The sequence below is a fragment of the Thalia democratica genome, chromosome 7 (assembly GCF_965202585.1).
Source record: "Thalia democratica chromosome 7, ktThaDemo2.hap1.1, whole genome shotgun sequence".
Taxonomy (NCBI): Eukaryota; Metazoa; Chordata; class Thaliacea; order Salpida; family Salpidae; genus Thalia; species Thalia democratica.
In genome coordinates, this window is record NC_139171.1 from 47252991 (window position 1) to 47397169 (window position 144179).

A 144179-nucleotide genomic window follows, 5' to 3' on the forward strand; every position below is an offset into this window, starting at 1 on the left:
CATTTGAAAAACATAATCTAGTATCTTAAAAACTTGATCGAAAAACTTGAAGAAATAATGAAAAGAATGTTTTACTTGTTAGAAATATTGTTTTACTAGAGTAATTGTAATTAAAGATGGTAAAAAAGTATTCAACTTAAACAAAAGTTGATTACAGTGTCAATTGGTTCATTGCTATCAGAAAAAAAGTCAAATAAATGCTTACAAAAACCAAATGACTAATATCTTTGGTTAATAAAAAAAAACTATAATATTACTTATGGTAGACATTAATGTAGAAAAGAAGATAAATTAGTTTATACAAATTAAGCTTGTAAGTATAACTTATACCTTAAATTAATATACCTTTTTTTTATATTAATGTTAATTGTAAACTATACTATTATTAATACAGCAAATTAAAACAAAACTGTTTTATTTATTACCACACAACAAACAATTAAATCAATAATTACAACAAACGAAAACTTTTTATCATATTTTAATTTTATTTCGTTGTACAGGTTACGAATTTGTTAGGAAAGAGCACTAAATGTTTTACAGTTTATTAAATTTGGTCGAATCAGCCGGTTTCACGTTGCAGCATTTTTGAAAGTTTTCACCATAACTAATTTCCACTCCTCTCCAGGTTAAATTTGCCAATGGCAGCTCTTTAAATTCACACCAACGATAACTTTTCGATTCGAAGCTATCTAGTTGCTGCTCCCATGGTTTACCGTTACTGCATATAAAGTTAAACAATGAAAAACTTCAATTACCTAAATGTCTGTTTAAACTACTCGACCCGTTCTAGCAGAAAAAAGGAATTTAAAAAATTCATTAACTTTGAGGAAAAAAACTGTAATAAAAAAAATTCCAAAGAAATTATGAAATTCAAATTATAACAATAAAAACTTTAACGTAAAAAAAAAATTCAAACTAACTATTGGACGTTGCAGTTGTGCGGGTCACGAAACTCCTTTTTCTCGAAAACCCGAAACTTCATTTCGTCCCTGCGGATCAGATTGTGCGTGTTCGCGTTCATGCGCGCCGTCCTCTCAGCATGGTCGCGAAATACAATTTCTTTGAAGTGCAACCCACCCATGATCCGTCCGACGCCGTTCTCCCACTCGCATTTGGCGTAACTCGCGGCTTCTTCCGCCATCTCATGGAACTCCTGCGGCTCGTCCCAGATTCCCGACTGGATGCCGCAGCGAGCGAAGTCTTCGTCCTCTTCGGTGGTCAAGACCAGGCTTCCTCTTTCCCTTTCTGCGATCATGTTGCCGCCAAACACGTAGCTGAAATCCAAATCTTTCACTTTTTTGTCGTATCTCCTCACGTTTAGAGTGGCGATCGTAGTCTTGTTTGTGGTGCTGCAAATACGATCGGTGGTTTGAAAAAAAAAGAAAACATGTTCTGAAAACTTTTTTTTTGTAAAATGATAACCCATGGTCATACTGTAGTAAAACTAAAAGTATACTGTTCTACAACAAACAACTAGTTAATATATATATTTATGATTTTTAAACGACTTTTGCTTTTTTTAAATTCAGGTTAAAGCAATAATAGTCTCTTAATTTTATGCAAAACTATTGCAATAGTACCCTGGGTTACCTTTGTGGTTTCCTGCGAACCCACACGAGCTTCAACTGCTTCCCGATTACCCCGTGCAAGCTGGCCCTTGCGGTCTTGACGCCGTCTTCCTCGCGGAAGAGTATTTTTCCGTGGCGCGTGGTCTCGCACTTGCCCGAGAAATCGGCTCTGACGGGCAGGGGCAGCGGTGTTTGGTGACTTCTCACTTCCATGGCGTCGTAGGCATTCGATGAATGCAGTTTTTCTATCTTACAGCAAGCATACATGTTTTTCCTGTCCTCCGTCATGAACATCAGTCCCCGAAATAAGGTCATGACCAACTCCCTGCTGAGCGCGCTCAAGTCAAACTGCGCTTTCACCTTGCCGTCTTCGCCAACGTTGAACTTGGCGAGCAGCGTCGTGTTCCTGCAATTGCACGATTTTGTTACGGAAACTTACTTGAACATGATTTTATCGCATTAATCTACGTTATACTGAGGCACATCAAATCTAACCTCTTCATGTAATGATGTTTCAGTGTATATTGAGTGCACATTTTCTTGCCGGACTTCAGCCCCCTATCGATGAAGACGATTTGCATTTGCTTTCCGGGCAAGTCGTGCATGTCTATGCGAGCTTCCTTCAAGTCACCCATCTGCCGCAGACGCACCGTACCTCGATTTTCTGTCCGGCACTCCATGTTGTAATCTCTTGATCCGAAAGTGCTCACGAACAGGTGGAACGTTAGAACGCAAAAGAGCGCTATCGTGCGGTTCATTTCTCACAACAGTATTTAGTGTCTGGAATTAAATGGCTTTTGTAATAGTCAGACTAACACAAAGTTTCGCCAAAAGTTAATAATCTATCATGGGCTAAAACAAAGTAACTGTTTTATTTAGCCTTAAATAAACTAACACATCGTTATTCGTGAACAAACTTTATCGAAACAATTTAAATAATATAAACTTCCTATATAAACTTAAATAAATTTGCTTATTAAAGCTCTCTAAGCCATCTAGTTTGAAATAGTAGTAAAATTTATAAAAATTCTGAGTGCTAACATACAAATTTTTATGCTTACTTCCTCATTTAACACAAAAACCATTTTGTAGTTATATGTAGACTTTATTGGTGATTTTTATGTCGCAATATTACCAGTTAAGGAAGTTGAACTAATTTAACTATATCAAATTAAGATTTTTTTAGTTTCACTGTTTCAATAAACCACTTTTAAACAAAATGTTGTAATTATAAAACTTGAAAACTTCCTTAAAGTCATACATAAGTTATGCATTCTTATTTGATTAAGAAATTCTACCCTAAAGCTTTAGTCGATAAAAAGATAAAAAAAAAACTCGTAATACTTTCTAAGTTATCTTTCTGCCATTTTCTGATTAAATACACTTTTTTTTAAATATTTCATAGAATTATAAGTTATTTTTATTATTTTTATTTTTTTAGTTATAGCTTAACTTATAATATAATTAAGTATTTAAACAACACTAAAACGCTGTTGTTAGAATAAATGTATTTATTAAAGCTAAGTTTCAAAACTTTTAACACAGTACTTTTTAGAAACAACCAGAAATGCTCGTTTTTTTTTTGTTTTATGCTTTGTTACATTTCAACCTTATATTTTTAAATTAAAAGACATATATTTCGAGGTTAAAATTCTCGATCAAAACAAACAAAGTTTAGTTTTCTTTTTCTTACAAAATAAGTATTTGCTCTTATAAATTAAAAAAAGTATAACTAAGTTAAATAAATTAAATTTAAATCAATAACTACAAAGCTGTTTAGTATGTTGAAAAAATTTGACACAACTTTTAATAAAATTGATATAAAATGTTATGTTTTATGCTTACCAAATTAAGATAAGTACAAATTTTTTTTTTTATTTAAACTATTAAATATCTCTTTATAGAACTGTACTTTAGAGTTTTCCGGGGTGTTTATATACCATCTACAACAATAAAGTTAATATAATTAGTGTTACTGAACTAATGAAATTATACTTTGTTGTTAATTGTTTAAGTTATAACCATTTTGTTCATTATGTTTTAAAGTTCTATAATCTAAAGTCACTTTTTTTGTGCTAACCATTAGAAAAAACACCATTATTCATTGAACTAAAGTTTTATAAACCATTGATAAATTGATAAACATATAAGCTAAAAAATTAAGTTTTTATGTGAAAACTACCATCGTAACAAATAACACTGAGTTAAACACATTTTATACAAAGAAGCTTTTAGAAGCCTCATTGTCGCTAGTGAAGTCTTTCGAATTTGGTTTCACTAAACATTTAAGCCATTGTTTTAATATGAAACTTTATTGCAGTTTTTCAACTCAAAAATTGTTGGAAAATTGAAAAAGCACTGTAAGGAAAAAAAAAACTTTTTATATAAGTTAAATTACATAACATTTGATTAGAGTTATCTCTATTCACTTTGCCTGAACTATACTATTTCTACATCAAGCATTTTACTTAATCATTCCTTTAAAACTTCTATTACATATAAAACCAAAAAGTTTAAAGAAAAATTTATAAACTTGATTTAGACTCTGTAAACAGCCTTAAACTAAGTAGAAAACAATGACAACATAAAAAAAAACTTTATAAAATCTCTTACCATTAAAACACTAAGATTCACAAAATATTGCAGGAAAATTCGCATTTTAGTTTCTTACCGGTCGTCAACTGCAATCGAACAAATATTTGATAATATTATTTTGTATAAAAAAGCGTTTATAACTTATTTTTACTATTTTCGTACAACTTAAAACTCTACCTTCAACAACCTGTTTTTTGTTTGTAAAGTGTTTAAACTATGGAATATGAAAAAGTTAATTTGATTTTGTTAAATGTTTGTTATTCGTTATAGCGAAAATACATAGAAAACTAAGCTTTTATTTTTTGATTGTTTTCAATTTGGACTAAAATTTATGTAGATTATAGAAAAATTTTTGAAAAATTTTAATTATAAACATATAGAAAACACATAAAACAAGTTATGAGACACAATACGTAGCTTCAAATGGTTCAAACCGTAATACATTTAAAAAAGTATCTATATAATTAATTAATGTTTTCAAACCTTTGATAAGTACTTACAATCTTGGTTTCAAAACAAGATAGTAGCTCTTGTTTGTATTAGACCTTTTCAAATACACTCAATTTATTTTTACGCAGTTTTTTAAGCTATAAAACATAAGATATGAACTTTAGTTGTATCGAATTTGAAAAGTATTTTAAATTATCAAAGTTGCAAAAGCTATTGCATTTCTATTTATAAGTTTTGTTATAAGAAATTTTTTAGTACTAGTTTTAAATTTCAAGTTGCAACATCGCATACATTTAACTTTATTTCTGTTTGTATTGATTCAATAAGCAGGCTAAGTTTAGGTTAAGTTTAAATGAGTTTTAGCTGATTGAACACAAGTTTAGTGAAAAATATTAATTTTTTGTCAATTTACTAGCTTTTTTTATAGAAATTTATTTATCTTTTTGTTTTTATCTCTACCTTATGTGTCTTTTAGTTTGAGTGACCCAAGTTTTGATACCTGGATCCATCGTAAAATATTAAACTTACAACAATACACAATAAATATTTTTTGGAGTTTTTATAATTTTTAATCATAAAGTACATTTAAGGTAACATTATAGTCATTTCTTAATATCTTTATGCTATTTAACAAAATTATTTACCTAAAGCTTAATTTTATATAAAATATGAAACAAATCTTGTACTTTCAAAAGCTTAGAAAAAACTCAGATTACCTGAAAAAAAGTTTCAAAACACCTTTTGCAGCCATGTATATAGTATAATGGTTTATTGAACAAAAAGGAAAAATTGCTTAAATATTTTTGGTTCAAGGACCTGGATACGCAAAAAGACCTCTCAGTCATCTAGTTGCATACTTAAAATAAGCAAAAATATAAGCATACAACTGGTTCCTAAAATACAAACCATTAAATGGAGCTTAAATTGCTACAAGTGATGTAACTCTTTAAACAAGCAATATGTTCATTAATGTTTTTAAAATGATTTATAAATTCTTAAATAAATTTTATACTAAAAAACTGAATTATGTTTATTTATCTATTTTTTGTTACTTAAAAAAATAAACAACTTAGATAAAACTTTTTCCTTTTCTTTTTTCATTTGTTACTATGAATGTTCATGTTAAAAACGGAATAATGCCGTTATCTATTTTTTTTGTACATTATCTATAATTAACAAAACAAATAAATACATTAAATAAGTTTATGTATTATTCCATATAACTTTTGATAGTTGTAACTTTTTCTTATGTTCAATCTAAATATCACTTGTAATCACTGCACTGTTTCATTTTAAAAAGTAGAAAAAAGATTTTAATTTAAAACAGCGATCTTTCTTAATTTTTGAAATATGTGATTCTTTTTTATTTTATTAGTAATTGTTCTTATAAAGTAGTAACACACCACAAAATATTATTACGTTTTAAAATAAATTTGCATTTAGATCAGCAAGTTTAATGCTAGGCTAGAGAGCATTTAATGATATTTATTTTTCAATCATCAAGTTTCCAATACAATTAGATTTGTTAAACATAGCATATGGATAACAAATTGATGTGAAATTGTTAAGCTTCGTTTATTTCTTACCTAGAAAACAATAACAAACGTGAATTAGTTATATTTCTAAATACTATTCTTTTATTTTTTATATAAAACAGGTAGGTGTCATATTTGCACGAGGATACAAAAGTGCACGAGGGGACTAAATTGTACGAAGAAAAAATCTCACGAAAACTTTTTTGCACGAGCAGACATTTTTGCACAAGTTGATTTTTTTTTAACATTTTTTTCAATCTAATTTTTTTCTGTTTTTTTACTACCACTGTTACCCCTAACCCTTACCCTTGGTTAGTAACTTATTTGTTTTTTAAACTAATTAGTTTTTTTGTTTTTTTACTATCACTGTTACCCTTAACCCTTACCCTCGGTGGGTAGCTATTTTTATTTCTTTTTAGTAATTTTTTTTTTTTTTTTTTCAAAAATAATTTTTATTAGTAATGTTTACATTTTTGTTTTTATTTTCTTTGATACCCCTAAGGCCCTAACCCTTACCTTGGTCAGTTATTTTTTTTTCTTTTCGTTTTTTTATTAACTTACCTTTTTGTTTTTTTCAAGTATATACTTTTTCTGTTTTTTTTTACTCTTGTGCAAAAATGACCCTCCGTGCAAAATTGTCTTCGTGCAATTAAGTCCTCTCGTGCAATTTGTCTTCGTGCAACTTTGACCCTTTCTCATTTTTAATAGAGCGCTAAAAAGAAAACTTGTTTTTTAATATATATTTTTTATGTTTTATTTAATCAAAATAAACAAAATTACTCAGTAGTTTAGCTTCTAAAAGTATTGAAAAAAAAAGTTTTTGAATTTTACTGAAACAATAAAAGTGAGAATTAAAACCATTAAATTAAATTAAATTAAATTTAAATTTTTATCTAATAAATGTGCTCTCATTCTATCTGTTATGCTGTTACAATACAGCTCTATCATTTGTTACCTCATAATAGCTATCAGCTAAATTGTAACTTACACAATTACAATTATATACAAAATCTGTTTATTTTATACCAAGATCATAGTTTTAGGAATCATTTCTTAAGTGTGTGTCTTACGAACGTTATTTAACAATGACGATCAACCTCTCAAAAATGATGAATTTTGGAGCCGTTTTCTGAGCAGGAAAATGACTTCAGCTAGCTCAATGTCGTAATGACTGTTCCACTGTTGTCACGGCAATAGTGGATGGAAATCTCTTTTTCTGAGTGGTAAACATCCAGCCTGAGAGGCTATTTATTAAATTATAATTTTTAGAAAACCTTAACTGTTATTATGTTCTACTTTCAAAACAAATATAGTTAAGTATAAATTAAAGATTTTTTTAATCAATTCAAAAATTTAAGACTGCTATAATTTAGTTTATCTTTTAATTGTTTAAAACTAGATGTTTGTAAATATTTCGTATTTTATAAACCTATAAGTCAACAATATTTTTCTAAAAAACCTTAAGTTTTCTATTTTGAGTAAAGAATTTTGTTTTTCTATGTAAAATTAAAAAAGACAAATATTAAAAAAAGATTGCTTTGAGTTAATATCACTTTTATGAAAAAAAAATTAAAATTTACTCTGTTTATTAATATTAAGATTTTTAAAATGTTTGCCATATAGTTTCCCATAGTAATGTATTTGGATTAGAGAGAGTTTTAAATTGAAGCATGCGGCTATTGCGCAGTCAATTTTATTATTGCTGCTAAAAGCAAAAACTATTTTTCATTAATTTGAGCGATTATATCTGATGCAAACATCAGGTGAGATCCTTCTTTGTGGGGGACGAATCAGATTGTGCATCGTGCCTTTCTGCGTAACAAGAATTTCGGCAAGACACGCTTCACACATCAAGTTATGTGTTCAAACCGTCTTCATTTTTGTTCACCTTGTAGAAGGATCTAACTAAGTAGTTATTCATGTATTTATTTGATATTTTGAACGCTAACGTTTGTTCAGAGAATTATGACGTCATAAAGAAAGAAAAGTTTTTTTGTGCACAAAGCACATGGGTAGGTGTCAAATTTGCACAAAAGGACACTTTTGCACGAAGAAATCTTTGCACGGCATCAGTTTTGTACAAGTGGTCACTTATGGTTGAAGATATTTTTGCACGGGTCGAATTTATTTTAGTTTTTAGTTTTATTTTATATTTTTTTAGTATTATTGTTACATCTAAGCCTTACCCTCGGTCGGTAACTTTTTCTATTTTTTATAGATTTATTTTTCTTGTTTTTTTTTTAATTAATAATTTCTTTCTTTTTATTTTTTTATTTTCAATTTTAAAAAATTTTCCTTTTTTTTATTTCTATTAATTCATTTTTTGTTATTCCTTGTTTATCTTTTATTTATTTTATATACATATTTTACTCTCGTGCAAAAATGACCCCCCATACAAAAGTGTCTTCGTGTATATTTGACCCTTTGTACAAAAAATATTTTCGGGCTTATTTGACCCGTACCCATATTCTCAAGCTAGTACTCTTGCTCTTTGGGTAGCTGTCTAAATTGCACGAGGGGACGAAATTGCTCGAGTTCACAAAATTGCACGAAGATACTTATGCATGAAGATACTTTTGCACGAAGGGTCACTTTTGCGCGAAGACACTTTTGCAGAAGCAGACGATTTTGCACGGAGACAATTTTGCACGGGTTAATTTTTTTTTTTTTTTATTAATTAAAAAAAGAAATGTTTTTTTTTTTTATCACTGTTACCTCTAACCCTTACCCTCGGTCGGTAAGTTAAAATAAAAAAAAAAAATTTAATATCTTTTTATTTTTATTTTTTTTAATATCTTTTTTTAATATCACTGTTACCCCTAACCCTTACTCTCGGTGGGTAGCTTTTTTTTAAATTAGTTTTTATTATATATTTTCTTTTTTTTTATTATTTGTTTTTTTTTCACTATCACTGGTATCTCTAAGCCTTACCCTCGGTCAGTAACTTTTTTTTTTTTTATAAAATAACTTTTTTTTTTTCTGTTTATTTTCTATTTTATCTTTTTCTTTATATATTTATTCACGTGCAAAAATGACCCTTGGTGCAAAATCGTCTTCGTGAAAATTTGGCTTTGTGTAAATTTGTTCTCGTGCAATTTAGTCCCCTCGTGCAATTTAGTAAACTCGTGCATTTTTGTCTTCGTGCAATTTAGACCCGTTCCCTGCTCTTTATATACTAATTGCTAAATAGTTGGAGATTTAAATAAACAAAGCTTATTAGCAGACAGTATTTCAGGTTATAATAAACTATGTTATTTGTTGTTTAATTAGATTGATATTATCAGTTTACGCTGAAGTTGTATTGTTTTGACCTCCAAAGCAACACTATTGTTGACCGTTTTGATCTTTTTACATTTAAAAAACTTTTAATTTTTACATACTTCCTACTCAATTTTTTTAAACTAGTTGTAATAATAAGAGCATTTTAAAATGCAGAAAAGGACTTGCAAGGTTTACAGACACTTAATGCGATATCCAATTTTAGCCTTTTAATTATGTCTAATGTTAGAAAACCTATAACCGTTTATTGATAAATCTAAAGACATAAATTCAAAATATTCAGATAAGTAGTTCATACTACTGATTGCAAGCCTTAAATTTTTCAGCAATATATAATTAATATTTTACTTTAGCTTTTGAAAGTGTTACTTAACTTACTTATAAATTAAATTTAAACTTTTATAAAATTCAACTTGTATCATAAAAAATTATGTTTCAGAATCACAGTAATTATAGTTATTCAGCAGAAGGTGTTTTACACTTGTTTTGTTATTGTATTTTAAACAGCTGTTTTAATGTTATAATGGAATTACTTTGTTAACCAACAGCAGCTTATAAAGAAAAGTGTTGGTGCTCTAGAACAAAAAGTTATGAAAAAGACATTTTTAAACTGTCCCACAGTGGAGCAATAGTTGATCAGCGACCAATGAAATGTGAAATTGAAGAAAGTAGCTGTAAAAACAATAAATTACTTATTTAGTTAACAAACGTTAAAAAAACGCTCAAAATATTTGGTCCTAGGATCTGGTGCACGAAAAACCTTTCGTTTATCGAGTCGTACGCCACGCATACCCTTTAATGTCTTTTCCAGGACAATTGTATTACTTTGAGACATATAGTCAGTTATTTTTGTAGTCAGCAGCACATAAAATGCTCGAACCCTTTCGTTACTGTACCTCAATTTTCCCTGTACAAGTTAGTGATTATTATGAACTAAAAAATCAATTAGTAGTATGTTGAACTATTGAGCAAATCAAAATTTAAGTAAAAATACGGATGTCTTAACTTGAAATCCAGTTGTAAAATATACTAATTAGAAAAAAAATATAGGCTAGGACAATTATAAAGTTACAATTTAGTAAATGATACTTGTTTATCTTATCTAACTTTTCTACTGCTGCACAGTTTAATTTAAATTCATGTATCTTAGTAGCTCTTTTTATAATTTTACTGTTAAAACTAGCGCAACCATTGGTATTTAATGCTTAATGTTTTTTTTAATATTTTTATAAAAATGTATAGTAAAAAATTCAAATATTTTTGTAAAATAAACAACTGTACAAAACTATTAAAATTGTAGGGAATTTAGTTGAAAAAAACTTAATTATGATCATTTATTTATGCAAAACTTACGATTAACTACTTTTTAATGATTTCAAAGTGAGATCCTGCCTTTTCTTATCTAATATCTAGATTCGGTCTGATCCTAATTTTGCGGTTCCGGTAGATCATTAGTTTTTACTATTATGGCTGAACTACAAAAATAAATACTGCAACAAACTGTTATTATTAAATATAAAGGGTGTTGGAATAAACAAACCATCCTTTTTAAACATTATAGGTAAGTTTTTAGATACCTATTTCAGTTTTTAAATTTAATTTTTCAGTTTACTTTAGTTTTAAAATGCTATAATTAATTCTAAGAATATTTAAATTTATAATTAACGAATTATTTTTAATAGATTAAGTGTTTGTTGAAAAGAAAAATAAACGTCATGTAAACTATGCATTCAAAAATGAAAATTTTTAAAAAGATAAATAGTTTGAAACGGATATCTATTTTATAAATTAAAAAATGTTTTCTGTTAAACTTTCAAGACAGCTATGATATATTTAACTAAACATCACGTAATAACTTATTAGTAGTGATCTACCGAGTCCAAAAATTTCTGATTCGGCCGAAATCGAATCCGAGTCTTATTTTCAAATAAGGATTCGGCCGAGTCCGAATCTTAATTTTAAATTAGGATTCGACCTAATCCGAATTTTTTTATATAGTCCAAATATTTTAATATTTTTTTATAAACTTTAATTGCTTTTGAATCCTTAATGTCCCAGAGTTTCATAGACTTATAATCATCAAGGCTAGTTTGCCTGGTAGCTTCAAGCTTTCTTTTCTTCTGAGGTTCGGGTGCAGTACAACTTCTATCTTTGTTAAAAGATTCACTTTGAGACTTTTTGTAACTCTCGTTGTGTTGAGTTTTCAAATGCTCGTGCATGGAATAGGTAGTATAGGACTTAGACTTACTACTTCCTCTTTTTATCTTAGCTCTGCAGATATTGCATACTGCGATAAAGTTATCTTCATAACTTATAGTAAAATACTGCCAGACTACTGAAGACATTATTAATACTGTAAAACAATAATAGCTATATATTTATAATATGATAGTATTATAAAATTTAAATGCACTAAATCTTAATTCTAAATAATAATATAATTTCTATGTTGTGTAAATTATACTTTGATAAAGCTCTTAATATAGGTCGTAATAGTTTTGTTCTTAAATTATGTTTTCATTTAAGTAAAATATTTTATGGATACAAAATAACTGTATTTTAAACTACTATGCAAAACATGATACTACAAAATACAAACCAATATATCTTCAAATAATTATTTAGCTTATGCTATTAAAAAGCTCAAGCTTTATTCATACTTACCTAGTGAGTCAAACTTATTTCATAAAATTAACAATTTAATTACATTGTATACTAGCATTTGTATGTATTTACATTTCTAAAAAAATAAAATAAGAAATAAATAAATATAAGCATAATAATATAGTGCTAAATATTTGTTAAAATCTGCTTCAATATAATTAACTTTTTTCCTATTTTAAAGATTAAATTTATTTATTTTTCTTGGCATAAATGGTTGACATTAAGTGAAATCTTTAAATATAAATAAAACATATCTAAAATCTACTAACATAATCTCTAATACAGAAAAATTAACAAAATAAGCTTTATAAAGTTGTGAGAAAATATAAAAACATATTTATCATCAACAAACTACCAACAACATTTACATTATTCAGGGTTGTCACTCTCTAAGTCAAAAAATATGTCCTGAGTGACCTTAAACTGTTATAGGTCACCTCGAGATTTTTCAAATCGTTAGAAAAAAATTAACATCTTTTGACATCAATAAAAAAATAAGTTTTTAACAAAATTGGTTATAAAACAAAGTATTGAAACTAACTCAACTAAATCTCATTCAATATATATGAATACTAGCCTAAAATTTTGAAAGTTTTAAAACTATCTTGGTGTATTTATTAAAAATTAAAACTAACCCTAAATTTCCCAGAACCTCCAGGTTTTCAAATATTCCTCCAGGTTTTCGAATGTACACATTTTTGGGTCTATTTTTAGTTTAAAGTTTATTTTGAGGTTAAAAACAGTGTTAAATTGTATGCAAACATTCAAAAGATATTGTAAAGCTCCTCTAAAACTTTTTTTTATAAAAAAATTGTGATGATACTAAAAAAAACATCTATATAATAGATTTCATTGTGTCAAATCAAAACTTTACTACTTAACATCTAAAAACTGTTAAAATTCCAGGTTTTTTAGTGAGTTTTGTTCAAAATTTTAGATTTTTTATTTATTTCACAAATTAAAATCCAGGTTTTTTAGTCTAAAATGTCAAATTCCAGGGTTTCAGGTTTTTTGGCAACTCTGTAAAGAGAATGATATAACTTTAATTATTTTAAGATTTTGTTTTCATAACAATCTTTTACTCCAAAAAAATAGAATATATAATAAAAAAAATATTAAAATTTGTGAGCTATGGATGTTGTTGGACTAACACCCAAAGTCTCAGTTGGGTCTGGTTGACTGTCTGTGGGAAGATTGTCAACCTGACCTTTTTTGCCCATACTTTTCCTACAGACGGGGTGACTTCCTAGCACGTTTATACTTAGGACCCGCTGCGGTTAGTTTGGTATTTGTATTAACTAAATTAGACAATAAAAATATAAAATGCTTTTATACTAACTGATTATAATGTATCAGTTTTATCTATCTATACTAAAGACTATTCTAGACTACTTTATAGAAAATAAACAATATAGTATGGGTGAAGTATCTATTATACAAAAGAACCACGCAACAATTTTATAAAACTTTATACTCAAAAAATATAATCTGCTTTCAAAACTTTTATAAATCACTAGGCAAACTTTTTTTAAATAAAAAGTTGCATCATTGATTTTTAAGCCTTATTTCTCATAACTGCAGCAAAATCTAAATATTCAGAGTTTAACAATGAATAATGAAAGTAGTTGCAGCAGTTCATTGCAAATTAATAAAGGATCTTATTGTTAACGAAAAATTTTACTTTTAGAACATTGTTTTTAAAAAAAAATATTAAAATGCTTGAAGTTATAACCGACATATAATAAATAAAAATTATCAGTTAAATTAATAATAAAATATCAACAAAAATATATAGATAAAAGTATTCAAGCATCTGCTTTAATGTTACATATTTAAGTTGCAATTTTTTTTTTATTTAAATAATGCTGCAGTTCATAACAACGAGCAAACATAAAAAACTAAACATAAGATGAATAAGAGCAGTTCTCTAAAAAGCTGAGATTAAACGCCTTAACTGTTTACTTAAATTTTATTTGAGAGTCTAACAAAAATAATATATCATAGTTTTTATACTGTGGGCAAAACTCTGAATCAAAATTGATAATGCTTTTATAAGTGAGAAAGCCTTTTTTTATCCACTTAAGCGTGAAATCATTAACTAGTTTTACATTTCATTTAACTTTTGTCAAACAATTAAGAAAAAAACAAAAAGTTTAAAGTGGTCTACCGAATCCGAGTCTTATTTTGAAATTTAGGATTTGGCCGAGTCCAAAAACCCGGATTTGTCTGAATCCGAACCTTGGATTCGGTAAATCACTATTTATTAGTTCAATTGTCAAGTCTAAAAGAAAATATAAGTCAAATAATATTGTTTTTTCCAAAATTTTTACTTCTGTTTATAGAAAGTATTCTAAGAAACCATGAAATTTCTTTTTATATTTTATCAGTATTATAATAAGTATTTGCAAGACTTCTTTGAGAAAATCGACACATAATTACCCAAGTATGAAATTTTAAGTTAAAGAAACGTTTATTAACTACCAAAAAATATTAATTTTTAGAGTTTTAGCAACCTGTCAAGCAGAGCTGCTAATTTATTCGACTAAAAAAATTACTAGAGCTTTAAATTTCAAATAAAAATTAAAAAATGTTTAGAATTCACTGAAACTATAAGTTTCTGACAACTTTGATATCAGGTAAAGAATTTTTGCAATTAGCTATGCTATAAAAGAATTCATACTAAATCATAAATATTCACTTACTTTTTAACAACCTAATTTTTTAATTAAGTTCCAAATTTTTGATTGTACTTGTTTTTGATATAAACAATGCTAAGAACAGTTGTTTAATTTTTAGAAACGATAAATTTAAATATTGTTTTAAGTATTTAAATATTAAGAATAGCTAGATACAAACGTTTACTTTTTTAAGGATAGTAAAAGTGGTAAAACTGTTCAAAACTTAAGGTTTAAAAAAATTAAAAATAATAATGTTAAAATAAAATTTAATACTAAACTGACTTCAAATTAAATATATTTAACTTGTTTAAGAAAAAATTGCTTTGTTAATTAAATGCAAAGAAAAGAAATGTTTTAAAAATACATCATAACTTAGAGTTTAGAAATTAGAACACTATTTATTTGCTACTTTAGTTATAGTAAGAAAATTAGTGTCATTAAAAAACTTCATAAAAAATCAATAAAAATATAGACTTGTTTTATTTTTGTCAAGGATTTGTCTTTCGAAAACTAATTTTGAAAAAAATCAAACAAGTAAAAAATCACAAAAACTTGCTGAAAATAAACAAATAAAAGTTATTTACAATATTGATTTTTATAAATCACAAAAAAAAAACTAAAAATCAAGTGCAAAGACACGAAACTGAGATTTTACAAGGAAATCTTTAAAGGTCAATTATTTGAAATAGAATGTTAAATTATTCATGATTATGATAGATTTTCGAAATACAAAAGTACTTTTATAAAATGTCGCTTCCAATAAACTGAATTCAACATCGGCATACATGAAATCCATATACATTCACATAAATCAGTATTTAAAAAAATGAGTTAATAAGAGGGTTTCAAACTACAAAAGAACTTAAGTTTATTTTTATTTTCTTACTGAACTTTAAAAATTACTAACAAATAAAATATTAAAAACAAAATACAATTTACAGGACTACTTAGTTGGTTTGGGAAAGGGGTACCAGGCGTGGAAGCACCTTGTGAACGTGTGCGGCTCGTTCCCCTTCCTGACGAAATGCAACTTTCTCGTCTTGCCGTGACTCTTCATGTGTTTGATGTACAGCTGCGTGGTAAAATGAAAATGCTGGTTACGAACTTTTATTTAATAAAGCGATTCTTAAATTTGTTAATTTATTTAAGAAAAAAGGATGTTAAACATTTAGTTTAAACTAATCACATTGTTAAGTAATTTATTTCATTCTATAAATTTTAGTGTCTTTCAACATGACATATGTTATTTTATAATTTTAGTAACAAAAAGTTACTAACTTGTATAGTTTTTAGCCCAAACTGAACTTCAGTACCACTGGTTTGATTTCCGACCCACATGTAAACCTAATGTTAAAATTTTAATGTTAAAAAAAAATTTGAGCAAAAAAAATTAATAAATAAATAAAAGGTATGCAACAAAATCAGAAGTATTAAATAGCTTTAATATAACTTTTTTTAAATAATACAACTTTATTGCTATTAAATTTTAATATTTTCTAACTGATTAAGAAAAAAAATATTTACCTTACTGTATAAATTACCAACTCAGTATATTTTTAGCATTAAATTCACAAATATGTTTTAAGATGTATAGTAGTCTTCCTGTTGATAATACACTTTAGGAAAGTGAGAGACAAAGTGATTACTTTTCAAGTTTTCCATCACTAAACAAAAAATGTCAACATTTACTCAGCCACCACCATTGGCAACGCGTTGTACTTTTGTTAGTGGGGGTGTGGAATTATTTACCTAGTTTTAGTTATGTTTTGTATTACAGACTTTATCATTCTCGTAATTAGTTTGTGAATAAACTCAACCAAGAAAGATATATTTATTTATGATAAAGTCTTATTCAAATAGAATCAACAATGCCTGTGATTAAATGTCCTCTTGAGAGTTGCACATATGAAACACCAGACGTCAATGCTTCTGTAGTTGCTTTTTTGCTTATCATTCACAACAACGTTCACATTTATGCAAATTCTTCAAAACCAAAGCCTCCAAAGATGGACCGTCCTCGAATAGGGACAGACTGCAATGAAGAGGGTTGGAATATATTTCTACAAAAGTGGACTATTTTCAAAGATAGCATAGAGATGACAGAAGTAGAAAAAGGCCGTCAACTGTACCAGTGCTGTGAGGAAGATTTAGGCGATGCTCTTCTGAAGTGTCATGAAGATGTAGTAAATTTAAGTGAGCAAGAGCTTTTAAGGATGATCAAGCAGCTTGCAGTTATTCCTGTTTCAGTTGTTGTACGACGATCAGACTTTCTTAGTGCAAGACAGGATTTGACTGAAAACACTAGATCATTTGCTGCACGTTTAAAGGGAAAAGCCAGTACATGCTCGTACACATGTAAATGCCCAAAGGATGGCTGTAATCAAATGATAGATTTTACAGACATAATTCTAAAAGATGTCATGGTAACAGGTTTAGCTGATGAGGATATCCGTAAAGAGGTACTAGGATGGGAAAATCTAGATGAGAAAAATGTCAATGAGACAATCGGTTTTATTGAAGGTAAAGAGATGGCACGTGATGCAATGTCAAAACCCGCTGTTACAGCCTCAGTTTTCTCATACAAATCCTCAAAGAAAACCACACAAAAACCAAGTGGTAAAATAACTTGTGGTATATGTAATAAATCAACTGATAAATTTGTTTGGAGCAGTAAAAATATGAGGTATAATGAGTGTTCTGCCTGTAAACAATGCTGGATTAAGTCCTGTAAAAAAGATTATCAAAGTAACCAAATTTATGCTGATGAGTCAAATGCACTTCTAGTTAGTGGATTATATACACCAAATGTATACAAATCCTTAAAGAAAACCACATAAAAACCAAGTGGTAAAATAACTTGGAGAATATGTAATAAATCAACTGATAAATTTGTTTGGAGCAGTAAAAATATGAGGTATATTGAGTGTTCTGCCTGTAAACAATGCTGGATAAAGTCCCGTAAAAAAGTTTATCAAAGTTATCAAAATAAAGTTGATGAGTCAAATGCACAACTGGTTGGTGGATTGTCTACACAAAATTCTGATAGCTTTTGCATCCGAGGTCGTAGGAAAAATATGTTTGAGCGTAAAAACGTAAAGAAGAAAAAGGTGGTACACGGACAGAAAAATGTATTTCTACACACTGGATGGCGACAAAAACCGCACAATTCCCAAAACAATCCTCACCTACCTCCAAATGATAAGAAGTCATTACCTTACGTCAGAAAGAGTGTTGTGACTTACAATAACCCGCAGATCTCAAAAATGTGGCGTGACGTTTGGAATAAAAAGGAATTTCTCAATATTCATTTTGTTAAGTCTCTGGAAAATATTAGTGAGAACACAAAATCGTTGCCACCACTGAATTGCGGTGATCATGTCGTGATACTAAACCAAACAGCTAAGTTTCCTAGCAAGTGGGAGAAAAGTGGAGTGGTTGTGGAAGTGAAGGACTGCCATCAATGTGTAGTCAAGGTTGATGGATCAGGTCGCTTAACTGTTCGAAATCGTAAGTTTCTAAGAAAATTTACCCCTCCTATTTGCAAATCTCTAAGTAGTATCACTTATCTTAGAAAAGCAAACATACCACTGTAAAAGATTGTCTTTTCTGGTAAAGTTGAGAAAAAGATGTCAAGAAAAGTTTTGATTTTCTGTATTTCCAGGAGGAAGATTCTTTTGAATAAGCATTGTGTAATTTCCCTCTGTACTAATAGTTTTCTTCAAAATTGATGTTGAACCGGAATGGCTCAGATTTGTTTTGATCTATATTTTCTTGACTTATATTTTCTACAGAAAAACAAACAGACCACTAAAGTTAACCCGCGAACAATAATGTGTCCGGAATGAGTGTGTGAAATTATCGGATTATTTGCAGCGTTTCCGTGTAAGACTTTATGATGCTTTTCAAAAGCTTCGTGACACCGATGTTGCTGATATTCATTTATTGTCAAGCTGGAATGTTCACTGTAAATTAATGTTTTATGGTCTAACTAATGAATGAGTTTCAGTCTAATGGTGACGTCATAAAGTTTGCAGCAGACTTGTCTAACAGCCATCTGTTCAACCTAATCTTGGATGAGGACGCGGAGATTGACTTTCAAAAATTCGAACTGTTGATTGGTACCAAAATAGTGGAATTATGTTCAGTATTGAAAAAAACTCTAACTTGATATTTTTAAAACTATTTAGAAAGAAAAAAAAAACTACAATTGCAACAAACTGTTTTCAAACAAAAGTTTATCAGAAAACAAAAATTTTAACGGTTTTCTAACATTATAATATTTTTTTAGTTTAGAGCATCCGCTCAATTGCTCCTCCAAAACGCTCCTGGCTACCATAAAAAAACTCATACTTATTACTACATCAAAAAAACAAAAAATATACAAAAACAAGTACCTCGCATCCGGAGTCTAGTATCATGATGTCGTCGTCGGCCAGGTCGGCCTGGCAGAAGTCGCTGCACTTCTCGCTCACGCAGAAGTACCCCTTGTCGTTGCTGCATCTGAACAGCCTGGTCAGCTGGGTGAACCCTGCTTCCTCGTCGTACGCCGCCTCACAAACGGGTTTTCCCCCCAGACCCACCCAGAAGAAGTTCTCCGGCTCCTCGCCCTCGTTTATTATCTGTTAGGAAAAAAAAACAAGCTTTGATGCCACATTCTTTTTTGCTACACAATGTTTTTAAATAAAACATTCAGTTGGCTACTTTGCTTTTCATCTAACCATGAAGTAAATTTTTGTTCAAGAAAATAGTAATACTTAGTGATACAAACAGAATTTTATTGAACATTTTAAGTTTTAAATAAACTAATTTAAGCACTATTTTATTAATACACTAAAAAAATATCGATTAATTGCTGTCTGAAAGGGAAATTAATGCAAAAAAACAAATAAAAATGGTATCAAAAGTAGTATTGCAGATAATTTCTTAACCAAGCACTTACAGCTTGTAAAGAAATTAAGTTTTTTTTTTAAACATGTAGGCTGTAAAAATATAACTTTAATAAATTTTATGTAGATGTAAAATTTTAAGCAATACAAAAAACTGAAAATAGTTACTTTTTCAAAAAATAAAAAAATTGTCAAAGTTTTTTATTATTAAAACGTGTAAATTTTTTTTTCTAATTTTTGCTAGTTAAAAAAACAAACAACTTAATCCAAAAAAAAAACCATAAAAGTCTATTTTAAAAACTTACACATTGTCTATATATTACAGCATTCTCGCTTAGAACTCAGCATAAATTTATAATTGAAACAACTAAAATAAAATGTATGATGCTTGAAAGTAATTCCAAACATTGTATGAAAAAAAATCAATAAAATCAATAAAAATTATCTCTTGAATGCCTAAACTGTTTAACAACTCAGCAGAAGCAAGTTCTAAATTTTTTTAATCTAAATTTTCGTTGACTTGGAAATCTACAAAATATTAAATACAAAATAAGTTTTGACCACTAGGCGAAGCTTAGAGCAACTGATGTCATGCAACTCGCTATTTAGCTTTCAAATGGAATACAGTAAAAATGTTTACTCTAATTGCTCGTTGAGATAAATATGAGCAAAAAGTTAAAAAAAAAGCTATAAAATACTATACATAAAAATAATCAGTTTTATCTGTTGAAAGATTTTTTTTTTCAGAAACGTAGCAAAAAAATAATACTAAATAAAAAAATTAAGTGATAGAAAGGTAAAAGCTTTTATCTTATTTTAAAACTTTATTAATTTCTATAACAGTTATAAAAAATTAAGTAAATCAGTACACATTAAAAAGTTTTGTTCTAGAACAGGTTTCGTATTTCTATATTTATTAAGACAATCTGAATAACTAAAAAACTGAATGAACAATGAACATTCACTATAACTAATTAAAATTTACCTGTTTCTAATACAAACAAATACAAACCTGTACACTGTAGTTTTCACTAAACATTTTCGTTGCCAACTCTTCAGCTACTCGCGATTCGTTAGAATCGGCCACACGTCCGATCCAAGCGTAAACGACTCCCGATGACTCACTGTTGTTTTTGAATGGTACCTGAAACAAAAAAAAACACATTAGAGTGAAATTGCTTAAAAAAAACAACATAACATGAAAAGTATATATAAAAGTAATTTTATTAGTTTAAAAATAAAACTTATATAGATAAATAAAGTTTAACAACACTTCACTTTACTTCAACTAAATTTTATTTTTCAATTTATACGGCAGTGACAGTTCTACAAAATTATTTTATTTTGGAACACACAACTTTACGTACTTTTCTTTACGTACATGGTTACCATAAATTAAAGAGATAAACTAACTTTTAGTATATAACAAAATTCGGAGTTAAGCAGTTTTACTTCAGGTTGAATTTCAATACATCTTGTTGTTAAAAAGTTGTTGTTTCCTCTAACATGGTACAGTTGTGTTTCGTTATTCTAAAAGTTTTTAATGAAAAATGTATTATTCAAAAAGTTACATATCCACAAAACACACTAAGACTAGTTTATTAAGTAAAAACACTAAAAACATTTTATATGTACACAAAACATACTAGTACTTTTACTGTTCTTAATTAAATTTAAACTAATGACTAATAAAATAAAATCTAATGAGAGACAATAAAAAATAAGCAACATATGTGAACTCTATCTTTGAAGGATTCCTTGCAACTTACATATTTTCCTGCTTTCGCATCCACTCTGCTTCCATTTGATATAACGAAGTTTTGCTTGAAATGAGACAAAAAGCGCAAATTTTCCTGCATCATTACAATTAATTATACTCTATAATACTGATAGAAACTAATAAACAAAATTTTTACAATATACAAACAAGTTTGTTATTTAGTATCTACGATTCAATTAAAACTTTAGATGTGTTAGGATATAATTTTGTGCTTTCATGGGAGTTTACTCAACTTTATCTCAGCAGTGAAAAATTAAAACTTAATGCAACTAAAAAATAGGGAAATATTAAAAACATCAAAACAATACCTGCTGTTGCTTCATCTTGACTATTTCAAATTTACTTTTGATAAGTTTTTTGAACTTCACAATAAACTCGTGATTAAACCTGAGCCATCCCATGCTGTTTGCATTTCTTCCCTTTATTAATATTAATATTTAGAAAATAGTTTATCATTTAAAAACACATATTCTGTTAGCTTGGTGTGATAACTTGAAAAACTAACAGCAATAAATGTTGTGAGTTAGTATCTTTATATTCAGTTTTACCAAAGCTTTTAACGCACAATATTCAAATAATATTTTAACTATCAAAATAAAAAACAACTAGTTTCTAGAAACATAAAGCAATTTAAGTCAAATTATAACTTAAACAGAACAATTCTATATTTTTTATGCTCCTAATTGACTTGCTTACATATGAAAGTATTGATCGACTGTAAGTTGAATGACTATAACTAATATATATTGAAATTTTTGAAATTTGTAAACTTAAATTAAATATTTTGTACTACTATGTTTATTTAAAAATATAACAAATGTTATACTTTTTTTTTATAACTTGTTACTTACTTTAAAACATAAACTTTTTGAAAATTACCTCCCAAAAGTAGAAGACATAATATACATCCGGGTCTTCGTCATCATCTTTCTCTTCTTCTTCCTCTTCATCATCCAGCCAGTATCTAAAAAAATAATAGATTAAAAAATATAAAACAATCAATTAAAACTCTGGATACATAAACAACTTTGTTTTAACGTATTTATAATGTTTTAACTTGCATGAGCTACTATTAATTATTTTCAAAATGTACAGCTTTTACTTAAAAACTAACTTTTTTTAAAACTACATGTTATTAGTTAATATTCATCTCGAGTATTTTCAACTAATGAATGAACTCTTAACTTTCAAATCAAACAACATACCGGCAAATGAAAACGAGACAGTCGTCGGAGTAAAATCTTCCGAACTCTTCTTCGGGCAGCGGCTTGAACTTGTTACCGGTCAGATAGAATCCGCTCATCATTTCAAGATCTTCATTCCATTCCGACATAATCTGGATGGCCTGTAAAACAGTTTTTTTCAAAAATCATAAAACAACTTTATTGTTAATTGCATATTTTCAATAATAATTAGAACATATAAATAACTGTTCAAAAATATAGGTTTAATCGTTTGCTAACAAAATATCCTAATGAAATAACTTCACTGGAATATAAATAAAAACAAATTGTACAGTAATCTTCCTTTATTGTACCAACATATGTTTCTGTGTGTTGAGTTATTCTTTCCATTAACTACCCAGTTGAAGTGTGTTGATTCGTTAACACACAAAAACATATGCTGGTACAATAAAGGAAGATTACTGTGCAATTTGAACATATAAATACCTATTAGTTTTTTTTATATACTAAAGCATTCGCATAAGGTCAATTTTTTAGTAATTACTTGTTTTTTTTTTAATATTATCATTCCTGGACACTGGACAATGATAGTTATGTAAAATTTACATTTTAGACATTGTTAGTTCTTTAAAAAACAATTAAAACTTCACTAACATTTTTGAATCTAATGACAGATTATCATACAACTAAAAACAAAATGAAAATTAGTTGTCATAGTCAAAAGTTATAAGAATGCAAAAATTTAGTTAAGATTAAAATAAAAGTTTACTTAAAAAAAAACTAATTTAACTCTCTTGTTTAGATGAGCAATTCACAATCATAATCAAATTATATAGCTAAATAGATACTTAAATATATCAATTTAGCTTGAGAAAATGTAAAATATTAGTTATTCTAACTTTAGCTAAGCATCACATTTTTTTAATCAATCTAAGAAAAAAAATCAGTATACAAAACTTAAACATTTTTACTTAGTTATTATGATACTTATAACAACCACAAAAACATCTAACATATTAAGAAATATTTTAACTAGTATAAACTGTATTTAAGACTACAAAGCCCATAAAAACACGAAAAAAGTTTTACTCATATTGAACATAAGTACTTCGTATATGAAAAAAAGTTTTACTGAAGGTTTTTTGTAAACTTTAAAAAAAATAAACATTAATTTTTTTTCAACTTTCAAAACAAACGTCTAGGACAATTACCAACGTCGTCATAGCTTGTAGGCTGCTGTCTGGAAGAAAATATGGCGGAAATGTCGGGTTTTTTCATTTCCTTCTTTTCCACCTTCTTGCCGTCTACCAGATGCACGGGATCGAGCGACTTGGAGTAATCAACCTTCAGTACATCCGTCCAGTTTTTGAAGTGCGACTTGAAAATCTAAACAAATTTATTTTTTTAAAGTAAATATAACGTTGCTAAGACGCTTAACCTATTTAAAAAAGCCAGTAGAACGTTCACAGTTAATTTGTAGACTTGGTTGCGTACTTGTTTAAAATAATAACTTAACGGTCATTAAAATCAACTGACGACAGTTTCGTGCTGGTCGATTTCGTGGTGAACGGTGGCGAAATCCGGTCTTTCCAGCATCCTGAAAATTTCCCTCGCCAATTTACCGCCGGCCGCTCTGACCAGCCTGGACGATTTTCCACCGCTCCACAGGTAAACGTCTGCGAATATATAACATTTAGGTAATATAGTTTGCATTTATTTCGATTTTTTTTGTTATATAAGTTTTACGCCTACACAATCAACACATGAAACAAATAAATATAAATGTATATATAAAATTATTTTAATAAAACCTTTGTCATTCAATTAAAAAAAAAACTTTAATACTTGATAACCACAATAAATAATTTTTCAAGTGACTTGTAGATAGGATTTACTCTAAAAACAAAAAAAATTACGAAGTAAATAAAAATGAATCTTAGTATCAAGCTAATCAACAAAAGCTGTATGGGTGGTGTATTGTGTAAAACTGTGCAATAAATTAGAAGCATGTTAAAAATTTCATTTATTTACAAAATTTACTAATATTTAAAAATTTGGGCTAAAAAAACTAAGTTAATAAAATAACAGACTTCAAACTTTATTTTTTGCACTAAAAGATAGCAATTTTCAAAAAAAATTGTTTAATTGTTTTCTCTTACCTAACAACTACATAGAAATGTTTAAGAAAAACTAAACCATTCAATTTGGTCGTTAATAACCTGTAAAAGTGTCAAGAATAAACACGTGCTTTGAATCGAGCAGGTGGGAAAAGAGCCTGTTTCTTGGATGAACTTCAGCGTCAAACGCATTGTCCTTGTGCTCGACAGGTAGGTGGTAATGCACTTGGGGTAGCTCTAGATAGCCCTTCCCTAAATTCACCTAAAAGGAAAAATAAGTTATCAACGTGAAAAATTTATCTTAAGTTGCTAAACTTTTACAAACTTTATAGAGTCTCGGGTGCTTGTGTCGGTACACTGACAGTTCTTCCGCTTCTATTTCATCTGGAAAACCTCCAAACAGATTCCAAAACTCGTAATCTTCATACCCTTGGTCTTGTATGATAATTTCAGCTTCGTTTTTGCGCTCGTCCTTGTTTATTTTCTCTGCTATCAATCTAAAGAGTTTTCAAAAATTTTAAGATGACTTTTCAAAACTCCAAGCATTTCTTTAAACCATTTTGCACAGCCACTATTAATAAAGCATCCACAAGTTTTAGTTCTTTAAAACGAAAAAAAAAGTTATCACATTAGAAACATCACAACTACCTCGCTTTAGACCTCTTGACAGTTTTCGTTCTGGCGCCAGCCCAAACATAAATTTTCATTCCGATGTCAAGCAGCAGCACCTCGCTTGGGTTCAACGAAGTGGCTTTCAGCGGAACGGCGTACGGGTGAACGTTCCTTTCTCCGTAAAACGCAAACAACCTGATGGTTAATTATCATTGACTAATAACGTATTGTATTGATACTGAATAATCTAAAAATTATAAGATTAACAATCATGAGGTAATAAACGCTAGGAAAACATAGCTATCTCAAAAAATATACGGTAGTAAAAACAAATAAAAAATAATTTCAAAAATGTGTAAAGTTAATTACTATAAGTGAGTGTATTCTCAAAACTTTTAGTTAACTTAAACAAATTTAATTTTGTTGACTTTATGTATTTCAAAATAAGTTTTTATAATAATCTAAGTTTAAAACTACATTAAAGTTAAGAATTAAAAAAAATATATAAGAAATATTTTTTTAACCTTAAGTACAAAACTAAATTCCAAAAATACCTTTTCGAATAACTAATTGTTTCAGGAGCATACAAACCACTTTCTGTGCCGCCTTCTATGTAAGAAACAGGACAGTCAAACAACTGTTACAATAAATGTTTACTTAATACTTGCGTATTGTATGAAAAAATTAAAAAAATAATCATAAAAATTTATCATAAATTAAATTTTGTAATTTGCAAAAAAAATTATATATACATATAACTTTGATTTTCAGCTATGAAACACTTGATTTAAAGTTATCCAAGTTTAAACAGATCTAAAACAGTAAGCATTACTTTGTTCATTTAATGATAATATCAAACTGGGTGGAAATTTAAGCTCAACTTTCAAACCTGCACAAACTGCTCGCTCTCATCGTTCATCTCCTCCCTGATGGTCCTCCCGGTCGCCCCCAACATGTTCCGCAGGTTGACGGCGTGGATCGCGCTGCACGCCTTCTTGTCAATGCTCGCCCTCTCTCCAATCCAGTAGTATATTTCCCAACTCAAGTTCCCGCTCTCGTCTATTTCCGTCTAAACATTCGGAGAATTACGTTTTTGTTTTAAAATGAATTTTAGTTTCTAATTTCTTGCTGCCAAGTGTTACTTATAAGTTTTTATAATGCACTTCTACATAAAAAAAACTTCAAGCACAACAACAAATTTTATCAAACCAAAATACAACTTTTAATTTAAAAATAAATTTTTTCAAATATAATTATTAACAAATAATACTAATAAAGTTGATAACTAACGTGCAATACAATATAGCAATCGCTTATGTAAAATTTTCCGTGCATTGCATCGTCTAAAATCGCTGGATTCAGCAAGTCGATTTGCCACACCGTCAATCCTGGAAACTGGCCTACCTGCAGGGCGTTACATAAAATAAAGCGCAGTTAGCTTTACTTTTAAATAACCTAAATAGTTGTTAGCAGTTTTTTTTTTCAATGACATAATAGATAATTTTAACAAGCTAAACTAATACTGTTTGTATTTAAATATTTAAATCTTATTTAACTTTCAATTACTTGTAGTTAAAAAAAAGTGAACTTACTTCTTCTGAAAATATATCAGCATAGTCAAGATTAGGCTTGCTTAATGATTCGTTCCATTTTTTACTGGCAATACTAACTGTGTCACTTATTTCACTGTCCTGTTTTTTAAGTAAAATATTTCACAGTGTACAGAACGACTAGGGTTAAATTTCCAGTAGTTAAACTGCTAAAAGTCATTAAAAAAACTATATCCAACAAACTATAAGTGAATCCTTTGTTGGTGAAGCCTTTTAAGTAAAAATATATAATGCAGTATGAATCTTTTTTAAGTATTTAAACACATTTTTTTATCTAAAATTATATTAATTCAGAAATAAAATGTGAATTTAAAATATTTTGTACTGCTATAATGGATTCACGATTAGTTATAACGTTTTGGTAAGATAAAAAGGACTAAAATCGTCAATTATTTAAAAATAATCATACATGTAGTGAAACGGTGTCTTTGTCTTTCTGCTTGTCGCTTGTCAGCTTGTTCATTCCCAGCAGGACCTGTTTTGCCTTCATGTCTGCTTCCCTTCTCCTTCTCAGCCGCGCCCTCCTCGCTATCGGATCTTTCGTCACCGCTGTTTAATTATTTCTACGTTCATAGATGAGTAGATTGAGCAGACAGAAATTTCAAGTATATGGTTGTACATCAATTTTTTATAAATTTAATGTAACTTTACGTTGTTAGTCAGTTTTACTTAACTTGATTAAATAAACAATAATTTCAATGTGAAAAAAATCTATCAATCTTACCTTATCGATTAAAAGTAGTGTTCTAAAATAAATTATTCAAAAAACACTGAGTTTCAAGAATGATAAGATTACACTTAAGCTGTTTAATAAAAGTGTACCTATATTTTATTCTATATGAATTATGATTGGAAAAATTATGTAAAGTTTAATGGAATACTAGTTTCTTCGTCAAATCGACGTGGTTGATTTTCTTTAAAAAAACAAAGCATAATATAAAACCTGAAAGTATTAAAACAATAATATGTAAGTTTTATTATTGTGTTCTTTAATATACTAATTTATAAAAAAAACTAACATGGAGATGCAGAATCACCACCAGGTGGCGTAACACCAAGAAGACGCAGCTGGTTGCTTAAGGAGAAATCTATATCGTACAACTTTTCTCTGTTGGCAGCCGTGCATGTTGCTGTGGAAATTACATAATTAGATATATACTTTTTCAGTTTCTCAATACTTTCACAACAATAAAAAGCTACTAAGTATTACTTACTTTAAGATTTCGAAGTAAATTACATCTTATTCTAACCTTTTTAAATAAACCATATTTTCAGAGATTAAACTTTTGAGTTCATTTAATTACGTGTTACTTATCACTTTTTAGTCTTTTTTCTATTTATACTCTCGGTTATATTTATTCACTTACTTTTAAAATTATGTTTTATACTTAAATTAGTTTATATTTTAATTAGGTGTAAATCTACAAAATTAATTAATATAAAGTATCAATAATTAATAGCTACGTAATCAAACTATTGGATACTTAGCTGTCCCTGACTTATACAACAAAAAGTCAACAATTAGCTTTTTTTAACTTTTACAAATGTTACCTATGCTTATCGTTTAACACAGTTTTTTTTATAATTGTGCTACACTCAATTCACTATTTAATGTTAAATAACAACTGTCTACAAACTTCTTGATGGTTTGGGCGGCATTACGAGGTCCGGATTGCCACGAACGTCTAACGTCTGCAGGTCGGGCAAGTGATGGACTGAAACCGGCAGACTGACCAGCTGGTTGTTGGTAAGAATCAGCTTTTTCAGCTTGATACATCTGCAACGCAAAATTGTTATGTACTTGGACATATTTGTGATATTAAGTAGTTTGTGTTCTTAACAACGTCATTTTTTACGATAAGTTTTAACCAATTATAAAAAGTGAAGTAATTAAAAATGCTCATTGTTCAACTAGAGTTTTAATTTTAGTAATTGTAGTTATAATACAGTAATAAATGAAGTAATTAAAAATGCTCAACTAGGGTTTTAAAAATAGTAAAAAACCATTGCAAGTTAAAACTTAAATACATTATCAAAAACTTTAAACAAAACAAGAAAAACTTTTTAAAAGTAAGATAATTAACAAAGAACCAACTAAATATACTATTTAAACTTATAAACAGTTTTTCTTGCATTGTATATTCTTTACTTTTTAGCCTTATACTAAGTACATAAATGAGCATACCTAAACAAACTTTCAGGTACAATTTCAAGGATATTGTCGGAAGCAGAAAAGTGTTCAAGACTCAAAAGTTTCCCTATGCCAGTTGGTATTCCTTCGAAATCAAGCTTATTATCGTTTATGTAGAGTCTTCGTAACGCTTGAAGTTTGCTTATTGATGTCTAAAAATATTTTTCAAATAATATTTAAAAAAAAAAAGGGACGTCTGATGATCGAATTGGCATGATCAACCCTTTTGTTAAACTTGAGCTTAGCTCACGGCAAACGAAAGTCCGGAATTCTGCTCTGCAGACTTTCGCCGATATTTTTTGTTGAATATGTTTTTTACATATAATGGTTTATTATATAGCAAATTTTAAAGCTTTGGAAAACTTCAAAACAGTTGTTTTTTCAACTCATAAGTACTGTTTTATTAATATCTAAAAAGATCGAACTTTTTTGCCACTGAAACCGAGTAGTAAATAAAATAGTTAATTTGCACATACATTATTATATGTAAATAAGCTCTTTAGTTTACAGTAAATTAAAAAACAGTTTTTAGTTATTACAAATAACTATAGAACTCATTATAAGTACAAAATTTACTCACGGGAAGAGACGTCAGTAAATTGTTTGACAAATTTAGAGTTTGCAACCGCACCCACGAATCTGTAAAGAATATAACATATAAATAGGTAGCAATCAAAAACATTAACCACACTAGATACGTGATGCAGCTCAGTCTATTCTTATTATGATTATGATAATAGTTATCATTTTCAGTAGTTTAAAACTAATAAACTGTTTATATATAGTAAATTAATTTATGATTTACAATTTATAGCTGGAATAACTTCTAAAAGAAAAATAACACACCTTGTTTCAAACTTACAAGTTTTACATTTGAATGATATTAATAAAATCCCAAGTATTTTTATTGTGCATCAGCAGTTCAATACATATTTATCTTTGTGAAGTTTTATTAACTTTTTATTGCGCATCTTTTTAATGGAGCCTATTAAGCTCTCAATGTTTTAAAGTCTTGAATCTTTCTTTATTTTATAAAAAAATTAAATCTTCTACTATCAAAAAGTACACAAAAACAAGACTAAATTGTAAAAAAAATTCAAACTGACTCTTTAAGTCACATACATCATTGAAAAAAACTAATAGCATTTTTATAGACTCCGTAGATCTGTTCTTAAATTTATTTGAGAGCAGTGAAACGCCGTTAGTTGAAATAAAGTTTTAGCACAAGAACATCTGTGATAATTTTCAAACATCACATTACTACAGCGCACAGTTAATAATTATAAAAAAAAAAAAATGAAATGCAAAACGTCAACTGACCAACTAAAAGTGAAACTTCGTCAATCTCGTTGTGGGACAAGTTCAGCCTCTCGAGGCTGCCGAGCGCGTACAGGGAATCGGGAACGCGAGTCAAGCTGTTGTGCGCCAAATTGACGTCGACCAGATTGCGCAGCGTGTTTAGGTTGGCGGGAAAGTTGGAGAGGTTGCGCTGCGTGTTGCGAAGGGAAAGGGTCGTCAGCTCCACCATCGAGGGCAACTGCCTTTTGTTGAACGGTGTTGTTTTGTATAATGTAGAAATGGACTATTGTTCACAGAAATAATGGAAATATGCTAAGTTTTTATTTGTTTAAAAAAAAATATGTTTTTTAAACCACTAGTGAAAAACCTTACTTATAAACTGTTATAGTTCCATTTGACAAACAAACTTAAGAATTTGATCGGTTTAAAAAAAGTTCATTAAAAATATTTTTTTAAAGATACATCTTTTGTAAAAAACTAAATAAAAATGAATAACACATTCTACGTGTATCAGCTTTACGAAAACAAAAGTTAGTTTTAAAAGACATATAAAAAATTTAAAAAAAGCATTTAAAAAACAATAATATTGGTTTTAACAACTCTAAACACAACTTTAACAATTAAGATTGGTATATATTGTAAAAGTCTCTTTTAATGTAAAAATTTTAATACTGATTAGTGATCATTGAAAAAAAAATAAACAATGGTTGTTCCTGTAGAAAAAAAATATAGAACTGGGAAATATAGAATAATAAACTACTATCAAATACTTGTAATAGTAACATGTATATATATATATATATATATAAAACCTCAGCTGAGCATGTAGAAGTGGATTTCCATCTAGAATGAGAACTTTTAGATGAATGAGTCGCCTCATTTGAGGCGGCAGACTTTCAAACGCGTTGTCGCTCAGGTCAAGATGCAGCAAGTCAGACAAGTTGATGAAAAGATGGACGGGTATTGTGCTTATGCTGGAACATAAGATTGAAATTTGTTTTTGATTAGACAATTGTAAACAAATATTTAAATTTATGCAAACATATATATATTATTAAAAAAATTGCGTATAACTAGTCTATAACTTTGAAATTTATTAAAGTTTTGTTTCATTTATAAAAAAAAGATAAAAATAGAAGTGAAAAAAATATGCATGTACTTGAGAAAACAAATCAATCTTTTAATGTATATGGATTTTTATGAACAGTTATATAAAATATTTTAAAATATAATATTATTAAAAAAACAATTGCTAAGTAGTAAATTACTAACTTGTTATTTCCAAGATTTAAAACTAGTATATTTTTACTGTTTTCGAGGTCATCTGGTATAGCTGTGAGGTTATTGTGACTTAAGTCCTGTTTAATAAAAATAACTTTTCAAAACATAATTAAAGTGAAAACTTTCGATCACACCACTTGCATTATCAGACTACAGAATCTCGATAGACTATAAAATGATTCCTAGGTTATGTTACAACTTATGTTATGGTCAGTAACTTGCAAACAACAAACTTGTAAACGTTGATCAACTAAAAACATTTATAGCTACCACTTGCAATACATAAAGAGTTTTCTAACTGTAGTGTAAAGTAAAACAATGTTAACTAACCCTTGAAGTCATTCATTACACATTTTAAGCAAAAATACAATTTAACATTGTGAAACTATTAACAAGATTTTAAATCATTCTCAAATTCAAGGCATCTATATGTAACTGATTACTTTTAACAAACTCATAAAAGATTACAAAACAACAAAAATAACATAATCAAAAACTCAACACTTGTAGCAAATGGTACAATACTGTGGTTCTGGGATATAGCAACTACAAAAATAATTAACAACTTAACAAGGAAATTATAGTAAAACTTAAAAAAACTTAATACTTAAAACAGCCTATATAAAGTTACAACACTTGTAAATGTGTAGTAAACAGGTAAACTTTTATTGTAGTTTTTGAAATTAAAGCTATACTGGTGTGTTTTCTATACTCAAAAATAACATGAAAAATTACGACAACTAGTTTATTTATATTTATTCAAATTATTTTAGTTTTAATCAAATGAGAGCTTTAAAATTTTACTCATATACGAATAAGTTTTATTAGTTAATTACTTTCGGTAAACATCTTATAAAAAAAAATTTTTTTAAGTAAGGTTCATTTTTTAAGTAAATTGATGTGATTTATAATCGTTGAAAAGTATAAAACATGTTTTCATTTATTAGGATTTATTAAAAACATCTTATGTTTCTATTTTTTATTTAATTAAAATAAATATTTAAGTACAGCTAATCATTGTTGATTTAGAAGACCAATGTTTTTTTTTTTAAGTACTTAATTTACTTTTGTAAAACTTCTTTTTAATATAAGCAAATATATTGCTAAAGTGTCTTTTTCTGAAATTAAAAAAATTATTTAAAGAAAAAATATTTAGTTATTATGTTGATCTGTTTTTTAACTTTTACATATAGCAGCTACCTATTTTGTAAATTCATAATTGAGATTAAATAACAAACGAGTACTTTTGGATTTTATTCATAACTTACCAAAACAGACAAATCATCAAAACTGAATATTGATTTAGGAATAGAGCTGTCAACCAGTTTGTTACGGCTTGCACAAATTGTTTTCAAATGTGGCATCGCTTCCCAATTGGCATCGAGAGAGGTCAACTGATTATTTGAAACAAAGATTTCTTCTAATTTTTTAAGGTGAGTAACTTCGTCAGGGATTGAACTTAAATTTGTTTTATCTAACTTTATCCAGTGTGCACCACTCATGTCCTTCATTCTTTCCGGCAGCGGTTTATCCTGTAAATATGCACAGTATTTATTACTTAGTGTACACAAAAATTAAAATAATATTAAAAGTATTTCCAAATAAGTACGTAAATATTTTAGTTTGTTTTAAAAATATAGTTTTTTATAACTTTTATCAAATTTTAATACACTTTTTGTTTAACTAAACAAAACAATTAAAAAAAGTAATAAATTGTCAAGCATGCTCTATAGTGTTTCAGTAGTCTTCTGTGCAGAGCTTTTAAAAAATCACGAATTCAATATATTAATTTAAAATTTACATAATTTTTTTTTAAAGCTTTGAACACACAAAAGGTATTTTTTCAGTTTTTTTGAAAAATATAAATTAAACTCATTTTCCACCTTTCTTTTTTTAGTTTACATTAACGATATTAATTCAAACATTGATATTAAAAGTGATATTATTTGTAGATGATACAAAAAATTTTAGTGCGTCAAATATCTCTTTACAATATCTACAAATGGCTAAAAACAATAAAACTCGATTTGAATCCTAACAAATTTATAACTCTAACAATTATAAAAAACAAACCGTTTGGCCTGATTGACCTATTAATCAATAACATTAAGATAACTACAATTAAAGTTTTTAAGGATTTAGGAATATATATCTCTGAAAATTTAAAATATAAAGAACGCATAAATTATTTATATAGTGTTGCACAAGTTTCATCCTATCAAGTATCAAAAAGTTTTAAAACTAATTCAGCTACTATTCTAACAAAAATATTTAAAATATACGTTCGTCCTAAGTCACCCTATTTAAAAACATAAATTAATAAAATTGAGTCTATGCAAAGATATTTTACCCGTTTTTTATATGTAGTCGTTGTATGATATCCAAGGTATCATACAATGATAGATTAGTTAAACCTGGATTGAAATCTCTAGAATATAAAAGATGGAAATTTGATTTATTTACGCTTTATATAATTATTAATGTCATTTTTAAGGTTTTTTTAGTCAATTTTTCATAATAAATAATATTTAAGAGGAAATTGTAGAAAAAAAAATGTAAATATGATTTTAACAACAGTAAGTGGCAAGGTTCATTTTTTCACAGAGCAAAGACTATGTGGAACAAGTTACCACAGGATGTGGTATCGTGTGAGAGGGTGGAACATTTTTGCTTAAAACTAAAAATATTTAATTTAAATAGTATAAATATCAGTAAAATTCAGTAACTTTTCACAAAAACAATAGATAAAACTAAATAAATAAAATTTTATAATGTTTATCTCATCTAAATTAATAAAATTTCTTCATTTACATTTTCGAATATTTATTAGTTTCATTTCCTTACGCCTTCCCCATAACATACTATTAATTTACTTTTATTAATTTTGTAAAAATGTGTTTGTATGTATTTATCGATTTGAATCCTTTTATTTCAAGTAAATATTTTTATACTTATTAATGAGTTTTTTATAATTTTAACTTCGTTTGATATTTTGTTTATGTGTATTTTTTGTTGAATATAAATGCTATTTATTTTTTTTTTCTAATTGTGTGTCCTGTTTAAGTGGCTCAGGTTTCGATTCCTGAGTCCAACATTGCACAATAAACAATATTATAATAATAAAATCTTTTTTTTTTTGAACTTGTTAAAACTAGAAAGTAGAGCTTAAAAAAAAACTAATATTAAAACAGAGTTGCCACTTTTTGAGGCAAATGTACTGGTCTGGTTTAGCAAAAACTAGCCTGAATGACTATAAAGTTGAAATTCAATTATCTACTAAGCCTAAAATTTTCATTAGTGATTTGTTGTGCTTAATTTTTTCAGCTGCTATATACTTATACCTTTTTTTAATCATTGAAAGCTGGAATGTAGATAAATGTTTTTACTCTTAATGTTTTAAAAAAGCTAATAAAATACCTTTGTTATACTCCAGCACAGATAGACTCAAGGCAGATAACTTTATTTAATAATTGAAATAAAATTAATACCATAAAATCAACAAAATTAAAATAGTAGAACATAAGTTAATTAAAAAATATCAAAATATTTGGTACTGAGTCAACTAAAACTAATTAAATATCTAACAAAAGGCTAGCTTAAGTTTTTCAAAAAATCTGAAAATTAGCATAAATTACTCAAAAACTCAAAAAGAACCAATTAGTTTGAGTCAGCCTGAGTTTTTCAAAAAGTTTTAAACAAGCCTGATTTAGCTTGAATGTACCGTAACCCTGTTAAAGTAACCTAAATCTAACCGATTCCAATACTTGAAAGAAAAATATATATACCAACTCATTACTAATTTTACTTAATAAAACTTCATTAACTTACTTTTAAATCATAGGAGGTAAAGTCAATTCCTCTAACAAAAGGAATTATTCCAGCCATTATATTAAAATAAATTTTCTGAAAACCACATCAAAACTTATTTACCACAATATAAAAATCTAAGTATCAATAAACTGTTACTTAAACATATCATACTACAACATAAATTATTTACTTACTCATGTTAAGAAAAATTTTAGGTCTAGAAAGAATTAAATAAAAAATGTTTCATTTATTCATAAAAACAACACACTTTATAAAAAATTTCATCTATATAGTACAACATTAAGAAATAGTATGTACAGTGAACTCACATTAATAGTCTTTCAAAGAAACAAAAAACATAGTAAACATAAAATTATTTATTTATTTATTACAAATAAAATCAGGTGTATAATTACAGATTTAAATAATTTTTATTATCTAGAATTTTCTGATTTTTACTTATCAAAAAAAATATTGTAATTAGCAACACCTTACAACAAAATAAAAGTTAAGTAAATACTTTATGTCTTATAAATTACTTGTTACATCAAAATGTTTTTTAAATGCATAATTATGTATAATAACTTAACTTAGATAGAAATTATGAAAAATAAATTTTACTAATAGTATTTACTACTAATTTATAAGCTCTGAGATAGCATTTTTAATGTCTTTCATTTCTTGAGGGCAGCTAGAGTGCTCCATTCCATTGTAAACTTTCATAGTGACATCACGCTGATTAGATTCAAGCAGTTGGTTTGTCATTCTTCCATACTTCAACTTTACCATTGGGTCAGCATCTCCATGATATTGGAGTACTTTACAACTTTGCTGGGTCAATGAATGACCTTCTTTTTTATCAACAAACATCTTATGAAGGGGCAACCAAGTGCTTAAAGCCAGTATTCCACCAAGCTTCTCAGCATGCGTCATTCCAGCATACAATGCAATGGCACCACCTTGAGAAAATCCACCAAGTATAATTTTTTCACTCGGGAGTTTGTACTTCTCCATTTGTTCTTTGACCAAATCTTTGGTAAAGTTTGAGGATTTTTGAATCCCTTGTTTATCTTCTTCACCGTCAAACTCAAGAGCTTTTATGTCAAACCATGCTGGCATTTGCATTCCAAAGTTTAATGTGACAGGTATGTTTGGAGCATTTGGAAATATGTACGAAACGTCAGGATCTCTGATTTCCCTGAAACCTTCCATCCAGCCGGCTCCAGAGTCTCCCAGACCATGCAAGAAAATTACAACTGCTTTTGGTTGACCTCTGGCATCTATCTTGAATGACATCTTGTTTTCGTTTTGTAATAAATTAAAAAACGTTCTTCTGACAGTTGTAAAAGAGTTAAAAAAACAGTTTTTAGTAATATTTAGCATCATTAAGTTTTAATATGTCTAAGTGAAAAAAATGTTTAAAAACTAAATATTGTGTTCAAGTATTATTTTATATGAAAGAAATTACATAAAGACTATTATTTTACACAGAAAGTAACCAAATAGTCTACCCTATTTTAACTTCAAAAGCAAAACAACATGTTTAAACTAAAATTTCAATAACAAATTTTGTAACTTTCTTATTAAAATTACCTAACTTTAATTATATTTTAGTTTTAGATAGACTTTTTTTTATTTAGTTTAAAATAGATAATCTTATACTAGATTGTACTTTCCATAATAATATAATTTATCTCATGTAGCTACAGTTGCTAATAAACTACAAACAGGAAAAAAAAAACAAAGTCTCTAATTCAATAAATAAACTGCTATATAGCCACAAGCTTCATTAAAATACTTCAAAACCTATTTTTTAAACATCCTCTTAAAAACTAAGTTACTAAACATAAACTATTCAAGCTATTTTACATGTTTTTGCCACATGGTATCAATATTAAAGAAATTAAAAAAAAAAAGTTTTCTTAATTGGAAAACAGATAAGTTATTTAACATACTATTTTGTGCTGTAACATCTTGTAAATGCTAAATTAATACAACTGTATGTAAAGCAACTTTGAATTTTAATTGTTTCTAACTAAAAAAATGCTTACATATTTATTATTTAGTCAACCAGTGAGCAGCAAACAGCAAGTGACTTTTTTGTGATAACAAAACTAAAACAAAAGTGATTAGAACTGGGTTTTTTTTTGATTGTTTTTTTTGCGCCTAGAAGTTTAGATGTTAGCTAAGTTGAACCACAGTCAGTTTTTTGCTTTTTTTAAGTGAAAAAATATTTTTAAGTAATTTTAAAACTTAACCAAAATTCAAAAATGAGTTCTATATTCAACTTCCCCCTTCATAACTTATTTTACTCTTTAAACGTTCTTCTAATATTTCATATTTATAATCTAACACACCTTCTTTGTACAAAAAAAACTTGCAAAAAAAAAAAACTATTATTGGCGTAAAAATTAACTGTTGAAGATGAAATACTCATTAAAACACTAAATTATTGTACTTCATCTCCATATTTTAATTTGTTTTTCAAATATCCTTTATATTTGTTTTTGTAATCTAACATATCTATTTTGTACAAGCAAAATTCTTTTGAATAAAAAAAATATTTTGTCTTATACAGTTGATTATGACATCATATTTTTTTTGAAAGATTTAATTTTGTACAAAAGAGGTGTGTTAGATTATAAAAACAAAATATTAAAACGATACCTGATAAAAAAGTAAGTTATGGAGGTGGAAGTACGATTATTTAGTGTTTTTACAAGTATTTTGTCTTATACAGTCAATTTTGAAGTCTATATTTATTATATATTTATTTTTGCAGCTTTTTTGTACAAAGGCGGTGTGTTTGATTATATATAATAGTATGAAATATTAAAAGGATATTTAAAGAGTAAAATAAGTTATGGAGAGGAAATTTGAATATAGAACTTGTTATTGAATGTGTGTCTAACTTGTGAAAAGTTCAATAAGTTTATTTGACAATGAAGATTAGATTACTTCAGGAGATGCATTGGGATCCCTTCATTAAAGAGTGGATATACATATTGTAGGACAAAAGTATTTAGGTTCGGTACTTTTTGGGACAAATAATCTAGTCTGAGTGAACAAAAGCTAGCATGAGTTACATCAAGGTTCCCAAAGGTGGCAATCTTGCCTCTTTTGAGTGATTTAAGGAAGTTGGTGGGGCAATAACTGGTAAGGGAGTAGTTTTAATATATTGGGCAGTTAGAGGGCAATAGCTAGTTAGGTGACAACAATAGATATTCTTTAGTTTGTAATCATGTGTAAAATATTTTTCTATCACCAAAACTTATAAAATAATTTTTAAAACTTATATTTTATATTTATTTGTCTTAACTGAAAAACATAGCTGAAATTTTACTGAAATGTAAAGAGCTTATTTAAATAAAGATGTGCAAGTTAAATATTTCATTCACAACTGGGTTTCGGTGACAAAAAATTGCGACCTTGTTAATATATTATATTAAATTTTCTAAAAAAGAGGTGATTATGAAATTGAGTTTAATAAACCCTGAGTTAACTTAAGCTTGCCTGAGTTGAGGATAAAATTGAATTAACTAAAAGGGACAAACATTTCAAACAAATTAGTAATCGAGGATAAAAAATTTAAAATGCTAAAAAAAATAATAATACATAAAAACATAATTTTTACATAAAAAACTAAATTCAAAAATCTGACCTGAGATTTAGATAAACTTTTTTTTTCTATGGTACAAAACACCAGTCTTAGTCTATCCCTCTACAACTATAAACAATTTTCAAAAGTCAAGCAAATAGTAAGAAACTATCAAATAAGCTGAGTATTGCAAAAAAATCAAAAAAGCCTGAGTAAGTACAAGTTTTTCAAAAATGTCAAACTAGCCAGAGTTCTCATAAGGGTTTTGCAACCCTTTACCATGTCATCCAAATTAGATAAACTGAGAATAAAAAGCTGTAAAAAGACTGGCAATGTTTTCAAAATAAAACATCTCAGGATGTAGTGAAGATAGCAGACTCTGATTGAAAAGTTTTATACTAAACAAATCATTAGATTGATTTTTAAGTTTTTATACTTTCTTATATTTTATTTCTAAGAGCTACAACATGCTAATTAGTCAGATATCAAATTTTTTAGCAGACTTTTTTAAAATTAAATTTTATTCTCAGTTAAAAATATAGTCGAGTTAAGTCTATATTTTGTTGTTTATTTCATTATAAACTTTATGTATTTTTATGTTAGATTTTAAGCATATCTACAGTTAAAAACATTTTATTTTATAGCTCAAATGATTAAGGTAATACGTGGTGTCTTGTTCAAGAAACTAATCATTGTGTCAGGATTATAATGTTATACTACTTTTTGTTATTTTAAAGGTAGAAAAACATCAGAATTAACTCACTCTCCCCTCTACAACGATAAACGTTTTCTGAAGGTCATGCAAGTGAGTTTGAGCTCATCACGTGTTATTCCACCTGCCCTATCTTTAAATTTACTAAGAAAAAATTTTACCATTTTACTTTATAGTGACAATTTAATTTTTTCAACTAAACTATCACTTAAACTGTTTTGTTGATTAAATATACTTAAATGTTTCAAAGGCTAAAATCATTAAATTTAGTTTTTGTTTCAGTACAAACTTTATAAACTAAATTCTCAATGAAACTTAACACTTGAGTTGTATAACTTACTTCAAAAAAGAAAAATTTGAAGGAGAAAAACGCGATCGCTCAAAACTATGGTCAAAGGATTGGTATACATAGAAAAATTCCATTTAAGTATAATAAAAGTTGAAAATACATTTTTAGAAAATGTCTAGTTCTTGACAAGACCTTTAACTGTATCTAATTAGTGTATCTAACTCAATGAACAAAAGGTTTTTTGTTCTCTATGTTCTTGGACTGAAACTTTTTTTAAATTTTTTGTTGTTCCATACACTATAAATTCCTTTGAATTGTTACAATAGCAAAATCACCAAAATACTAATAAATAAAATAACATGAACAATTTTCAATAACCTGTAGGAATTTTGTAGTTTTATATAAATCAATACTATAAAGTGGCTTGGCAGCATAGTATTAGTTTGTGGAACAACAAAAAATCACTAAAAAAGATTTGGTCTAAGGACCTACTGTAAAAAAATCAGTTATCAAAATGACACTACTTGGATACATTATGACGTTTTGTTCAGGAATAATGAGAACAATGATAACTTTAATATCTATGGTGTTAGGCTGGATGTCCTAAAAGTATTTTTCCACACCAATCCATTAACCATACTTTTGAGAGTTCACATTTTTCTTTCTATAAGATCAAAATTCACTACTTGAAATATTAGCATATATTTTTTTAGCTTAAAGCATTCTAATAATAAAAACACAGACTATATCAGACAATGTGAAAATTAAAAGAAAGAAGTAAATGAGAAAGAAATTTTTTTGATGTTTCAAATTAAAAAGAAATATAGTGTTTATAAACATTACTATTTGTTTTCCACTTTGAACTCTCTACTTCACCCTAGCAGATAACTTTTATTTAAGTAAAAAAATTTAAGTATTGAATGTCCAACTCAACACTTTTTTATTATTATTTCATCTTTCTACAATCAAACTGTTACAAGTTGAAAGAAACTTTCAACAATATTAATTTAATAATAGTTGATATTATAAAACGAATTACTATAATATACATTTAACTAAATATCTTCATTAAACTCAGTTAACAAATTTTTACTATGACTAATAATACATACTTTTGCTTTTTTTTAATTCACAAAAAAAAAATACTAAAATTAGACTAAAAAACAAGTCATATAAAAAAAAAATTTAACTATAAGGTAAGTATTGAGTAGAACCTCTTTGAATTTTTTTTTTTGAATACAGGAAAAAGTACTAACCTCGGAGTTAATAGAAAAATTTTTAATTAGCTTTGGTCTTTTCTCATGAAGGCATGGTAAAGTTTGAAAGTCAATAATTACAGCTGTTTTATCACTATAGTAAAGTAACAAACTATAACTAATTTTTTGTTATATTTTACATATAATTAAATTTCATTAGTTATTACTTTAATTGTAACAAACTTACTTTAATGTTAAACTACATAAGTTTTAGTTTACAATGTAGTTTATAATTTTGGCACTTTGTTTGTAAAATTAATACTATTTGTAATGAGATTTTTACATATTAGCTTAATATTTTTTTTTAATAACAAAAATTAAGTTCTTTTTCCGTGATTTTTTGGCTGAAAGCTTTAAAAAGGTTTAGAACATTTTTTACAGTTTAAAATGTTTTTCTTCTGTAACTCAACTTTTTATTTAAAATTATTATTTATTGACTATAACTTTTTTTCTATCAACGTATTTAAAAAGCTAAATACATAAGTACTTTAAAGTACAACAAACTTAAATGTTTTGACTTCCTTGTAAATTAATAAAAATTACAAACAACATTGTTAAAGAAAAATTTTAATATCCTACTTGTAATATTTTTGTAAAGTTTATTTAGTGAGTTTTGTTTTGTGAATGCATTGTCCACAAATGAGAGTTGTAAATTAGTAGGACGAAATTTTCTAATGAAACAACTATATAGTTTAAATTTGTGGCTATAATATAAATGAAAAGTTATAGTAATGAAATTAAAAATATTTTTGTTAGATTCATTTTATATCTTCAAAATAATAAAACAATCTTAAGATAAAAACTAATATGTATATATAAAACTAATTTTGAAAAGTTTATTCAACTTTTTGATCAAAAAAGATCCTACTGCTTGGGATTTTAGTAGTATTTGTCTTAGTTTTATCAAAAGGCGGCGCTTATTACCATGTCTTTTTACCAATGACTCATGACTTATGTCAGACTTGTTAAAATGCTAAGAGTTACTATGGTAATTCAGCAATGAAGCGTTTAAACTATTAACTTTGGTTTGTTTTAAGTTAATAATTTCACGCTCAAGTAAATAAAGCAATGCTATTTGATATGTTTAACTTATGTCCTAGACAAGACGTTAAAAGGCACTCAAGTGGTGTACGTTGTACACTGTACGACTAGATAAACATAAGGTTCTTCGTGCCGTAGGTCCTATGACCAAGTATTTGGAGCGTCTTTTTGTCGTTCAATTAAATATATTAAATTAAACTATGTCAAAAATAGTAAACTTAAAGTTTTTGATCAAATTTTATCAAATAGAAAAACTTTGGTTAAACAGGTACAGTTAGTGCAACTATATTTGTTGTAGGTTTTATAAGACTATCTAACTAGCTAGTTTAACCTAAGACTGACCACCTAGCGGCCGTTTGTAGGTAAAGTTTATTTTTTAATTTTACCCACAAACAGTCGCTTCAGTACTTCGTTCTTAAGCCCGTTTGGTTAGATCTCAACAGCGTTTTCACGCGACTATGCCTGCCTGCTAAGTCCTAGTTAGGACGAAACCGGTTGTAGGTTGTCTCGGATGCTGTTGTTGTTGATTTTTTAGTAAAATTGATTAGTTATTAATAATGTCATATAACTATTTATATTCCTTTTTGAAAATAATCGCTTTTTAGATAAAACTGATATACTTATTGTTGTGAAAAATAATTAACATTTATAATTTTATAGTTTTTGTTTGCTTGAATCAAATATCTAATTTGTAAACATCGTTTTTGTATAGCTAAGTTATTTTAAAATGACTATTTTTATTAAAGTTGTAATTTTACTAAGATTAACTAACTAATGTCAGAAAGTTAATCAATGCTTTATTAAAACTTGCTGGGTTCTTATGAAGTACTTTAATATTTGGTTAATATTTTAAAATATTTAGATACTAATTTGCTTTAGTTTTTATGTACTCTTTAAAAAAAAAACTGCTCAATGCTGACCGGATAACTTTCTAGACTTATTATCTTTGATTATTATAGAAGTTTTAAAATTTTTGCCTTAATAATCTCAAAGCTAAATGTTAAATAAGTTACTATTAAAAAGTATCTTTGTTTATTTAGGGTATATATTTTGTTTATTTGTATAGTATACTTATTAAAAAAAAAAGAGTTTATCATTGAATATTGAGTTAGACATGGTATAATCAAGATGGCAGTTAAATACAGCTGTTTTAATTGTAAACACGCGCTTTAAAGCTCTATAGTAAATTGAGAGAAATTTGGAGAAATAAAAGAAAGTAAAGTGAAAAGTGAGTGGTACGCTGGAGCGCGCTCGAGTTATTCTCTTCATTTAAGAACTTTACAAATAGACGCAAAGTTTTAGCGCAAAAGTGAGAGAGCTAGAAGAAAAAAGAAATTTATAAGCCAAAATCGTACGCTTGAGTAATTCACTTAATTTTAAAACTTTAATAATGCATGTTAATTTTTTAAGTTTTAACTAACTTTCACGTCTTGTCTTATATTTCTTAAAGTCAAAATTTTTTTTTGTTCCTGCAAAAATTTTATTAAAGTGAAAAACTACATAAGTGTTTAATTTACAATTTACTTACTTATTTTAACATTTTTTTTTCTTATGAAAATTTTTATCAAAAAATAATTTGTTTATATACCTTAAATTTTTATTAAATGAAAAAAAATAAGGTCAGTTTAACTGGTTTGTTAAAGATTTAAGCTTAATTTACTTTTTTAAACTAAATTAAAAATATTTTCTGCTATAAGTTTTATAACAATCTAATTATACTAAAGCTTTTGCAGTAAGAATATTCGCAGCTAAAAATGTTAACTTAGTGAAAAGATATTTTATTAGATAATAATGACTATGATATAAAGCAAAGACTGAAATTGTACATTTAAAGGAATTCATGTTAAACTACTTTAATTTGTTTCATAAAATAAAACTTTAATTAAGAGAAAAAAAATCTAAAAGGTTACTAGTATTACTTATTTCATTTATCTTTAAGTTTTAAACCATTTTCAATGTTTAATTTGTAAGTATAGTTAACTAAAAAGTAATTTATTTTTGTAAGTTGCTTATGTACTTCTAGGTTTATTCATTTAATTCAAGTTTCAAAGTTTGTGAAAAAATAAAAACTAGGATATATTGTAATTAAAAAAAATATACAAACCTTCGACACTACAAAATATTATACTAATACAAGCTATATACTCTACATACTTTTTTGATATATATATATAAAGAGCTTGGATTAATTTTATATGTTTATTAATAAAAGAACAAGTGCATAACATAAGGGCAGTTTACAGCACTATGACTTAAACTAATTTGTATTGCAATAACTAGCAGTTATGGCAATTAAAAAAAAATCTATATTGGTAAATAAAGAAAATTGTTTAAAAAAAAAGCTGAATTGAAGTAAAAATGTTTTGTTTAAAAACCTAAAATTTTATATAAAAATTTTAAAAAATACAAAAGTTAATACGGAAATTTAAAATAACAATTTTAAGTATTAAAAAATACTTAATAAAAACTAAGAAAATGTGAAATTTTAAAGTTTGTTAGGCAAAAGAAATTTAGCATAATACTCATATGATAAAAAATTAGCGCGATTAACGGTTGGATTATTATTGAACTTATTATTGTTACTACAAAATATGTAAAAAAGTACAAATAGTCTAAGAAATTTTAGCAATTAATGTACAAAACTTTGTAAATAAACAATTTTGAAATTTTTGAATAAAAAACAGTCACAACAAATTTAAACAGTAGAATGCTTTAACAGTCACTTAAGTAAAAGTGTTTTTAAAATAGTGAATTGACTTTAAATGAAAAGCATTTTTTTTTTTTTTAATTAACTGCTTTTTAACACGCAAAAATTTTGTTGAAATTTTATATTACATTGTTTGCTGCAAACATTGTCAAATTTGAAGGTTTAAATTTGCTGTACTCTTCGTTTGTCAAGATTTCATTGACATCTTGGCTTCTTGGTTTGTACAAACTAGACTTACCAACTTCTTCTATCAATGTATCTGAAAGTGGAAATTTGTCACAGCATAACTCCATTCTTTTGCAGGTTGATCTGAGAAAAATAGAATTTATTATAATTTTGGGTAATAATTGGCTTAAGAATGTAAAAAGTAATTGTAGGAATTTTTTATTACTAATGTTTGAATTGAACCTTTGAATGAAAAAGAGTAATTTATAAACCATACATTGAGTTATAATTTTGTACTTTACCAATATTATATTTATGATAAAAATATTCAACAAACAGATTAACACTATACTTTACTTTATCTAAAAAGACAACAACCTATATAATATTTAAATAATAAGCAAACGCCAAGCTTTTTAACCTTGTACAAATAGTTTTAATTAGAATAAAAAATTTAAAAAACTACCTAAACTAAAATTTGTTAAAAAAGTTCTAGTAACTTTTACTAGTGATATATATTATTGAATTTTACTGATAATATACCGATAAATTTAGCAAAAAAATGTTTCAATTCTTATTATGCATTTATTCTTCCCTTATATTTAAAATAAAAGAAAAAAAATTATATAAAACAAATCGTTGTAATACAAAATATTAATTTAATTGGATTACATTAAAAAAAACAAGTTATTAATAGGGCCTTTATGTCTCCTATAATAAAATATGTTTTTTAAAAGTAAAAATCAAAATGATAAGGTTTGTTGAATAATAACAAAACAAAATTCAAAAATTTCTTGTTTCAAGGATCCGGGTACACAAAAAGACCTCTCGGTCATCGAGTTGCATACCCAACTTTAACTAAAATTAAATAATCTAAATAATGATTAAAAACTTTACAGTTTAAATTACACATTAAAATTTCATTTCTATGAAATAAATAGGTTAAAATAAAAAGACATAAATCCAAATACATTAAATTTTTACTTACCTAATAATCATTAAGGAGTTTAACAAAATATGGCCCATATTAGATTGTCTATTGTTTTTCGAGATATTCATCAAGGAAAAGTCTCGCTCGATTTGCGCGTTACTAAAAGGTATCGTTTGTAGTTTCATCATTAACTCCTTAAGTTCTTGGTATTCAACGCGAACACTGCTCCAAAAGTTAACGTTTGTTGATTTATCTGTTAAGAATAAACTGATAACTTTTTATGTACATAATCAATTGTAAGTGTACTCTTACAATAATAAATCATGTTTTTATTTTATCAGAACTTAGTTTTCGGTAGATTTACAATGTTTACTAAATTACAAAACTTGTTTAACATTAACAATGAAAATTTTAATTTATATTTAAGTAGTAGGTTACTATTGTTATTTTCCTTTAGCTAACCGATACTTGTTTGATGACGTCCATGCAAACTTTTGTATTGAAGTGAGATAGTATCTCTGTGGTTTCCTTCAAACAATTTTTTAATTTTTGGATGTTCTAAAAACTTCTCAATATCCGGCATCCGTCTATTTAAGGCCTTTAAAAAATTATAAGTTTTAATGATATTTAAATAAGTTATTTTATTTTTTGAAGATATATTTAATACCAACTAACAATTGCTAATTTATTCATTATTTTCTTTATTAATTAAAATTTTTGCTGTTTAATAAATATTATAATAATTAAATCATTCTCCTTATTAGAAAAATAAAATCAACAATATTTTGACATATTTCTTAAACTATTAAATAAAAGTCAACACAAAAATCAAATATATGTTAGAAATGAAACTGACTTAGTTTACTAGAACGAGTTTACTGTATAATTATTAAAAAAAATCATAGTAATTCTAACTTTAATTTTATGTAAATTTTAATTTATTAACCTATTAAATTCTGTAAAATAAAAACTTTTTCCTTTAACTGTCATTAAACCTACTTACATCTGAGTAATCTAAAAATGTCCAACTCATTGCATAACAAAATATTTTCTTTTACAGCTAACGTGTTACAAGAATTAATCTATATTAAAAAAATAAAACAAAGAACAATGTGTTTAAAGCTTATTTCATGTTTGAAATTTAAATTTAATGAGCTTTTAGTATTAAAATATTTTTATATTCAACAGAATGTATGTAAATAAATAACAAATTTAAACTTAATTAAATTAACAAAGCTTAAAAGTTATTTTCTTACCTAGAAAACTTTGTCCAAAAGTATCTGTACTCTCATCCAGATAGAAAGAACAATGCTTCACCATAAAATCAGTTATGATTAGTCTTCTGCAAATTGGTGCGAGAGTATTGCACAGAATCATTTTTGCTTTCCTCCTTTTAAGCGTTGCTGATTCGTGAGCTGCCCCAAGTGTCTTCATGACATCTATCTGGTGTTCGCCTGCTAGCAAGTTCCCGTGAAGAGCTTGTTGCAATGCTAACCGGACTTCTGTCTGGCGTACGTTTTCTTTAAGGAAATTGTTGAATTGCTGTTTAAAAGATTTTTCCATCCTAAACTGACTTATTGAGTTGTGGTTATTTGTGACTGGAGATGCGCGTTTATGTCGGTCAGAATAAGAATGAACTTTTAAGTTGCTCTTTTTTGCTTGTAGTTCTACATTGCACCACTTGCAAAAAGCTTTAGTTTCACAATTTGTTGGAGCAATCCAATCTAATAAGTAAAACAGCATTACACATAGTTGACATAACAGATATAACTAATAAAACATTAAACACTATTTATATTTGTTTATAAATAAGTTGTGTATCTAATATTTATTTTATTTATAAGTGAACAATTGAGATTTCAATGATTTAACAAAAACGTTTCACAATAAACTAAACAGTTTAATAGATGTAATAGTGTTGCCTTGTATTTTCAAATTTTTTTCAAAGTATTCCAAAATTCTTACAGAATTTTAAAAGTTCACAATTTTAATCTTTATTTGGTCGAAAATTAGGTTCAAAGTAAGATACTGTGTTAAACAGTATGACAACATTAAAAAGATACTTTAAACTTACAATAAATGTGTTGGTAGATAAAAAATTTTTAGATGAAGAAAAAAAATATTTTTTATATTATAAATTTTTGTGTCAAATCGAAAATTTAACTACTGACAATGCTTAAAATGTTAAAATTTCCAGGTTTTTTTTTAATTTGAAGTTTTTCCGATTTTTTTTCAAAAACACTAACATTCCTGGTTATTTTTTTGGGTTAATTTGACAAATTATAGGCTTCCAGGTAAAGTGGCTAGCCTGATGTAAGCATCACAGTTCAACTTGAGCTAATTAAGTATGTATTTACTTTTAAAACGTGCTTTTTAAAGTTTTGTTTCACTACAAGATCAATAAATTACAATTTTTTTTTAATTTATTTATTCTCAATTAATAAAAGCTTTAGTTAAATCTATCTTATAAATCTAAGCTTACAAATGGGATAATAAATTTGCTTATAATAAAATTGTTATTTATATCACAACTTTTATCAAAAATTTATATATAAATTTAATCAATGCAGTGAAATAATTCTTTTTTGAAATAAAAAAACTAAGTAGATCTGTCTAGTAATTAAATCAGTCAAAGCTAATCTTCTTAGCATTTATAAAATAGTAAATAAAAATTTTCTTTTTGTAATTGAAAGCAATATACTAAAAAATTTTATAAAGAATTCTTGATATTACCACAAACCATTTGTCAGAAAAATGTTTTTAATATTCAAATAAATGTATTTTATGACAAAAATTAAAAAATTTTTTTTTGTTTAACAAACAAAAATCATGATAATTTGTAAGGTGTAAAACCAAAAAAATGTTGTAAATAAATAATTTGCCCATCTCACCGCCTTATGGCCTCTATGAACCATTTTACTTAAATAATAAAATTAGAAATTCAATTTTTGTCTATGAAGCGAACTTTGTTTTATACTAACAAATTTTGGTTTTAATTTTATAATAAAATTAACAGTTTAATTTGTGTGTTGTTATTATAAAATGTATTTTAAGTATATTTATTTAAATAAAGTAGTCAAAGGTTAGTACTAAAGTAAAAAAAATGTCATGCTAAAGTATTGTTAATTATTAAATTATTAAAACAAAATGTTAATTTTTAGGTAAAAAGTGAATTGGAATTTTTGACTTTAGATGATAAAATTTTTTGTGTATTATTGAAATAAAATTACAAAAAATACTTTAAAAACTATTTAAAAATTATTTTTTTTTCAAAAATTACAATGGAAAAATTAATTTAATTCAATAAAAACATGAGAACTTTCCTTTATAATATTTAATAAAAAAGCTCAGTATTAAAAAAAAATTGTTGTTGAATTCAAAATTAAAATACTCAAATGTGTATTCTTAAATACTACAAATTGTTAGAGATAAAAAAACCTTTTAACTCATAAACAGATTCCCAAGACTTCTGGTACCTCATCTTTTTAGGTGGTGGAAAATCTAAAGTTGGTAAATCTTCTTGGTCTGGAATTTCATCTAAAATAATTTCAACGGTTGTTACCTACGAAAATGTAACTGCTAAAGTAATGTGTTTAGTGTGTAACTTAATAACTATTTGTAAATCCAAGAAAAAAAAACCATTAGAGACTTACCTTAACTACTACAGAATAGCATGGTTGCCACAAGTCAAGCTGAGAAATTTTTCCTGACATTTTCCTGACATTTTACTAAAGTTTTCCTGACTTTTTTCAAGATTTTTCTGACTTTTTACTATAATTTTACTAAAAAAGGCATTGAAAATTAAGTAATTTTGTAAAATTTAAGGAACATTTTGCAATTTTAGTCTGACTTTAAAGAATTTTTAATTAATTTTTCACTAATCGAAGGCTTTGAAATAAAAGGAAATAAATAAATTTGAACTGACAATATCTGAGGTTTTTATAAATTTTTTTCCTGAATTTTTCCTGAATTTTTTCAAAAAACCCCCATTTTGACCTGAATTTTCCTGACTTTTGTCATTTTTCTTAGTTTTTCCTGATTTCCTGAATTTTCCTGACTATGTGGCAACCCTGAGAATAGCCACCTGATTTTTATTTAAATTTATTACATGATTTCAAAAAATCTTCAAAAATACACATTTTAGAGTCTAGCTTTAGTTTAAAGTTAAATTAATTGTAATAAACTGTTTGGAATAGTACAAGGTTGCCACTCATGTTTATAAATTTTTCCTGGTTTTTCAAATCTCTACAAGGCTTTTAAAATTACATGTATTTTGGTTTATTTTCAGTTTAAAGTTATGTCTAATATAAAAAACTGTGATAAATAATAAAAAAACATTGTATATGTACTATAAAGTTAATTAAAATGTGTATTATAACTAAAAAATTTTAATTGAAATCTTATTTATATGATAGTTTTTTTGTGTCAAGTTAAAATTGTACTACTTAACATGCTGAAATTGTTAAAAACTGAATGTTTTTCTAAGTCTTTGGTTAAAAATTTCTCAAATTCCAGGTTTTTTTTGCCTTAGTTGTTAAGTATCAGGTTTCCAGGTAAAAACAGATTTCCAGGTAAAGTGGCAATCCTGATAGCATAAGCCATTGAAAAATACTTAAGTTTATTGAAATGCGTTTTATGAAAAAAAGTTTTTTTTGTTGATAAAAAAAAACTTATTTATATGAAATATTTTTGAATCAAGTTAAATTTTATTACCGAACTATGTAAACTTGTTAAGAATTTCAGGTTTTTTAGGTTTATTGTTAAAAAATGTAGGTTTTTTCTAAATTATATCTAATTTCAGCTTTGCTAAGGTTTTAATTGCCTTAATTGTCAAAGTACAGAATTTTTAATTTCTAGGTAAAATAGCAACCCTATAGTTATTATCCACTCTTTAAACAATTTCCTGACTTTTTATTACAATTTTCCTGACTTTTCTAAATCAAATTATCAATTTAAACAAATAATATAATACATATTCAAACACTTGGAATTAATAAAGCCTTCAATTTTATATTTCAGTTTATCAATATTTATAAAATTAGTAGTAAATATTTTACCCTTATTTATGTAAAAAATATTAAAAAACAACTATTCTACAATAAACTATAAATAATTAAACTTAACCATGAAGTTCACCTCTTTTATAATTTATTTTAAAAATTTAAACAATTTTGAAAAAATTATAATGAGGTAAATTATAAACATAAACTTATTACCCAAAACACTAAACCTAGTGTTTAATTAGAATGAAATTATTTATTTACTTAAACAAAAAACAATTCAATTCTAACATATGCTAGATAAACAAACTTATGTGTATTATCATTGTTTTACTAAAAAATGCTACAGATTATCAAACTGCTTACAAAAACTGTTTGTTCTAGTAGGATAGTTTAAAAAAAATTTAATAGAAACATTTTGCAGTTTTATAAAGGATATTCATTTAATTTTACCAGATGAAGGCATTAAGTAATTTTGTAAAATTCTTGGAAATTTTTTCAATTTTAATCACACTTTGAAGAATTTAAATTAATTTTTTACCATTCAAAGACTTGTTTTTGAATATAAGGAATTCAGTGAATTTAAACTGACAAAATCTGGTATTTTTTAATATTTAGTCAAACTTCCTGACTGTTTAAAAAAAAAACCTTACTATTCTTGTTATTTATCTTTTTTTTCTGCTTTTCCTGAGTTTTTTGACTTTTCCTGACCTTGTTTCAACTCTGCTTAATTTACAAAACTAGTTTTAAAAACCTTGAGTTGTACACTAAAACTTTCAAGTATAATATTTTTTTTAGATAAACTACCTAATTATAATAAAAAAAGACTCAATAAATTTGTCACATTAAAAATTTTAAATAGATTTAATCTAAGCAAATAGTAGTTTCAAGTTTGTAAACAAAAATAATAAATTATATTCAAATTACTTTTAAGTGAAATCTATGTCTTAATAAAATAATTTATAATGAATCTTAAAAAATTATAATAATCAAACTTTATTTTTAAGTTTAAAAATTCAAATAATTTGATAAAAGTAGGATATAAGAAAAAATAATTTGTCTATTGCATCTAATTTTTGGAAAAAAAAATCAAATAATAAATTAATTTAACATCGATTAGTTCCAAAGCTACAATGTTTTTAGTTTATTAACCATTTAAATAAGTGGAAGATACTTTTCTTTAATTTTTCTAACCAAACATTACCTACTACTACAAGGTTAATAGGTAGTTATGATTAAATTAACAATAAAGTGAATAAAATTAACCTTATGAAAATAAAAAACATAAACTTACATTTAAGGCATTCATACTTATAAAAACAATATGCTTTTAAATATGTTGGTGTAATTGAATATATGAAACTTTTACGTTCTCAACTTGTAAAATACAGCTTTTGCTTTCATAAGAAATTTTAATTCTATTGCCATGCTTTTTATTTTTTATTCTACTGCGGGGATTTTGTGCTCTGCGATTTAGCATCTCTAAATGTACTCAATTTGTACTCAATTTGAGTACATATAACTGCCATTTTAATGATTCGTTCATCTTTTGAAAATAAAAACAGTTGCTTATGTTGTTTGAAGTTTTATATAAATAGTTACTTTAACACGATACGAATGTGATGTACTTTCTGTACATTAACTCTATTTAAAAAAATAATTTTAAACACATGAACTTTATGATTTATGATTTTTAAGGTTCACCTTTAATGATAATAAAAGTTAAGTTTGATTAATTATAAAACGTAAGAATTTAAACCTTTTTCAACACATGTTTGCGTTGTCTTTTAGAAAAAAGATTGTAATTTTTTTTAAGTCTCATTGTTGTTAAACTGATTCAGTTGTAAAACATAGTTTTAAATTAGGGGAGTTTTTTATGTGATTCTTTTATAATAGTAAATTAGGTACATTAATATTTTTCCTGTTAATGTTTTTGAATTTGGGATTTGGTTTAAGTCACATCAGGCTTATGACAAACATACTTCAAAACTGTTTTTAATAAAAATTACATTTATTTCTACAATTAAAAGCTGTTGTAATAGTGTAATTGATTTTTAATTAAACAAGCGGTAGTTAGTTTTATTGTTTTTCTACTTACTGTATTTTTTGTTTTCTAATTTTTTTATAAAACTTAATACTTTCTGTTAGATTTTGGTTTGTTCGAGTTTACAACAGCTGATTGTAGTTTCACACTGGTGGCATCATCACATAATTGGATTGTTGATGTGTTTTTTGTTGCTGTGTCTGCAGACTTGTCCTGGACAAGACGTTAAATGATGTCCATGGTGTGAGACTCAATAACCAATAATTTTTTTCTTACCCCAGGTACTTGGACCAAAATTTTTGAGCACTTTTTTTGTTGTTCAATAAACTATATATCAAAAACTATATACATGCTTGCGAATTTGAGCTTCATGATTTTACCACACTTTGTGGTTTTCAGTATTCAGATTTTAATGTGAGTGAGTGTTTGCCAAATGCGGTGTCACTAAGGGATTTTTTTTGTTATAGATAGTTTTAGATAGTAAAGATTGTAATAGGTAGATTTTTTTTTTTGGTTAGTTTAATGTTAATTTTAAAGGGTAAATAGAGTTACAGGTGATGACAATTTGTTTGCTTGACCTTTAAAAAACGCTTATTGTCCTTGACAAGACGGTAAAAGGTATCTGTGGTCTACGATTTGATAAGCAAAAGGTTTTTTTGTACACCAGGTCCTTGGACCAAACATTTTAGTGCTTTTTTGTTTTTCAATAAACTATTGTATTGTTGTAGAGGTAAGAGTAAGTCTGATGTTTTTCTACCATAAAAAAGCTACATATAAACAAGTTTAGTTGTAATTGTATAAAATATTTAGTAAACTAGACAAAGCAGTTTTGTATAAGCTTTGATTTGATAAACCTCATTGTGTGCTTAGCCTTTCATAAATATAGTATTAGTATTGTGTCTTTTCCTTAAGTTAATTTTTATTGACTTGATTCAAATAAAGTTAATTAGACAAAAATATGTTTTTAGAATTTTGAAAAAAAAAACTTTATTTTCAAGTAGATTCTAACTAAAATACAATACATTATGAATAATGAAGAAAATAAAATCAGCAATAGTTCACCTCAACAAGTAAGTAATTAAAAAAAAAAGTTCTTAAAGCTTGCAAAAAAAAATATTAAAAAAATCTATAAAAGTCAAAATAAATCTGTTTAGTATCTAATAAAACTAAAATATGACAAATAAAATGATACTGCAAGCATAGGTTTTTATTTTTTCACTTAATTTTATTGATTACATTAGCACTTAGCATTATTAATTTAATTATAATTTAATTTGTTTTTTAAAGTAAGAATTTACACAAGAGTTTTATAAAAGTTAGCATGTATTACTTATGTTGAATAGAAAATATTAAACTATGATTATTTTAGTATATTAACGTTTTTTTTATAAAGTAACCATTGGTAACTGCAAGAGTGTTGTTATTAAGTAGAATTGTTATTTATAGTTATATCATTTCTGTAGAAATAAAAATCTACAATGTACTAATTTAAATTGAAGAAAAAAATTTAAACTAGTTTTAATAGTTTATTAAAATGAACTAATAATCAAGTTTTTTTAAAATTTAAGATGCATCTAAAAACACTAATTATTTAGATTAAAATTAAATTGGGACTTAAAAATAATTGAAACTATTATTAATTATTTCAAGGTATTGTTAAAATAAGTTTTAACTATTTTATTTAGAAAATTTTATGAAATAAATTTTAAATGTAATGTATTGTAAAAAAGAACACTAATATATTTTCCTTTCATACTTTAAAAATAATACTTTGTATTTGTGTTAAAAAAAAATCATAACCTACACTTAAAACTTATTTAATCTTAGTGAGAGTTTATCTATACCTTTTTAGTTTTGGTTTATTTGTTAATTACCAGTTTTATGAGTGATGCTGAATAACACTTTCTAGTTTTTACTGTTTAAACTTTCATTATAAACAGTTAAGCAAAAACCCATAGAAACTTAAGTAAATAAATATTGTACTGTTGTTTATTAAAACTGTTACTAAAAAATAACTATAATTTTATAAGTAAAACAAGTATACTCGAGGTTGTTGCTTTTTTAGGCTGGAGAGAATTGGTCTGTAGATGATATAAGAAAACGATGTGATAATTGGACACTTGCTGCTGATGCAGGGGTTATTTGAGTTATGATTACATATTGTCTTATACTAAAAGATGTATAACAAAAAAACCTACCAGTATTTCTAAAAAAATAGATAATGTATAAGTTAACTAATATAGTTAATTGTATAAAGTTTAGAAAAAAGTCTGTAAATTCTATTTATGTAATATAATTTTATAATTTTTCAGCTTTTAAGTTACATGGAAGCTTTTACTACGCGGCTAACTAAGAGAGCACATGAAGTTTCGAACGAAGTATCTCAGTTAGTACATAACACTCGACTGTCAGATGCAAAACTCCAGACTGCTATCTGCAATTTTATGTCTATTAGTGATGTGCAGTTTGTAGAAAATGTAAGTTAATATTAAAAATCACCAAGACATTGTATATTAAAGCAATCAAAAATTATAAAGTACATATTTTAAGTTTACAGAGTTTTAAAAATTCATTTTTTTATGTACTTTTATTAAAATCAAATGCTGTGTGATTTTATAATGGTGCTTTTGTAGAACACTTTGAATTTATTAAATAGAAAGTGACATTGTGAATAGTTTTAAAACACTTTAATCTTTGAACTAAACTATAAAATGAATATATATTTTTGTTCTATTATAGATGCTTTATATTGAATAGAAAGTTTACTTGATTATTAATAAACAATTTTAAAACCTTTTACTTGAGTTAAAGGGTGCTTTATAATTATATTGTGTTTTTATAACATTATAAACTTATTTACAATTATATTAAGAGTATGCACACTATTGTTTTAGTTATGTAGACATTTATATAAAAAGCACATTTAAAAATTATCAAGTAGTATAACATAAAATTGATGGAAAACTTTTGCAAGCTTTATAAAAGCTTTAACTTATAAAAATATTTAACGTTCTAGATAACACTACACATAAATTAATACTTTTATTAATAATATAAATTTTAGAACATTTTAAATTTAATTCTCTACTTTGTATATGTTGGATTAATTAGTAATGTATATTTGTATAGTTATGTAATTTCCCTTAGTATTTTGTACATATGTTTTACTTTCAATACTCGTAATAAGAGCACTTATAATAATACTCGTAATAGAGAGTTTATGACGAAGACAACCAAGCTGATGAAGAAAATGTAAATGAAGCAAAAGAGCAGCCAGAAACAGAAGATGATCTACAAAAAACAGTAAGTGTTTAAAAATTATTATTTTGAAAAACTCTGTATACTACTTTACTGATATTTAAAAATACTTTGTTTTTGACAATTTTCCACATTCTTTATTATTATTTTGTTTTATTTAAGTATACTTTGTTACAAAAGTATGATTTAGAATATTTAATATTACTTTATTGTTTTAAAAATACAAATAAATCAACATTTTTTAGAATAAATATATTTATATAGTTTTAGTCTGTGTGTGTACAATTGAAATGATACTTAGGTAATCTTAAACCTAAATACCTTTAAAAATAAAAGAAGTTAATCAATTTTGTTTAAACAAGCGTAAACAACCAGTTAAACAAGCGTAAACGGTCAGTTAAACAAAAAGAAAGCACAATTAAATCTCATAATTCAAAAACGGCTTAATTAAATAAACACAGTTAAATCAGAAATAAAAGTTTATTGCTTGACTTAGGCTTGTAAATATGAAAAATAGGCTTCATTTTAATTAGATCATACACATAAAATCATTTTCTTATCCTATTAAATCAGGATACTTTTTTGTAAACATTTGATTCTATACCAAATGTTCAGCCATTGATATAGATAAAATCTATAAAGTACTAGGCAAGACCTTAAAGGTATCCAAGTGGTGTGCGATATAATGACCAAAAATTTTTTTCATCTACCAGATCCTAGGACTAAATATTTTGAGCGCTTCTTTTTTAATCAATAAACAAACTGTACATTAGGGTGCATCTGCTGCTCCGACCTTCAGGTTTCCAAGTGAAAGTTCTTTCAGCGTAGAGAATCACATAAATGAACAATACAAAAGATATTGGCTTCCTAGGTTATACCACCCTTGCGCACTTTACATTTTTCTGAAAACAACCCCTATGTAAATTGCATGGGACCTTAAAAATTCAACTTTCAAGTTTTTAGCTGAAGTTTTTTTACATGTAACAATCATAACAGAAAAAAATTCTACTAGTTTTAAGACGATTTGAAAAAAAGTTTTATAGAGGCATTTTTATTCTTCTGTACTTTTTATCATTTTAAAGTTTTTTTGAGAAAATCAAGAAGGGCCTTCATGAAACTTTCTTCAAATCATTTTAAAACGCAAAGAATGTGTTTTTGTGATGATTGCTACATGTACAAGTTTGCTGCTAAAAACTAGAAGGTTAAATTTATAAGGTCTCATACAATTTACATAACAGTTGTTTTCAGAAATTTTTTTTTAAGTGATCTACAATGGTAAAAGTTAGGAAGCCAATACTTTTTGTGTTGTTTTCTTATGTTATTCCCCACGCTGAAAAAAGTTATAATTGTAAATATTTTTGAGGGGCAACAGTTGCACCCTACTGTACATAGCATTCAAAGTTACAGTACTCACAAACTTTGAATATTTATAGAACTAAATAAACAATGAACTTCACTGCACGACCAACAACAACAGCATCTGAGACAATCCTACGACCGGTTTCGTTCTTTTTAGGACTCATCAGGCAGGCTTTCTCGCGAGAAACTGTTGTTGTGATCTTAAGCGGGCTTAATCTCAACCAAGCGGGCTTAACTGCAAATGCACTGAAGTGACCGTTTTTCAGTAAAGTCCAAAAAGTTGACTTATAGAACTTAACACATTTTTGAACATGCTTTTTTGTTTCTCATTTCTAAATGCCTCATTTTAAACTTAACTATTTGAAAAGCGGTTTTTTAGTTTGTAAACTAAACTACTAAAATAAATTTTTCAAATTGAGTTGATATGGTACTTACCTATGGCAAAACTAGCAACACTTGAATCTTTTTAGTCCCAAAGTATATCTTACTGTTTTATTGCTATGTTTTAGATTTTAATAATATTTCAATCAAAGAGCTTGGTAATCCATTCTATTGCAGTCATTTGTATTAATACAATAAAGTAACTGATCAGATATTTTTTATTATTATTTAAAAATTAACGCTGTCTGGAAAATTAAAATTATAGTTCAAAATAATTATAAACAATTTTTTTAGTGTTTTGGTATCAAATTTGATTATCTTATCTTAAGGTTTTGGTAAAGTATTTAAACATGTAGTTCTAAAAAAAAATATATATCAAAAGTGTTTTCTAATGTTTTGAATTTTAAAAGAAATGTATTACATTTTTTTTTAATACTATTTAAAGAAATAGTAATAGTTTATTTTGTGTGAATATATACTTTTTATTTTTTTCATTGATTAAAAAACTTTTATAATAAGTATTAATTAGAGCTATAGAGTTATCAAGTACTTTATTTAATATAAGATTTGTACATAATTAATTGAAGTTATATAAATATTGTTTTAACATTTAATCTCAAATAGAAAAACATTTTATATGGTATTACTTTAAAACTTAAATTTGTAAAAAAATCTAATTTAGAGACTATTAATTATAAATTAATTTTTTGTTTAAATTGAAATAAAATAAAAAAACTATATGCAGTATTATTTATGTTTCTTATTAAAGGTTAAGGAGATCGCGCACGCAGGTTTGAAGGTGATCGAGGATTGTTACGACGTGCTTCAAGTCGACGCCGACGACTCCGACGTTGAGTCCGATGAAGAAATCGAACCTGAATTCATACTTGAAGCTAAAGTAATTTGTTTGTTCACAATTCGTTGCTTGTTGTTCGTTTTCAGTTTACTTTTGTTACGTATTATGCTACTATTAAAAAAAACTATGAAAAAAGACTCCCGGAAAAAACACAAGTAATCAAAGATAAAAAAAAATTTTTGTAAAAAACTCTACAAAAACTAAATAATATTTATTTGATAGTTTATAACGAGTAAATTAAGCACGTTTTATAGAATAATTTATTAACGAAACGTAACAAATGTTACATTACTTCCGAAATCAAAACTGTGTAATGCATTACATGAAGACAATTTTGGCTGAGTTACTTTTAAAGATAAATGTTTACAAAGTTAATTACAAAATTCAAGTTTTTTATCTAAATGATAAATAAGTTACATAAAAAAAGTATAAACATTTAAAAATGTCTTTATCAGTAAAAGTAGGAAGAGTGTTTAAGTTTTAAATATATTTAAAAAGTATTTAAAACTTAAATGATTAAAACTAAACTCACGCAACTTTTCTTAATTCATTCATCAAAAAATCGTTAGAAGATTATTATAAAGCTATTGTATATTGCTCGTTTCCTAACGTAAAAACAGTATGTTTGAAAACAAAATAAAAACGTTTATGAAAGGATCCTTACGTCATAAGACCTCTTCCCCACTTGATCGGAAGCAGAGCATTCATAGAAAGCGATGACGTTGGAGTTGGTGATCTGGTTGATACTGAAGGTGTGTTAATTTTTTTTTTTAATTATTTTCATGGAATTACTACAAAGTGTTTTTTTACTAACATAATAGATTTGTAAATCTAAACTTGACCAGCATAAAACTTATTTTTCAAAAATTTATCTAAATCAGAATTTGTATTTTCAAAACTACGTTTATTTATCCTTTAGAAAAATCGATCATTTAAATTTAATAAACTCATTGAAATTTTTAAAGATGATAAGCTTTTTAGTAAGCTCATCGTTTTTTAAATAGAGCTGATGCATGCTAGTTAGCAGTTATTTGGACATTTTTTTGATCCAAAAGTTTGGACATCTGTTTTAAAACAAGCATAAACTTTTGTTTGATCTAGGGGTCGGCTAACTGCAGCCCGCATTGTACTTTCCAGCTAGAAAACACACTATTTAGAAACGACAAAAAATATTTTTTTGTAAAAACTTACAATTTAGCTTCGAATTTATTAGTCACCTATTATTAATGCTTAATCGCTGCATATTTTTTAATGGAATTTTAGGTTTAAAATCGTATTTTGATATTTATTCTACAACTATAATTAATAACTGCGGAAAATTTTTAGTATACAGTGCGACACGCAAGAATTTTTTTACACATAATTTGCTTGCGAGTTATAGTTTATATACTACTTTAAGCTATTCATTCATTAACTGACAAGTTTTAAAATCAACAGACGAAGAAGCAGACGAACTGAGTGAGTCCGAGGACGAAATTGAAAAAGCAGCAACTGTGTCCGATGCTTCATCAACAGAAGATGAAATTTCTTCTGGTATGTTTTGTTTTAAAATGCTTAAAAATTTAACAAAATTAAAAAAAATTAGATTAAAACTTGAAATATTTTAGATGAAGACGTGGAATCGATGAAAAGTGCCGAGGATGATAGCGATGAGATTTTTTCGTCTGATAGTTTGTCCATGTCCGAAGACGAAGACTCGAATGAAAAGTTGCCCACTAGCACTGTACGTTGTGTTTGTTTGTAGAATATGTATTTAAAACTTTAAAAATGAAAGTATTTTGTACTTGAAATTACTATCGTTACTACAGGATGAACTGCAAAAGCCGAAAAAAATGACACAAAAGAAAAAACAAGCTAGAAAAAGTGAAGGTATGGAAAAGTAGATGCTTGCAACAAATTATTAAAATTTATGTTTTTTTTTATGCAGTTATGTGGAATCAATTTTATTTTAAATAGTTTAACTCTTAAACAATTGTAGAAGCAGACTTGTTCGGAGAATCAGATGATGACAATGATTTGTTTGATTCTAAACCTGGAATGTTCGGTTCAGGAAAAGGTTTTTTTGACGCACCTGATAACAGTGGAGGTTATTTTCTTTAGAAATTTTAATATCATTGATACATGCATGGGAGTTCTTAAGTAAAATCCTGATCTTAACATGTTTTCGGTTATAGAACGTTGGTATTTTATACGTGGATAGAGAACTTTAATAAATCGTTAAAACAAGTTAATTTTTTAGTTTAAATGAAATTTAAATAAGTTTCGTATGTTCTTTACATTTTAGAAAACAAATTTAATATTTCTAATTTCTAATATTTATAAAGATTTATTGATAATACAAAGTTTCGCGTTATACAGCTCTTCAGTTATAATTTAATTCTTACTTGGTTAGAATTTTTGAAATATTAAATAAGTACTTATCTCTTTGAATTCAAGCTGAGAATTCTAAGTGTTGCTCTAAATATATATCAAAAGTTTTCTTTTAAATTATAGAAGTTTTTTTTATCTTTTTAATATATTTTTGAAGCTAAAAACTTAGTTAAAGCATTGTAAGTTTAATTCTGTTTTGGTATTTACCAGTGGCGTCGCGTGGTATTTTTGTTAGGGGGTGCTGCAGATGGAGTTGTCAACTTAAAAAAATCCCCTAATTTGAAACACTAAAATAAAGCTCAAGGAGTTAAAGATAAATAGGGAAATTTTCAAGCTAAAAGTCTTTAAGATACTAGCTTAAATACTTCTTAATATGAATATAAAAAAAATATGATATACTTAAAAATATATATTTTATACTTTTATACTTAATTTGAAATATACGAGAAATTTGTTTAAAAGTACTTAATGAAGGAAATAAATTACTATGTTGCTAAAAAAGTTTATCATAATACAGTACATAAATTTACAATATATCATACATTGATAAAAAGTTTGTATGTATTAACATAACTTAATTATAAGAGCAAAATAAGTTTTTTTTTTACAGATTAAAAAAATATTTATTTTTCGTGTTTAAATAACTTCTTACAATACAACTTTAAAAAAATTAAAAACTACGTATTTAACTATTTAAGTATCAATGCTTTTATTAACAAAAAAACGAAAACATGTTAAAAAAATTAAAATTAAGGATCAAAAAATTTCATTAATAACTTTTTTGTAGATTGTAAAGTTAACTCAAAAAGTAAAGTAACTTTTAAAGCAATTAAAAACAAATTGCTTTAAACAGTAACTTTGTTTCTTTTGAGTTACTTACTTATTTTTCAATATAATAAATAACATTAAAATTGAAAAAAAAATCACACGAGAAGGAATTTTCTTTTAAAACTTTTACAATGCAACACAAAGGTCTTGAAAAAGTTATACTTATTACAGCAGTAAAAAAAATTGACTTTATTATTAAAATAGTTTTACACACTAAAAAATTAAATAAAATTCTACATACGTTTTCAAACATATATAATTTTAATATCAGTTATAAAAAACTAAAAAGAAAAATTTAGTCAGAATTAGCTTTCAATATAGATAATAAACAAATAAAGCAAAGTTTGTTTAAAAGGTCTTTGTTTGCAAATTAAATAACTACAAGTTGTAAAATAACCTTTAAAAGTTTATATCTAGGATCAAAAAATTATTATCTAAAACAACTAACTTTTACTAAAAACATAATTGAAGTTAAGTCAGAATTAGTTTTCATATACAAAATTAACAAACAAAGCAAAATCTATGTGATAGTTCTTAATTTGTTGACTAAAAAAAAATAAAATTTGTAAAATAACCTACAAGCATTATCATCTAAATTAATGAAATACTAACTAAAAACATATAATGTATCTGAAAAAAAATAAAATATAAAGTTTAGTCAAAAGTAGCATTCAGTACAGAGAATTAAAAATAAAATAAAATATTTTAGGTAGTTCCTATTTGCAAACTATAGAAATTAAAAGTTTGAAAGTAACATATAAACTTTAATACTTAATAACAATAAATATTAATCAAAAACACAAAACAAAATAATCTTAATTAATCTCAGCTAAAAAATATATTAGGATGAAACAATGTTTCAAATATACCTTAGCTCTAAAGACCTTAAGTTATAAAGCTAATATTTTAGTTAAAACTGCAACAATCTCTGTAAACATAATAACTTTTTCCTCATAATATATTTTCATTTTTAAAGTAACAAACACATATATAAAATAAAATAATTTTTTTTCATATAGTTCAAACTTTTAGCTTAGTCATATAATAAACTTCAAACCTCTTGATGTACACTCTTGGGTAATTGAAATATCTGGTGTTGGTCTGCTGTTTTTTAACTTGAGCTTTTCAACCTCATACAAAGCATTTATATCAAGGCGTTTAAGCTGATCCACAGTCCATTCTTTATAATTTGTAGTTTGCATGTTGTTATTTTTTAAAACAACCTAAAAAATTAATTATGCTCGTGTTGAACTATTTGTGAAAATCTTTACACGGTACTGATATTTCAAAGCTTTTTTTTTTAATGTGAAAAGTATCTTGTAATATATAAGTAACGCTTTAATACAATTTCTAATGCTAATTTTTGTTATAAAAATATGATAGACCCCCTATGTCCTTTGTATTAAACAACTTTTTCATTTAAATTAAATAGATGAAACTTGTTAGTTTTAAAACAGGTTGATATAAGTTTAACTATGAGAATTGTCTTTTGTTGTGTAAGTAAGTTTATCTAAAAACTTTAATGTATTTGCCTAAAAAATCAAACTGGAAATAAACAATTAGTTTTTCTTTTGTTAAGTCAGTTTGTACTTTCCTCTCTTTATAAAATTTTAGTGCTCTCATACTTTAATTAACTATATGTCAAAATTCAATTCAAAGAGCAATTCAAAACAATTTATAGTTTACTTAAAAGTCTACAAAGTAAGCTCAAGCTGTATTAACCTATTTTATAAATGCTTTAATATCAATTTAAATTTCATGTCAAAACATACAGAAATCATGGAGTGGTATCAGAGTTCTTTTTAAAATTTTTTTTGTTATTTTGATCAGAATCAAATAGATGCTTAAAATAAAACTAGGGCAACAAAAGGTTCTTTATGTAAGCAATTTTACAGAAAAAAAACTATTTCACTATATCTTACCTTTTCCTTTATTTTCAGCAATTGTTAACAAAGTTTTTTAGCAAAATAATTAAGATTTTTTGAAATTTTTTAAGAATAGAGTTTTCAATTTTTGAGTGGTATTTAGTTTAAAATATTTTTTTTTTATATCTTTAATCATAATCTTGTTCTAAATATTTTTACATTAAGTTGAGAAAACTTTAGGTTGTAGATCTAAACTTGAAAATTTTTATTTTTTACACAAATTTTATTATCAATATAAGGCAGTTACATTTAAAAATTGCATGTAACTTGTTAGCTACATATTGCTTATTTCAATATTAAAAATTATCAAACAAAGTTAGTTATATTTAAAAGAAATTCAATAATTTTATGTAAATAAGATAGGTAGTCTTTATTTTCTTTTACTTTAAGGTAATCTGGAATAAAAAATTATGATATATAAAAAAAAACTTAATGACCATTTTTTAAAGAATTATCAATAAAACACACACAAATTTATTGAATTTTGAATTTTTTTTAATAATATCCTTTAAAAACTTGTTAAAACTTTTGGCTTATATAGATTTTTTTGTATATGTGTTGACCACTGGGTTTTGATCTTGCAACTTTCACCTCAAAAACTAAACTTTGCTTTCACTGTATTCAAGTTGTTTACATTTAGTAGTTTTTTCAATGTACAATGTTCAAAAACTAATTAGCAGTATACTCATATTCACTATATTCTTTATATTCAGTTTAATTCACATAACGCTGCATTGAATGCAGCTCCAAAAATAAGCTTTTCAACAACTTTTTGTATAGGATATTTGTATATGTTTAAAATGCAGCACACACAGTTTTAGCTTGCAGCGCCAGCCATTTAACGAATATTTGAAAACTGAATGTAAAATTTGAAAAACTAACAAATTTATCTTTAAGTTCAATTAAAAAAAGCAGGAAAACTCAAACAAAGGAAAATTTTCTTTTTTTTTCTTTTTTTTTTTGAGTAGGTGGGACTGCAGCTCCAGTGTGCCACCCCACGCGACGCCCCTGGTATTTACATATCAAACAAAGCACCAAAAGATTTAAGTGTCGGTTACCAAAAACTTTAATACAATATACAAAAAAGGATTGTTCGACGGAGCAGATATATCTGACTCTGAAAGCGACATTGACGAAAAGGTGGAAGAAACACCGGCTGCTGAGGCTCCCAAGAAAAACAAACCTAAAGGTGGCATCAGTCTTTTTGGTGGAGCTATCCAGAAGAATTTTTTCAAGGTAACGCCCGTTGAAAGTAGAATAAAAATACATTCGTGTGTTTATTGAGTAAGATCAGAAAATTTATGTACTATGCATATTTTTGTCTTATTTGAATTAAGTATTGAAAAGGTGATCACGAAAACCTTGACGGTTTTTGAATAAAATTTTCAATATGTATAAGTAAGGATTGATATAGATTAAAAAAAAACCTTGATTATCAAAAAAATAAAATTAAATGTTTAATATATATAATAAACTACAACAATCTTCTGATTATAAACTTTTACCATCTATTCATAAGTAAACTTTTTTTAATGTTGACACAGCATATAAAAGTTAATGTTAGAATTTTATTAAACTAAATTACTGTTAGTGATTTTTATTAAAAGAATAATTTTATTTAATATTATAAGATACTTGATTTTAAAGTGTATTTTTAGGAAAAGTTTAAAGATCAGAAACACGTGATATTTATTCAAAAAAAGCATATTAAAAAGCTTAAAACCACATAATTTCATATTTTAGGCATTTTCTTTGAGACTTCTTTGTTTTGTGGTTCAATTCAACTAATGATTCAGAAAATATAGTTCATTTAGCATTTTTATTTTTTATTTGCGAGATTACTACGACCTAAACTTAGTAAATAAAAACAAAACTATGCTCTAACTTTTTAACATCATCCTTAACATTTTCTTAATTTCCTACTTGTGGTAGGGTGATGAAAAGGCTGAAGTGTCCGACGATGACGAAGAAAGTGCAAATAGAAAAAGTGAAAAGCATGCTAAGGGAGAAATTATCGGAGATTCAAGTACTTAAATCTAAATATACTTGTTTAAAAATTTTTTTTCAAATTAAAAATAAATGTAACATTCCATTAACATTCAAGCCTGATTGTAGTAATTTTTAAACGTGAATTTTAATTCAGAGAAGCCAGTTGATCCACCGAAACAAGTTGGTTCCAAAAAGTCAGTTGCGAAAAAGTCCGTGCTGTTTGCGGACAGTGGCGAAAGTGATGACGGATTGTTTGCTTCTAGCAACAAAGGTGAGTTGTAAAAGTAAAAAAAAAACATAAAACTTTACCATCATTTTTATTGTTATTGTTTAATTTATTACTGCAAGTATGAATTATTAAAACAAAATTATTTAGGTTAATTATTTAGGTTATATATATAATTGTATAAGTGTAGTAGGTAATGTATTCATGTGTTTAGTTAAAGTTTGTTGATTTGAATAAACTTACAAGTTTTCTTTATTATTACTACTTTAGGTACTGAATTATTCAATAGACAGTTTTTATTATATACATACACGTGAGATAACGTATTGGTAAGCTTTATTTAATGATTTAATTACAATAAATTAAGTATTTTAATTTAAGTATAAATTTTTAAAGCTATGTTATTTAAATTTAGCATAAAGTTATTTATAAAACTTGTAGCACATTTTAAAGAAAAACTAAAACAAATATTAATAACTCATTTAAAGCACCTGTGAAGCCCACTGAAAAAAGAAGCAAGTCAATTTTGTTTGATAGTGAAAACTCTTCTGACGATAATGATGACAGCTTGTTTAATGATGCTCCTAAAGTTAAAAAAGGTATTCTTACATTGTTTATTAAAAGTAAAGTATATTAATTAGCTTATAACCACATCTTTCACAATCAATTTAGTCAACCAAAAAAAAATACTTTTAATTTTTTTAACTTTGCGACATCAGCTCTTTTTCAATAAAAAGCTGTGCATCACTGCTAGTGTAGCTTTTGTTGAATAACTAGCTAATTTAATTCCTTTTCTTTGAAATATTGTATAATGATCAATTGATATGAAATTTCTAACGTTATAAAGTTGTTTTGATTTATTTGTATTATATTGGAAACTGTATTTAGCAAGTTCTTCTGTTATAGAATTTGTTTCTAAACTATTATTTTTAAAATACTTGTTTAAAACTTTGAAAAAGATTTTGTTGAAAATTTTATACGGAAAAACATTAAATAACCTACCAAATCTTATTAAGTTCATAATTAGTGTTTTTTCCTAAACATACATGAAAATTTTTTTGTTGCATAATTAAAAAAATTAAACTAAATGATGTGGTTTGTGTTCAAACTTGTGTATATTGTTAAAAAAAAAGTATAATAATGAATGATGTAGTTCTTTTATGTATCAATATTAAACATATTTTATGATTTTTGTTTAATTCTTCTGTCAGAATTAATTGTTATAAATTTACAAATAACTATTTAAGCAATTAAATTAAGTTTTGATCGAAACTGTTATTTGTTTGTATGTTCTTTGTTATTTGTTTGTTAGTAGATTATATAAAAAAAAACTATATTAAAGCTCTCAATAGCCGAGCTACTTTTTGTGTTTAAAATTAAAAACTTACTCATAAATTTAGCAAAGAAATGCCTTAAATTTTCAATAATAATAGGCATTACAGGGTTGCCAAAAACTTGGAATCCTGAAAAAACCAGTAATTTGACAATTTAGGCTATAAAAAAATCTGGAAAAACTTGGAATTTTTAACAACTTTTACATGTTAAGTAGTAAAATTTCGATTTTAAACAAAAAATCCATCGTATAGATTATAGAATTATAGATAAAATTTTTTTGTCATAATCAATTTTTTTTTTACTAAAAAACACATATTTAAAGGGGCTTAAATACATTTTTTCAATGTCGTTATACTATATAACACAGTTTTTACGTTAAACTTAATTTTAAACTAAAAATAAACACTTAAATGTGTAATTTTAAAGTCCTGGAATAAGTTGTGTAAACCTTGAGAAAATTTGCCAAAAACATTTGGCAACCCTGGTCTTAACAAGTTTTAAAAACAAATTTGATATTCTCTTAAGTTTACAAATTAAAAGATACAATGTTTTTTATACATTATGTTTAAAAAACTGTCTTGAAGATTTAACTTATTGTTCAGGTTGTCGGCAACTAAATTAATTTATGGAAGATAATAAATTACATATCTTATGTGTAAAAGAACTATATTATAACTTATTCAGACATTCTTTTATCGAAACGAAAAGTAGTTTAAAACTTTTGCTTAAATGCATAATAAGCTATTTATGTTGAGCATTGTTTATAAAACTTAAATGTGTCTAAACCAAAACAAAAATAGTGTATTAAAAAACATTACAGCTTTTTAATGACGTTTTGATCAGCCTTGGATTAATTGCATTTAATTTTTATAAAGTTTATTTTATATGTTGTACATAACAGAAGTGCAGCCAGGCAAGAAACCAGCTGGTGGAGTTTCAATGTTCGGGAATTCCCTACAAGCAGCTATTAAAAGCAAAGTTGCTCCGAACCAATCAGATTCCGACAAATCTGACAATGATGATTGGTCTGACAACGAAAAAAGTTTGTTTGTATGAAAATATTATTTAGTAAAATAGTACTTTTTTGTTATCTGTTGAATTGCTTACAGAAGTCACACCACCTCCTGTGAAGTCCACTGAAAAAAGAAGCAAGTCAATTTTGTTTGATAGTGAAAATTCTTCTGACGATAATGATGACAGCTTGTTTACTGATGCTCCTAAAGTTAAAAAAGGTAAGATTGCTAAAGAGTTATGTTAATTAAACATTTTTAAAATTTAAAAGTTGATTTATTATTGCTTATTGTATAGTTTTACAATAATTGCCTAAGGAAGTAAGCTATTTATGCAATGATTTTTAAAAGAGCCATTCCAAATTTGTAAGAGTTTTTAGGGAGTTAAAATGTTCTGAATGTTATTAAAGTTTTGAAAATATTGGTCTCAGCTACTAAACAGTGTTAAAAGTATTTTGATGACTTCCCCAAAAGCCTTTTGTAAAAATACTTTTATTTTTGAATAGTATTTTTAAGTTTTGGTAAAGAAGACTACTAACAATTTAATAGGATTTTTTTATATAGTAAAATTCTTATTCTTTATGTTACAATAAAATTTTCAAAATACACTTTTGATCATTTCCTTAAGTTTTGAGGTTAATTGCCTAAGAAAAGAAGGAGAAATTTAGATTTTTAGGAAATTTCTAAAGCTCATAGAAAATCGGTAATAAAAATGCCTTTTCCATAAATAGAATCGGAAACATTTAACTAAATTAACTTATCTCAAAAATTAGTTTAAACTTCTATGTTCTATAAAAAGTATTTTATAGTACCCATCTAAGTTTCTTAGTAAAAACAATAATAAATAAATTTGTTCTAAAATGTTGCCTTATTTTTTGTTATATAAATATTTGTATTACAAAAAATTTTGATTCGTCTTCTAACAATTTTATATTTGCAAAAAAAACAATTGATATGTTTTAAGTTGAAGATTTTATATATAGGTCTAAAATTTTTTTTTTTTTGCAAAACTGTTTCGTCTTTTAATTCTTATCAATTATTATGTTAACATTAAGTAAACTTGGTAAAACTACTTGAGTTTACTAAAAGTTATTACGATAAAGATAACCAGATAATTTTATATTAAAGTGTAAAACTTTGTTTATTTTGTTAAAGTTTATGTTTAAAGTTCAAGTAATAAAAAAACTTTGATTTGAAAATTACTTAATAAGTTTTAGAATAAAAACTTTTCCACTTCTTCTGTTAAGTACTCCATAAATATTTTATTATTAGTAATTAACAAAAGTTGTAGAGAAAAGTCAGCTAATTACAGCTTAAAAATTTAGCATAAGTAATAATATTTCATTAAAAGCCCCTGTGAAGACCACTGAAAAAAGAAGCAAGTCAATTTTGTTTGATAGTGAAAATTCTTCTGACAATAATGATGACAGCTTGTTTAATGATGCTCCTAAAGTTAAAAAAGGTAGATTTATTTTTTAAATTAATTATCTATTAAGTACCATTAAAAACTCTAAAAAAATTAATCAGTCTAAATATTAAAAAAGCACATTTAGTAGTTTGTTTAATTAGATTTGCAGTTCTTAATTTCAAAGGAAATAATATTAATTTTTTTTAATGAAGTGTTTTAAGTTACTCATGATACTAACAAGATGAGTTACATTTTACACTTCACATTTTTTAGTATATCATAATAGATGCGCTGTGAAGAACATTATACTTATTAATAAACAGCTGAAAATGTTTTCATGTTGTCTAAATTGCTTTAAGTTTGAATAAAACTGTTTTGTAGAAATTAGTTTAAATAGGTTAAGTAAATAACCAAATTTTTATAAAAGTAGTCATACATTTTAAGGTCTATGTTTAAAAACTAACTAAAGTTTACATAAAATGTAAACGAAGCAAAATAGTATTTTATTTTCTGTATAATCTTTAAAGATATCATAAGTAACTGTTTATAAATGAAATTATGGATAAGCTTTTACTAAAAAAATCAAAAATTTTTGTGCTGTTTTAAATAATTGTTACTGCTTTCTTATGACGTTTTAATCAACCTTGAGTTCTTTAGTTTTTAAACTTTTTAATATTTAACGAATCGTACATAACAGAAGTGCAGCCCAGTAAGAAACCAGCTGGTGGAGTTTCAATGTTCGGGAATTCCCTACAAGCAGCTATCAAAAGCAAAGTTGCTCCGAACCAATCAGATTCCGACAAATCTGAGAAAGATGATTGGTCTGACAACGAAAAAAGTTTAAATGATTTAATTCTTCTTTTTATGGATACTTTTTTTACTTAGTATTTTAAAAGTATGTCAAATTTTAATCGACATGATAATTATCTGTTCAATAAATTTACAAAATCTTGTTAAAGTATAAACTTTCTATCCTAGTTTAATAATACTATAGCAAAAACTAAGATTTATATTCTGATTTAATCAACACTTTGTAAAATCTTTTTTACATTAAATTATAAATTATTTTTATTTTTTTTATAACAAATAATATGTTTTTTTTGTTGAATTGCTTACAGAAGTCACACCACCTCCTGTGAAGCCCACTGAAAAAAGAAGCAAGTCAATTTTGTTTGATAGTGAAAATTCTTCTGACGATAATGATGACAGCTTGTTTACTGATGCTCCTAAAGTTAAAAAAGGTAAGAGTATTTAAAGTACTGAAAATTTAGTTTTTACACATATTTAATTTGTTTAATTTTTTTTTTTTCATAATATGCACTATTTCTATTATTCTGATTTAAATAGAGTATAGACTGTTTTTATTTTATTTTTAATGTTTTACTTTTTGTCTCTTAGTTTTTATCTTTGCACAAACTTTCAAAATCTGAAATTCAAGTTACGAAATTTTAAATTTAGACAATTCGAATTCAAAAGTTCAAATTACAATATTTTTAATTAAATCTTGTAACAATTTACAGTCGACAATTTAAGTTACTGCATCCCATGTTACGTCAATTTTAATTTTGATAACTCAAATTCTGACATTTTAAATTAGAATATGTCAAATTACTTCAATTGAAAATTCGATGATTTAAACTAATTATTTTTTAAATACAATTGAAAACTTAAACTTATTTCCATAGCGGGAAACTGTATTAGTCGTTATGATCGCCCTTGTGACTTTTCGTTTTTTTAATTTGTTGACATCTCCACTTTTCCAAATGAATAATTTAGAAAAATATTATTTTTTTTTAGTTTTAACAAGTCTTTGTTATTGATAGATTTAGCTTAAATGTAGTGTATTAACTTAGTGACATTTCTGATTTTAACTTAATTTATAAAATATAAACAATTATGGCTTGCTTAAAAAATTATTTTTACTAAATTTTTACTATACAAATTACTTTTAAAAAGATAAGTTAACACTTACTTAACTAAATAACGGTATACTATCAAAATCCACCCACGTTCAAAATCCACCCATTTTTTAAAAATATTTTCTTTATTTATCAATTAATTTTATATATATAATTAATAAACTTGTATTTTTTGCTTTTTTATGTTATTTATTTGTTATATATTTTTCACTATCACTGTTACCCCTAACCCTTACCTTCGATCGGTAAGCGGTTCTCGAATTTTACTGGGTGGATTTTGGTCGCGGGTGGATTTTGAACCTGTCCCCGAAATAACACCTGAACCAGGGAGCGGCAATCTGATTCCCACGGGTAATGCCAACCCACCAAGCACAACTCTGCGGCCGTGACGTTTTTTAGTAATTTTATTTTTTGTAGCTTGGAAACAACACTTGCAAAACAAGCAAACTTAAGATTTTTATTATAAGTATATTAAGATGTGATCTCAACCTAGTTGTTGATCTTCATTTAAAGAAGTTTTTATTTTAAACTTGCATTAAACTTTTTTTTCACTTTTACTTTTTACTATATTTTTCAAAATTACAGTTGCCCGCGATATAATAAATTTTTAGGTAATGTTAAACCTAGCCCGACACTTAAAAAACGACTACCAAACCCAAATCTAATCAATGAATGGTTTTACATGATGAAATTTTAATTCTATTTGTCTAATGTTTTTCCTCTGGAACATAATAAAAGTATTTAGAAAAAGTGCTTATATATTGAAAGCGATCAGGAAACATCGGCAAAAGTCTGATTTTCCTGAACTTTTTTTATGCCGTGAGACAAGCTCAAATTAAAAAAAGGGTTTAGTCATACCAAATTGATCGAATTCGATTCTTTTATATGTATTGAAACATTAAACTTGATGTTTTATAATATCATACAGTGTAAAATAATTTCAAAATGTTTATAAGTAAATTAGTTTAATGTTTATACTTCCTTATAACCTTTTTTTCAAACTTAAAACTACTACAATAAAAAAAATATTTAAGAAAAGACATAAGTAGTAAAATATCTATTATTAAAAAAATACTATGTTATTATTACTTTTCACTTAACCCTTAAAATCAGGCTGACGCAGTCAAGCACGACCTTAAAACTTTATTTTTCAGTATTCATTTTTAACTAAATTGTACATAACAGAAGTGCAGCCCAGCAAGAAACCAGCTGGTGGAGTTTCAATGTTTGGGAATTCCCTACAAGCAGCTATTAAAAGCAAAGTTGCTCCGAACCAATCAGATTCCGAAAAATCTGACAATGATGATTGGTCTGACAATGAAATAAGTATAAAATTTTTCTTTAGTAAACATTTATTCACCAGATAATTGATAAGTAAATTTAAAATAAAAAGTGAAAATAAAAAAGTTGCTTGAATATAAGTTTAACATATTTTAAAAGAACTTATTTTTTAAGTTTGACAAACAGAGAACACTGTTTAAATAAATTATTTTTGTCATAAACTTTCATCATTAATGTTGTGTAGCTAGAAATTTACCTTTAGATTAATAGTTTAGTAAGTCTCTTAATAATTGAGGGATAAATGATTTTTGATAATATTGAGTAATTATAACAAGTTATCAATTTAATTTACTTATAATGATTAATTAATGATATATTTTTGAAAAGCTTGCTTAAATTGATAGTTTTTAGGTCGATTAAGGCAGTAATGGGATTTTAACTTTTTGTCTATCAAAATGACAAATTTGTCAAATTTTAGTAATGTGAAGTTACTTTTGTTTTTGTGCTTGAAGTTTTTGTTGTTGCCTTAACCCAGGGTTTCCCAAAGTGGGCAAAGTGGCACCCTTGGGGGCCATGACAGAAGTTTAGGTGGCCATGAACAATAAAGCGGCCACAGAGTCAAAAAGAGTTTCCTTAAAGGGGGGCCATGAGGTCATAATTAAAACTTACACTAGATACTCTGAAGTTGATGACGAAGATTAAAAAAGGTCGTAGGTGTTTTTATTGGTAGATTTGAAACTTACACTAGATATTCTGAAGTTGGTGATGAAGAGCAAAATAAAAGGTCTTAAGTGTTGTTAATGGTAGTTTTTTTCAGTAATCTTGTTAGAGGGGGCCATGGCTTTTTAGATTTATTTAAAGGGAGCCTTTTGATTAAAATTTTTGGAAACTCTGCTTTAAGCAAACAAAGCTATTACATATTTATACCAGTGTTTCACAAAGTATCACACAGTTTGCAATTGTGCATAAAAATTATTTAACTGAGTAAAAAAAATACTTCGTATAAAAAAACAGGTTTATTTTACATCCTTAAAAAAATAAAACTATTTTTGGTTGTTCTAAACAAGTTTTGATACAAAACTTTATTATTTATTTATACAAAAAGAGAAACTAACCATAAAAAGAGCAGTTTTTGTAATAAAAAAGTACAAACTCAGTAATCCACTGTGCACAGATTTTAAAAAGTTGAGGAACAACTATTTGTACTAACAAGTTTTAAATTTAATTACTTTTGCACAAATGTATTGTTTTAACTCAATATACACAATTTTATAAGGTTTTACCAATCCTGCTATTAAGTAATGATATTTAACTAAAAATAATTAGTGTTTTTAAATGTTTTGAATAACTTTTAAACTGACTATACTTTGTTTATTACGTTATTCTACCTTATTATGTTCTGATTTAGTTTAGTTTCTACAAGTTTAATATGGATATTTTTTGTTAAACGATTACTGTTGTACAAAGATAAAAAATAAGTATGCTCAAAAATCCTTAATTTTCATATAGTTTTAAAAACTTTATGTACTTTATTTTTTACATATTTTACTCTGCTAAAAAATTGTTTATTTATGTCGTTTTGTAAACATAGACTGCACAATCAAATACAATCATTTTCTTAGTGAGTTTTATCATTAAGTATAAACATATTTAAGTCTTAAAAAAAGTGAGTTGCCCTTTTTAAAAATGTTTTTAAAGTGTTTTTTATAAACCAAGGCCGATTATGGCTAGTTTTTAGTGACTGAAGTTAATTTTTTATATCTTCGAAGAGCGGCAATCTTTTTTTATAAGTCTAGTAGCTTAAACTATTTAATAAAAAGTTATGATTACAAGTATTTTCTTTAAGAGTCGGCACCCAGCAAGAAACCAGCTGGTGGAGTTTCAATGTTCGGAAATTCCCTACAAGCAGCTATTAAAAGCAAAGTTGCTCCTAACCAATCAGATTCCGACAAATATGACAATGATGATTTGTTTGCTGTTAGTTATTTAATTATAAACTAATCTTGATTTAATTATAATTTATCAAAAATATAAAGTGAAAGCAATCAATAACGTGAATACTATGACTTGGTTTTATTGGTTATTTTTTCTTTTATTTGGTTTGAACATTAATCACATGTATTGTTATAAGAATTCTTCAAATTTTCAAGCCTAAATTGCTAAATAGGTTTATTTGTTTATATGATTGAACACTAATTTCACAGTTTTGGATAGTTTTTAAAGTTTTACAAACTTTTAGCAGTTGAATATTTTTGATTTGTTCAATTATGTTAATTTATTGACGCTATGTTAATTGTTTTGACTCTTTTATAGAAATATTTAATATTAACTGTTATTAAAACTTTGTATCTCAAAGTTTTAGATAAAAGTATGTTTTTGTTTTTATTCCAGTTATTTAAGTTAAAGACTAGTTATTGAAGTACAAATGTATAGCAAAAATTTCTTTAATGTTATTATTTTAAATAAAGTGTCAACAAAGGTTAACATTAAATGATTTTTATAATCTTGAATTGTAATTGAAATCACAAATAAAAAATTTCTTGCTATACGAAATCAAAGTTTTATTTACAGTATTTGCAATATTTTGTACTAAGCGTTTTTAATTACAGCTGCAGTTAATTTTTTATAGAAAAGCGATTTGCATGATAACAAAGAAAAAGCTAAAAGCAGTTTGAACTCATCTAAAGCTAAAACACTTTCAAAAGTAAAACAAGCGTCGAGTTTGTTCAACTCTGACGAGTCTTCCAGCGGTGGCAGCCCGTTTAGCCTGAAAGCAAAAGTGCCGCCGAAAAAGGTCAGTAAAAACGAAAAAGCAGCGAAATCGTCGCTGTTCAGCAGCGAGTCTGACGACGACGGTCTTTTCGGAGCGCCGAAGAAGAGAAGCGGCTCGAAGCTGTCGCGCAACTCGAAGCTGAGCTTGTTCAGCGACGACGACGACTTTTTCGAAGTTCTCAACGAGTCAGAAGACCGCTTGAAGAAGTCAAAGGGCCTGACCAAACCCAAAAGTGTTCTCGAGTCTGCTTCGTTTGAAAAACAAAGCGACAAAAGTAACGATTCGTTGTTGAACCGAAAAGTTAGTAAAACATTTCTTTAGTTTTTTATAGCATTGTTCTGCAGCCAGGTTTAATTGTGCACAATGATATCAATGAGTCCTAAGACTTGTTGGTACTAAAAATTATAAAAGTTCTATAGAGTAGATAATAAGTTATAACTTTATTGATGCAATCTTTTTTACTTTTATTAATTTGCTTTGAATTTTTATTACTCAATTTCCCAACATGTATGCGAGCTTGAGAAAAATTCTCGATAGAATTGGTTGCTGTTTAAAGCAAACAATAATTAAATAATTATAATTACAAATTTAATTTGTTTTATTTTCTGTGAGATTGAGGCTTAAGACGTTTGCAAAGTTGTGGTGATAAAGCTTATTTAGTTTTACAATTTTACATCTGTTTGTTTTAAATCAGAACTTTTTTTAGAGTTTAAAAAAAATTGCAAATGTTTTGCAAAAAGCAATTGAAATAAAAAACTGTGAAGAAAAAACAACACTAAAAAGTAACAATTCTGAGTAGTTTAATTATGATTTTCTAGTTACCTTAATGTTATTTTAATTATAAACTAGCATAACTTAAGAAAACTGTACTACTATTGTAATAAATTTTAAAAGCTTTTATACTTAAAAGAGCAAGTTTATTTTAAGGCTTTAGGATGTCCCAAATTATTTTTTATAAGTTAATCTAAATTTTCTAGAGTTTTATGCTATCCGACTCTTTTTATTGCTAAATGATATTCAAAGATTTAAGGATTTAAACTTGGTGAGTTCAATGTGTTTCTTAAGAAAGGTGAAAGCTAAAACGGCAAAAATACTATATAAAAATTTTTTTTCTTCTTCATTTTTTAACCATTAAAAAATTTTTTTTAAAGTAATTCCAGCAGTAATGTTTAAATTGTTCTAACGGAGGAAATATTTTATCACAGTACAATGATTTTGTTAAAAAAGACGATTTTTTGTAGTTTTGATATTTATCTTCAAATATTTAAGAACTTTTTTAAACTGTTTAAATCGTCAGGGTTGCCACAAAACCTGGAATCCTGGAAAAACCTAGAACTTGACATTTTAAGCTAAAAAAACCTGGTATTTGAGAAATTTTGAAAAACCTGGAAAACTTGGAACTTTGAACAAAAATAGTTTAAAAACTAATTACATAAGACAATAAACTAAAAATAGGCCTAAAAATGTATACTTTCGAAAACCTGGAAAAATTTTCTCAAAAACTAGTGGCAACCCTGAATCGTGTTTTCCAAAATTTAAGGTTTCTATCTCTAAACAGAAAAATAATACAGGCTTTCAGTAAATTATCGAGAAAATTGACAATGAAAAAGTTGTGGTCCATACTTTTGTATCAAAAACTTTTTACAATGCACTTTTTCTTACTCTTTCTTTTAAATTAATTTAAATTTTCTATTTTATAAAAAATACTTTTAGTTCATACCTTAGACTTCGGTATAAGATAAAATTTTCCCTTTTTCTAAAAATAGTCTCGACCACCCTTAACCTTAACATATACATATATTTTTGTGAAACTTTTGTTAGCAAACGATTAAATCTATATTTTGAACAGTTATATATATTTTTTCTAATTATAATATAAGTTCAAATAAACAGTTTAACTTCTAAAGGTTTTGGATTATTGAAAGTTTAGGTCAAGTATTGAAAAATAGTTTTATTATTTAAATTGAATACTTGTAAATGTTGTATTTAGAACAAAATTCAAATTTTTAGCATTTGCAAGTATATAAGTTAAATTGTTAACAAATAATTTGATATATATTTTTTAGTACATTGTTATTGATATGTTTGTTCATTACCGTTTTAAAATACAGTTTTATCGTTTAAAAATCATTTATACTTTTTTTTTAATTTTATACTTTTCATTCAATTACACAAATCTTATGTCTGAAAGCATTTAAAAGCTAAACTATTTTAAATCAGTTAATAGTTTTATTTATATTATTTAATTTAATTGTAGATAAAACCTATGCAAACTTTTGTATTATCTACAAGTTTTTATCTTCTTATTTACAATTACAGCCTAACTCAACAGCAGAAGCTATTGGAGAAAAAAGTAAGTTGTTAAATTACTATTAAAACAAAAGTCAGAAACGTAAATTAAATGCTATTATGTCTATATTCAACTTTTTTTCCAAAATATTGTTGATCTATATTGGTTTTTTAATACTGAATTTCGAACTTCTTGTAATAGTTAAATATTAAACTATAGGGTTTTTATTAAGTTGAAATTTTAACTTTTAAATTTAAATATTTTCATTTGGTATTTAATATCTCAACAATGAGTTTTTGAAACTGATACATGATTTTGAACGAAGGATTTAAAGATTTTTTTTTAAATTGCCGTTTTCTAAATCTCGTCTAGTAAAAATTTTATTACTAGTTTTTAGTAAGTTTTCGTTATAACTTAACTCTATTCTTATAAATGTTTTTTTATTGCTTGAAAATATATTTTTTGCTAAAAAGCATCTTGAAAAAAATTTCTATCTGTTAAATGAATTATTGTTTAACGACAGACAATGAAGAAAAATTAACATCAGAAAGTCCACAGAAAGCAAAGTCTAACGAAAGTTCTGTTAATGAAACAGCTAGTATTATATTACCGTCGGGCGGGGCTAGAGATTTGTTCGTTTTTACTATATGCTAGTGTTTAGGTTTTAATAGTTACTGTTAATAAGTTAACTAGATTTAAATTTAAAAATAAATAACCAAAGCTAAAAAATGTAATCAGATTTTTTTGCTGAAAACTGGACAGTTTATATTAGTTTGTAAAATACAAGCATATAACACAAGTATATCCAATTAAAACCGTCACAAATCTATGTACCAAAACCTTTTTTGAAAGGTCTGTCGTTAATTTTTTATCTTATTGTCAACTTATTTATTATTAAAAACTTATTTAGATAAACTCTGTATATTTAAAAACTATATTTGAATAATTTTTTCAGTGTTATTAATAATGATTTTATGAAGTAAACGAGGGATCGTTAAAAGATGTTGTTGTAAAGAATAGTGAAAACTTAATTTTTTTAACATATAGGTATGGTTTTTAATACCAGATTGCTTATATTTATTTGTTAATATTATTTATTCATTAATAATAGTCCGATAAAATGTAATTGTTACAATAGTTGTTAAAAGAAATCATAATTAAACTACGAACGTTGCATTGTTTAACTTTGTTACTTTATAACGTTATTTAAGTTTTTAAGTATATTTTGAAATTAAAATACCTTTTATTTTAGTAAAAGTAATTTTTTTAAAAAGGATGTAATTAAACTAAGATTGTTTATTTTATTAGAGGTGAAAACTTCAAACGGAGCCAACTTATAGATATAGTTTATAAATTACTTCGAAACTTAAGAGCATCATAAACTTATAATTTTGAATTATAATGAGAAAATTTGCAGAATAGTTTTTTTAAAATTATTATTTTTTTCTGATCACAAAACTGCTTAGGCAGCTAAATTCGCTCAGTTAAATTTATATAAACAGTCAAACTGATGGTCTCTTTAAATTGTTTTATCTAAATTTTTCTTGATTAAATTACGATAACTAAGTATAAAACACATTTTTTCTTTCACTTTGGTACAAAATTTGAAGAATGCTCAAACGAGCGTACTCAACTGGAATTTCGTATTAAACTAATTACTAACAAATGTAAAACGAATTTTGAACTCCGAAACGGCCGGTTCAAAAATGCGTACAAATTAGGAAATGTGTAGTTTAGGCGATATTACTTAAGCGGAGAATAATTGTAATAAGCTACATTAGTTTTGAAAAATAATGATGAGAAAATAATTTAAAGAACTTTAAATAAAACATTTATGCAAACTATTAATTTAGTTTGAATTTAGGCTCAACTTTTTACAACTGATTCGTTTGATGTACTTAAGAAAATCTAAGCGCAGATTGATTAAAATACAAATTCTGTATATTTTCACAGTAAAGATCATTGACTAAATACTTTATTTTGCCGACTAAATTAAAATGATTAAAAAACACTTTTTATAACCTTGCTTTTAAAATAAGTGTTAAATGTTGTTCAACTAGCTATATTTTACTGTTAAGTGAATAAAATAATTATATGTACTTTTCGTTCAAAATTTTGATAAAATTAGATTTATAAATTGCTTTGTTTTTATAGATAATCTAACTTAGTTCTCTATAGAGAAAAGGAAACGGTATCACCCTTAGAGCCAGAAAATGTCGCAATAAACAAAGAAAACCATAAAGAAAAAACAAATGATGTTGCTAAACCAAAGTTTTCGGGTGGAAGTATAAAAAGCTTAAAGGTATTTAAAAAAAAAAGTTTTTAGTTATATTATAGTATTTAACTAAAATACAATAAGAAGCACATGGTGAAAATATTTTTGCTTTTCTGTTAAAAAAATATTCTATTGTCCGCTCACTCTAAAGTTTCTTTGGATTAACTTCGACTCAGTTATTACACAAATATAAAAAGTAGTTTTAAAAACATTATTTTAAAAGTTTATGACATATAACCGAAAATATTTTAAACAAAATGTTTACCGTTCTGATAAAGGTTTACGTAAATAGTTAAGTAGTTTTTTACACTAACATGTTTTAGTTTGTTGAATAATTAAACTGAACAACACCCATTTCGGCTGATGAATTCCTTATCAGCTACGTTTTAATCAAAGTTTGATTACATCAGCATTTAAAAATTATCTCTAAAACTTTCGAAAAATTTCGATACGAAAAGCACAACTCGGCCACATACGAAGTTTTTCTAACACATTTCTGAAGTGTTGTTGTTGTTGCACAAACAAAAGCAAGGCCCGTTGTTTACAAACAACAGCGCCACAATTTTTTCCACTACAAATTCAACTGCTACTTACTTCAATGTGATCACGGCATACTTTTTTGCAGCTCGGACTCAACATCAACCCGCTGGCGATGCGTCCGGGCTCCCAGCCGCAAATCAAACGGGGCCTGGACCAGGCCGCCCCACTCCAAACCGTCACCAAGTCGAGGGCGAAGGGGCAGAAAGGTCGACGGCCGCCGAGCCGAAAAGGCCGCAGAACGCAGGCGGCACAAGTGACAGGTTGGTTTAATTCCCTTAACACGCGCGTTGCTTTTCGCTTAAATGTGGCTTTTGGTCGGTGTCGCTTTCGTGCGAGCAGAGTTAAACTGACAGTATTTCGCGCCGTTCCTGTTGTTGCTGCGTCACTCGCTTGTCAACGCTGATCTGTTTTGATTTTGCCTAAGTCCGTGCCTCGTTGAGTCACTTGATGTGTGGAATGTGTGATGAATATTAGAAAAAAATAAAGCTGTAATTTTTGACATCTTCAGCATGAATAGGTTTAATAGTTTAAATTTTTATAGGTTGTTGTAAAATATTTTAATTAGCAATTGGTTTTAAGTTTTTATTGTGTTTTCTTGATAACAATAATTTTAATTTAAATATTTCAATTCTGGTTGTTTAATTGTAAAGTATGTTTCAATCTTTTTGTTGGTATTACTGTTGACATTTTCTTAAACAGGGATAAAGCTATAAATCTCGAACTCTAAAAAAAAACTAATAATTAATCAAATGCTTTATTTCATTAGTTCATGCCTATCGTTTATACCTGGTCAACTTTTAATAGTTTCATGTTACAAAACACCTTGACTTTGTTTTAGACATAACAATAGTGTTTTAGAATAAAACAAATTATCTTAGTCTAATTTTGAACTTTTTATAGCCAAATACTGTTGTAATGCTCGATGTTGTGGTGTCATTTATAGCTTTATTTATGATAAGTTAGCTAATAACTCATGGTATTTCTTCAAAATTTTTAAATATATAAATAGTACTTAACCACGTGTCTTAGTTTGATTTATAAGACTCTTAATGTTTTATCATTATCTGTGATAAGGTTTATTAAACCCTATAAAAGTTTTCAACATAAGGTATGAATAAAAAAGTTTAGAAAAAGTAAGTGTATTTGTAATATTTATAGGAAGTAGGAAAAATGCTGAAGTGTTTTTTATTTCATCAAGTAATTACAATTAAAAAATATATGGAATTTTAAAAACAAAAAGTAATAGTGTGGCTTTGTGCAACCTTAAAAAGAAACATAAATTTTATTTGAGTTTTTCTTGACCTGTGCTCATAAACATTTATTATTACTATGTTCAGTGCTAACTTATTTTTAATACTTGATGAACCGTAAAAGTAAGGCTGTCTCTTATTTTATAACCGAGCAACGTCCTTGACACAGTTTGTTATGAAAGTTAAAAGCACCGTGAATTTGTTTTTGTATGAGTTTAGTTTAGAGTAAGCTAACTTTAACTAATTGTAAGTAAAAGAACTGAAATGTGCACTTATACCTTAAACTAGCTTCGTTAATTTTTTTTTTAAATTTCCATTTATATTTCAAATAAAATAATCATAAAATAAAGTAGTATGGTACTTCAAAAAGTTATACAAATGCAACTATAAAATCCCAACACAAGCTCACTGCTAGTTAATTATCACCCCTTTGCAAGTTGACATGCGAAATAGTTAACCTTTCAGCTACAACAACAGAAACTTGAGAGGGCATGAGGCAAATTTCACACATGTAAGCTAGTTGGAAGTCAATGCTACTTGATAAGTGGTGAATGGGTAAACCTTAATGAACTTACCGCCTCAATTGTTGTTAACTCATCGCAATTTCGTGTTTTTGTTATATAAAAATTTCCGCAATAGCGATAACTTGCTCTCAAATTTGGGTTGGCTATGTAAATAATTGAGTTTTTTTTTTCCAATTTTTCTAATAATACGCAAAGAGACAGAATAAATTTACGCACAATGTATTTACTTTAACAGACTGTAAGAATTTATTTAGACATCTAATTAACCATAATCCTCAAAATATTCAAAGATTTATTTCTTCAGTTTGCAAACTTATATAAAACATGATCAACTCAAGCACCGCAGTCTCATGCGCGCGTGGAGTTATCACCAATGAGTATTTCGTTCTCATGCGCACACATATACCTGCAACATTTGTTATAATTGATTTTGTAATAATTTTCCATTCTGCACAAATGTAATAAGCAGCGCACACCAGTTGGTTTCCTGCTCTCCCTCGCAGCACAATGGCAGCTTCGACATGTTCGGTGGTGAGCGTATGTGGCGGTTTGAATGCGGCCGCAACTTTCCACTGAGGCCCTCGATTTCACGCGGCAATTTGTTCCTTTTGTTTCAGCCTCCAATCCAAACACGCCAACCTTGATCGGCTGCTAATCGCGTTTTTATATAACTTCTAATATTCGTCGACTGTTTTTGGTTAGAGTAGTTTTCCCACGGTTTTTTTTATTGTTTTGCCGAGCATATTCGAGTTAGTTGAAAATTTTGACTGAAAAGCACTTGCCGTTGAGCATTTTAATTGCAGAATTAATTGCGCTTGATCGGTCAGCTTATAAGCCCATGTGACTTGGGCTTCAATTGCTTTTAATCCCGTTACGGCCTTCCACATTCACTTCCAAACGTTTGACTTCAAAAGACGTTGCCTTTCAAAGCAGTTCCGCCACAGTCACGCTGAGACAGTGGAATGATCCGCAGTCAAGTGCAGTCTGGTGTGGAAATGTTGCTGGAGCTGCGGCGGTTTTCGCTGAAAAAAAGAAAAGGCCTTTTGAATGCGAGCAGCTCTGTGTTGAAGCAAAACTATTTTTGCGTAAATTCCAAGAAACCTCGTTTTGTGTATTGAATTCGTTTCTTCATGGTATTTGTCTGTCAACAAGCTTGCTTTGCTTCGTTTTTATTTAGCTTGACAATCAAACTTGGAGGGAAGTAGATTAATATCGATACTAGAAATTCTGTTTTAGTTTTAAACATTTGACTCGAAAATTGAATTGAAAAGTTAAATACATAAAAGTTGTCAGTTACTGTAAAAGTCGCTGTTGTTTAAATCTATCCCTTACCAGCAAAATTTACGAGTTTCTGTCTTTGTTTTGTTTATTTATTTAAAAACTATAAGTGTAATAATTCAAATGGTTAGTAGTTAATTCTGATTAATATTTAATGTAAGAGCTTTAAAAATTGCTAAAACGTTTCGCGACAGTTTCATAATCTATCAATAGTTTTATAAATTATTATGTTTTATTGTTTATTTTTAAGAACATGACTAAAATATTTGAATTTATCGTTTAAACATTAAGTTTATTGTTCAACTTATTAGTAGTAGATAAGTAAAAATTTTATATCTATATGTAAACATGTTTAGTTTTCAATTCTTTAATTTTTTAAAGCTTAAACTTATGTTATGAAAATAAAGGATTTATGTTGATTTTTGCTCAACCGTTTCAGTCGTTTGTGTAATTTAAAAACATATTACATAATTTTAAGGTTGTTTAAGCAGTAATTTTTTTTGTTGTATAAACTATTATTGCAAAGTTAATATTACTAAAGCATGTAGTATTAATGCAGAGTTGTTTATAATCAAACAATAATCATATTAACATTGAACTTTGTTTTTTTTATATTTTTGCTTGAAGTATTATAAAGTATTAAATTTGTTGTAAACAACAGTTGTAATAATGCCCCAAATTTTAAAAACAATACATAATTTTCCAACTTAAATGACTTGAAAAACCAATGAGGTCAAGTTTTAGTTGCTTTCCAAATGAACTGAATGACCTACTTGGTATCTTGCACAATAACTTCGTTTATCTTCCATTGTTTAAAGCACTCAGCAAAAGAGTTTTTCACTTAAAGCTCAAGTGTAAATACTTAAATTTTTACACTTGTAATTGTTATTTAAAAAGACGCATAGCGATGTCTCTTACAGCGCATGCTACGATACAACTTATAAAAACCAAGAACTTAATGCTAATCGGATGCCAACTATGCAGTCTGACAAAATCAAACTCTCATTAGCTCTCAGTCAGTTTTCCGATAAAAAAGCCAAGTTTTATTGCAGTTACAAAAAACAAGAGCTTTGAGTTGATAAGCGCGCGGCAACAACGCGATATACTTATACTTTGTTTACGTTAAGCTTATTAAATTCTGTTAGTTGTCATTATCTAGATTGAGGTGTCTTAAATAAATATTTTTTTAAATTACACAAATTCTTTTGGTTACACGAATAGCTACAATTATGTAAACCATTAGTTTATAGCGTTTTTTGCCTTAATTTTATTTTAATTTAAAGCTAATTGTTCTTACTTGTAACGCATTTTTGTTCGAGCCTTGTTGTTGAACTTCTTTTAGTTTTTTTGCGGTGGAAAAGTTTTTTAACAAATTTTCAGACAAACAATATATTTTGTAACTTAACGCGGCGGCTAATGTGTAATAACATCTGCCCTGCCCGTGCCCACATAAGACGTAATAGAATGTTCCACAGTTATCGCGGTTTCTAGACTTAATAATTTGCGTGTCGCAGTGCTTCCCTTATCCGCTAAGACTTAAGTGGGGTGTCTGTACAAACAGGCAAAACTGTCATATTGATTGACCGGTTAAATTTCTCGCTGACACCGTTACAGTGTTTTGTTAAAATGTAATTAGCAGAAATAATTTGAATAAATAATGTTTGATACTTTAGAGCGAATTGCGGTTGCTTTTATCTTTTTAACATTTTATACAACTTTATTTTAGTCAAAAAGTTTATGAAAATGTAAAAAATTTATACTTCCCTGAAATAACTTTGTTTAGTTTTGAAATAAAATTAAGTATGCAATTGGCAAGTGAAAATATGTTAAGCACATAAACATTTTTACTGTATTGAACTCTACTGACAAAAAGTAATTAGTTTACACGAAACTCTGCGTTTCCAATAACAGTTTATTTATTAAAAAATGTCACAGAGGCATGTCAGAAACCAGCTCTTGCTCTCAGCAGCTATTTTCTCACGCCTCGCTCGCAGCACCCATTGTGTACTGTGTGCTCTGAATGCAGTGCATGCGAGCATTATTTCTGCCCTGCCTCCGTGTTGATGCACCATCAATCAAATGGCTTTGTGTTGTTTCTAGCATTTAGCGGGGATAACATTTGTAAGCATCAAACAACGGTTACATCAACGTATCGGTAGCCTCACGCAGCCTCGCGTTTTGATAAATATTTATGTTTCGACCTCCTTTGAAATGGTTTTGCGGCGGCAGGTAATTAAGGGCTGCTGTACAAGGCGTACTGCGATTTTTCTAGTATTTTATTAAGTGAATAAATTTAAGAAAGGTTTTTTGAAAACTAATCCTTCGTGAGTATTTTTATCAACCTTATTAAAAACCGACAGTATTAAATATCACAAAAATGTTGAGATTATCTTTAATTGATTACTAATGATGACAATATGTCAATAAAAACTTTGTAAGCTTATTAGATGTTACATATCTACGAATATGAGATAATTATTTTTAACTATTTAAACAGAGCATGATGAGCCCAACAGTTTGTCAAACGACAAAACATCCAGTAGTGACAAAAACGAGCAAAAACCAGTTGAAAAGACATCACCTGTAGTGAAGGCACAGCCGCCGAAAGCAGACAACTTGTTTGATGACGACGATACGTTTCAAAGTTCCACCAACAAAAAACCTGCATTGTTTTCTGATGACGACATTTTTGGCGATAACGATGAGGTAATTTGTTTATGTTTCGATTGGACTATGTATTTGTTTTGTTTTGAGAAAAGTTAGTAGTTTTGTTTTGATACCGACTAAAAAATCTGAATTATATTTTCCTGTAGTTTTTACTTGTACTACGTAAAGCCTACTTACTATAAAAGTATAACGTAATCTCCACCTCAAGTCGTTTTTATCACAAACAATTTTGTTTTTGTGTGAAATTTGTTATCATTTTAAAATCTGTTTTAGTTAAAATAATATTCTGTCTATAATTTGTCAATGCGCTAATTAATTTTCATAGAAATTAATATAGAGGTGTTTGCTTTCTTTTTCTGAGTTTAAATTGTTTATAACTTTACAACTTAAAGTTATTGAAAAAACATACAATAATAAGATTAGAATACAATTAAGTTTCAGAACATTTAAAAATATAAAATTTAAAAGAGAATGCAGTTTTACACAGAAACTTTTTTTCAATAATGCTGAATGTTTAAAAGATTTTATCTCAATAGTTACGATGGAAATAAAAACTTAAATTAAAAGTATCGCTTGTATTTTAAAGCCAAGTATATTTGTAGTAAAAATTTAGCTCATACATTTTTTGACATAGTTTATCTCAATGTAAAATATACTCTTTCCACATAAAAGTTTTGTTTGAAGTGTGTTACGCTTATATAATTCAAAGACTTAAGTACCTCCAACGTTTTATAGAGAACAATATTTTTTAAACATTGTAAGATTATTGATCATAATTAGCAGTTCATTGAACTGTACTGAAGTAAATTAGTAGTTTTTAAATGTAACTACACGTTTTGTGGACTATAGCGTCTTGTCGAACTAATGATTAGCAAATACTAATGGTTATTTTTTGTTTTAGTTATAAAAACTAGTTATTATATTTTTATGATGAAGGTATGTAAGATGTATAAGTGGTGTTTATTTTTAAAATAAACTATTCCTGTTAGAAAAATCTTGTTCTGAAACAACTTAGACTTTCTACGAATGTCTAACTGAATGTAATTATAGACTACTATAACATATTAAAAGGAGAAAGAGAGCAGTCATTAATAATAAATAATAAAAAGTATTTAGTAATTTTAAAACGCTTGAAATTTTTGAAGACCAATAGATTGACGTATAAATAATATCAATTGTATTTTATAAATTAATAAGTTACTTAACTTGTGATCAGTAATTTTGTACATACTCATTTAATTTAAAACAACTAATATTACAAAAGATAAAGCATATTTAAATTTACAATAATTTAAAAAAAACAATCAAGTTATGTTTTTTCACTTATTTATTCATAACCAACTATTTGTTATACGTAGAAATTTAGTAAATTAATCTTGTTAATAGTTTTTTATTATCTTAGGACTTATTTTGCTTAAAAATTGAGTTGAATTTTTTAATAACTAATTCTTAAGTTGAAAAATTTTTAGTCAGTGGAAGAATAAAGTAATTGTTTGCTGTTTTTTCAGGTTCCTTATGGTATTGTTATTAATCTGTGCAAACATAAATAGTTATCCCTGAATATATTAAGGATTTTTGTCTCAGTACAACTAAACCCCGAACATACAAAAGCTAATACATAATGATAACATTATGTAAACGAATAATGTATTAAAAAATTATTGAAAAAAATCTCATCAATGTAAAAGTTATTAAATCAGTTTTCTTTACCTTTATTCACTAAATGTTAACTAAAATTTTTGTAATGCTGTAAAACTAGCTAGGGTTAGATTATGAAAAATGTTAAATTATGTGTAAGAGTAGATGTTTTTTTATTTAAATATAACGCAACTTTTTTGTGTTGGATACAAACTTATTTAACTAAAAACTTGAAACTGCAAATTTACCACGGTCGGCTTCGTTATGAATAGATGCTGCGATATGAGCGTTAAATACACAACTATTGAGCAGCCAAAAATTCCTTTCAACTCAAAAATTCCACCGCTTAAACCTTTCACAGTTGACGATTGCGACGTTCTAATGCCTGGGTTTTAAGGCGCGCGTGGGCAGCGTACAATAAACAAGCAGCTTGAAAGTCACAAGCTTTGATCGGCCTGTGTGTTCCCCGAAAAGTTTTATTTTTATTTCTTCAATCATCACTGACGGTTTGAGCCGGGGCTTGATTTCGAATAAGTTTTGTTCGCGCGTTGGGTGAGATACGTTTTCTTTTGAAAGACGCTGACCGTTTTTGTGTCAACTTGATAATTGAAAAGTGTGTCTGTAAATGTTAATTAAAAGTAAATTAGATTAAATAAAGAATTCCTTTCGGCTCAAATATAGTTTAATTTGTTTTACTATAAACAAAAACTCTTTGCTGGAGGTAGATTTCTAACTTTGAAGTACTTGAGTATGTGTTTAACTTATTTTTGCTTCCGTTCAAAAATTGTTTTTCAAAATTTAAAAGTGCAGTTTTTGAACAATAAGTTTAGTTTATTTTAATAAGTATATTAAAAACTGTTAAATTTGTTTACTTTATTTTGCATCAAGTTTCTAAAGATATATTTTGTTTTAGTTAAATCACTGACTTTATGAGAATATTTTTGAATTTATTTTACTATTCTAAAAGAAATATTTTTATTAGGTTAATATGTTGCTAAATTATAGTGTTTAAATGCCATAGCGTGTTAAAAGTCTAACTTATAGCTTACTTTAGTAGTTTAGTGTCAATTATATACATACATTATATATAGACTAATTTAATTTCTTATATCCTTGGTTAGCTTGTTACAAAAAATGTTTTAAAGATAAATGGGCTTGCCGAATAAAAATGATTATATGGATAATCAGTTAAGAGTTTCAAATTTTAATAATGTTTCTGATTATATTTAATATGGGCTTTTACACAAATCGCAAAACCACCGTTCAAAACTAATTTCAGAAGAATGCCTTAGTTGAAAGGGACTCAACAGTCAAATAATCTTCACGCCAAAACTTTTTATAATTATACAAACCAATAACTTGTATATGGCTAACCACTAGTAATTGTTTGCTTGTTCTTTTTGAACTGTTTGAGTGCTCATGTTTTCTAAATAAATTTGTTTCCAGTTCTTCTGAGTGTACACTTATTTTTAGATAAAATTTTTCAGTATGAGTTACTTACGAACTGTTCATTGAAAGTCGTGCATTTGTAGTAGCATAAGTCAATGAAAATTATATTATATTCAATATTTATGATTAAAAGTGTTTTTATGTAATTAAGCGTAACTTATAACAATTTTTTTAGGATATATTTGCTTCTTCATCATCACAGAAAAAGGTGGAAAGATCTCAAAAAAATAATGACTTGGTTAGTTATGCTTTATAAAATTAGTCGCAGTCAAGCTTTGCTTTTTAGAGAAGCATTTAGTTTAAAGTATTCGATGATATATTCTAATTTTTAAAAAGTTTAATATTTATTACCATGAAAAAAGAATAGCAAGTATTTCTGTTTGTATAACAGTTTGTGTATCTAATAGTGTTTTTTATGTGCATTAAAGAGGTATAAATTGAAAAACTTCATCGTTGGTATTTTTAGCATTTTTTTTTTGTAGTACTAGACCATATCAAATATTTCATTAAAAAAAAATTTGAAAATAGTTCATCCATTAAAAAAGTACTTAACTTTATTTTGGTAATAAGTTATAAGGGATTAAACTTTCCAAAAAAGAAAGGTTTAAGCTAGACAAATACAATCTATGCAACGAACAGCTCATAAAGCTGTCACACATTCACAAGTTTACGCCTGATATATTGAATTATCCTCATATTGATCTGACGTCGCTTAATAAAACTCTGAAATTTACAGAAATGTATGTTTTACTTGAGCTAACACGTTTTCACTGACAGCAAACGCATGTTAACCTTGAAAGCTAAACATTTTCCGTTGTTTTCTTTAGACTAAAAAAGTCCTTAAAAGTAACTAAGGTTGTTAAGCAAAGTAATCTAGATATTACCGACATTTTGTAAAAATAGATAGCCACTTAGACTTGTATTCTTTGTTAATCTTAGCTAAAGCTTCCTTCAAATATTTTTTTGAGTTTATTTGTTAATTTTTTAGAAAACTTCACTTCGTTATTAAGAGCAGTAGGTATTTAATTTTGAAAGAACGTACATAGTTTGCAACAGTAAAAACTCAATGCACACTAGAAAGTTAAGAATATATTATTAGAATACAATTCTTTTTTTCGATCAATTTTCTTTATTAGATTTAACAAATAAAAAACTTAACAAAACAAAAAATAAATATTTAACATTATAGACCACACATAGAAATATTTAAAAGTATATAATTGTTTACAATATTTTTTGACTATACACACTGTTAAGCTTTGGTGCACACTTTTGTTTAAGAGTTAAAGTTTAATTTAAAAACAAACGTTTTTATTTTGCAATATTAAAAAAAAGTTTACATAAAAACTTTTTAAACAAAACTTTACATTCCATCAACAAAAGTTGAAAATAAAATTCAAAAATTCTTGTATATAAATTAAAAAAATTCTAAATACATTTTATCTTCTACTATTGTGGTACCTCTACCCAGATAAGAAACTCTAACAAGTACTACTTACACACAACAACATAGCAAAAAATGTAAAGATAACAAAAACTGTAGATTTTTTCCGATAACGAAGATGAAGACGTCAACTACTTCGCTGCCAAACCGACGAAACAAGCTGCTGGTGTTGAGAAGAGCATATTTGACGACAGCGACGACGACCTGTTCGGAGGGTTCACTCAGAAGAAGTCGGTTGCGAAATCGAAGAAGGAAAACAAAGACTCGATATTCAGCGACGATTCCGGTTACTAGTATTTAATTGATGAATGAGTAAACTTTAATAGGTTATTTATAAAAGTGTTGGCTAACTACTAGTTCAGAGTTACTACCAACATTTATTTGATTTGTAATAAAACACATTGTTTTTATTCAGTTTACTACTATTGTAGGGATGTACTTTAAAACTTGTAAATATTTTTAAAAGTTTGAACTTACATAAACTTTTTTATAACTAAACAGCATAATTTTTTTTAGCAGTTTAGTGATCATAGCTCATTTAAGTAATGTAACCACTATTGTACTCTTAAATTTTCATTGCATATATAGTATAGGTTGGCAATTCTCAAGTTTCTTAACTACCATTTTGAGATTCAATTTGATTTTTTTTGAATAAATTTAAACTTTTAAAACTAAAATTTTTGCACAAATATACGATTAAATAGTTTTATATAAGTTAAAACTCTATGCAAACTGTGAAAAACGCTGGGTAGATATTTAATTTTTCTGTTTACAGTTCATTTAGAGGATTTTTTACTTTTATTAGTATTAATATTATAGGATACAAAATTTAAGTAAACAGTCAAAAGTTATTTATATTGTTTGTTTTATTTTTACAATAAACTTGTTATATTTTCATTTCGTTGTAAAGTCTAATATTAATAAATTTTCTTTAGAAATTTTTTTACAAAGTTTGTTTTATAAACACAATGAAATTTATAAAGGTGATGACATTTTTGAAAGTTCAAAAAGTAAACTACCCACCACGAAAAAAAATTCACCAAAAACTACTGAAAAGGAATTCAAAAGTGAAGTTATAGATGACCCACTTAGTTCAATGCTAAAATAAATCTTATTAAATTATTTTAAAAACAAAATTTGAAAAATTCTCATACATTTATCAATTTCATTAACTGTATACTTTATGTTTTATAATTTACCATTGATTTTGATGTTACTGCTCCAATCATTATTATTTAATACTTTAAATTACTTGTTTGATTTTATAGAATTTGAACTAATTTAAATTACATGCTAAAACTTATTGTTCTAACTTCTTATGATTAATTATCGTGCAATAAAATGTCCTTTCATGTTTTTATTTTGTTTTAAGTGTAGTTAGTGAAATTAAACTACTAGTATTTGTAGTTTAATATTAGATAAACCTATTTTTTACTTTAATATAAAAGTTCATACATTTTAACACTTAATAATAAGTTCTTTTTAATGAAATTTTCTCTTAAAATAGCATTTAAACTAAGTTTAGAAAAAAAAACCGTTTATAAGTTTTATCAAATGTATACTAATTAATCATTAGATTTTTTACCAACTGAAGTAAATCACATTAACGTTCATATTATTCTGATGAAACTAAAAAGACTAGTATATACAGGGTTGCCACTTTACCTGGAAAAACCTGGAATTTGACAATTTAGGCAAAAAAACCTGGAGTTTGAGAAATTTTGAAGAAAACCTGGAATTTCGAACAAAAATCACTAAATAAACCTGAAAAAACATGAAATTTTAACAATTTTCACATGTTTAGTAGTAAAATTTCGATTTGACTCAAAAAATCTATTATATAAATAAAACATTTTTGTCCTCATCAAATTTTTTTTGTAATAAAAAACATATTTAAAGTAGCTTTACAGTATCTTTTCAAAGTTTTTATACTAATTAACAGATTTTATTGCCTTTAACTTAACTCTAAACTATAAATAAACCCAAAAATGTGTACTTTTAAAAACCTGGAAGATTTTTTGAAAAAACGAGTGGCAACCCTGTATATAGCTAAATTAAGGTCTGTAAAAGTAGTTTACCGACTAATAACTTTAAAAACCAAACAATTAATTTATGTAATTTTAAATAACTGTTCAAAAATATAGGTTTAATCGTTTGCTAACAAAAGATCCTAGTGAAATAATTTCACTTGAATATAAACAAATTGTACAGTAATCTTCCTATATTGTACCAACATATGTTTCTGTGTGTTAACGAATCAACACACTTCAACTGTGTTGTTATTCTTTCCATTAAAACCCAGTTAAAGTGTGTTGATTCGTTAACACATAGAAACATATGTTGGTACAATAAAGGAAAATTACCGTACAATTTGTTTTTATTTATGTAATTTTAAATAGTTATTTCTTCAGTATCTTTAAATGGTTAAAACTATTTCATTTATTACTTAAAAAAAACCATGATTTTTGAAATATAATGCTTGGTCACAATTAGATTTATCACAGAGTTGTATAGATTTAAAATCCATCTTAAAATTTTGGATCTCATAAGGCAACATAAAAAGTCAACTATTTTCTATACACTTAGCAAATTATTATTTTCCAATTTAAACGTTTTTATCAAACAAAGTAGCATGTTGTTAACATTGCAAAAGTTTCATTAAACTAAAAACGGTCAGCTTTTAAAGTGCTGTAAAACATAATGAGTACAAATCAAATGTCAAATTCGTGATCAGCGACCCATGAACGTAATATTTATAATATTAATGAAAAAGTATTAGTAAGTTGAACAATGTTCTAAAAATAGGATAAATAAAGGCTAATGGAGCAAACGTATCTACATTTGTTTACTTTTGTAAAATAAATTTTTATCTTAGTTTCTCGTTTATATATTAAAAAAAAAGAAGTTAAATTTTCTACGTCTTTGTTGCTTTCCAACAACTAATCTTTGATAAGATATACTAAGTTCGTAATACTAATAAGGGATGTTTTAAAAAGATTTTGTATAAAACTTTTTCGAAAAGATTTGATGTAAGTTTTACATAAAACAAATCAAAATTTCTTGTTGTTTAAATCTTAACTTAATCTTAGTTTTGCTAGTTCAGAAATCAAAGATTATTATGTTTCATGACGGATTTTATGGTAAAAATAGAATAATTATTCGATATAAAAAATTAAGTAATTAGCTAAAACGGAAATGATTAATTTTATAACCTTTAAATTATTGTTAGAAAAAATCTTACCTGATAATTTTTTATATTATTAATAATGCTATAAACTAAAAAACAAATAGTATAACAACAATTTTTTTTTTTCAAAGTCGTGTGTTAGAGTAGATTATAAAATTTTATTGCTTTTTGATAAATCGAAGTTATTTGTGTACATCTTAGTTCGTAAATACACTTATTAAAAAGAATTAATTACATTCAAAACTAAACAGGTTTAAGAAATAAACTGTATACACTAAACAAATACTTTGTAAGAAATACGTTTATTTTTTATATTAGTATGTAGTTGTATAACAGTACTAGTATTGATTAAAAAAAAAGCAACAACTTTTGCAAAACTATACTATTATAAAAATTTGGCAAACTAAAATACATATTTACATTGTTTATAGTACTGTTTATTGATACTAATTTCCATTAATACTTTTCATAACTAGAAAATGATTTTATAAGTAGTGATGAATTTTGAATAGTTTAACACTAGGTATAATAATGTCAACAATTTTCAAAAGTTCAATGAACACTTTAAGAAATAAAAAGTTATAATGCATAACTTCGAAAAAAAGTCGACATGTTTGATTTAATTTTTTGTGTGCTAGTTTTTGAAAAATGTAATGAATTTTATCAAACATACGTCTATTGAAAAAAAGGCAGATAAAAAGTAAATTCAAAAAAAAGAGCTTGTTTGTTAATTATCCTTAAAACTTACTTAATTAGTTATATAGTTTGAAAATATAAATACTCACATCTGATTCACATCATCATTTATTTTTCAAAAAACTTAAAGGAAAAAAAAAAGAAATTTTTATATTTATTAATTAAATTTTTTAACCTCTTCTAAAGGCATTATAATTTTTTTTATTTTAGAGCTTTTTAATTTATAAAAATGTGATAAAATATAATGATTTGTTTATTAAGTTTTCGTATTTTATTATATTTTTGTTTTTCATATAAGTTTTAACATTTTAATAATTTTACCAAAACCTCCAACTCATACGAAGTTAGAAAAGTCAAACTACAGTAAAATAATCTGTTACTTGAATATGTATCATAAGCATGTAATTTATCTTATTTAGTTTTATTTAATTCAAAACTACTAGTTATGCTAATAAAAGTTTTACAAAATGTTTAAGCACGTTTTCATGTCTAACAATACAGTTAAAATATATCTAAGTCAATAAAATCTGTTTCTCAGCAAATAGCCACTTTTAAGTTTTTCAATAAAATTAAGCCATTTAAACTTTTAATGGAATGAAAACATAACGTTTAAAGCTAAATATCATCATTACATACTACAAAAAACGTAATATGTAATTTTTTTTATGCGTTAGTTAAAGCTAGTTACAAACATACATTTTTTGATTAATTTTAGTACGTTTTAAGTTCTCGATAAAAATATAGAGTAAAGTAACATTTTTGCGGTGATCGCAGTTATTTTTGTTTAATAATGAGAAAAAACATTCAAGTTTAAATTTCTGTTGATTAATCTAAAACAGATGTCGCGTTAATGTGATTGTCATATCTAAAAAGTTTGTACACTAAATAAGTAAACTTAAATTTGCAAAATATTACACAATCACAAACTTAGTTTTCTCGTTTTTAAATATTTCATATGAAAAAAATATTCAAAATTTTTCGAATGCTTTTAAAATATTCCAAAATATTTATTTAAAAATAAATGATTATGGATTACTAAAATAATACTTTATAAGAAAAGTCAAAAAATTCCATGAGATATCACGCAAAACAAACCACACGATGTAAAGCGAAAATTGTCTAGACTGTGTAGTATGATATCGCGTAGTGATGGTATATTTGTTTTGTTGAATGTCTTTCACAAAATTAAAAAACAACAAACACACCAGTGATAACAAATAAGATTGTTAACTTATTTAATCAGACAATAATTAACATTTCTATGTTAAATCTTTTACTTCAGTAACTTTTTTTTTCTACTGTTTAAAATAAATTTTGTTTATGTTAATTTAAAAGAAACAATTATTTTGTTAAAAAAAGCAATATAATAGTTATAATATATTTATTTTTTGAAAAAGTCTAAAATTTTTTATAAGTCTTAAAAGACTGTAAATTTTAGTCAATTACAAAGCTAAGTTTGCTTCATATCTGAACTTTTAAGCAGCTTTTGAATATGTTTGTATAACAAAATAATGCTCAAAGATGCACTAATTATATTGCTTGTCGTACTAACCTTTTTACACGTAGTTAAAGAAGTTAAAATTTTACTTCAGTAGATTTTAAAAACGCATTTGTTTGAAATATAACGTAATTTTTACAAAATCAAAATGTTTATTAACGTACTTAATATCGTTTAGGTAAAAACGAAGCACTTAAACTAAAATTTTAACAAAAAATTGAAACAGATTGGATCATAAAGCTTTAAGATAGATGTCTTTCAAATATTGTTTACTAACTTACTATACTTTTAATTTCCTTATTATATTTTGCTAGTTTTGCTAAAATTCACAATATTGCAATTTGAATTTATTTTCTGAATTAACCAAAATAATCTTGATACGGGTATAGCCTACCTGTCAAAAGTGTTGTATATAATAATCAATGTTTTTTTTGTTAAAAATTATACATGATTTGTTTGAAAATATAAAAAAACATACTTAATAAGCTATTTGGTTTAAAAAAGAAGTTCTAAATGCAGTCAGACTGCTTTATATGACATAGTATGGCAAACTTAAAAAAAAAATCCTTTCTTATCAATCTAACCAGAACTCTGCGTGTAAAGCAATTATTTTAATAAGAAAACTGTGTGCGGTCGCTTATTTATTGCTTTGAAAGGTATTTCTTGACCAATCTTCACTTCAGTGGATTATGCGTATATAAAACCACCTGCGATATTTACTACTGAAAACTGAGATTTATAATTCTTAAATTAAACTCACGAACGTGATTTAGCTCGAGAGTTTTTTAATTTAAAATTTTTCTGCAACTTTCTGTCACAAACCCGACTTTCAACGTAACGTAGCTTATAAAATGTGTTAAGCTGTGGTTATATATTCAAAATTGTACTTTACTTGTTTTAATATCATAAAAAAATAAAATTCCAACAAGAGTGATTTTTTATAGAAATGTTTACTTTTTTTATATAAAATAAAGTTAAATAGTTATTAAGGTAGTAAAGTGTAATAAATTTAGTCGTTCTATAAACAATAGATATTACTTCAACAATTTTCTTTAGGTGTTTGTATATTCTGCAAAGTATCGTTATGCAATAATTGTTTTTTAGACTTTTATTACCTTTCGACTTAGATGCCAACAAATGAAAACGGAAATGTTTTCTATAATTTTCAAATTAAATAATTAAAAACATTCCCTTCATTTTCTTTATTATTGAATCTGTTCATTCCAGATGTATAAAAGTTTTATTTTTTGAACAACTTACTTTAAGAAAAATAAATTAAGTAACGAATTTTAAAAAGAAAAATTATTAAAACCACGTATAGAACAATTAAGATTAACTTAGTTTAGTAAAAAACAACGTATACCAGAATGAAAGCAGAAATACTTTTTTTTAAATAAAAGTTTCAAAGTTAAAAAACAAGTATGCAACTTTTACGGTAAAAATATTACAATAGACTTTTATGCAACAAATCTTATTAAATTCTATTTTCTTAATTATGACTAAAAATAATTTAAGTGATTGTTTTATGTTTAAATGTATTTTTAAATTCTTATTACATCTATAGAAGCTATAAGATTGGGAACAAAAATATCGATTTTTTTATAAAGGGTTTCAACACTGTAAACGTTTAAAAGTTTAACTAAATTAAAAAAAAAAAATTTAGTCACAAAAGCAACATATGCCGATTACACAATTCAAACAATTAAAATATTTTCTAAACCTGTTTAATTATATTAATTTTGGTCGTTGAATCAAGCTTTTATAACTTTGCAGGTTATTTAGTGTTATTATATTATTTATGCACAAAAACGTTTTATACGATTATAAACCAAGTTCTGATATTAAAATCTTATTAAAAGGTTTTAATTAGTTTTTCTATATAAATTAGCCCTCATAGTGTTTTACAAACAAAAAAAATAAGATTTAATACTTTACAAGATAGTTCTTAATTACAATTAAAAAAAGCGTAAACACTGTAGCTGTGTTTATTTTCTATATCTAGCATTACCACTCTTAATATTTACCCTTGTTTTATGTAAAGTTTATACGAGGCTAATTGACGTGCATACTTGCAATAAGTTTTTAGAAATAACTATAAAATAATTTAAATTTGTTATATTGTATTACAGACATATTCATATTTTTTCATCTATTTGTTTTGAATCATTTTTGTAACAAAACTAAATTTAAAATTTGATTGTATAAATTTTGACATTTTAAAGTAAACAAAATCTTGACAAAAACTGTCATACCGATTGGTAATTTGTATTTTATTAGCTTAATTCTTAACGATACAATCATGTGTGTTAAATACGTGGAATAATTAAATGATTAATGTCTTTAAAATTATATAATTCCTAAGGAACATTAAAGCCAGCGGCTAAAAAATAAGGCTTGCATTCCTTTGTTAAGGAAAAGTACACTAATATTTTTTCATTTAATACAACTCTCTGATTTGTTCAATTTAAAGTTATTTTATAGTTAATAAGTAAAACAAAAGATACATACAACATATATAGTTTAAAAGTTTTACTTTTAAAGTAGATATTAAATTAATGTAGAATAAGTTAAACATATACCGAAAAAAGAACAACTAAGTTAAACACGAAAATTGAGAAAGGCAACGAAGCTTACTTTTGAACTTTGAGAAATACTTTTATTAAATATTTTTGGTTGTACTAAATGGTTTTACATAAAAAGATTCAAGTTTTAACTAGTGTAAAGTAAGACTTTAAAACAAAGATATTAGAGTTTTTTTTAGGTTAGAAAATAAACAAATTTAATGACTTATGTTGTCAGTTTCTATTTTCTTATAACAACAAAGCTTAGAAAGATGCTCATATCAACAAATAATACATAAATTATGTGAAGAACATAGTTCTTTTTTTATGCTATAAATATTGTATTATTGTCAAGTTGATACTCGTTAGTGATATTTTTAGCTTACTTTACAAGCAAGTCCAAACTTTCTTGTTTTTATAAGACATTGTTTCCAAAATTAAAATATTTAAGATTATTCTTATAAGCAAACGTACAAAAAAAACAGTAGTAAGAATGAAACTGTAAAAAAGTTACTTTAACTTTTAAAACATATAATTTTTTAGAAATTCTTATTAAACTTTTGTGAAACTGTGTACAGTTGTTGATCATAGAAGAAAAAATTTGTGTTGTTTAATTTTTTTTGATGAAAAACTAATTATTGTTTTCGTAACTGTTTATAGTGTGAAATTTATTTTTAATTTTGCAAACAAGCTACAAAAAGTATAGTTTTGTGCTATTTTTTAGACTAACAACCTGTTTAAAAAGCATATTTATTACTTACAACACTGTTTACCGTGGCGTAGACTTTAAGAAACACGAGTATAGAAAATTTAAAAAGCTATCTAGAAAACTTTGAAGTCTTTTTTTCAAAAATTATAGATTTTTATTACATAATGTATACAAATTAAAAAAAAACATTTATCCAATTGAGCTTTGTAAGTCTTTGTTAGTATCTCTTTTATTAGATATACATCTTGTTAAATTTTGAGTTAATTAAAGTTTCTTTTAAATTTCATAAAACGATATTTTTACAGATAATAAAAAAAGAAAACAAAGTCCGTTAACAAGGATTTTTATTGCTAAAGCAAAAAAAAAAGATTAATCTTTTACTGAAAATAAATCTTCTCTAAAAATTAAGCAACGAAAATGATAAATTATAGTTAAAAGGATTTTAAATTAAGTAATACCATAAAATTAAGTAATTTGATTTATTTCGTTAATTTAAATTTATAACTGCTTTAAGTTTGTGTATTACTAAAGTACAAGTTTTATTAGATTTTTTTTTTTCATCTTTATACTTTATAAAAATTATCAAAATAGAAATTAATAACAAAAAAGGTTTTGTCTTTAATCTTTTATAGTAAACATGTTTTAAAAGTTTAATTGTAACTAATAAAAAAAACTAATGTTAAATTAAATGTATGATTTAAAAGACTTTTTTTAAGTTTTAAATACTATTTTTTTTTTCATATAGCCATGAGAAAACAATATATTTGTAAGAAAATACTAGTTTTATTGAACTTTAAAAATTGTTCTATTAAATAAAACTGTTGATGTTACATTACTATGAATGCTTTAAGAACAAAATTTTGAAGACGTTTAAAGTAACAATTTTTTAACAAAATTAAGCACAATTTTAAAATGAGTGTGTAAAATTAGTTTGAGAACTCAAAATTATGTGTTTAGTAAAATAAACAAAAAATAAAACTACGAAACACTTGATATCAGTCATAACAGGAATTGGAAACTGTTATCGTTAGTTATATTGAGGTCAAACTTAGTTTAAGATATAATAAATATTAACATGTTTTCAAAAAAAAGTGTTTACTATAGTTATTATAAATCTACGTTTGTATATTGATTACATCAACACAAATCTGAAGTATGCTGAATTAAAAATGACTTAAAAATAAGTAAAAACAAAAATATCGAAAATAAGAAAAAAAAAACAAAAACTACATCTAAATGCAATCTATGCTGAAAACTGTATTTTAAAACAACTTGAGTTTTTGATCGGAAGTAAAAACAGCACAAAAAATTCGAAAATCAGAAACAAGTTAAAACTTTTAAACTTAAACTAGCCCGTTTTTTTCTAGATTCTAATTTTTTTAAATTAAATAGTCAAAAGTTAAAAAATAAAAGTAAAAACACTTCACCAAAAAAATATTTTAAGTAAAAACTTTGCAAAAAAAAAATATTACAAAAAAAAAGCAGTTCACTGAAAAATGGCAATTTTTATTGGCTAAAACTAGCTTAACAAACGGCCCTCGCAACCGTTTGCTTTGCTTGTATTCAAAATGTTCTTAACTTATTTGCTTTGACGCTTAACTTCTCTTTTCAGTTGTCGCAACCTCCCTCTGATCCCGTCCTCCAAAGGCAAATTTGCGCCAGCTTGAGCTCGGTCAGCCGCACACCTGTGTTGTACTCCTTTGTTTGCCCCCCGCCCAACTCAATCCATTGTTCGCCCGAATAAATTCCAACGACCCTCCGTTCGAGCTTCTTCGTGACTGCGTTGTATTTCCTTACGTACATACCGGCGCCCGCCGAGCTGCGAACCGAGTCGCACTCGTGGTAGATGAAGTGGCTGGTTTGGTTTTGCACGTGGCAGCTGCGGTAGTAGAGCCTCGGCGCGAACTTGGTGTCCTCGTAGGCCGTGAAGTGGATCCTTTTGCTTCCCGGTATTTCTTCTATTTCGGGGCTGAGTCCCAGCTTGATTGGTTGTCCGCCGACTGATTTTTTCAGCTGCAGAAGAGCGTAGTCGTGCTCTAGCGCGTTTACATTTTCATCATCAGTTTTTGTTTGCTTGATCCAGCCGTTTGGTATAAAAATCTCGCGAATTCGAGTCCATTTTAGTTTTTGCCCGTTGTTCTTTTTTTTGTTTTTTCTCACTGCTTGGCGCTTGGAAACTTTTTTCTTGCCCGATTTGTTTTTGCCGCCGCGTCTTTTCTTTTTTGAAATTCGACCGACTCTCAGCTTTTTGACGCCCTGTTAATAATTTTAAACTTAAAATGCTGCCTTTTAGCAAGTATAGAAATGGTTTTACCAATAAGATTCTAATTATTGACCAAATAAAGTTTTATAACATTTTTTTATATACATTAAGAATGCATAAAGTTAGCTATAAATATATCACTTAAACTTAAAACATATTCACATATATAGAACTCATTTATAATTATTTAAAACTCTGTTTATTTTTAAATGACGGGGATTAAACTTTTAGTTAAATAAATTTAATTTAACGTAAAGTAGTTTTAACAGAAAGCTCGAAATGCTTATAGTTTTGTTTAAAATAAATACCGGCAAATTTAAAAATGTGTATTGTATATGATTTTATTAAGTTTTATTTTAAATCAAAATAAGTCAATCGTGAGAAAATAAAGTTTTAAATAACATGATTTATTGAAGTTTTCTTAAACACTAAAAATGAACAACTACTTTAGTTATTACACCAAGCAGTTTAAGATTTTATTTTTAAGGTAATAATTTATGGATTGAAAACGTTGGTAAAAAAAAAACTATTAATTTTACATTCTTTATAACACTTCATTGTTCGTTTTTAATTTTCAATCCAACACTTTAGAAAAAACGTTATTTAATGATAGAAAATAAAATGTTGAATGTTTAAACAGTTGTAAGAAAAGGAGTGTAACGTAAAAACCGAAAACGTTGATAAATCAGTTCTTTATAACAGATCACGTACAGACGCTTAGAAAGTTTGAGTAACATTATTAACTTTAAACTTTTTCGATATAAAACAAACGATGTTTTCAGTTAGCTGATCTCTAGAATAAGTTTAACATAATACAAACTGAATTTTAAGCTTTGTCCTAAATGAAAGTTTTTTTTTTATATATATTTCTACTACAAAGTTCAAATTTTAGCGGATTAGTCAAGATATCGATCTTAATTACTTCCCTACTTGTATGATTAAACTTGCAATAATTAAAGTTACAAAAACTTTTAAATATATTTGTGTTTTACTCACACATAAGTGTTAATAATTATTAAAAACACAGTGTATTTTCCTTTCATAAATTCCTAGATAATGATACAAGCAGCTTAGAAAAATAAAGTTGTTCAAATTTATTATTGTAACAAAATAGCTTTTTTACCAAGTTTTAGTTTTGAAGGTATTGATTTTAAATTCAGACTGAAATTTGTGTACTCTTGAAGTGCTCACTTTAGACAAAAGTACGTACTTTATTAAAATTTGTAATAAAACTAAGCACAAAAACACAAAACTAAATTACTGATCAATCATTTATTATAAGAATGATCAAACACATACGCTATGAAATATCTAATTACAAGTCTAGCCGCCAGCAGACAAAGTACACTTTTACATAAGGCACTCAATAAAGTTTGTAACAGTGCAATTAAAGAAAGAGTAGAATTAATAAAAGCCGCTTTATCCCATCCATTCAATTTTTTGGTAACATGCCAAATAAGCACGAGTTGGCAATTATTTACAAATTGTTTTTTGTTTTGTACTCGTACTGCTAAATAACTGCTAAACTACAACATTTGCTCGGAAAACTATTAGTTTAAAAATATTTAAACAACCTTACGGAATTTTATGCAAACTTTGAAACCGCTAATATTAGGCTTTTATAGAATGTTTTAAATTACACTCTTAATGTTATTTAGCATTATAGTTGTCTACGAGATGATGCTTAACCAAAAACAAAAAAGTTAAATAAGGTTAGCTTATTGAAATTACAATAAAAAGTATCTTTTTTTAATCAATGTTCTTCAAACTATCATGAGTAAAACAAAAGTAATCATACAGCAATTTTTTTTTTAACCAATTAAGTTCAAACTATTATGAATAAAACAAAAATACTCATACATAAAACTAATTTTATTTAAGTTGTTAAATGCTTTGTTCGGTAAAACAGGTAATATCGAAGGTAGTTATAACAGAAAGTAGAACAAGTTCTTTGAAATCTTTAAATCAACATAATTTCTACTCTCATTTAATTAACTAGTTTTGGTAACTTACTTATTGAAATAAAACGTAATAAAAACCATAATTAATTCAAAAAAAAAAGTACTATATGCACAAAGCTTATTTATAAGACTCAATTTCAAAATAACAAGTGGTTTTTTATCTACAATATAAAGTTATGTTGCTAAAGGTTATACTTATTTTTAATCAACCTAAATAATTATAAAAATAATTTTAATTAAACAATAATTACTGCGTTTTGAAAAATTTTCAAATTGTATTAATTTTTAAAGATAATAAATAAATTAGACTTTTTAACCAAAATAAGTTATGTAAACATAAAAAAGCTTCTAATCTTTAGTACCTTTACTGATCAGCCGCATGTTTCTCATTACTAAAATAATTTTTTTAGAGATTGATGTATCTAAATTAGTATTTTAAACAACTGGTTGAGGAATAATTTTTTCGGAGAAATTAAAATGTATGTAATTTTCACAACTTTTTTTGTTTTATTCTAAGTGTTTATTTAAGTTTATTATAATTTATTTCACTTAAACGAGAAATTAAAAAAAAAACTTTTCGTAAAAACAGAAGTTTTGAGTTCTTTAAAAATACAAACAGTATTTTTTTCTAAAAAAGCTAATTATGTAGCATCGAGTATTGAAAGGTTATAAATAGTGACACAGATCAAAGTACCAGCACACAAGTGGAGCAATTAGTCTGAAGTACTTCGTAAATACAAGTTCAACCACCTTTATTTCGAACAAAACACTCAAAAAGGATCACACGAGTGTTTAAAATTGTTTATTTTGTGCAATAACACGCTCTGATTAAAATTAAAATCTTATCACTTGCTGTTAGCCTGTTATGGAAAAAAAAGTTTTTTTTTTGCAATTAATAAACATATAGTCTAAACTTTTGTGTATTATTGATCAAAAGCTTAAGTTAGAATTAAACAGTAACATTTTTTTTAGTATCTTAAAGTTAGAAAATATCAAACCAACTTAATTAAAAAAAAAGCTTCTGTTATTAGTTTTCTAAACAAACGTAAGCTATTTATGTCCAGAAAAGTTTACAAAACTTATCTTTTTTGTTTTTTAATTATCGATTTGTTGTATATTTGATATATCATTGTGAGTTTTAAAAGTTTTACTTAAAGAAGCAAAAACAATAATGGAAAAAATCATTCAAAAAAATATTCTTTTGTTTGACAATAGAAATAACCGGCGAATGCGATCTATTTATACACTTTGCATTTATCTCAAGACATCGGCGCTTTTCAATTCGATGCGCGAAAAAATCCACCGCAAGAATTTCCAAGTCCACCGCAAATCAAGTGCGAGCAAAAATATTTCTTCAAAAAATCAACAATGATCGTCACAGAGCTGGCGGGAACGTTTTACACAGAGAAAAGCTTTAATTTTGTCAAGCATTTCTTCTTCACTACACAATATTTCCTCTATTAATGTCATAATGCTCTCATGTACGTGACTGGGCGATTGCACGAAAAGATTTGTTTGGGAACTGACGATTGATGTGCGTTAACAAGACGCGCACTTGAGTTTATCGCATTTTGAACTAAATGAGCTTTATTAATAATACATCAACGACGGCTGTGTGTGAGAAGTAATATGGCTTCGAAAGAAGCCGCAGTGCATTTACCTTGTAAAAAAGATAAACTTTGCTTCTCATTCAAAGGTTTCATTAAAAAGGCTTTGGAAAAGCATGTTTGAATAGAATTAAAGCTTTACGTATTAATTAAAAATCTTTTACTACTAAGTTTTTTACAACGTTTTTATAGTGCAAAATTATAGATATTTTTAGTTTTTCTTTTATGGTGTAAGTCAATTGTTACCAAAAAAAAAGAAACACACAACTTATAACAAACTATCATAGCTCATGTAAAGAGAAAGAACATGCAAATAAAGATGTTATGGTTAACTAGAACACTGTTTAAGTTTCTAATTTTAAAGCACTAACCTTCAGGTATTTTTTTCCGTCGTGAACGCAGTGTGCAGAGGTCAGGACGAACTTTTCTTCCACCAATATTCCTGCGCAGCCGGTCGACAGTCGCACCACCGACGAGAACGGAAACACTTCCGCGAACTTGTCGGTGGGAACCGAGAAACGGGTGTCGTACCCGAAAACCGTCCTCTTGTTCCTGTGACCCCTCAGAGGTCGCCTTACGCTGTCGGTCGCAATTTTTAAGACTTCTTCTTCGTAGCTTCGCTGGTTCGCGATTTCCACTGTTTCTTCTTCCTGGTCCCTGAACCTGACGGCGTACATAGACCGGAGCCTGGTTGCGACGTCGAGCTTCTCGAAGCTCAACTCCTCTTCCACCTGGCTTTTCGTTTTTAGCCGGCCGTCCTTGCCGGCCACGCACTCGATGTCGCAGTCGAAGCGCAGCTTGCTTCTGACGTGACCCCCGTACTCTGCCTTGCTGCCGTTCGACGAGGAGAGTTGCTGCAGAACTGGCAACTTTGTCAGCTTCCAATAAGCACTGCTCGATGATTGAAGTGACTTTGAGAAGGAGCAGGTCACATAGAGCACGGCGAACAGTAGCTTCGTCAGAGACTTCATGTTTCTATTACAAATTAAACTAAAAATAAGCTAAAGTTGTAAACGTTTTCAATTAAAAAGAATATGTACATAAATTAATGTCACTTATTTTATTAATTTGTTTAACATAATATAAACTGTAAGAATTACAGAAAAACTAAAAAAAAAACATATTTCCAAAAAATGTGTTAAAAACGTTTTCTACTTATTGTAAAAAGCAACACAATTTTGAAATATTTCACTTTCTAAGATTTAAATTGATTTAAAGTAGCTGAACAAAGCAATAAACTGCAAACACGGTAGCTCGCACAAAGTAACCGCTTATAAAGTATCAAGTTTCATTGAAAAAAAGTACAACATAATTACACCGCACGCGGAAACACTTGTGCTCAAACACAACATTTTTTTTTTGTGCTAATCCTGAAGTGTTGTCGCAGCGGCGATTTGTTTAAAATAATCATTTGCCAGAAAGCGCTGCATGATTACTTCTCGGTGGTGTGAAAAAGCACGAGCGAGACAGAAGTAGGAGAAGAAGGGGAAAAGCCGGTAACGATTTGTTGTCGGCTTTTCAATTAGCCCGGATTACACGAACACTTTTTCAAGTTCAGCTTTCAACCGATAACAAGTTATGAAATTGCATGCGCGCTCGCTGGTATTTTGCTTTAATTCAAATATTTTTATTCTACATCTCCACACACATATATTAGAACTTTGATACAAATACCTCGAAATTACACAGCAATTATAGTTTGTAGATTAAAGCTTAAAATTGATTTATAAGAAATTTTTTTCGAGCATAAAAGTATTTATAAAATGAGCTTTCACAAATGCTTTTTAAAATGCTGAGCTCGTATATAATGTTTTGCTTGTTCTTGTTTTGCGAAAAAATGCTTTAAAAATAATTAAATACACATCAAATCGAAATAATGTAACGATTTTTTAAACATTATTTTTGTCCAACAATGCACAAGGAAAAATAAACCCTTATCAAGAATAGCATTCAAACTTTTCAAATATTTATTTCGTCTGCAGATTTTATCTCGCTACTCTTGTTAAGTAATTTTTTAATAAACTTGATACTGTGTTTAAATAGAACATTTTTTTCTAAACACACAAGCACTTCAAGAGCTTCTTTATGAGAACGTCAATTCCAACTGGCTTTATTTGTTACAGAAAATTAAAAACTCATAAAAGTGTTTTTGGTAATAAATCTGAATAAAAATATTTACGCAATAAATATTGAATTTCTCATTTCTTAAAAGTTTAATGTCTTAATCTCCAACCACTGTCTGTCTTAGTTTTAGCAAAGGTCTACACACAGTTAAAAATATTTTGAATTAAAGAGTGTCTGAAACGTTTTAAATTATAGCTACTTAATCCTTCATTAAAATAACATACTTTGTAATCTGTATTTGTAATAAAATATGCGTCTGCCTTGTCTTAATTTGATAAATACTTAATTGGTAGATTTACAATGATTTATGGAAGATTATGTTACAAACTCCTATTGTTACAAAATTATTAGAAATTAAGGTATTAATATATTTATTTTAATTTTCATACAAAAGTGCTACTATAAAAAGGAGGGTTTACACGATGATTAAGTAAAAGTATCATTTTCCTTACAACTGCAAATTTCTAAAAAAAGTAACAACAGACATTTTTTTTATATTGATGTTTGCTTAAAGTCTTTTTTTTATTAAAAAATTGAAAAAGTTATTACAAAGCTTCTTAAAGATGAATCTTTTTTATGTTACTAATACGTATATTTTATTTAAGCTAAAGTAAACTTTGTAACGTGCTAGTATTGTTTAAATTAATAGTAACTACTCAATATTTGTGCAAGTGTTTTGATAATTAATATTATAATTTGAATTGTTAGCATATTTATTAACTTAAACTTATATTTGTGATTAAAATTAAACTAAGTTTAACTTTTTGGTTAAATATTTTAATAAGTTTTTGTTCTAACAGTTAAAATTTTGCACATTGTTTTCTTTTAATTTAGAAAAAACAACTTTAATTGTGTTAATTAGTTATTTTTCTGAAAATATATTTGGCCTTAACTCTTTTAAAAATATTTCAATATGTATTGTTAAAAATTTAAACAAAAAAAGTGTTTGTGCTACATAAAATAAAACACGTAAAGTAAATGTTTAAAATTAGTTTAATTTTAATCATTTTTACGATCTATTTATAAGAACATACATTTATACATATTAAATAAACTTTAGATTATGATTAAAATTTAAGAATAACGTTTTTGGTATAAATAGATTTATAAGAGTATTAAATAAGTTTCGTTTTAAAATGACAGTTTTGTTTCGTAATACAATTTTATTTGCATACTAAATCCTTAAATGTACATTGTCTTATTAAGACAAGCTATACAAACATGTAGTCGGAAATATAAGAGAATTTTTTTTTGTATAGAAATTCTATACTTTAGATGATTTATATTAGTATTTTAGTTGAAAAGTAAATAAGTCTAGACTACATAACCGTAAACAAAAACAGTGATAAAATTTTATTGAAACAGATGTTTTTTAAGATGATTTAAGTTATCAATTTTATAAGATAAAAAGAAACTAAACTTAATTTAATTAAAGAAGAAAGTTGCGCGCTTAACACAAATAAGTAAAACTGGTTATTTGAAAAATTAACTGCAAACTGTTTTACCAAAAACACGAAGCCATAAGTTGTTTTAACAACTTTTTTGTTTTCAGTAAGCTTTTACAAACATAAAATCTTAAATCTTCATATAACTAAAATTTAACTTTGATAGTAATAATTTAACTGAACTTTATGGAGTTTTAATTAAAGTTCATGGCAATTTCAAAAACAATAAACAACCTTCAGTAGTACATAAACTTATTTATTTAAAAAGTCAATAAGTTTACTTTATTTTTCTTACCTTTACCACCAAAAATGTATTTAACATTTAATAATTATTTAAATATAAAAACCAAATATCAATAATAAGACAAATTAATGAAGTAACGTTTATATTTACTAATTAATCTTGTTAAAAATTTAATAAATGTTTAGTTTGCTATTACAAAACAAAAACAGTAGTATAGAACCAGTGCTGAACTAGTGTTTATTTGATAAAAAACAAACTTATTAACATTTATATGTTTTAGTAAATTCAATTTGTTTAATTAATTTATTCAACAAGATCATTTAAAAACTTTCGTTACTTATTTTATAACATGATTTGTAATAACTAAAAATTATTTTTACTGTATAAATTCAGTACAGTTTGTGAAATCGTCACTTTAATTATTAAATTTTAATTCCTTAAGTTTAAAAAAATTGATATAAAATTAGTACTACTGTTGTAAAACATTCATAAAAGTTTCTTTTCTATAAAACCAGTTAATCTTTTAAAATATCAAATCTTATATTTTAATTTAAAAGCTTACTACATAATATTTCTACAAAATATTTTAACTGATTCATAAACGTTCATAAAAAATACACTTGAATTAAAAGCACTTATGTATTCTTCCTTAAAATTCCTTCATAGTGGAATTTCCATTGTTAAATAAACTTTAGTTTAAAGTAGAATGTTCTATTCTAAAAATATATTTTATTTCTATAGCTGCTTACTTTGCGAAATCGAATAATACCATAGCTTTTTATAGCAAGTTATTAAAAATGTGCATTTTAGAAAATAAACTAATTTGTTCTAAACCAACAACTGCTACAACTCAAAACATAAATTACGTACAAAGTTAACCGAGTTTCAAAATTAGATATTTGCTTGACAAGATGAAGCTGCGCAGGTGCACCAGTAATTGTAATGTGCTAAAGTGAACGGGTAATTTCTAATTATTTTAGCGCTGCGCAAACAAACTAGAAACCAATTAAAACGCACGGCAAATACGTGAGCTCCTTTTTGAAAGGCGTTATGATTTTAACGAAATAGCCAATGTTGACTGTTGGTATTATATTAATAACAAAATGCTCCTCACTGTCAAAACGCTGCTATCAGTTTCCGAGAGAAAAGTAATTATTTAAACTCGTCGGGGTAAAGTAAGGACGAAAAAACTACTTGCCTGTGTCGAAAGTTGTTGTGCTGAAAATAAATAATAAACTTAGATAGTGATTTATTAGTAAGAAATCAATAGTGTCTATGCTTTTTATTTGAGTGTTACTTCAAGACTATCAAAACATTGCTTTGTAAATAAAAAAAGCTAAAAATGTCATGTTAGTGTATAAGTAAATAAAGCTTGATAGACCATCAGTGACCGTTTACGTAAATGTTTGTTTATTAATTACTTACTTAAATTTAAAACTAAATATTTATCTAGTCACTGAAAATTGATTAAAATATAAAATTTATAATAACCTAAAAAGTTTGAGTTTTTGAGCAAAATTTTAAGAAGATTTTACTATTATACTTTATGAATCTTCTCAAAACGTAACATCTATTTAAGTTTTATATTTAGTTGCAGCTTCTTAACTTTAAATATTGTTCTATCTTAAAAAACTTATTTTAAAACAGTTTTGATGTACAGATAAACATTTTTACTTGTACGAATAGTTTCCAAAAAAAATCTTAAGTAAGTTATGTTAGTATTGGTATATCTCTTTTTTGCATGACAAAGAACTTACCTAAACTTAAAAATTCTTTATAAATTAATTGTGGTTTTTTTAGCGCCGATAAGTCATGAAAATACCATTAATGATGATGAGGCTTATCAATCAGAACCAGATAAAATCTGCAAAATATTCGGTGGTGCACAAAGTTATTGTTTAAAACCTTATGTACGAAAACTTGTTTACTAACACAACTGGAAAAAATTAGTTAAAAACCAAATGCGTTAATACTAGGAGCAATAGGAAAGTTGAGAACAATTAACTATTAAACTAATTTATTTTTCGTTATGGCAAATGTTTAAATACCAAAAACTTTTCTTAAAAACATTAACTTAGTAAAATTAACTGCTTATACTAAAACACTTAATTTTTAAACTTTTACAGCTTTTAATATTTTATGTATTTAAATTTTTCATTAAATATCAACAATTTCATAAAAAAATAACGAATGTTTACAATATATGTACTTATAAAATTTACCAAACAGCTCTATGTAGTGAAAATGTTTGGTTTTAATGTTTATTCTACTAAAGCTTAAACCTGTTCTAAGATTTGGTAACTAAAATCCATAATTTAAAAAAATTTAATATATTTCAAAAAACTGTATATTTCTATCAGAAATTCGGAAACCGAAAAATTTCCATGAGATAAAATAAATATGAGGTTTCACCAAAGTTATTTTATGAAAATCATACTAAGATTAGAATAAATTAACGTCTAATTGTATTTCATAATTTTTTCGTAATAACCTTTTTAATTTGAACTTTAATATAAATTATTTTTTTATCTAACCATATAGTAAGATAAATTAGTTCTTGTTTATGAAAGGAATTATAAAAATTGATACTTAGGTTTTATAACTGCAAAAGTGAATATAATTTTAAATATTGTAAAAAAGAATTAAGCTAAAAGTGAGAAATATACTAAAACTGGAAGCACTTATAGCTAAGACTTCAGTGAAGACTTTATATACAATTAGTGTAAGAAAACAGTTAATATACATTTTAAATCATGGATATTTAATAATAGTCAATACAATTAACCTTGATTTTATTCGATGATGATTTTTAAAATTCCAATAATTAATTTTTATAAAATGAATTTTATTGATCTTAAAAACTTTAATATTCGACTCTAGTACTCGCGTCAGCCTAAAAATGTGCTCTTCCTAGCTTGAACCCATGTATCAAAAAAAATATTTATTAATAAAAGTGAAAAAACTTATTATGAACGTTTAAATGGAAAGTTTTGTTTTAGATACATTTTAGCTTAAACTGGTGTAGAAAAAATTCAATGATATGTAATCTAAAATTTAATTTTCTTGTATGTATTGATCACTTATTTTTAATAGTATCTAGCTTAGGAGTCAGCAGTATGAATACCCAAACTTAAGCAAAAAATATTTGTGTTCAAATACAATTAATTCTTTGTTTGGGCGTTTTGAAAAATTCATAAAAACTCTAACAAAAAAGTAATACTTCTTAACTAAACTTCTTAGCTGTTTAATAAAAAATAAATTTGCGCAAAAGCGTTTAGTTAGAACGTGATCCTTTAATCACATGTTTGATACACTAGCTTGTCGTTTGGGTCTATCAGACTAATTTTATTGCTGGCAAGTTTGTTTTATTTTCAAAGTTTTCCAAATAATGAATAACCCGGACTGTAGTTTTATGTATTCGTTACCAACAGCTGCTTGCATTTCGGCTAAAGACAACTTCTATTCTAATTGAATAACGTTGCGTAAACTTTATGAAAAATATTATTAGCTTATAACTTTTGAGTAATTGTAATTTAATCCTTTAGTTTATCCACACCTGAGTATTAAATGTTGTTGAAAGGTAAAGGATAAAAAATTTATTACAAATATATATATTTTTGGCATAAATAAACTATTTAATCTCTCAGCACTTCTAACAGCTTTTACGATTTGAATATTTACCAGGAATGTACATATTTTCTTCTTCTAGACTTTTATCTAAGGATCATATGTAAACATGGTGAGTTTTAAAGTAAGCGAACTAGGTTGGATGTTTGTTTTATTAGATGCAAGGACTTATTTAGTACACACTGCCGGTTAAGTACATTAATATGAGCTGTGTTTAATCTACGTACTCTTGCACGAGATTGTTGTATTGTCATTGATTTGTGACTGTATTATTTTCATGACCGAACTAAAAAAATGTAATTATAAAGTTTATTAATAAATCTTATTTAAAATTTGATTAAGATACTATATTGTATAGATTTTTCAAGCGTTTTACTGATACTTAGTGGTTAGAATCAGATAGTGGTTAGAATCAGATAGTGAAAGTAGTTAAAAAAGATCAATGAAAGTTTGTAATTTATACATAATACTTACGAATTTTCTGGTTGAAAATATTCTATTTATTCCTTTTGTTGAAAATGTAGTTTTCTGACTTAAGCGTTTACCTTATATACATATTTTATAATTTTTGTTACAAATAATAACGAGTTATTGAAAAAGTACTATTTTTGCTGAAAACCTAAATTCGTGTTGATACTAATTTTTTAATAACGTATTTTGATAAGTACTTAGTTGAAGAAAAAAATTATCATAGTTGTTAAAAAAAAAAACTAAAAAGAAAAACGATTGGTTAAAGAATTGAACTTAAATTTTGAAATTATAGTCAGTTCAAGCATTTCTAACAAAATTAATTTGTTTGGAATCTGGGTTCGTCTTTACTTATGTTGCTTATTTAAAACTCACTTTAATATATTAAAGTATTTTGTGTAATAACCTATATAGAAATTAAAAAGAAGTTAACTATCTTCTTTTAAAATGTAACGTAAAGTTACAGCATAATGTTCTCTAGCAGATATTATATTTGCAAATACAAAAGCAATTTAGGAATGTTCTTATTTAGAAAACCAAGAGTCTTAAAGGTTTGTTCCATTTTTCAAATTAGTTTGGTCAAATTTTTTATTATTGTATTTAATCACTTTTATTCCAAAAAAACTTTTATATAAAGCTTCCACCATTAGCAAAGTTAATCAAATTATTCCTAATCTTGGTATTATAGCTTCACAATCAACTTTATCTTAACGTCGTTTAAGGTCTTTCTGTAATAAAAGTTTAATATCAGTGGTCGATACGGTTACTTAAAGAGGTTTAAGTACGTATTAAACACATTACACTAACTGTGTTTCTTAAATTTGAATACCAAAACAGCATTGACATTAATGACTTAAAAATAAAAAAAAGAATTCTACTACGGTTAACTGTGAAACTTCAAATAAAAGTATTAAAAAAAAGCTATCAATAAGCTAGTTTTAAAAAGTGATAAAGCCGTTATTAAAATTTAATAGTTCAGATTATAAAATAAACTTCAAACTTGATCTTAATAATATATCTAATGAATATTTTCAAGACCACTTTGATCTACTAAGTTTTTAAAACTTTTTAAAGCTGACATTGATTAGGTCCTGTAGCTTGTATCACATGCATTAAATTATAGTTATAGTTTAGATCTTTTTTAATTTATTTAAAAATATAAAACATGTACAATTCGTACAGCTTATGAGCGTACTATGGAAACAAAGCAGGACTTTTTAAAGCTTTAATTCGTCGCCTTTTATTAGTTGGGGCATTGGTTTTTTAACTGTGAACTATAAAATTATTTTTCAAACACTATTGAAAGTTTTCTGTTAAAAGTATAAGGTTTAGTTAATATAATATTTTTTACATCAAAACATACTCTGGTTATCTTTACAAATTTATAACTGTCCTTAAAATAATAATGAATATTAAAAGTTGTGTGAAAAAATACAACAGTTATAAAAAAAAGTTAAGGTAAAACTTTTAATATTTTCAAAGTATATTTTGTTACACAATAACTTTTGTGTAATATAATTTTTAGATAAATAGTAATAAATTGTTAACTCTTTGAAAATAAGCATTTAAACTAGCAAAATTTTAACGATTAAAAAATTTTCTTGTTTAGTTTAAGAACAACATTTCACAGACTTAAATATAATACTAATTAAAAAACTTTTGTTGAAAACTTATTAAAAAACAACTATTGTTAGTAATCCGTTATTACATTAGTATACTTTAAAATTAATAATGTAACTTTATTTGAAAAGCTTGCAATAATAACATTAAGCTTCGTATGAATATATTTCAATGAAAATGTTTAACCTTTTTTTATTAAATATTTTTATTTATAGACATTTTAAAGATTAATCTATTTTGCTTAACTTTAAAAAAATAGTTCCAACTGCTAAACCTACATGTTGCTGATTTAATTTGTCCGTAAGTTTTTGCAATATTATGCTTTAACTTTTCAACGAAATATGAACTTAAAATCTTTAAAATTATCTTTAAGTTTGTACTAGGGAAAAATTTAAAGTTAAGCTTATGAACCTGAATAATACGGTTTTTATTAAGTCAACTATAATATTTGTCTTTTCTTGTTCAAAACTATTTGCTTTAGTTCAAACAAGGTTTTAAAAAAATGATAGTTTTTTTTTCTAAAACAAAAAATCTAAAGCAACTTATTTTCCATTTTGAGACCACCAACAAAAATTCTTTCAGAAATACTTAGGAGGTTTTTAATAGATTTCAAAAAATCGTTTTGATAAATTTAGACATAAATTAAAGGAAGGTACGCGGTTTATAATTTATAGGTTATTGCCTTCAGTTCTCTAAACCTTTACTGACCACCTTGTAACTTAGCATCAATCAAAAAAGATCAGTTCAACTATAATCGCTTAATTTGCGATCAATACCGTGTAATCAGTTTTACAGCTTACATTAGCTTATATTGCCCAATGCGCTTTTCAAAGTGTATACAAAATTTTATGCAAAATAAATCTTTATCGTTTGTACATTTGATTTAAAGTATTACTTTAAAATGTTTTATCATCGACCCTAATTAAATGCGTTAAAACATGTGCTTCATTCAACAACTGATAATACTCGATTTCCTTAATGTATCCTGAGTAATATGTTAAATCAAGTGTAGTTTAATTTTAAACTTTTAAGAAGAAAGTAACTCATAATTTGAAAAAAATTATGTGTTTGTTTGAAAAAAACAACTAAAATAACGTAAACTAAAGTTATACAATCTGAAATATTATTTATGACCTACAAATACTTTTTTTTACAAATATAGCAGTTTTATTTACCTAAATCAATATGATAGCTATTTGAAAAATAGTTAAAAAATCAAAGTTATATAAATAATTTAATATCTACGCATATTTCATAAAGAATTCCCAACTTGACACTTTTATCTTTAGTAATAATAGTTTTGCGAGCTTGGTTTTTGTAAAAAGTTTTGACTTGAGTTTTAGGCACCAAAGTGTTTAAATTTTATTTATCTTATAAAAATACTTTAATTATAAACAAATATTTTTTATTTTTCTTAGATCCTCTAAAGCCATATTTTAATTAAATTAACTTAATGATAAGTAAGAACAGTGCATTTACTATAAGTAATATGTATTAGTATAGGCGAAACTAGTGTTAATTTTCTAATCGGTTTTTGAAGTAACACTTATAAAATTGAAAAAAATATAAAAATTACAATGTATTAAGTGGTATAGATAAATGTAATGAAATAAATTAGATTTTTGATAAGAAAAGACAAAAATTCAATACCTTTATCTCAAACTTAAAATTGTTTATTTTTTACTTCAGATACATTAAGTGGACAAAATTAAATTCTAATATCACTTCTAAAATGTTTGATTTTGTAAACAATTTCGTAAAGATTAAATTTTTATACAAAGTTATATATTTAAAACAACTTAAAAAAGAGCTAATATAACTTTTATAAATTCAAAAAAGTTCAAAGGGCTTCAGATAAATTATTCAGTGATTTTAAGTAACTGAAAAGAACTGGTAGTATCACCACTACGAAACTATAGTACGTTAATTTAAAATCACTATATAAATTATTTAAAATAATAAAAAGTTTTGAAAATTCTTCAAGTGAATTTTTTATAAAATAAACCAAGAAAATATATTTTAAAATCAATTTCTATGCTAATCTTTCTAAAAATGTGCACTTAAATTATTTCATTGCATAGTTAAAGTTTCAATTTAATTTTACCAGTATTTACTGTACATGATATGTCGTTTACAAAACTACAACATTGATTTCTAGCTATTAAATTATGCGTACAACTTATGAATGGTTAAAACTTTTAAAAAAATGGTCAAAAAAAAAGTTGTACTTAATAATTCTTTGTTCCAAAAAAAAATATTTAAACCAATATAACTAGGCATTAAAAAAATATATTTTAGGTTAATAAAATAAATAAATAAATAATGTTTTGCTTAAAATAATAAAATCAAGCGTTTTAACTCGTTACAAACTTTTGAAAATAGAAATAACGACGAAAATTAGATTATTTGTTTATTTTAGCTTAATTTTTACAATTTTAAATATATAAGTTTACCTATAAATTCAACTACAACATGAAAACCAGATAAACAGACACAAACATAAAACAACCAAAAAAAAAACTTTAAATGTATAGCATACAATTTACTGTAAAAGAAGAAAATTAATACAACTATCGTTCTAGAATACTGTCAACTTTTTATTATAACAGTAGTTTTAGTTTGTAGATTACCTGTTAAATTTTCTGAAAACAACTATTTTAAGGAACTAATGAATAAACCTACATTAAAGAAATCTTAACTGTTAAATAACTTTTTTATTAATATTCTGAAATAAAGTAAGAGTACTATAGTAATTTTTACAATACAAACTAAACCAAAATAATTAGAACTTTATCGACATATTCAGCAAGGTCTATTCTTAGATATAAACTAGTTGTCAGTATATATATATAACAAATAAAAAGTATAATTCAATTTAACTTTCTTATGTTTTATTTACTTAATTTTTCATCAGTAAATTATCTTAAATACAATTATAAAACAATTAGATGTTAAAACGTAAAATAAACGTAAAATAAAATAAAGCTAAAATACCAAATTAAAACTATAATATAACTATTAGAAATAAAAACTTTGTAAAAAACTAGTGCCGACAAAAACTCTAAACTCAGAATTTGAAAGTAAATGTACAAATTACGAGCTTTTGCACATAGATTCTATAGAACTCGTTACTATCAGTTTAACTTTAATTACATACAATAAAACTTATTTCACGCAAAAGTTTTATATTTATTCTAGAATACTCTCCGATTGGCATTTTAATTAAATAAAAAATAACTTTTGTGATATATAAAAACAGTAATTATTTGTTTTATTTAAAAGCAAAATTTTAAAACTAAAGTTCTCAAGACTGCTTTATAATAATGATACAGGAGTTATAATTACTATAATTACCTAACAAGTTGATCAATAAATTAGTTAACTAAAACTACAATTTTATTTATAATGTTAGATGGTTTTAATCAGAATTAATTTAGTTTTGAAAAATTCAAAAACTTAAACTTTCCAAGCTAGTTGTCGGCAAAGTACGGCCTACAAAGCTGAAATCTACGGCCCGCGATGTACTTTTTAGCTAAAAACTTACATTTTCAAAACGTTTGAAAAAGTTTTTTATAGTAAAACTTTCAACTAGGTACTTAATGTAACACGTTTTTAATGTATTTAATACTGCAATATTATTGCATATTTTAATTAATATTTTGGTAACAATTTCTAAAATTATTTCAAACAACCGCGATCCTCAGAAGGCTTTTTTATTTATCAGAGAAGGCTCATGAACAATTTTTTAAAGGAAAATTGACATGTTACTTATAAAAGATTGCCAACCCCTACTCTATAATTTTTTAAACGTTTCAGAATGAATAGATTAAACATTACAATGACAGTAGTAATAAAAACAAGTCAATATACTCGGGAAAAATAAAACATATAAACAAAGTTATAAGTCTAATGATATTAGGTTTGTCAACCTACTTATAAGAAAAAACCTCAGACATACACAATTACTTAGTTTTAAATTTTTGTTATTTAGTCATTTATTTCACAATAAATAATACCGTTTTATCTATTGAATTAAAATATATAGTTGTTAAAAGTAATTTCAGCAGTAGTTTACAAATAAATACAGTATAAATTCTTATAAGAAAAAACACAATTACATTCCGACTTGAAACCAAAAATTTTTGAGCCCAATGCCAAACGTAAATAGATGCTGTAGTTCAGACTAAGTTTGTATCGTTTAATGGTTATTGTGCTACTCTTTTGAATGATACCCTAAAAGTGCGTGGTTTCTTAATTAGAAACTAAAGTGTTTACACTTCAAATATAAATACTAGTAATGTGTCTAATAAAAATGTCTACAACTTAAACTTGATTAATTACCTGTACAAAATAATGTGAAAGAGTACAAAAATTACTTGTTTTTGTTTTCAGTTTGATTACAGTTTCCTAGTAATTCCCTTGTAATTAAATTTATAATCAAAATAACAAAGCGAGCTTAGGTTTAATAAAAGTATTAAATCGTAAGAAGACTTTGAAGCTTTTTTTCAGTTTTAATAAACTAAACTTCAATTTTTTTTATAAAAAAAGATACTGGTTTTAATTTCAATAATTATTTTTAAGATATACTTAATCATGACTCATTATTTTACAAAAGTTATTTTAACTTTTTCGTGTGACTTGTTTTTGATTTATTTAAAAGTTTAATTTAATAATGCTTCTAAAACTCAAAAGATATAATTTATCTAAATGACTCCGATATTATATATAAAAACAACTTCAAACAATTTAAGCGTTATCTTTAGCCTTCCATACTACGTTTATTGTAGTTTTAATGTAATAAAACCACTTGAACTAATTAATAAAATTTCTGAAATATAGTTAAGACTCTTTAAATACCTAATAAACTAAAAGGCTTAATATTTAAAGACACAGTTTTTAACTTAGTGGAATATATTTTTCAGTGATAACACTGATAACACTAAAAACTGAACTTTAAATAATTTATTTTTATAAAAAACAAAAAAAACGTTATTTAGTCAAAGGTAAGCTGATGTTAAAAATCATTTATTGTTCATTTATATGTTTATTTTACAAAGTTATCTGAGATTTGTTTTTTATTATCTGTTTGTTTTATCATCTTGGTTTTAAAAAAGTCATATTGAATTCTGAAATACCTTAAAACCTTAACAAATCTTATAAAAGTTACATACAACTTTTCTTTAATTATCAATTTCTTGCAGTTTTAGCAACGTTTTTATGAAAATAGAGTTTATCAAATTCAAATTAGAAATAAGTTTGGCTTCTACTACACTTTTCAAGCTTGGAATGAATCATACTTCGCTATAAAATTGTTTTTTTTACTGAAAAGAGCTAGTTATAAAACTCTTCGAATAAAAAAGTCTCCAAACACCTTTTTAGTTTAGTCGTTGGAAAAAAAATGCTATAAAAATATAAAAAAAAGTTTTCGGAATCACAAATTTTAAAGGTAAACCTTTTAAACTAAACATACTACAAACAATTTTTACTAATTAGCTATTTTTAAAGTTAACACCTGCTTTGAGTTAATTTATTGCTTAAAAATAAAAAATAAAAATGTTGACAGCGTGAAGTTCACTAAAGACACAACGTGCATCAGTTTGAAACATCTAACAACAAACACATCAAACTTATTATTTACGAAAATAACTTTTTGAAAAAAAAACAAATTTTTTTTAATAGATTTGAAATTAAACATTTAGTAAGAAGTTATTCATGGAAGTTTTAAAAAATATAAAAACTAACTTATGGCTGAGTTTAAATTATGTAGTATAGAGAGAGGTCTATTGAACAAAAACGAAAAGTTGCTCATAAGTTTTTTGGTTCTCGGACCCGGATACACAAAAAGATCTCTCGGTCATCGAGTCGCATACCCAACTTTAATCAAAACTCTAACGAGCAAAAAATTGAAAAAAAAAATTTACAGTAAAAATTTAAACTCTAAATCGAAAAATCTATGAAAAAAAAAATACTATTTAACTTTTCAACATTAAGTATTTTTCTAAACAAAAATATACAAAAATTTAAAAATAATTTCTATGTAAAAGTATATAATATTATACACACATAAAACATATATTGAACTCTACGTTAAAAGGTAAAATTTTAATCTTAATTTTTTTTAATTTAAAGTTTATCAGTAATTTTAGCAAAAAGTTTAAGCTTTTGTATGACTTAAAAAAAAAAAAAAAAAAATTTGAAGTTTTAAAAAGTAAGTTTAAGAATTTGGATTCTAGTATCAACTTATTTTAACTTAACAAAATATAAGTATCAATAAAATAAAGCTATAACACTAAAAAAAAATAAACTGAATAAAGCTACAATATTAAACAAAAAAGCAAAACAAAGATGTATCCAATAAAAACAAAAGAACTTTTTTTAAAAACTAAATAAAAAGTATAAAATAAATGTATCCTTTTAACTAAAACTATCAGTTTTTACAAGTTTGAATAAATATCTAAATATAAGAGTTTAACTAAACCAAAATAATAATGTAAACAATAACAAAAAAAGCACTTAAAATAGTAAACAAGTCTTTTTTTCAAAAAGTAAAAATAAATAGATAAAATAAAAAACAATAACAATCATAAAATAAGTCAACTTATTACTAGTTTCAAATTTTATCAGTAATTTAAGCTTATGATTTAAATATTCAACTTTTTTTCATTCTGGCAAAAGTATATATAGAAAATAAAATTTTATTTACACATATAAAATGTAAACTACTAAATGAAATTGTTTACTTATACACTAACAAACTATAAACAGAAAAAAAAAGAAATATATTAAAAGCTTTTTATACACCAAGACTGGACCAATGCTATTTAAACTCAATTAATGTACTCAAAAATATAAATACCTACTCAGATGAAAATAAATACTAATCTTCTGTTTATAAATAAATAAATAAAAGTTTCTGTTAATCTTATGAAAACTCTATTTAAATAGTTGATCATTAAATAAATTATTATTTAGTTCAACCTGGAACCTTCCTAGGTGTCTTTGGTCTTTTAAATTGATAGGTAGGTCTGTCCAAAGCTTACTACCTTGACAAGCTTATAATTTATTACCATTTATGTTTTTAAATCTTGGTAAGAAAAAATTTGTTTTTGAGAACCTTGTTGAATGGCTATGTAGTTTAGTTATATTTTTAAAATAATACTCAAAATTTACTGTTAAAAAACTATTTACTAATTTGAACACAAAAGTTCCTAACTCATAATTGAAGAAGTAAAGGGGTGGTAAACTTTCCGATGTAGCGGCCCAGATTAACCTGATTTTTTTTTCTTTAACTTTTAAATTAAAGTCTTATCGGACCGCGTTACTTAAAAAAGTTTTGTACAATGAAAATAAAAATAAAACAAAATAATCTATTGATACCAGAGGCGTAGCGTGGGGAGGGACACTGGCGCATGCGTGCCACCCAAAAAAGAAAATAAGTAAAAAATAGAATGTAATATCTTTATCGTTTATTGTTTATTTTTTCTGCTTAATTTGCCTTTTTTCAACTATGTTTATCTAGTATTCGAAAAGTTAAACGAAATTTTAAATACCAATTAGTGACAAGTTAGTGAATTTGAAATTACCCAACATACTGATTCGGTGCGCAAGCGAAAGTGTGCACCGGTGTTGATGAAAAACTCCATACGGAAAAATTTTACAACTTCATTAACATCATAAGAATTTAGACTCAAAAAGAACGCAACTAATTAGTCAACAATTATCAAGTTGATACAACTACTACAACAGAATCTATTGAGTACTAAAACTCGTATGAGCGCATGTGTGAGTTATTAAAAAGCTTAGTTTTATTTGACTGGTACATTTTTTTTTCATGTTAAGAAGTAAGTCACCCGCCAGTTGAGCCGTACGTGGCCCGCTCCTGGTCTTGCTAAAAACCGGAGTTTGATAACTGTATAAAAGTATAGCTGAGAAAAATTCTTTTTAAAAACTATGTTAGTAGGAACCATAAAAAACGATCCACGTTTTCCTATTTATAATGAAATTTTTAAAATTAACGTAAATGAAAATAAATAAGCAGTTAATTCTTAAAAGTATAACAATCTTATTACCAAAGTAAAAACAAATTTTAAAACAAAACTTTGAGGAGTTAAAATATTAGTCCTATGCATGTTTGAAAAAACTTAAAAAACTAGTTTAATCTTAAAATTAAATTGTTTTTTCTTGCTCTAAAAACTAAAAAAAAAATTCTAAAGATTTTTAACAATACTAATGTTTGGAAACTCGTTTTTAGTTATTTAAACAACCATTTACTAAAACTAATTTTGGAAGATAAAATCATTCAACAAGACTGTTTATACATTTATGAACACTTTCGATAGTCCAAAAGGTTAGAATAGCTTGATTTAAATTTATGTATAATGAAGTTTTTGTTTTATGGGATTTCGGATCACTTCATAACATTAGTGACTTTGACACAATAAAATTATCTTTTTTGCGATAAGCTTTAAACCAGGATTTCTGGAATACGTATTTTTGGGCTGTGTTCAAAATACTTACTTAGGAAGAAAACTACTGTATTTGATTTAAGTCATCAGACTTTAAAAATACTTATTTAAGTATGTTCTGATTATTTTCCATGAAGTATTTCAAAGAAAGGTTATAAGTTTTTCTCCTTTAAATATATATTTTTTTTGAATCAGTATAGTCTAAACCAGTGGTCTTCAAAGTATCCACCAGTGCACTTTAATGTACACAAAATTTAATTTTGGGTGCATGAAACTTTTTGGGGTCCATAAATCGTAACTTGAAAAACTATCATAAATTTTGAAACTTTTAATAGATATCTAGAGTTTGCGATGAAGAGCAAAAAAATAATTGTTTTCAGGTGTGTTTAAAGCTTATGTTAAAATTTACACTAGGTAATAAGATAAATTTGTTAAAGTTACAATAGATCAGGGTTTACCAAACTGGGCCAAGTAGCTCCTTGGGAATCATTATAGAAATTTAAAGGGCAATGAGCAGTAAAGGGGGGGGGGGGGGGCATAAGGTCATAAAATTCAAACTTACACTAGATTTTATGGAGTCGATAATGAAGAGCAAAAAAAGGTCTTAGGTGTTTTTAATGGTAGATTTAAAACTTAAACTAGATATTATAGAAAAAAAAAGAAATTTAGGGGGTGACAAGCCGTAACGGAGGAGCCACAAGGCCATAAATTGAAACTTACACTAGATATTATGAAGTTTATAATGAAGAGAAAAAAAAAGTCTTTGACAGTTTTATTGAGAATGTTGGAGAGTGAAAAATAGTTTGGGAAACCCTGACTAGATACTACGGGACATTTAAAACTTATACTAGATATTCGAACATTGGGGTACACAGAGTTTTAATTTTGCATTCTAGGGTGCACAGACTTGATTAGCTTGAAGATCACTGGTCTAAACTATAAAGTGTAGTAATAACTTTTTAAAACTTAGTTCCATACATAAAAATAACTTAATTTTTTATAACTTAAAAGCTATAAGATAAAAATTGTTTTTATATAGATATGTACAATATTTAAAACTTTCAGTACATAATTGATTAAAAATTTAAAAATCAATTTTTACCTTTATAGTAGTAATAACTAAAACAAAAAATGTTTCAAAACTCATTTAGATAATTACAAGCTTGAAAAGCTAAGAGTTGTAAACTAAAAACAAATAACATCTAAACTTTTTTTGTATTAAATTTTTCAGCTTTAAATTAAAAGTTAAAATCGTATCAAGCATATACACAAGCTGCAAATAGTTATATAATATTTTATACTTAGTTTTCAAGCAATAAATAAAAATATAAGAAGTTTAAATATCAATTTATCATTTAGATTTTTTTCAAATTTTCTTTTAATGTTAAACAATAGCTTTCAACTAAAGGCTAAGAACGAGCATTAATTAATAAAAACAATTTGTCTAAAGTATAAAAATTAAAACTTATATCGTGAGTTTTATTTCGTATTGCATTTTACGCAGTTTTGTTTGATAATTTAATCACAGTTTAACAACGCCTTACTTTTGAATATATTTTCCGAGATAATGAAAACAATTAAATGATTAATTGTAAAACAAAATCTTATAATGTTTATGTTAGTAAATAAATTTTAATAAACAAAGAAAATAATAAAAATTCTGTAAGTTTTCACTTAACTTAATATAAATACTTTAAAATATAAAATTAAGTAAACAATACTTGCTACTAAACTTTTGTAAGACTTTAATTTTAACGTCAAACGCATGTAGGTGAAAAATTAAATCAAATAAGTTTAAACAAAGATGTTTTTAATAAAAAACTATGATAAATTTATTCTATTCCACATTGTATGTAACAAAGTTTAGATTTTCATTTTTTTTATATTCGTTTAGTAATTTAAAGCTCATAAGTTTATTCAAATACAAGTGTGGTTAGTAAATAAGTGTTTTATCAAGAATGGTATTGGACAATTTTCATTAGTTTTAATAGGGAAAAAGTCTGCTATGGTATTCTCTGTATCAGATACAGCAGAATATTAAAATTGGTTTTAGGTCATACAGGAGAAAATTATCTTAAGTTCAACAATAAAAAATTGTTATAGCCACGATTTATTTTATAACTCTAAGAGAACTTAAATTTTACATAATATGTTACCAGTGTTAGCATAGATCAGCGGTTCTAAACTTTTTTATAATGCTTACCCTTTGAAAGGTTAAAACCAAACTTTTCTAAATATACAAAATCAGGTTTTATTTTGAGGAAATTTTTTTAAATTATTTAATATAAAAAAGCGTATAGTTCAAAGAGTTGACTTAACTTTATAAGTTAAACACTAAATTATAAATCAGTAAGACTATTAATAAACATTGGTTTAAACTTGTTATAAGAAAATGTACCCCCTAAAATAAGAGACTTTACCACCAGGGGTAAACTAACCCTAGATCAAGAATCGCTGGCTTAGATAAACAGAAAACATCTATAACTGTAACATGAGTGTTCATTATAATTAACTAAAATTCACAATCATGCATACAACATAAAAAAGAAAATATCTGTCTTATACAACAAAAGTTTCTATCTCAACAAAAGCTAATCACCATACAAGTTCTTCACCGCACTAATCATTTCTTCCATAGAATGCCAATCAATGCTGCGAAGTCCATCGTGCAGAATTTTGCCCTCCATCATCAAATCCCCCTCAAAGCAGGTCGGGGTGAACAACATAGACCCATCATGATCCTCAGAACGGTTTCCATGGCGATCCGGCGGAACGCAGACGGACACTCCGTCGTAGTTGGTTCCTTCGTGGATCTTGCTGCGACCGAAGTAAATATTGGCGCTGTGGCCGCCGCGATCAAAGTCGATTCGGAGGCCAGGAAAAGTTGAGACTAGCAAGGGATGGACCTTGTCCTCGAAATATCTGGCACAGCTAATCCAGTTAGCTGTTAATCTAGCAACAAAGAAAGGATCCATTTTAAATGTGTATACTGAGAGCTGAATTTAATAAAATGTGTTACGTTTATTATTTATTTTAATCTTTAAATTTATAAAACTTAGCCTCAGCTTAAACTAACAAAATAATACACTTTTCAAACAAATTATTTAACTTAAGACTTCAGACTGTTTAAACTTCTTCTAGCTTATCTTATTTTTCTCTATAAAAAATCTATTAAGACAATGAAGTAGGGTTTTCTGCTTTAAACATTTAAAAATCTTATTTGTTACAGTTTAGTGTGTAAATTGTCTTTAAAAAAGTTTTGTAATGAAAATGTTCATTAACTTCTTATACAAATAATGTTTTCACATATGAAAACTTAACCATATTTCAGTCTGAAGTTTTGTCAAAACTTTAAAACTGTAACAATAAGTACTGTTCTATGCAACAAAATATTTTTTTAATGTTCACTATTTGATCTGATTGCTATAACGTTTAAAACTTCAAGCATTTTATTAAGGCACAAAAGTAGTTCATACATTAATGATGGAATTAAATAAGATTAAACAAAATATTGCCAAACTAATCAAAAATCAGTTCAAAAAGCTATTTAGGTTTGAAAAACAAGAAAAAATACTTTCTAGCCTTATATTTTAATACTTCAGTCTTCAAATGAAAACTATTAATACACAATTTTAAGGTAATACAGTGTTTGTGAAAACTTTAACAAAAACTGTTTCTTTTTTTTTTCTACGTACTATTCAAATTCAAAATTATACTTTTGTATTTTTCCTTATATACTTATATAACATTAAATTACGAATAATCATCTACTACAAACAAAAATGAAGCATTAATTAATAATCTAAAAACAATTTATCAAAAAACTTTCAATATTTAAAATAAAAGTATGCTTTAAGCAGGCTAAAAATTTAATTGTTTTTGTACCTGACGCAGATTATATAAACTGTGATTTTTAAAGAATTTTTGAAATTTTATTTTTTAACTCGTTCTATACTAGACTATACCAGTGGTCTTCAAGCTAATTGAAATCTGTGCAAACTAAACTGTAAAAAATATTCAGTGCACCCCAAATTGAAATTTAGTTATTTATTTTGTTATAATGTGTTTTGTAGAAACATATTATATGTGAAGAAAAAAAAAACATGTAATATCTTTTAAAATGAAACATTTGTAGAGTAACAACATGCCACATTGTAAAAGATACTTCCATCCGCGAAGATTTTTAATTTTGAAATTTGGCAGACGACTAACAAATGACTGCCGACCCCAAAATTAGTATGTGCATTTTTATAAGAAGTATTAATTATTATTTCAAAAATTACTATTGTAGTTAAACTTGTGTAAACTCAATAAAGATTGCACAAAACTTACTTTATATAATTAATTTTATCAAAAAAGTTTGTAAAATTATTTGCTTATGACGTAAACCTGAGGCAGTTAGAGTAAGTTCCTTTTTGTTATAATAAGTTGTTTTGTTTAAATTATAACTTCTTTGATTGGTTGTTGGACCAAAATAACTTCAACTTAGTAAAAGGTCAAGTATGGATTTTTTTACCAAGTTCAACTTATACATATGGAAAAAAAAACTAAACAAAGTAAGTATTTTTCTTTATACATACTAGTTTAAATGCTTCATTTCATAGTTTTTAAATTTTTAAATTCCATAAAAAAAAATCTTAAGGAGGCAAATACATCTTTAGCTTTAAAAATAAAATTTAGTCTAGCTTTGAACATTTTACAGATTCAAATTGCTCCAGTTTAAGATTTTAGATGTTATATAGTTTATAAAAATAAATTTTGAAAATATATAAAAAACAGCAGGAAAGTTATTTACAACAAGAAAATTAAGAGAATTTTCAGTTGTACATATAATAAATATTATAATATGTTCAATTTATACACTCAGGTTCGTAATCACAAAAAATTACTTAAATTTAAGATGAGTTAGCATCAAAATGTACAACAAAACTAGTTTATTTAACTACCTTTAATTTTCGAGCTTAGTTTTTCTAAAATTTAGATAGTTTTATTTTTTATATAAACTATATAACATCTAAAATCTTAAACTGGAGCAATTTGAATCTGTAAAATGTTCAAAGCTAGACTAAATTTTATTTTTAAAGCTAAAGATGTATTTGCCTCCTTAAGATTTTTTTTTATGGAATTTAAAAACTATGAAATGAAGCATTTAAACTAGTATGTATAAAGAAAAATACTTACTTTGTTTAGTTTTTTTTTCCATATGTATAAGTTGAACTTGGTAAAAAAATCCATACTTGACCTTTTACTAAGTTGAAGTTATTTGGATCATTGTAGGTTTGTCAAAACCTTGACCTAAAAGTTTTTGTTGCAATATATCTGGAAAACTAGCTTCTGAAAAAGTCAAAATAGGATTTAATTCATTACCATTACTTATAGTTATCTTGTTAGTAGTAAGGAACTGTTTGATTTCCATTTTACTTCGATTCTTAGTAACAGCAGATGGAGTGTAAAAATTTTTCTCAACAACTGGCAATTGTTTCCACTCCTCATTTGTTGGTGGCTGACTCTTATAATAACTTTTCTGACCGTAGTTGTTGTTTGTTGAATTCCAGTTTTTATTATTTCCCTTGTAGCTTTGATTATAACTAGAACTATAACTTTGTTTCGGGTTATTATTCCATCTACGATTGTCATCATTTCTGCTTTTATAGTCTTCTTTCCATCTACTATTAGTCGCTCTTATGGGCATGCTATCATTTTTATTGAAAGATTTAAAAAGTGTTTCCAATTAAAAAATAGAAAATTGGAATTAAATAACGTATCGTTACATAACCTTTATTTTTTAATAATAAAAAAAAAATGTGTAACATTAAAACAGAGAAATTTCTAACGAAAAATTGTAGCTTTAAAACTTTGATGTTAAAAAATAGTTTTTTCAGTAATATTAGTTTATAACTGATCAGCAAGCACACTTCAAAACAGACTTACTTAACGTTTTCGTAAAACTTTGATTATTTTTATATGTTAACGTTGAAAAAATCAAACTATTTTTAGTTTACAGCAAATTCTTAGGTAAAATATATTATTTCTTCAGTTTCTTACACTGTTACAACGTTAAATACAGACAACGTACTTAAAGTATATTATAAACTTCTACATACTGAAATTATAAAGTAAGGTAGTAATGAGTAAAAAGAAGTTTAAACATCTATCAAAGATCAATATCAAAAAGAAAATAAATCAAGAAAAGGATTACTAAAGTTTTAAGAAGACTTTTTTGAGATCTTTGTGAATTTTGAACTTACAGCAAAGAAATAAGTGTATATGGATCAACAACAAAAAATAAATATAAAAAGAAAAGCAAAAGAAATGTAAAATGTTGTTGTTTTTGCGAAGTATAAAAAGATTATTACTAACAAGGGTTGGTAAATAGTCTGTGTTACAAGCTTGTGAAGATGTTGTATGTATGTAAAACTAGTAACAAACTTTGGTTTATACGAAGTATTGGATATAGTTCTAGGAAAACAACTTTAAGTAAACTTTATAGTGATGAAAACTTTATGAGATTTGAAAAGGTTGAAAGTTTTATAACTGAAAGCATGACAAAAAAGAAATAGAAACGTTTAATACTTTTTAAAAATAGAAAAACGGAATCGTCTTGCTGCTTATTTAAGCAAATCAAAAAATAATCAATGAAGTTTAAAGAAAAATTGAACCATGGTTCGTTATTAAATTTTCTAACCACAACTTTTATTTGTTAAAATACTTTTAGATTAAGCAGTTAAAGTCGAAAACTTATTTTTTTTTAGAAGTTTAAAAAATATTAACTTCATGAAGCTTTAGTTTTATACCTTCTCAAATCCTACAAATTTTTTCTTAGTTTTGTGCTATATTCGAAAATTAGATTTAAGATGACTAAGTTTATTTTTATAAAAGTTCAAAAAAAAAAATTTGCTTATATATATTATACAAGAAGTTAAGGCACGATTCATTCAAAAACTTTTTTTTTGAGCAAAAACTTTATTGAGTAAACATTTTATACAACTTCTTTATAAAAAGGTTTAGACCTAAGTTATGCAAGCAACAGTATGTTTATAAACCTAATCTTTATAAGTTGTTATAAATGTTTTGTCTAGTTTATCGCTTATTATATATCATTTTATTAACTGTTTATTTAACGATAAAAAAACGCTCAAAAAGCTTGGTCTACGGACCTGGTGTACGAAAAAATCTTTTGGTTATCGAGTCGTATTTTATTATTTGTTTTACTTTTATTTTTGTACGTATGCTTATCTTAGATAAATTAATAATTAATCTATAACTATGTAATTATAAACTGTTAATCTTCTGTAACTAATCTTGCTTAATTTCTTAATTAAGTATTTCTTGATGAAACCTAAAACTGTTTACCTACTCAAAATTTAATTTTAAAGTTAGTTGCTAACAGAAGTAGTTAATAAAGGTTAGCTGAAATAAATCTTACTTGTTTACTTTATTAAGATTTTTTTGATTGAATTGAATGAAACGTGTCTCAACTTTTTGTATAATATCTGTACAACTAAAATCTATTATGTATATATACATATAAAATGGTACTAGTTTCATTGTTAAATGGTAAATGTTCAATGAATTTGAAAAAATGTTTGGTTAGTAGACAGTTTGAAAAATAAGTTTAAATCATGACGTATGAATAAATTCAAATAAATACAAACTTTTTATTTTAGAAAGTAAAACTAAAGTAAAGATATGTTAATTGATAATTTTTTTAATAATTTTGCTATTCCATTTAATGCTATTTGCGTATTTAACTTAGGTCGCTCTTCCTCAATCAATATTGATTCCAGGCTGTAGAGTTCGCTTTGTTTACATCGTTTCAAAATTTTAAAGCTTTGAACTATGTTAGAGTTTTGACAGTGTGTGCAATTGAAAGATGTTCAAATATTGCACTGTTTTTATCTGTTATGCAGTGGTCTGTAATTCGTCGGAAGATTTGCCATGGTGTTTCCTCAGACCAAACCTTTTGTGCGTATTTTTTTTGTCGTTCAATAAATAATAACAGTAATAATATTGTTATGAATATTAATAAGTAGCCCATTAACAAACTTTTTACTTGTACCTATATGATTTATCTTCGAATTCTGTTTCTAACCAAGTTTTCTAGATTTATAATCTAGATTCTAGAGTACGACAATATTCTAAAAGTTGTTCTATCTAGCTTTTTAGATAAGCTTTATTGAATTAGCATAGACTTAAATATTTTTATTTAATTAACTATTTTTGTCATAAATTCTTAAATGCTTTTTTTTTTTTTTAAATATTTTACCATAAATAAAAGATGTCATTTATTTAAATCATTTCAAAAAGTGCTTAATAAGAAACAAAGAAGGGGTCATTTTACTGATAAATAATCTGTTTAGTACATACTAAAACATTTTAACTACTTTTAAAAGTTTTTATTTTCCCCAAAGTTATGATAAAAAACTTCGTTAGAACTACTTTTTATATACAAAATAACCTTATCTTAAACGCATCTAAATCGGTATTACATAATAAAGAAGAAGTTTGGGTAAAAAGAAAAAGTAACACAGAAGAGAATAAACTTTTTGACATCACCATGGGAGGAAAGCATGGAGCGGAAGTATGCGAACTAGTAGGTCTCTATATACTACATAAACTCAAGAATGCGCTCCCAAATCTAACAACAGGACTGTACCGCGACGATGGCTTAATTGTCATAGAAAAAAACAAAAGTAATGTTGATATAGAGAAAATTAGAAAATCTATGCACAACATATCAAAAGAAATGGGAATAAAGTTAGATATCGAAAATCCTTCACGTAAAACTAACTATCTAGACCTAAGCTTCAATCTATACAACCACACATTCCAACCATATAGAAAAGAAAACAGCAAAATCATATATATTAATTCAAAGTCCAACCACCCTCCAGCAATACTGAAGCAAATTCCAAAAATGATAGAAGAAAGACTTTCCAAAAATTCTGGCAATGAAAATCTATTCAATGAAATAAGTAAAGATTACAATGACGCAATAAAGTTAAGTGGCTACAATTACAAAATAAAGTTCAAAGGTGAAGATGATGGAAAGAAACGGCCTAGATCTAGAAAAAGAAAAATAATACGGTTTAATCCACCATACTGCAAATCCATAAAAACAAACATTGGCAAGAAATTTCTCCAAATAATAAACAAATACTTCGGAGTAGAGAGTAAATTCAAAAAATACTTGAATAAGAACAACATCAAATTAAGTTACAGCTGTTTGCCAAACTTTGAGACAATCATAAAGAATCATAACAAGAAGCTCACAAACTGCAACAAGAATGATGAAGATGAAACATGTAACTGTAGAAACAAAGAGAAATGTCCTTTGAAAGGCGGTAACTGTAGAGCAAAAGATGTCATATACCAGGCCACAGTAAAAACTGACAATGCAACGAAATCATGTATTGGTCTAAGCGCCAACCAATTCAAAAAAAGAGTGGCAACCCACAGAACAACAATAAATAGCAACCCAGAAGATAGAAATTATATGCAATACAAACAAGCAACTGAACTATCAAAATACATCCACACATTGAAGAACGAAAATAAAAATTTCGAATTGACTTGGACAATACTAGAAAAAGAATATGAATCAAGACCTAGAGTAGAAACGTGCAGGTTATGCTTGAAAGAAGCATTAAAGATCCTTCAAGCAGATAAGAATTGTATTAATAAAGGATCAGATTTTTATTATTTTATTGGAATGAATCTAAAACCTAATAATTTAAATATTAATAGCATTTTAATCATCTGTTAGTTTTTTTTCAGAATTTTGTTAAGAATTTGTTGTGTTTTCGTTTATATTGCATTTATTATTATTTTTTTTATTTTTATTTATTAATTAATACCAATATTTAGTTCACCTAATTATGCATTTTTTATTAAAATTTGAATAGTTAATGTTTATTTATTTTTTTACGCATCAATGAGTTCAGATTAACATTACTGCCAATGTCTAAATGTTATTTACTGTTTTGAATTTATTTGACAAGGTCAGCTAACGCTCACCGAAACCAGGTAATAAACCAAAGCAGTGCTTAAACATTTGTTTTATTATATACAAAATAACCGAAAAATAACTTTTTTTTGATTGATAAATTGGTTATTGCATTTCCTATAAACGCATTTCAAATGCATGCATCAAATACTTTATAAAGATAAAAGCCCTACCTTTTTACCAAGTTTGACAAATTATAGCTTAACCTGTTAGTATCTTATTCAATTGTATAAAATTTCTTTAGCCTACAGTTTCTTGACTATTTTCAACTTTGTTTTCGTTTTTCTTTTTTCTTAAGGTTCTTAAGCATTTTAATAAAAATTACATGAAATTTTAATCTTATTATGATTATGTTACATTCATCTTCGACTTTAAATTTTGTGATTATTATAATTTGTTTTGCAAAAAAAAAATTATCTTAATTTTAAAACATAATAAATTAGTTGGTATATACAAACAACAAAAACAAAACTAAAAATTTTTTTGAACTTTTAAGTAAACTTTATTTAGTCTAAAAAGTTATAGGTTCTTTAATTATAAAATTAGTAAGTAAAAATAGGTTTTTTAAAGCATAATAAGTCTATATTAACAACAACAATATTATACGAAAACTTAAATAAAAAAAACGACGAATACTTACAACCTATATTTATAAGTAAGTGTTTTAGTTTCTTAAATTTAATTATAAAAAATTAAAATTATTGTTGTTTTTGAAAATTCTCGTCTGATTCATAACTTTTTTCTTGGTATATAAGTTTTACCTAAGCAAAGCTTATAAATGCAGTTAACAACTATATCCTTTACGCTTTGCTTATGTTTCAAAAACATTTCAAACATTCATTGTTAGTTTTTGTTACCATAATGCTACATAATTTTATCTGTGTGTATAAAAAGGTAACATCTTTAATAGCATAATTAATCAAAAATAGCGTTTTACAATAAAAACTGCATTAGTATTACTAGATAAGGGACATTGATTAGGTACGTACTAAATATCCAAAATGATCAAGATCAATTTTTTTTTGATTATGAAGTTCTATGATATTTTTTAAACATATAAAGCATTTGAATGAAAACAGGATCTTAATACGATAAAAATAAATATAACGTAACTATTTTTTGAAAATGTTTAATCATGCAAGTCTGTTTAGATTGTATTTTAATTTAAAATAAGCATATATTAGCTTTTTTTTAGTTTGAAAAGGTTAAAATATCTCAAAACTAACTAAAAATTTTTCTTGGATTCGAATTGTGTACCTTATCGATGTCCCTAATGTTCTAAATTTTGTTCTTTGTTAAAACTTAGTACAAACGTAAAATTTCAACAAAAGTTTATTTGTTTGCAAATATAAGACCAACAAACTGAATTAGGTCAACAAACAATGAATGTGCCCGCTCGGCGGTACTGCTTGCTTCGGCGGAGTTGGAACTATTTGAAAGTCGCCTGCAACTCTAGCAGTTAGATCAGGGTTTCCCAAACTCATTAACTTAATCGCCCCCTTTTCAGAAATTTGAAAAAAAAATCGCCCCCCACGATTTTACAAAGAAGTTTTTCTCTTGAGTACAAACTTTTTAGCCAAAAAAGTTGTGTTCGAAATGTAATTTAGTGTGGTACTTCTTAAGAACGCACTTTTGGGCTGTGTTCAAAGTAGTTTACAGGGTTTTATTATTAAAAAGCCTCGTGTAATTTGTTATCAATCTTGTTTAAATATGAATTGTTTTGAAACTAATGAAACTTTTAGGTCAGTGGTGGAAAACTTTTGTAGTCAGCAGTTCATACTTACTAAAAAATCTTTTTTAGTTTCATCTCGTTAAAAAATTTAATTGCGGGCTGCCTAAATAAAAAAAATAATATGTAAGAATATTAAAAAACTCGAACAAAATTGTTATAAAATGATTTAGTATTATTGTGATCTAGGAAAAACTATTGTGAACTGAAAATCAAATTGAAAGCGTATTTCAAAATATTAATTATCAAAAAATTAAATTTATCTATTTTGCACAAGTAGTTTTCAAGTTACTTAGCAGTTCGAAATTTGACTGGATCTGAACCGTAAGTTACCCATCTGAAAACTTAACTAAAACCAGGCATTATAATACTCTCTCATATTACGAAATTCGGACATTTAGAAGTTAATACTAAGTAACTTATTTAAGCCGCAAAAAATACTTAAATTATTTTATAAAAAGGAATATTCTAAAATTACTATTCCATAGATTAAAAAACTATAAAAGAATGAACAGTGAATTTTACACATAATAAAATAAATATTAAAGTATAATTTCTGATCTAGTTTGAGGAAGTTTGACCGACTGGTTGATTATCTCACTTAAAAAGTGGTTTCATCAACAGCTTCAGTTAATGCAGTAAAATTATTAACTTTTATGCTAAGATATATTATAAGCGAGTTAGTTGTAAAGTTAAAAATTTAATTTTAAACTTTTTAAACTATACGTTTCGTAGTAGAACACCATGAAATAGTATTTGACTTGGTATAACATTTAGGAATCTAAACCTTAATTCTAACAACTTATTTTTCTTAACTTAAATAAAAAAAAATCAAATGTTTTACAATTAGTTCTGTGAACAGAAAATAAATCAAATAAAAAAAAACTTTTTATTAGGTTAAAATTTTGTTTTGTAACAGTAGCAGTCTTTTTAATGGCGTATTTAATGCTACTTAAAAAAATTCTTTCTAGCTGTTAGCCTATAGTAGTTTAACAAAGGAAAATAATGAAAAATTAAAAGCTAATGTTGAACTATTAAAATAAACAACACATTCTAATTGCTAATATATTTTGAAATAAGATAAAACAAAAAAAAACCCTTGAATTAATAGTTTAAAATTCCTTAAGTATATATTTTTTAACAATAATATAATCAAGTTAGAAAATAAAATTGAGTTTAAGAACCTTTTATATGAAAAACTTGAAGTCATTTCAAATAGAGACCTCAAATCTATACTCTTTTAAAACCATAAAAAAACTTTTTTGAAATAAAAACTTAAATGGTTATAAAGTTTTTTTTTAGTTTATACAGATTAAACAAGTAATAACAGAAATCTGTCAAATAAATGTCTTTCAAACAAATGTTTTAATCACTATGCTATATAAAAACTATGCTATAAGTGTAATGTAAAACGACAAATATAAACTACAAAATTAACTAGGTCAAAATAAAACTACTAATAACTTTAAAACATAAACCATTTCATAAATACAGTAGACTTCCGCTTGATTTTGCACTTTGAACAAAATAAAAAAGTACAAACTTAAGAATTAATAAAAAAAAATTTTACAAAATGACAAACTTCAATATATTATATGCCATAATGTTAAGAATAAGCATGAAATCCACTAAAACATAAAACAAACATTCATTAAAAAAACAGATAGCAATAAGCTAACTAAAATTATTTTTTACTTTTTTTCTTAATACTTTTTTAGTAATAGACTTTATTTAGGTTAAATTTAAAACAATATAAATTTACACTTTTTTTTGGGTAAAAAGTGCGAACTCAAGAGGGAGTCTACCGTAATTAATGTTTATTAGGCATTATAGGCACTTGTTGTAGAATAAATAACTTGATAAGTGTTAATATAAAAAGATTACTCAAATACGATACAAACCAGGTTAAGTAAAAGACATTTTAAAAGATCAGATAAAATAAAATAAAAATTCATAAAACAGTGTCTGCTACTGAAGTCTAATATAATGTGAAGGATGAGGTTAATAAATGCTTGCATGTTTTTCTAATCTGACTCTCAATTCGTAAAATAAAGCCTCAAGTCACCTCCTTTACAAATATCTAGATTAGATCTTTTGCTCAAGATGTTGATAACTAAACGGAAAGCTTTCTCAACAACATAGCTAGACGGAAAAGCTATAAACAATAATCTAAATTCCAATTAAATAATTTGATACTTTTGCCTTAGTTTTTGTTAAGTCCAAAAGCTTTTATATCATTCTTTGGAAAAATTTACTTTAAGTTCAAGGTCTGTTTATAAGTCTAAGAAGGTTTTCTGTAAGTCGTTTATTTCAAAAAGATCTGCCTTGAAGATGTTTTTATCTAAATAATAGTATTTTAGTGACAAATCGAAATATTACTACTTAATATGTTAAAATTGTTAAAAATTCCAGATTTTTTGTTGCCTGAATTGTCAAATTCCAGGATTTTTTTAGGTTTCTAGGTAAATTGGCAACCCTGTTTAGTTTTATTTCTTAGTCTAACTTAGTGACTTATCAAAAACAAATTGAATATATCATGATGTGATAGTTAATAATAGATAACATAGATTTTTACAAACCATTTATGATCCAAAGTAACATATATGTCAGGTTTTAAAATGGTGAGAAGGATTTCGATCGTCGATGATCTATGTAATTGTTATATAAGAAAATATATGAATGAAAATATGAAATTTACTTAAAAGTAGGAGTCATAAGCAGTTCATTTTTTTTCTATATTTTACATAAACAAAATAAACTTTTTTGTTTAAGTTTTACCTCAAGGTCAAATATTTGAATAGCAAGCTAATATTAGTAAAATATCAAGATATAAAGTAAAAATTTCATGACAGCCCAAAATTTTAAAATCGCCCCCTTTTCGCCCCCTTACAAATTATCGCCCCCCGACTTACTAAAATCGCCCCCAGGGGGGCGATATCGCCCACTTTGGGAAACCCTGAGTTAGATGCTGTCTATTAATGCCCTTTTCTACAAGTCCATTACAAAAGCGCTTATTCGGTGCCTCTCATTTTACACAATTTATACAACTCTGTCTTATATCTTACAATAACTAAATATCGCAAGTAATTTTGAATGCCGCCAATTATAAATTATTATTACTGGTTCAAACCAAGCATCTGTTTAATTAAACCAACTTTATATTATCAGTTTTCTTAAAAATGTACGATTTAATAACCTTACTATTCAATGTAAGTTCTATAACGAACGTCTCTATATTACTAAAATACCTTTATACAAAAATACTTAATAGTTTTACTATTAAATTTAAACATTGTGGAACTCTATAAACTTTATTTATTACTTAGTTAATAACTATGAAATTTCTTGTCAGTTGAAATAATTGATAACATTAATAAAAGAAAATAATCAAAAAAAACTTAAAAAAAATAATTTTCCAAGAAATATTGCTAACCACGCGCCAAACTAAAACTAAACTTTAAGTTAGATTAAATTTTAAAACTTTTTTTATTGAGACGTAATTTGGATTAACTACAATACGCTTTAACGTGCATCGCCTTCACGTTACAAATGTAGTTGTAGCTATAACTTGTAAAAATATCTTAAATAAACGTTTTGTTTTTTGGGTAGATAGTTTTGGATTTAACCTTTATTTGCATTTACAGAATCTACTTTATCATTTTTTCATCACATAAATATTTAATTTAACTCATTTGAATCTCTTTTTTCTATTGGTTAAAATAATTATTACTTAAAAAAAAATTAATCACCATTCCAAAAGTTTTAAACATTGTTAAAAACTAATTTCATTTTCAAGTACAATATTTTTGACCATGAAAAATAATTTATTTAAACATACTAACTGTTTTATAGAGGTAATTGGCTTTATACTTAACTTTTTTTCATTATATTTAGATGTTTAGATAACTTCCTGCAAAACATGGGAAAAAAAATGAAGAAATATATGAATAGATAAAAAACTTTAAGCTTGTCAAGTACTACCTTACTGTTATCCTCTTGTTTGTGATATACAGTCTGTAGAAATATTTTACGTGCTTTCTCTCAAGACAGAGAAAGTGTAATTGCAAATGCGTTTTCACCAAATGTTTCACAAGGTTTGCATTTTACGTTGCTGTATTCGGACACTATTGTTTATGCATTTTTATTAATTACTTTTTCAAAATCACTCAATAAAGTTAAAAATCATCATTAGCAAACATTTATGTAAACTATGGATTGGCAACGTTATTAGTCAAGGGCCCCAGTGATGGAAAAAATTAGTCGTTAGCGGGCCGGAGCATTTCAATTTTGTCTACTTCACAAAAACTACTTGAATTAAGTAGAATCGATTTTTTTTAATAAACGAAAGGTCTCATGTTATATCTCTTTCAAAGTAGTTTGAAGAAGTTAATAGAGAACTGTTACAGATCTTTTAATTTAAGAATAGTATATAAAATTATAAAACCAATGAATTGTTCCAGATTTATAAGAAAGACAAACTACCCATTCTAAACGCCAATGATGTAATCTATAATTTGTATGTTTTTGTAAGCAAAAATACGTGGGTAGAACCGGCATCAATCTAACTAATAGAACTAATCAACATATACCAGAGAGTCTATCAAATAAGATTAGGGTAAGTAGCAAGGAAAAAGAAGTTGGTAAGCTAAAGAAAATAATAAGTAGTTCAGCGATTGGCCAACGTTTGATAATAATCCGAATTGCTTTGTAAATTATAGTGTGGATAACTTCAGAACTATATCAAGAGCTCGAAATGATTTCATCTAAAAACTGTAGAGGAAATTTACGTTTTATTTAAAAATATTAAATTACTTCTTGTTCGACCATAGTGTTTACTTCGTAAATGTGTTATATTGAAATTCAGAATAAACTTCTTTAAAGCCCCTAATGTAACAAATAAATTTAAACAATGTTATCAGAGACAAAAACTTTAAATATATAACCCATAAATTTAAACTACAGTATCAGGGACAAAAGTTTCAAGTGTAGATGTAATAAATAATATTTATAGTAACAACAAATATTATTAATACTGAAATTTGACAAATATTGTAAAATATGTCCATTTTTGCAAGTTTAAGTAAACATCTATCTATTTTTATAACTAGTGATGTACCGGACTCGCTATCCGGGTCCGGGTCCGGCCGGATATTGCCATTTTTGTCTGATATCCGGATCCGGCCGGATTCTAATTTAAAAATAAAGTCCGGATCCGGTTCCGGCCGGATTCTAATTTGAAAATAAAGTCCGGGTCCGGTTCCGGCCGGATTCTAATTTGAAAAAAAAGTCCGGATCCGGTTCCGGCCGGACCCGGATCTAGTTAGTAAAAAAGAGCATACTGAAAAGTATTTTTTCAAAAACAAACCCTGTGTAAATTAGTAAGAGTCATTTTCGTCACTTAAAATTAAACACCTACCCCGATTGGCTCATTTTGTACACGTGACTAATTTACACTTGTTTACATTTAAACTATGAAATAAACATTTCAGAAATGCAACTCTTTACATATGTTGTAAAATTAAAAACTTTGGAATGAATACTTGCATTATTTGTTGTTTAAAGTTGAGCTCAGAGAATATTTAGAGTTAATACGGTTGAATGTACGAGCCAATGAGAATCATATGACTAAATATTTCAAACTAAATACTGATGCAACAAAACATCAGAACATGACAGGCAGTTTATATGTAAGCAGTTACTTAGTTTGGTGTGCAGCTTGAATCAACAAAATATCTTGAACGTTTTTGTGAATACTTATTGTAAGTAGTATTTTGTTTTAAAAGTGAATATTTCAACTGGTGTTTAATTGTTTAAATATTTTAGCCAGGTTTATAGTTTAATAGTTTATGAAAAATTTTACAGTTTCTTGTTTACTAAAAGTTTTATTTAATTTTTAGTATATTGTTTTAAGTCTTTTGATATAGATTTAAATAGCTTCTAGTTTTTAAAGTGTTACCAAAGTAATTAATAATTTTGTATATGCTAGTATTTCTTGTTGTGTTTTATATAAAAGATTCATCACTCAAAACTGTCGTGTCTGATTATAGAAAGTAGTCTCAGTTAGAATTTAGTATTTTTTAGATATTAATTAAATAAGGTAGGATTTAATTATGATGGGTAGTACTAATAAGTTAAGTGTACCACAATCAGTCCACAACTTTACTACCAAATTGTCAATCTTTGCTAGCTGTTCTACTGATTATTAGATTAAAGTAATTTTTTCAGTTTTTAAAAACCTCATTCTGACTCAGGCTTGTTTATACTCACTCTACCTAGTTTTATTGACTTAAACAGTGGCAAACCTGCTAGTTTAAAAATGTTTGGGAATTTTAGAAAATCTTGGACTGCCTCAGGCTAGTTTAGTTTTTTATAAAACTCAGGCTAGTTTTCTTTAAGATTTTGAATGAGTTTGAGCTGAACCAGTTTTCAATATTTTGTAATTTTCTAGTGTATTTTTTTCAAGAACTTGATTTCAGATTTTTAATTGTAAATAACACCTAAATTTGTAAACCTTGTGGCTAGCTGTTCTACTTATTATTAGATTAAAGTTCTTTTTTTTAGTTTTTAAAAACCTCACTCTGACTCAGGATAGTTTATACTAATGATGTACCGGACTCACTATCCGGGTCCGGGTCCGGCCGGATATTGCCTTTTTGTCTGATATCCGGATCCGGCCGGATTCTAATTTGAAAAAAAAGTCCGGATCCGGTTCCGGCCGGATTCTGATTTGAAAAAAAAGTCCGGATCCGGTTCCGGCCTGACCCGAAATTGTGGGTCCGGTACATCACTATTTATAACATCATCATATATTTTTATATAATATTAACACTCTGGTTTTTCAATTTATTATATTTACCTTTACCTTAAAGAACTTATCTAGTCCTGAATAAACTAGGTTTTGTTCCTGATAATATAATTTAAATTTACTAGTTATACAATTGAAGCTATGTTTCTGATAAGATAGTATAAATTTACTATTATATTAAATACTTTTTGATTAAGCTGCAATATGGCTCCTACAATGTCTTCAATAAAAATACATTAAAGTGAAAAAAGTACTAGTCAGACTAAAATGGTCATTTAGGAACAGAATTATTAACTTTATACTATTTATTAGGTTCAAGTTGGCAACAAATATATATTTTTTTAATAATTTAGCTGCAACTCTAATTCCTCTAATCTGATATATTTTTTACAAAATTATATTATTTGACTAGTATTAAATGCAGCTCACAATTTAATAAAAGTTTTAGCTTTCAATAAAGCTAAATATTGTGCTGTTTTAACGTCGTAATAAACAGAAAATACAAAACTTCACAATATTAAAAAAAAGTTCAACAAATACAAAATAACATATTATCAGATTGCAAAAAAAGTTTAATGTGTTTCATATATATTATTGCAAGTTTATTGTCCATATGATGGACCTAGGCATCAGAACCCAGGCCACTTAAACAGAAAGACACATAACGAAATAAATCAAAAATAAAAACAACACAAAAAGTTCATTGTTTAAACAAAAGTAAAATCATATTTCAATATATTTGTTTTTTATTTTTAATATATTTATTTAAAGGTATGATTTTTTGTACAAGAAGACCAATAACTAGTATTTTAGTTGCATCTAATGCAGGGTTTCCAAAACTCATTTTCATAAACGCTTCTTGGCAGAAAATTTTCAAACAGTCGCCAATATTTATTAAATATCACCTCTATTTTATTTGATTACTCTTTTTTTACCAGTTTTCTCATAGATATCGGGAAACTTTGCTTCTTAGAAGGGTCTCTAAAATGATCAAGTTGATTTGACAGCTATAAACTAAAAAGTGAATATACGTCCGCTTGTTTCAATTTAAAAGTAAGGTTTGACTATTTTAGGTAAACAAATGTAAGTTTAAACAATATGCTTGTACTAAGATTTTTAAGTATAAATTTTTATGACATCATTGCTTAAAAAATAGTGATTTAATTGTAGCTGTTCATTCAAATGTGATTTTTTCATCTTGTTTTGTTACTTGTAAAAATTAAAATTTCAGTAGTCTACCAACATAAATTATGGTAAATGCCAGAACACATCAAAAAAGTTTCTGGCTACTTTGCTCACCTAAACAAATGAAAACTAAATGTGTTAGAGAAACTGAGCAGGGTTTTCAGAATTCTATTAATTTTATGCAACTTAAAACTGAACACTTGATAAACCTTTGCTTTTTTTTTAATTTAAATTTCACAACGGAAAAACATTTTGTAAATAATTGTAAAACCGAATAGACTAATGACAAGCCTGCCAAGAAGAATATTTGCACTAAGTTTGTGGTAAGAAGTAAGTTTAAATCTAACTAGAACTGGTATAAATAAAGATTACTTTAATCTTTCGTTTTATACTTGTTTAGTATTTATTATTTAACAAATGT

General features: G+C 26.2%; 5 protein-coding genes and 1 non-coding gene across 7 annotated transcripts; 2 read left to right on the top strand and 4 right to left on the bottom strand.

Moving 5' to 3' along the window:
• Positions 1–7178: 7178 nt before the first annotated feature.
• On the top strand, positions 7179–7376 carry LOC145841805 (small nucleolar RNA U3). The gene has a single exon (XR_014370181.1). It is a non-coding gene; the product is annotated as a small nucleolar RNA U3 (small nucleolar RNA).
• A 7863-nt stretch (positions 7377–15239) lies between these two features.
• Positions 15240–35647, bottom strand: LOC145840483 (protein flightless-1 homolog). Its single transcript, XM_082947758.1, has 28 exons — positions 35561–35647; positions 33001–33264; positions 31724–31809; positions 31264–31425; positions 30473–30693; positions 29733–29791; positions 29147–29304; positions 28599–28738; positions 27981–28091; positions 27371–27510; positions 26944–27042; positions 26642–26755; positions 26241–26420; positions 25906–25988; positions 25388–25546; positions 25065–25236; positions 24842–25001; positions 24159–24298; positions 23838–24008; positions 22644–22783; positions 22318–22402; positions 21747–21857; positions 21428–21511; positions 21072–21188; positions 20671–20802; positions 19167–19391; positions 16051–16116; positions 15240–15844 (listed from the first exon to the last, which is right to left on the bottom strand). The coding sequence occupies exons 1-28, from the start codon at positions 35615–35617 to the stop codon at positions 15716–15718; spliced, it is 3765 nt and encodes a 1254-aa protein (XP_082803884.1). The 5' UTR covers positions 35618–35647; the 3' UTR covers positions 15240–15715.
• Positions 35648–35777: 130 nt separating this feature from the next.
• On the bottom strand, positions 35778–36939 carry LOC145840249 (acyl-protein thioesterase 1-like). Its single transcript, XM_082947440.1, has one exon. It carries the CDS (start codon positions 36926–36928, stop codon positions 36179–36181), a length of 750 nt encoding a protein of 249 aa, XP_082803566.1. The 5' UTR covers positions 36929–36939; the 3' UTR covers positions 35778–36178.
• Positions 36940–45246: 8307 nt separating this feature from the next.
• Positions 45247–46833, bottom strand: LOC145840999 (uncharacterized). Its single transcript, XM_082948359.1, has 3 exons — positions 46704–46833; positions 46299–46494; positions 45247–45454 (listed from the first exon to the last, which is right to left on the bottom strand). Exons 1-3 carry the CDS (start codon positions 46822–46824, stop codon positions 45265–45267), a joined length of 507 nt encoding a protein of 168 aa, XP_082804485.1. The 5' UTR covers positions 46825–46833; the 3' UTR covers positions 45247–45264.
• A 7419-nt stretch (positions 46834–54252) lies between these two features.
• LOC145840333 (uncharacterized) lies at positions 54253–92898 on the top strand. Of its 2 annotated transcripts, XM_082947557.1 has the most exons (30): positions 54253–54355; positions 55351–55422; positions 55598–55762; positions 56499–56588; positions 59053–59181; positions 59795–59891; positions 60577–60672; positions 60747–60862; positions 60948–61008; positions 61118–61225; positions 65350–65498; positions 66195–66288; positions 66406–66522; positions 66966–67076; positions 68714–68854; positions 68922–69044; positions 70174–70284; positions 70928–71068; positions 71349–71471; positions 73335–73475; positions 75277–75407; positions 76060–76503; positions 78523–78556; positions 79017–79125; positions 80672–80795; positions 81394–81568; positions 86858–87066; positions 90290–90352; positions 91658–91844; positions 92542–92898. In XM_082947557.1, exons 1-30 carry the CDS (start codon positions 54311–54313, stop codon positions 92664–92666), a joined length of 3831 nt encoding a protein of 1276 aa, XP_082803683.1. In that variant the 5' UTR covers positions 54253–54310; the 3' UTR covers positions 92667–92898. The 2 variants fall into 2 exon arrangements, with proteins under 2 accessions (XP_082803683.1, XP_082803684.1); XM_082947558.1 differs by lacking the exons at positions 70928–71068; positions 71349–71471.
• An 8061-nt stretch (positions 92899–100959) lies between these two features.
• Positions 100960–107036, bottom strand: LOC145840305 (serine protease 23-like). The gene is made up of 2 exons (XM_082947514.1): positions 106412–107036; positions 100960–102465 (listed from the first exon to the last, which is right to left on the bottom strand). Exons 1-2 carry the CDS (start codon positions 107009–107011, stop codon positions 101818–101820), a joined length of 1248 nt encoding a protein of 415 aa, XP_082803640.1. The 5' UTR covers positions 107012–107036; the 3' UTR covers positions 100960–101817.
• Between the last annotated feature and the right edge of the window lie 37143 nt (positions 107037–144179).

What these genes read in the sequence shown, in the direction of transcription:
- LOC145840305 (XM_082947514.1), bottom strand. Translation starts at nt 107,011, where the DNA reads ATGAAGTCTCTGACGAAGCTACTGTTCGCCGTGCTCTATGTGACCTGC. An exon ending in ACGGAAAAAAATACCTGAAG is followed by an intron (nt 102,466 to 106,411) that starts GTTAGTGCTTTA and finishes AATTATTAACAG; the next exon opens with GGCGTCAAAAAGCTGAGAGT.
- LOC145840483 (XM_082947758.1), bottom strand. Translation starts at nt 35,617, where the DNA reads ATGGCTGGAATAATTCCTTTTGTTAGAGGAATTGACTTTACCTCCTAT. An exon ending in GTCAAGAGGTCTAAAGCGAG is followed by an intron (nt 25,237 to 25,387) that starts GTAGTTGTGATG and finishes AAAACTCTTTAG; the next exon opens with ATTGATAGCAGAGAAAATAA. An exon ending in AGCACCCGAGACTCTATAAA is followed by an intron (nt 25,002 to 25,064) that starts GTTTGTAAAAGT and finishes TTTTCCTTTTAG; the next exon opens with GTGAATTTAGGGAAGGGCTA.
- LOC145840999 (XM_082948359.1), bottom strand. Translation starts at nt 46,824, where the DNA reads ATGCCGGATATTGAGAAGTTTTTAGAACATCCAAAAATTAAAAAATTG. An exon ending in ACGTCATCAAACAAGTATCG is followed by an intron (nt 46,495 to 46,703) that starts GTTAGCTAAAGG and finishes TATTCTTAACAG; the next exon opens with ATAAATCAACAAACGTTAAC. An exon ending in AACTCCTTAATGATTATTAG is followed by an intron (nt 45,455 to 46,298) that starts GTAAGTAAAAAT and finishes TATTTTTCTCAG; the next exon opens with ATCAACCTGCAAAAGAATGG.
- LOC145840249 (XM_082947440.1), bottom strand. Translation starts at nt 36,928, where the DNA reads ATGATGCTAAATATTACTAAAAACTGTTTTTTTAACTCTTTTACAACT.
- LOC145840333 (XM_082947557.1), top strand. Translation starts at nt 54,311, where the DNA reads ATGAATAATGAAGAAAATAAAATCAGCAATAGTTCACCTCAACAA. An exon ending in AGAAGATGAAATTTCTTCTG is followed by an intron (nt 60,673 to 60,746) that starts GTATGTTTTGTT and finishes GAAATATTTTAG; the next exon opens with ATGAAGACGTGGAATCGATG. An exon ending in CTCAAAAAAATAATGACTTG is followed by an intron (nt 90,353 to 91,657) that starts GTTAGTTATGCT and finishes CAAAAACTGTAG; the next exon opens with ATTTTTTCCGATAACGAAGA.